General features: G+C 40.5%; 5 protein-coding genes and 1 pseudogene across 12 annotated transcripts in view; 1 reads left to right on the top strand and 5 right to left on the bottom strand.

Moving 5' to 3' along the window:
- Positions 1-4,493: 4,493 nt before the first annotated feature.
- Positions 4,494-48,990, bottom strand: LOC133647797 (syntaxin-binding protein 6-like). 3 transcript variants are annotated; one of them, XM_062043495.1, is made up of 7 exons: positions 48,916-48,990; positions 37,898-38,066; positions 36,159-36,289; positions 35,767-36,055; positions 33,102-33,200; positions 21,648-21,805; positions 4,494-5,957 (listed from the first exon to the last, which is right to left on the bottom strand). In XM_062043495.1, the coding sequence occupies exons 2-7, from the start codon at positions 38,049-38,051 to the stop codon at positions 5,934-5,936; spliced, it is 855 nt and encodes a 284-aa protein (XP_061899479.1). In that variant the 5' UTR covers positions 38,052-38,066; positions 48,916-48,990; the 3' UTR covers positions 4,494-5,933. The 3 variants fall into 3 exon arrangements, with proteins under 3 accessions (XP_061899479.1, XP_061899478.1, XP_061899480.1); XM_062043494.1 differs by having other exon boundaries at positions 33,102-33,210; positions 35,768-36,055; XM_062043496.1 differs by lacking the exon at positions 33,102-33,200.
- A 16,790-nt stretch (positions 48,991-65,780) lies between these two features.
- LOC133648454 (phospholipase DDHD1-like) lies at positions 65,781-93,863 on the bottom strand. Of its 3 annotated transcripts, none has more exons than XR_009825872.1 (14): positions 92,954-93,863; positions 91,483-91,659; positions 91,200-91,328; positions 88,129-88,276; positions 87,940-88,049; positions 85,704-85,810; positions 85,259-85,515; positions 76,471-76,546; positions 76,097-76,246; positions 72,009-72,073; positions 70,624-70,799; positions 69,691-69,945; positions 67,771-68,459; positions 65,781-66,112 (listed from the first exon to the last, which is right to left on the bottom strand). XR_009825872.1 is itself a non-coding variant. In XM_062044557.1 (14 exons), the coding sequence occupies exons 1-13, from the start codon at positions 93,600-93,602 to the stop codon at positions 68,275-68,277; spliced, it is 2,484 nt and encodes an 827-aa protein (XP_061900541.1). In that variant the 5' UTR covers positions 93,603-93,863; the 3' UTR covers positions 66,459-67,995; positions 68,259-68,274. The 3 variants fall into 3 exon arrangements, 2 of the variants coding, with proteins under 2 accessions (XP_061900541.1, XP_061900540.1); XM_062044557.1 differs by lacking the exon at positions 65,781-66,112 and having other exon boundaries at positions 66,459-67,995; positions 68,259-68,459; XM_062044556.1 differs by lacking the exon at positions 65,781-66,112 and having other exon boundaries at positions 66,459-68,459.
- A 3,793-nt stretch (positions 93,864-97,656) lies between these two features.
- LOC133648453 (cell growth regulator with RING finger domain protein 1-like) lies at positions 97,657-104,031 on the top strand. Of its 2 annotated transcripts, none has more exons than XM_062044554.1 (6): positions 97,657-97,783; positions 99,632-99,765; positions 99,838-100,006; positions 101,865-102,012; positions 102,088-102,195; positions 102,301-104,031. In XM_062044554.1, exons 1-6 carry the CDS (start codon positions 97,680-97,682, stop codon positions 102,604-102,606), a joined length of 969 nt encoding a protein of 322 aa, XP_061900538.1. In that variant the 5' UTR covers positions 97,657-97,679; the 3' UTR covers positions 102,607-104,031. The 2 variants fall into 2 exon arrangements, with proteins under 2 accessions (XP_061900538.1, XP_061900539.1); XM_062044555.1 differs by lacking the exon at positions 97,657-97,783 and adding an exon at positions 98,056-98,190.
- Positions 103,476-124,267, bottom strand: LOC133648452 (26S proteasome regulatory subunit 10B-like). The gene is made up of 14 exons (XM_062044553.1): positions 124,057-124,267; positions 123,490-123,569; positions 119,437-119,476; positions 119,308-119,360; positions 119,051-119,118; positions 118,797-118,911; positions 113,756-113,843; positions 113,091-113,152; positions 112,907-113,030; positions 107,503-107,564; positions 104,866-104,986; positions 104,719-104,799; positions 104,576-104,647; positions 103,476-103,781 (listed from the first exon to the last, which is right to left on the bottom strand). The coding sequence occupies exons 1-14, from the start codon at positions 124,250-124,252 to the stop codon at positions 103,663-103,665; spliced, it is 1,281 nt and encodes a 426-aa protein (XP_061900537.1). The 5' UTR covers positions 124,253-124,267; the 3' UTR covers positions 103,476-103,662.
- On the bottom strand, positions 113,886-118,237 carry LOC133647795 (uncharacterized; annotated as a pseudogene).
- Positions 124,268-131,708: 7,441 nt separating the features above from the next.
- Positions 131,709-144,179, bottom strand: part of LOC133647794 (DNA repair protein RAD51 homolog 2-like) — a 37,440-nt gene continuing 24,969 nt past the window's right edge. For 2 of the 3 annotated variants that reach the window (XM_062043492.1, XM_062043493.1), the window contains 4 exons: positions 143,069-143,111; positions 139,669-139,787; positions 137,035-137,113; positions 131,709-132,174 (listed from right to left, as the gene is read on the bottom strand). In XM_062043492.1, coding sequence (XP_061899476.1) covers positions 132,083-132,174; positions 137,035-137,113; positions 139,669-139,787; positions 143,069-143,111 — 333 coding nt within the window. In that variant the 3' untranslated portion in view covers positions 131,709-132,082. Of the gene's footprint in view, positions 132,175-137,034; positions 137,114-137,834; positions 137,967-139,668; positions 139,788-143,068; positions 143,112-144,179 lie in introns of those variants that run through there. The other variant, XR_009825778.1, reaches the window with a different exon arrangement.

Here is a 144,179-nt window from a genome sequence, read left to right as displayed (position 1 = left end):
TGTTTTGTTGGATTGATTAATTGGAAAAAATATAACTAAAAAGAATAATTAAATAAATTTAAAAAAAATAAAAAAATCGATTTTTTAAAAATGAGAATCGATTCTGAATTGCACAACGTGAGAATCGCGATTCGAATTTGAATAGATTTTTTTCCACACCCCTAATATATATATATATATATGTATATATATATATATTTTTCTTACTTGGGACTTTCCTCGGGCCGTAGTTTGGGGACCCCTGGGCTAAGCAATGAATACATTTATTTTAATACATTTTAATGGGGAACAATGCTTCGTGATGCGTTTTTCGAAGTAGGACCTCGGTCACGGAGCCAAGCAAACTCCTGTCCAAAGTTGCCACTGCAAATGATGAGCATGTTTACCTTGAATTAGCCTTTTTGCCAAAGATAAATATCAAAACGGTCGCCACATCCTTGGACATCCTTGGACAAAGTTTGTACACGAGTGGTGTAATTAGGGCCCGCACGGCCCATGTCAAAGGAATCCCAACGGGAGTCCTTTTGCATTGGGACGAAAGGACCTATTGTTATTGATAGGTAGCTTGTGCTAGTGATGGTTCTTATTCACGTTATCATTTGATCAGAGTTAACTCAATAAATAGTTCAAGCCAGAATGAATGATTTGATGAATAATAAAGAGAGTTACTTGTACCAACCGTCCTATCCTGTAGATACGCCATTGAACAGCAAAGTGATGTTTGCTATAATAAACTAGGCCAACAGGGGTCGGTCTTTTCAACCTGAACAGTGAGGTTGAAAAAGACGACCCCTGTTGGCTGTTTATTATAGCAAACATCACTTTGCTGTTAAATGGCGTCATCTACAGGATAGGACGGTTGGTACAAGTAACTCTCTTTATTATTCATCAAATCATTCATTCCTGGCTTGAACTATTTATTGAGTTAACTCTGATAAAATGATAAGTGAATAAGAACATCAATAGACATGCTACCTAATAATAATGTAAGAATATGATTACTAGTAATGTGGTTTTAGTGCAGTAGAACTGCATTGCACAACTAGATTGCATGTGAACGCTCCAATGCTGAAGTTGAACTGGAATGTTGACAGAATGTAGTATGAAAGTAAGAATAGTCTGAATGTTGGAATGGTTTGAATGTTGAAGAGTTTGAATTTCCAGGAAAACACGAATTTGGTTTGGAACTTGGGAAAGTGTTGGTTTGAATGTCCAGGATGAGTGGAATGTGTTGATGTTGGAATGGTTTGAATAGGTTGAAAAATGTGGTAATTGTGCTGCTTGGAAAAATATCCCATTAATTTCAATGGGAACTTCCTGGAAATTTTGGAAAAAGCGGGATTTAAAAAAAAATTATTATTAGGAGCATGAACGTCCTGAATGAGATGAATTGGTTGGTGTTGAAATTGTTTAAATCGGTCAAGAAATGTTGAAGTAGTAACCGTGTTTTAAATGAGTAATGGTATTACGGAATTTCGGGAAAACCGGGAATTTATCAAGTCCTTAAACCAACTTGGTTTTTTGTCCTGACTAGGAGGAATGTTTTGATGATGGAACGGTTGAATTGGGTTTCAAAAATGTGAAAGGAGTCATCGCACTAAAAAAGGTTGGAAATAAGGTTAGAAAAAACAGGGATTTCCTGGTAATTTGTTGAATGTTGAAAAAGGGTAGTTTGAATGTCTAGGATGAATTGAATGTGTTGAAGGTGGGATGTTTGAATTGGCTGAAAAATGTGGGACTTGTGGAAGTTTGAAAAATGGATCATTCATTTTGAATGGGGAAAATGTCCCTTAAAACTGGGAATTCTAGGAAATTTGGGAATTTTTTAAATAATTATTGAAAGGGAGCACACAATTCCTGAACACGCTGAGTATTTTGAAATTGGAATGGTTTAAATTGGATGAAAAATGTAGAAATTGTGGAACTTTGAAAAATGTCTCATTCATTTCAATGGGAATATCATGAAAACGTGGGAATTCCGGGAAAAGAGGGATTTTTTTTGAAAATCGTTAAAAAAATTGAATGTTCTGAATGGTTGGTTTTGGAATTTTTCAAAACGGTCAAAAAATGTTGAAGTAGTAACATTTTTTGATTCAGAAATGGTATTACAGAATTCCTGGATCTCGGGAAAACCGGGGATTTTTCCAGTTCAAAAAACAACTTTGTTTTTTTGTCCTTATTACTGTAAGAGGAGTGCTTTGACGGTGGAACTGTTGAATTGGGTTTCAAAAATGTGAAAGGAGTCATCGCACTAAAAAAGGTTGGAAATAAGGTTAGAAAAAAACAGGAATTCCTGGAAATTTGTTGAATGTGAAAAAATGGTAGTGTGTGAATGTCTAGGATGAGTTGAATATGTTGCAGGTGGAATAGTTTGAATCGGTAGAAAAAATGTGGGAATTGTGGACATTTGAAAAACGGATATTTAATTTTGAATGGGGAAAATGTCCCTAAAAACTGGGAATTCTAGGAAATTCTGGAAATCTTTAAATAATTGTTGAAAGGGAGCACACAATTCCTGAGCAGGCTGAATATTTTAAAATTGGAACTGTTTGAATTGGAGGAAAAATTTAGAAATTGTGGAACTTCGAAAAATGTCTCATTCATTTTGTGAATTCCGGGAAAAGAAGGAACATTTTTGAAAATGGTAAAAAAAAAAAAAAATGTTCTGAATGAGATAAAATGGTTGGTGTTGTCTTAAATGGTCGAAAATTTTTGAAGTAGTAACCTTTTTTTATTCTGAAATTCTATTACAGAATTCATGGAATTTTAGAAAAACCAGGAATTTTTCCAGTTCAAAAAACAACTTAGTTTTTTGTCCTAATTAAGAGGAATGTTTTGACGGTGGAACAGTTGAAGTGGGGTGAAAAATGTGGGACGAGTAGTCAACAGAAAAAAGGGTGAAAATAGGGTTTGGAAAACCGGGAATTACGGGAATTCCTGGAGAAAAAAAATGGAAAAATTATATTTTGAATGTGCTGGATGAGTGGAATATGTTGAAGGTGGAATGGTTTAAATCGGTTGAAAAATGGCCAACGCATTTTGAATGGGAAACATGTCCCGGAAAACCTGTGAATAGTGTGAATGCTTTGGAGCATTCACATAATTCTCATTATTATTCATCAAAACAATTCTGGCTTGGAGTATTTTATAAAGTTTTTTTCTATAAGGAGAGTTAGAAAGAGTTCAATCAGATGGAATGATGGTTATTCAAAACATTTAGTCACATTGTGTACATTAGGATCTGAGCAGTGTGGCGTCAGCTAAAGTTGAAGTGGAAAATATAATTGTCTCTGGCGCCCTCTGGTGGTGAACAATGCATTGATCATCATTAAACATTGGCCACTTGATTTTAGCGTTATTATGGTCATTGAAAAGAACAGTGGTTATGTTGGTCGCTGATATTTTTATTTTTATTTTTCGTTGTTCATTATTCTAACTTTAAGAGATGAAAATAAAAAGTAAAATGGTAAAATATTCATTTTTATTTAATAAACCTTATAATTATGCCCACCATTATTTGACAAAGCGAAATATTCCCCTTAGGAACATTCAACTCAGTTGTATATTTTAGACAGTAATAACTCTCAGTTACTGTCTAAAATATTTGGGTTTGAGCTTGATCTGCAATTTAATAATAATTGGAGTAAGCTGTAGTTATGCATAATTATGAATGCAGTGTAATCTGTAAAATAAGTTAAACCACATGTGTCAAACTCAAGGCCTGGGGACCATATCTGTCCCGCCACCTCATTCCAGGCCTGGAATTACAATGCGTCTATTTGTTTGTAAATGTAGTCAACTTTCTATTTTGACAGACAAAAATACATGTACTGTATGCAATTTCATTTATTTTAAACGTAATCTAATATTGCAACACACATTGTATCATCACACATTCCAAACATCAAAATAAGTACGTAAATATCTGCTTGACTCATGATTTTGAAGCAACTTATCTGGCAAATTGTACAATGTAAAAATTATTTTTCGGTAAAAGAAAACTGGTAGCTCAGTTGCCAGAATTTTACTGTAAAAACACGAGACAAAAAAATGTGTAATTATGTTTTTCCCATATACACCGTAAAAACAACGACTGTAGATTTTACAGTAAAACAGTGGTACTGTTTTCCCATTTACAGTTACAGTAGATTGTAAAAAACATGGCACATTTTGTGGTAAAATTTCGGCAGCTAAACTTAACTGAAAAATCTACATGATTTTCTTACAGTGTACGTAAAAATATATAACAATAAATAATTGTGTAATGAAGCATTTTAAAATGTATATATTATTCATTGTTACAAGTGGTTCTGAGGGCAGTCATAACTGTGATGTGGCCCCCCATGAAAACGAGTTCGACACCCCTGGAATGAACAAAAAGATTGTTGCCACGTAAACATTTTTGTTTGAGTGCCATCCAGTGGCTCAAAAAAATAATCCACAACACGTAAGAAGAAAAAGTCCAGTAAGAATATTGTTCATTCAAAGCAGGAGTAGCAGCAATGCAAGATGTTATTTAACATGCATACACAGTCATAGTGATGTACTTCAACTTGAAACACACTTTGAATGATGCAACCCGACTTTATTGGTTTATTTGCAACAAAACAAGGTATTTCACACATTTATTACAAATGCTTTGGGTTTTTCATGTTGTCTAAATGAAACTGATGTGTATTTCTGGTCTTGTCATCCTCGTCCGGACAGAAGGATGACACGCTAGTGTGGCTGGATCAAAAGAGACGTCGGAGACACTTTACTGAACCAAAAGTTGCTTTATTACAAGCGAGCGTCATTATACAGGACTGCAGTTCTTGGACGAGGTCAGGTCAAGAAAATGACTAACTTGGAGAAGCCAAACCATCAGTTTTATATTCCTTCTTTCTGTCTCTGTGTGTGGGTGCTAAGACATCCTGACCTTAAAAGGAGATGTTCGTGTGTAAGTGTCTGGAAAACAACTGCTTTAAGTCATAACTTAAATGTTGGCGTTGAGCTAGACAGGTAGTCTCTTCTCAAGGATAGGGCTATCACTTTTGCATTCCGAAGTCCCAATTAGGGCCTCTTTTCCTATGAGAAGTAATCCAATTCACCTGCGAATGTCAAACTAAGGGGCCTTGTTTTATTATGTGCTCAAACTGAAATACCACTGTTTAATTAAACTTGGTGGTTTACTTTCTCCAAGATGAATAGAAACATTCACCATATGCAAAACATAATATGAGTCAATTAATTCACTTCAAAACAACTGAAACACTTCCTGCCAAGAAAATCAAAGATGACTCAAAAACACTTGAAATATAAATGGAAGATACTACACTGGTACTAATATCTATTTAGTCACAGTCACAGTACTAGTAAAAAGCGGAGAAGGGGGTGAGGATTAAATTAACGCTCCCTCTTTCTACTCCTTTTCGGAAATGTTGAATTGTGCACGGTAGTAAATGATGTTGTTTAAAATCATTAGTATTACTGAATAATACTTTTGATATGTTTACCCCCTTAGTGTAAAAATTGTAAATGGTATTTAAGCGACGTATACCTGGCGCATCTTCAGTCTTACTGTAGACATAAATGACATAGACGGACAATGTTGGACACTTTGGTGAGCATGACGAGGACATGGATAAAGACACAACGTGGACACCGTACAACACGACAACAACAACACAATTATTAGATTAAATTAATGCAAAAGTGCTTCGGTTGAACAAATCAAATAGACTTCATCACCATGTACATGTGTGTATTTTCATGTACAGTATTGTGCAAATCTTATGAAAAGAGGGTTTGTGTGCATCAAGGGACCATCAAAGGTTAACGTTTCACCGCCCAGGAGAAGAAATCCATGACAGGTGATCCTCTTCTAGAAATATTCATTGAGGGAGCAGTTTGGAGCAAGCAGTGACATCACCCGCTTACTCTCTTGTACGTTTCTACTTCGTGGATTTTAATGCTCTCTGTAAAGACAAAACAACGGTGATTACAGTGAAATATTCAAAAGTACATTATTAAGTACTCAACAAATTAACACAACATTAGCCTTATTGAATTCAGCATTTCTCAGTCCCCCCAGGAATTTGCCATTTCACGTAAATTCAACCAATTCCTGCAAATTCCTGCGAATCCCTGCATATTTTGGCCAATCCGCATGATTTTTGCTAGATAATATCGGACTGCCGTTATTATTCGCCGATAAATGCTTTAAAATGTAATATCGGAAATTATCGGTATCGGTTTCAAAATTATCGGTATCGGTTTTAAAAAAGTAAAATGTATATGTTTTTAAAACGCCGCTGTGGACGTAGGAAGAAGTACAGAGCGCCAATGAACCTTGAAGGCACTGCCTTTGCGTTCCGCGTGCCGGCCCAATCACATAATATCTACGGCTTTTGACACACTCACAAGTGAATGCAATGCATACTTGATCAACAGCCATACATGTCACACTGAGGGTGGCCTTTTAAACAACTTCAACACTGTTACAAATATGCGCCACACTGTGAACCCACACCAAACAAGAATGACAAACACATTTCGGGAGAACATCCGCACTGTAAAGCAACATAAACACAACAAAACAAATACCCAGAACCCCTTGCAGCACTAACTCTTCCGGGACGCTACAATATACACCCCCCGCTACCCCGTACCCCACCTCAACCCCGCCCATCCCAACCTCCTAATGCTCTCTCAGGGAGAGCACGTCCCAAATTCCAAGCTGCTGTTTTGAGGCATGTTAAAAAAAAATAATGCACTTTGTGACTTCAATAATAAATATGGCAGTGCCATGTTGGCACTTTTTTCCATAACTTGAGTTGAAGTTGTTCTCTTATTTTGGAAAACCTTGTTGCATTGTTTAATGCATCCAGCGGGGCATCACAACAAAATTAGGCATAATAATGTGTTAATTCCACAACTGTATATATCGGTATCGGTTGATATCGGTATCGGTAATTAAGACTTGGACAATATCGGAATATTGGATATCGGCAAAAAAGCCATTACTGGACATCTCTAATTTTCGCCAATCGAATTTGTCTCTGAGCGTCGCTCAAACGTGCACATCAACTGTCTTATCAAAATGTGTCTGCGTTTGTGTAACAATACATCAACATTGTATTGCTCCAACGGCACACTTGTCGTCCACCCACATAACTCAAACCTACTTCCGAATCCTGTCTTAATCCTAAACCTTCTGGCTATCCATTCTTATGCTTATCCGAGGTCGGGTCACGGCTAACAGTATATAAATATTCACTTCCTTGTTTACAGGTATTTATATATTTATTCTTGTTCAGGGTAAGACAATTATAGAAACATATTGTTATTTGCAATGCTGACCGAGCAAAGACGCAGCATTTACATGACAGAGGTGTTGAACTGTGATGATGAGCTCTCATTCTTTTATCAACAGAAATGCTGGCAAATGATGCAGGTTCGAACCTCAGAATCATATTTTGGCACTTTTTTGACGCATGCTAACTGCAGGGCTGCCAAGTTTTAGAAAATGACAAGTTAGACTTTAGTGGCATGATGTGTTTGGCCTTTTTTAACATCGATTTTGCCTCAATGGAATAGACTGCAAAGACAAGATATTTAATGTTCGAACTGAGAAACTTAATAATTGTTTGCAAATAATAACTAATAGCAGCAACACATTGCAAAAAGTTGGCACAGGGGCATTTTTACCACTGTGTTACATGGCCTTTCCTTTTAACAACACTCGGTAAACGTTTGGGAACGGAGGAGACCAATTTTTGAAGCTTTTTAGGGGGAATTATTTCCCATTCTTGCTTGATGTACAGCTTAAGTACCCACAGTCTTTTACTATGAAGCCACGCTGTTGTAACACGTGGCTTGGCATTGTCTTGCTGAAATAAGCAGGGGCGTCATGATAACGTTGCTTGGATGGCAACATATTTTGCTTCAAAACCTGTATACCTTTCAGCATTCAGCCTTCACAGATGTGTAAGTTACCCATGCCTTGGGCACTAATACACCCCCATACCGTCACAGATACTGGCTTTTCAACTTTGCACCTATAACAGTCAGGATGGTTATTTTTCTCTTTGGTCCGGAGGACACGACGTCCACACTTTCCCCCAAAAAATTGAAATGTGAACTAGTCAGACCACAGAACACTATTCCACCTTGCATCAGTCCATCTTAGATGAGCTTGGGCCAAGCAAAGCCAGTGCCGTTTATGGGTGTTGTTGATAAATGGCTTTTGCTTTGCATAGTAGAGTTTTAACTTGCACTTACAAATGTAGCGACAAACTGGAGTTACTGAAAGTGGTTTTCTGAAGTGTTCCTGAGCCCATGTGGTGATATCAGAATCAGAATCAGAATCAGCTTTATTGTCATTACGCAGGGTAACGAGATTGAGGCCATTCCATACAGTGCGATAAAAAAAGTGTACACTCTATACAGAGGGTGAAATGAATATGTACATGAATATCTACATGAAACAGGGTGGTTGGTGGAATGGGTTATTGCACCGAAGAGAAGGCAGTTATGAAGGTCAATGGGGAAGTCGGTTCAGGGTGGTTATGGCCCTGGGGAAGAAGCTGTGTTTTAGCCTGTTCGTCTTGGTTTTAATACACCTGTAGCGCTTCCCAGAGGGCAGCAGGTGGAACAGGTCAGAGCCAGGGTGGGTGCTGTCCTTGATGATGGCACTGGCTCTGTTGAGGCAGCGGGAGGTGTAGATGTCCATCAGAGAGGGGAGAGGGCGGCCGATGATCTTTTGAGCCGTCTTGACCACTCTTTGCAGCCTCTCCCTGTCTGCTGCAGTGCAGCTGCCGTACCATACTGTAATACAGTAGGTCAGCAGGCTCTCGATGGACGAGCGGTAGAAGATCAGCAGCAGGTCAGGCTTCAGGTTGTACTTCCCGAGGACTCTCAGGAAGTGTAGCCGCTGCTGAGCCTTCTTGATGATTGCTGTGGTGTTGACTGTCTAAGAAAAGTCGTTAGAGATGTGGACTCCAAGGTACCTGAAGGTGTGGACCCCCTCCACACGCTCGCCGTTGATGTAGAGGCGGGCAGGGTCGGTGCTGATCCTCCTGAAGTCGACGATGATCTCTGGTCTTGCTGGTGTTGAGAGCGAGGTTGTTCTCTGAAGACCAGGCCGTCAGCTTCAGGACCTCCTCCCTGTAGGCAGCCTCGTCACCCCTGGAGATGAGCCCGACCACTGTGGTATCGTCAGCAAACTTGACGATAAGGTTGTCACTGTGGGCTGGACTGCAGTCATGGGTGTAGAGGCAGTAGAGGAGGGGGCTCAGCACACAGTCCTGTGGGGAACCGATGCTCAGCGTGCGGGTGGATGAGAGGTGGGGGCCAAGTCTCACATTCTGGGGTCGGTCCGTTAGGAAGTCCCTTATCCAGGCGTTTGTGAGAGGGGGGAGGCCAAGAGTGTCCAGTTTATTGCAGAGTCTGTCCGGGATTATTGTATTGAAGGCAGAACTATAATCCACAGAGAGCATCCGGACATAGTTCTGCTGCTGCTCCAGGTGGTTCAGAGCAGAGTGGAGAGCAACAGTGATGGCGTCCTCTGTGGATCTGTTCGCCCGGTATGCGAACTGGTGGGGGTCAAGGTCTGAAGGGATATGGTCCTTGATGTGCTGGAGAACCAGTCTCTCGAAGCACTTCATGATTACCGGAGTGAGGGCCACTGGTCGGGAATCATTCAGGCTGGTGATGGGAGACTTCTTCGGCACCGGGATTATTGTAGATGACTTCAGGCAGGATGGGATGACTGCTTGAGCCAGGGAGAGGTTGAAGATCCTGGTGAGGGGGGGAGCGAGCTGGTGGGCGCACGCCCTGAGCACCTTTCCAGGTACTCCGTCTGGTCCGGCAGCCTTCCTGGGGTTCACAGCCGGGAGCACTCGTCTGACACTGTGCTCCTGTACAGTGAGTGGAGTGGTGCCGGAGCCCGGTGGGGGCGGGGGCAGGGCTGGAGCAGATGAGTGTCGCTGGGGGGTATCAAAACGGGCAAAGAAACAGTTAAGCTCCTCTGCCAGTGTCGCACTCTGATCCGCAGTTGTCACATTGCAGCCTCTGTAGTTCGTGATGTCATGAATGCCCCGCCACACCTCCCGTGAGTTATTGCTGGACAGATGGGACTCTATGCACCTCCTGTGGTCCGCCTTTGCTTTTTTAATCCCTCTCTTCAGGTCGGCTCTAGCAGCACTGTACAGTGCCCTGTCCCCTGACCTGAAGGCTGCGTCGCGGGCCCTGAGGAGTGTGCGGACTTGGCTGGTCATCCAGGGTTTCTTGTTGGGGTAAATCCTTTCCACACTGATGTCGTTTTTTGATGCAGTACCGCCTGAGGGATCCAAGGTCAGTAATATCATCGCTTACGTGCAGTGATTTCTTCAGATTCTCCGAACCTTTTGACGATATTACGGACCGTAGATGGTGAAATCCCTAAATTCCTTGCAATAGCTCATTGAGAAATGTTGTTCTTAAACTGTTCGACAATTTGCTCACGCATTTGTTCACAAAGTGGTGACCCTCGTCCCATTCTTGTTTGTGGATGACTGAGCATTTCATGGAAGCTGCTTTTATACCCAATCATGGCACCCACCTGTTCCCAATTAGCCTGTTCACCTGTGGGATGTTCCAAATAAGTGTTTGATGAGCATTCCTCAACTTTCTCAGTCTTTTTTGCCCCTTGTGCCAGCTTTTTTGAAACATGTTGCAGGCATCAAATTCCAAATGAGCTAATATTTTCAAAAAATAAAGTTTTCCAGTTTGAACGTTAAGTATCTTGTCTTTGCAGTCTATTCGATTGAATTTACTATAGGTTAAAAAGGATTTGCAAATGATTGTATTCTGCTTTTATTTACCATTTATACAACGTGCCAACTTCACTGGTTTTGGGGTTTGTACTTAAGACTAATGTCCTCACCTTCAGCAGCTCTCCCTGCACTGTGGCCTCTTGATACTCGTCTTAATTAACCAGAAATTAGAAATTTAAATCATCTTAACGGTTTTCTCTGCTGGCTCTTCTGTGTCATCCTCTGCATCTGCGTTCTCAATTTGTATCTCTTCTAGATCTCTGTCCTCGCTGTCCCCAATCTCTTCTAATCTCTCTTTATCTTCCAGTGTTGCCAACTCCTCAGAAAGGAAAGTAACTATTGGCTCTCATTAAAGTTGCTAGATTTGATTAAAAAAACAAGTCTCAAAGCATGGGCAGCACGGTGGAACAGGGGTTGGTGCATGTGCCTCACAATTCGAAGGTCCTGAGTTCAATCCCGGGCTCGGGATCTTTCTTTGTGGAGTTTGCATGTTCTCCCCGTGACTGCGTGGGTTCCCTCCGGGTACTCCGGCTTCCTCCCACCTCCAAAGACATGCACCTGGGGATAGGTTGATTGGCAACACTAAATTGGCCCTAGTGTGTGAATGTGAGTGTGAATGTTGTCTGTCAATCTTTGTTGGCCCTGTGATGAGGTGGCGACTTGTCCAGGTTGTACCCCGCCTTCTGCCCGAATGCAGCTGAGATAGGCTCCAGAACCCCCCGTGACCCAGAAAGGGACAAACGGTAGAAAATGGATGGATGGATGGATGGTCTGAAAACATTGCAACTTTTTGAAAAAAGCTGTCGATTTGAGCCATTATAGACCGCTACAATCACACACAAATCCTGCAGGTACTGAGTTATGCTCAGGCGAGTCCAGCACAGATTTTACAAAAGTGGTTTATAAAAGCTTCCGAATGGACGTTCGGCAAATTTAACAATATCCAAGCTCGCTTTTTTAACTATTTTTCAAAATTGAAATACCCATAGACTTAGATTGTCTGTGAGCGTGACCTGATGAGAGGCGAAACGACTTGTAAAATAAATGCCCTGAGAGTAAAAACAGACAAATATGTGTCAAGTGGCGGAATCCTAATTAGTATGCGCGGCCAGGTGTGAGTGGAATGCAGAAGTATTCTAACCAGCACCGCTACAGTATTAATTTCTAATGCTACACATTGCCAAATTGCCAGCAAGTCTCAGGGAATTCAAAATCATAGAATTAGAAAAAAAAATCATAGACTGTAATTTCAAGATCATAGATCAACATTTAAAAATCATTGTTAAAATGGCATGTACAGTATTAGTATATAAGTATATAAGTATATGGTATGTTCCAGTGTGTGTGTGTGTTCTTGTATTTCTACCCTTCTTGAGACAACAATAGGGAAAAGTACCTTCCATATGAGGACCAGTGAACAAGTTAAAACATAAATCATGGTCCCGATACGGAAAACCATTGCATCTAATAGAGAATGTCTCATTTGCACCCCTGGTGGTGAAATCTATCAAAATTAGGGTGGTCCCAAAAAGGAGGGAGTTTTCAAGATGACTGTGTGTCGTTTTTAAAAGTGCTCCCCCTCTGGTCAACATATGTAATAACAAGTGTGTGTGAAAATTGGAAGTGCTCCCCCTCTGGCCAACATATGTAATAACAAGTGTGTATAAGAAATTGAAATGCACCCCATTTGGCCATATATATATATATATATATATATATATATATATATATATATATATATATATATATATATATATATATATATATATATATATATATATATATATATATATATATATATATATATATATATATATATAATGTAATGCCAGCAATACCACTATTAAATTTGCAGACGACTTTGGGACTCATTTCTGGGAGGGATGAGTCTGCCTACAGAAATGAAGTGGAGCGCCTGACTGGGTGGTGCAGGGAAAACAACCTGGTCCTTAACACCACTAAGACGAAGGAGCTGATCATGGATTTCCGGAAGAAAAAAACAATAAACATCCAACCACTGTGCATCAACGGGGACTATGTGGAAAGGGTCTCTAACTTCAGGTTCCTGGGGATCCAGATCGAGGAAGACCTGTCGTGGAGTATGAACACCTCAGTGACCTTCAAAAAGGCACAGCAGAGACTTTACTTTCTGAGACTCCTCAAAAAGAACCAACTGTCACAAAAACTGCTTGTGTCCTTCTATCGCTGCTCAACAGAGAGTGTGCTGACATACTGCATGTGAGTATGGTATGCCAGCTGCACAGCGGCAGAGAGAAATGCAATTCAGAGGGTCATAAAAAGTGCCATGAAGATCACTGGCTGCTCTCTCCCCTCCCTAGATGAACTGTACAGTGCCAGGTGCCTCAAAAAGGCCCAAAACATCACAAGGGACCCATCTCGACGCAGGACGCCGAGATAAGCGGTCGCACTCTCTTTCGCTCCCGATCGGGAATTCAAACAACTGCTCGGATTATCCCACACTTCCTCCTTTTTCTACTTTTATATTTTAAACCTCCTCGGATACATCACCTTTTGAAAATGAGAGTCAAGAACGCGAAATGGACATTCACAGCGACTTTTATCTCCACGACAATACATCGGCGAAGCACCTTTGCTTTGGAGCTAACTCGTTAGCATCGTGCTTGACTGCCCATCGATGCAAAGGGAACATGCCCCTGACTGGAAGGATAGACAGAAAGTCAATAATACTACTACTACTTCTACTATCAGGAGACACAGAACTCAACCCTGGACCTGTAACAACACGGTTAATGTTGTCCCGACTAGCGAAGACTAGCAATGCTACTGCTAGCATCGCCATCGAAGCTAACTCGGCTACCGGCTCATCTCAGCTCAAGCTCACCTGTGCTCCAGCGATCGGTGGCTCGGCGGAGGACTTCGCCCCGTTCATCGACACGGTCGGAGGCTCGGCGGCGGCGGTCATGGATGACCCAGTCATCGGAGAAGGCAACGACTCAGCGGCGGTGAACGACGCGGCGGCAGCTGTGGACGGCGACCCAGACATCAGTGATGGCGGGGAACAGCACGAGATGGCGGCGGTCCACGCGGCCTCTCCCCGGTCCCTGACGGTCGAGGACGCGGCATACACTGGATTTAGAGGCGCCTTTACACAAACATTTTTGTTGTTTTCGTTGTTCTCTTTGTCTTCAAAAAAGCCCGCCAAAAGGAAATCCAACCCCACCCCCACCAACCCTACCTGGCCTCCCCCTCTCCCCCTCTCCAACTCCGCCCCTCCCCCTCCCTCCCCCTTCACCTGGAGGAAGATCAATATGCCTCTCTCTCTCTCTCCTCTCTCTCCCTTCTGCTCTCAAACTTCAACAGCAATAATAACCAACAACTTTTCTGGTCAGTACCACAACACAGCGGACTCTGATGCTCTTTTTGGTTCCAGTGGACTACACATCATCCACTTTAATGTGAACAGCCTCTCTGGAGCCAAACTCGACCAAATCAGAGAAATGTTCCTCAACACGAAGGTAAAAATCTTGTGTTTCTCTGAAACCAAATTTGATCAAAGTATTTCTGACTCAGAGATAGAAATAGAAAACTTTTCGGTTATCAGAAAGGATAGGAATAAACACGGTGGGGGCGTTTGTATGTATATTCACCAAGATATTAAATACATAACTCGCACTGATCTTAACCACTATGACCTGGAATCTGTGTGGGCGGAAATCAAATTTAAAAACGCTAAGCCGGTACTAATAGGGACTGTTTATAGACCCCCTAATCAGAGTGATTTCTATGGGGCTTTGGAAGAATGCTTGGCAGGAACAGACAACGTGGAGAAAATTATAACTGGGGATCTGAACACAGATATCCAATGCAAAGATGAGCCTGTCTTCAGATCCTTCAGCAAGTTTTGTAATCAGCACGGTCTTTCCCAGCTAATAGTGCTACCTACAAGGGTGTGTGATTCCACCCAATCAACCATAGATCTCATTCTCACTTCAGACCGGCCTAAAATAAAAAATAGTGGGGTCATGATCTGTGGTCTTAGCGACCACTATCTAACCTTCTGCACCCGCAAAATAGCTAAACCCAAAGCCAATGGCCACATAACAGCCCAATCCAGATCCCTCAAAAAATACTCCAATGACAATTTCAATTTAAAATTAGATGAGTGAGACTGGTCCCCTGTGCTCGCGAGCAACCAGGTCGATGTTGCTTGGGATCGCTTCAAAACGGCGTTCCTAAAGATACTAAATGACATGGCTCCCGTGAAAACAGTCAGGATCAAAGCCCGCTCGGAACCATGAATGAATCCGGACCTATTAGCTGCCATAAAAGACAGAGACAGAAAATACTCTGAATACCAAAAATGTAAAACAGAAGTACATAAACAACCCAATAATATCAACCTCAAATTACTCCTTTCAACTCTCAAAAAGCAATGCAATAAATAAAGAAATAAGTCAACCAACCTGACTAAATCCTTAAAAATTACATTAACGACAAAATAGAGGAAAACACAAATAAGCCACGTGAGCTCTGGAAAATTCTCAACAACCAGCTTCCTGGTTGCAGCCAGAAACTTAAAACAAGACTCACCAACATCAGCATCAAGAAGGGTGACTCCCTCATTACAGACAAAATGGAGGTAGCTAGCAGACTTAACATATTTTTCACCAGCATAGCCGCAACTCTTGTCAACAAGCTGCCCCACCACTCTGGTCGCTTTGGTGTAGAACACATTAAAGCCTTCTACAGAAAGCTAGGAGTATCCAACGATGATTTCAAATTAGAAATGGTCACAGCTGATGAGGTGTTTAAAAAATTGAGCGCGCTCCACCCTAACAAGGCCACCGGCCTTGATAATATTCCCTCCAGATTCCTCAGGGACTCTGCCTCCATCATTGCCCCGATCATCACACACATAATAAACCTATCAATTACACAAGGCCAAGTACCAAAAGATTTTAAGATAGCAAGAGTAACTCCCCTCTTTAAAAAAGGAAGCAAATTGGAACCTGGCAACTACCGACCTGTTTCTATTCTCAGTTCCATTTCGAAAGTAATGGAGAAAATAGTTTATGAACAGGTCGATAGTTACCTTGCTACTAATAAACTCATGTATAAATTCCATTCCGGCTTCAGAACTAACCACTCCACTGACACATGCCTTCTCTATCTGACCGACCACATCAAACATGAGGTGGACGCGGGCAAATACTGCGGCATGGTCATGCTGGACCTTCAGAAGGCCTTTGACACCGTTAACCACGCTATACTGTTGGATAAGCTCAGAGCAATCGGATTTAACAAAACCTCATGGAGCTGGATGCAATCTTACTTGGAGGGGAGGGAGCAGGTGGTAGAGGTGAACGGCACCGTGTCTCCCCCCCCCCCCCCCCCTCTCGGTGAGCTGTGGAGTCCCCCAAGGCAGTATATTGGGACCTTTACTGTTCCTAATATACATAAACGACATTTCATCTGCATGCATGCGACTGTGAATTGTTTTTGTTTGCGGATGACTCTGCCCTGCTGGTGTCCGGCAAGGACAAGTCAAAGGTGGAGAAAATCCTCAGTGCTGAGCTCTGTAGAACTTGCACCTGGCTCGCTGACAACAAGCTATCCATACACTTGGGTAAAACAGAATCCATCCTGTTTGGGTCCCACATCAACCTTAAGAAAGTCAATGACTTCACCATAAAAGTGGGTGACATTGTTATCACCAGGAAAGATGAGGTCACCTACCTAGGTTCCATTCTAGGGCTAACCTTTCTTGTGATAAAATGGCAACCAAGGTAATCAGAAAGGTTAACCAACGAGCGAGATTTCTCTACAGAATCTCCTCTCTGGTCAACAAAAGCACCTTGAGGATTCTGGCGGGAACTCTCGTTCAACCCTTTTTCGATTACGCATGCACCTCCTGGTACCCTAGCACCTCCAAAACCCTCAAATCTAAACTCCAAACATCTCAGAACAAGCTAGTCAGGTTACTTCTAGACCTCCACCCCAGATCCCACCTCACTCCTACCCACTTCTCTAAAGTGGGCTGGCTCAAGGTGGAGGACAGAGTTAAACAACTTGCATTGAGCCTATCGTCTATAAAATCCACTACACCTCCCTGATACCGAAGTACATGTCAAACTACTTCCTTAACGTAAATGACCGCCATAACCACAACACCAGGGGGAGCTCCACTAACCACGTTAAACCCAGATTCCGAACTAACAAAGGTCTTAACTCATTCTCTTTCTATGCCACATCAATGTGGAATGCGCTCCCAACAGGTGTAAAAGAAAGGGCATCTCTATCCTCCTTCAAAACCGCAATAAAAGTTCACCTCCAGGCAGCTACAACCCTAAACCAACACCCTACCCGGATTGCTAATAATCAAATGTAAACAATCAAATGCAGATACTTTTTCTTATGCCTTCTGATCTCTCTCTCTCTCTCTCTCTCTCTCTCTCTCTCTCTCTCTCTCTCTCTCTCTCTCTCTCTCTCTCTCTCTCTCTCTATGTCCACTACTTGCTGTCCATATCCTAGCTGCCCCCCCCCACCCACACACACACTCCTGATTGTAAAAAATGTAAATAATTCAATGTGATTATCTTGTGTGATGACTGTATTATGATTATAGTATATATGATAGTATATATCTGTATCATGAATCAATTTAAGTGGACCCCGACTTAAACAAGTTGAAAAACTTATTCGGGTGTTACCATTTAGTGGTCAATTGTACGGAATATGTACTTCACTGTGCAACCTACTAATAAAAGTCTCAATCAATCAATCAATCAATCAATCTCACCCTGGACATAAACTTTTTGATCTGCTGCCCTCCGGCTGGAGATACAGGACAATAAAATGCCGGACAAACCGATTTAAGAACACTTTTTACCCGAGAGCAATAGTGTCGCTGAACACAAGACAATAATGACTGTGCATGTGAGCTGTGAGCTTGGTATTTTTATGTATTTTATGTATTTTTATCCATTTATCTATGTTCTTATGTTTGTATGTGTTATTATGAATTTGCACTAAATTAGTTTTGCATACAATTCCGTTGTACAATGTACAATGACAATAAATATATATTCTATTCTATTATATTATATATGTATATAGAGACATACTGTAATAACTTTAAGTAAATAATGAAAATTAAAAAACGATGACAACATTTTTTTTTTTTAAATATAAAAGCTTACCTTTTTTATATTTGCATAGTATGTATATATTAATAATGTTGTAAATACACATGTTTATACATCTAGAAAGGGTGGTCCTAAAAAGGTAGGCATTTTTCAACGGTCTCAAGAAGGTAGAAAATACAAGAACGTGTGTGTGTGTGTGTGTGTGTGTGTGTGTGTGTGTGTGTGTGTGTGTGTGTGTGTGTGTGTGTGTGTGTGTGTGTGTGTGTGTGTGTGTGTGTGTGTGTGTGTGTGTGTGTGCGTGTGTGTGCGTCACACGCTGCTGAAGAAAACTAAACTGGGTGGCACCTTTCCTCTGACAACATCCTGTTTGAAGCCTCATGACGTGCTACTGTTGATCCGTTGTTCTCATGATGAAAAGATTGTTTGAATATTAATTATCGTTGAAGCACCACAGTTATTGACCCATTCATGGTCTGAACACCTTTGTCAAGATTAATGTTCACTTCGTTGTTGTAAAACATAAAATTGTGTAAAAAGTAGTGAACTGGAGCACATTCAAAAGTTTAAAGAAGGTCAAATTAGGCTACACACCTCAAAACTTTTGTGAAAAGTGTGTTCACCGGGTATGCAAATTGTGTGACTGAATTAAAAACTATAATATAAATATACAGGGCCAAAATTTGGATTTCAGAAGAGTGGGGGACACAATTGGCGCAGTTTGAAGGATCTATCGCATGCCTGCGTTTCACCAATCAAATACAGTCACTGGTGACGTTTGACTCCGTTTCACCAATCAAACAGAGGCAGGCGGTCACATGATTAACAAGCTTAAGCTTACATGAACTCAACGTCAAATTTGACGTAAGTAACGTTAGTAGATATTTTGGCTGTGACCGTAGGCTGATGTTAGCTTCCCTGCTATGAATCACTGTCAAATGTACATCGTGTGGGGACATTTATTAACGCACTGCAGCCTCATAGACAGACAGACAGAGACACACTCACACACACACACACACACACACACGCATGCATACAAACACCAACCAGAAGTGTACAGTGTGTTCCCACTGGTGCAGCCCACACCTATCAGTTTATGGTTTGCGTAAAGGCGAACTTGTTATTTTCCTTTGTAATCTCTGCCTAGTGAGCCTATGGTGCTGTTAAGTTATTGTGGCTCAATTTGCCTTCATTTTTTCATGTTAATGTATTATTATTTAATATATATTATTGTTTTAGTTGCTTAATAGATATTCCTGGCTCTGAATTTGCTCATTGCTATTTTTGTTTTTGTGCATTATTTGTTGCCGTCATCATTAAACGAACAGGTTACTCATCAGTTACTCAGCACTTGAGTAGTTTTTTCACAACATACTTTTTACTTTTACTCAAGTAAATATTTGGGTGACTACTCCTTACTTTTACTTGAGTAATAAATCTCTAAAGTAACAGTACTCTTACTTGAGTGCAATTTCTGGCTACTCTACCCACCTCTGGTTATACATTATAAATTATTGATTTATTTTTAGTACAAAATTAAAAGAATAACAACAAAGCAAACATCATAATAATCCCCTCAATTCCCCCCCAAAACGGATTAACTCGCTGGACTATAAAGACAATATAACATATGTGGATGCATATGCAAAAGTACAATATATTTATTGTACATTAATCTATTTATATCAACACCTTCCTTCGTAAATGCAAACATTCTGCACATTATTGCTCTTTTATCCTGCACTACAACGAGCTAATACAATGACATTTTGTTCTTATCTGTACAATAAAGTTCAAATTTGAATGACAATAAAAAGAAGTCTAAGACTATTTATTGCCAACTAGGTGACTGGGTTGATTACTAAATTTCATATAAAGCATCCTGTCATTTATCAATTGACATTTTACAAGTAATTGTTGCTTCCAAACAGTGTCAGGTTGAAACAAAATTCCTCTTAATGGCCATTCCACTTTGTGCCCTGCTCTCTTCCCGGTCTGGTATAATGTACAGTAAACTACACTCGTAACATTACAAAAGCCATGTTTGAAAATGTGGCAAAGACGTACATTCCTTTATTTTTTTTGTAATGAATGAAATGCTTTTAACAACTGATACATCATTCACAGTAAGATGTTGATGCACATTTGGGAACCACTAATACAGTTGTGCTCATAAGTTTACATACCCTGGGAGAATGTATGGTTTCTTGGCCATTCTTCAGAGAATATGAATGATAACACAAAAACCTTTCTTCCACTCATGCTTAATGGTTGTGTGAAGCTATTTATTGGCAAACAACTGTGTTTACTCTTTTTAAATCAAAATGACAAAAGAAAGTACCCAAATGACCCTGAACAAAAGTTTACATACCCCAGTGACTTTGATCTCATAACATGCACAAAAGTTGACACAAACAGGTTTGAATGGCTAATCAGGGTTCCAATCCTCACCTGTGACCTGTTTGTTTGTAATTAATGTGTGTGTGTGTGTGTGTGTGTGTGTGTGTGTGTGTGTGTGTGTGTGTGTGTGTGTGTGTGTGTGTGTGTGTGTGTGTGTGTGTGTGTGTGTGTGTGTGTGTGTGTGTGTGTGTGTGTGTGTGTGTGTGTGTGTGTGTGTGTGTGTGTGTGTGTGTGTGTGTGTGTGTGTATAAAAGGTCAGTGAGTTTCTGGGCTTGACAGACATCTTTCATCCAGTGCTGCACAGATGTTTCTGGATTCTGAGTTATGGGGAATGCAAAATAATTGTCAAAGGATCTACGAGAAAAGGTAATTGAACTGCATAAAACAGGAAAGGGGTATAAAAAGATATCTAAGGAATTGGGAATGCCAATCAGCAGTGTTCAAACGCTGACTAAGAAGTGGAAAATGAGGGATTCAGGTAGACCAGCAAAGATTTCAGCCACAACTGCCAGGAAAATTGTTCGAGATGCAAAGAAAAATCCACAAACAACTTCAGCTGAAATACAGGACTATCTGAAAAATTGTGGTGTTGCTGTTTCAAGATGCACAATAAGGAGGCACTTGAAGAAAAATGGGCTGCATGGTCGAGTCGCCAGAAGAAAGCCATTTCTGCGCAAATGTCACAAAGATACCGCTTACATTACGCCAAACAGCACAGAGACAAGCCTCAAAACTTCTGGAACAAAGTAATTTGGAGTGATGGCTTTCTTCTGGCGACTCGACCAACAAAGTATGAATGTATGTAAATTGCTGGCTTTGATGTCTCTTGTATTGGTGGTCGTATTGTTGTTGACTGCGATCAAAACTGGTTGAATACATGTAGCGCTTAATTTGAACAGCAGAGGGTGATACAGCTACACCTTAGGTTTAACTGTGTTTAACCACATCACACAATGTTTGCTGTGTGTATGAACACTAAACCTTCTATTTTATTTATGTAAAATACACAATATATGCTATACTTTTGTAATGTTTGTATTTTCAGTCTTACAAACCCAAACAATGGAAGACACATAAAGGAAATACAACTGAGGAAGAAAAAATATTCAAAAGAAGGAACATCAATCATCGACAAAACTTTGCTTCTGTTTCTTCACGCTGTTAACTATCTGTCTAGCTGCACACGCTGGAAATGAGTAGCGAGGGCAGAAATAAGAAGGCACTTTCTAAAGAAGCTTGATGTCAGGCCCCTGAGACCTTGGACTCTTTATTATGTAGTTGAATAGTCTAGTCCTAAATGTACTTTATGAGATACAGTATTTACCTTGTGAGCATTGTCTGCAAGCTGATGGGCAGCGTGCACCAGCCCCAGAGTCTTGTCTTCAGCTGTAGTCAGTCTGTCCCCGCGCTCGCCCACAGCCACGTTCATCCGATGGACTATATTACCCATAGGGCTCCTTGTCGCCCGCTCTTCAGTCTGACCTGTTTGATACACACAAAATATATTATCTGAATGACTGTGCAGATACAGACATGTAACAATGCCTTATCTATCGTAATTTCCGGACTATAAGCCGCACCTGACTATAAGCCGCACCAGCTAAATTTAGGGGAAAATACAGATTGCTCCATATATAAGCCGCACCCGACTATAAGCCGCAGGGTTTTGATGTGTAATTACCGTAGTATATAGGGGTTCCTGCTACCACGGAGGGGATTGTCGGGACAGAGATGACTGTTTGGGAACGCAAAGCGTCCCATTTATTAACAATAAATCTTTCAATCATTCAATCAAACTTTCACATCTTTGACATGGCGAACAGCATTCGTGCAGAGTACAAATAATACAACGGTGCAAAGTAATACAAAGTGCTCGCCTGTACACTATCAAAATAACCAGCCTACCGGTATATGAAAAGTCAGTCTTTAATCATTGTGTCATCGTCTTCCTCCTGCGTACTAAAACCACCGAAATCCTCTTCGTCGGTGTCGGAGAAGAACAGGCCGTAAATAAGCCGCACCCTTGTATAAGCCGCAGGGACCAGAACGAGGGGAAAAAGTAGCGGCTTATAGTCCGGAAATTACGGTAATAATAATGCTGAATGTAACAAGGTAATTAATACAGGTTCACCTCATTATGGATTAACGCCATATTTTGTAGTCTTGAATGCGTTATGTGATAAACGTTGATGCATTTTGTAATAATTTGTTACATATTGCAAAAACTATTACCAAATGTGGGTGCTGCCTAGTTCCTCTTGGCTGTTAACATACATGCAGTACATATACACTGTAAAGATGACCTAAAAAGTGTTTTTAAATGGATTATTTAAAAAAATTCAACAATATATATATATATATATATTTTATTTTTTTTTATTTTTTTTTATTATCGGTATCGTTTTTTAAATCTTTTTTGTATTAAATCAACATAAAAAACACAAAATACGCTTACAATTAGTGCACCAACCCAAAAAACCTCCCTCCCCCATTTACACTCATTCACACTCATTCACACAAAAGGGTTGTTTCTTTCTGTTATTAATATTCTGGTTTCTACATTATATATCAATATAGATCAATACAGTCTGCAAGGAATACAGTCCGTAAGCACACATTATTGTGCGTGCTGCTGGTCCACTAATAGTACTAACCTTTAACAGTTAATTTGACTAATTTTCATTAATTACTAGTTTCTATGTAACTGTTTTTATATTGTTTTACTTTCTTTTTAATTCAAGAAAATGTTTTTAATTTATCTTATTTTATTTTATTAATATTTTAAAAAAGGACCTTATCTTCACCATACCCGGTTGTCCAAATTAGGCATAATAATGTGTTAATTCCACGACTGTATATATCGGTATCGGTTGATATCGGTATCGGTAATTAAAGAGTTGGACAATATCGGAATATCGGATATCGCCAAAAAGCCATTATCGGACATCCCTAATATATATATATATATATATATATACATATATATATATATATATATATATATATATATATATATATATATATATATATATATATATATATATATATATATATATATATATATTTATATATATATATATATATATATATATATATATATATATATATATATATATATATATATATATATATATATATATATATATATATATATATATACAGTATTTTAAAAAAATTTGTTTTTGAAAATTATGACTTAATTTACGTATCAGAATAAATGAGAATTGGGATTTGGATGTTAATAGATTTTTTCGACACCACTAATAATAAACCTACTATAACCCTCCGTGAAAGTTTTTGGACTTGTGTTGTTTTTCCCAGTGCGTGGTTTATATGGCAGCCCTTCCTTTAGATGGGGCTGGATCAATTAATTGTGGACTGGTGTGGTGAATTATACAGTGTACCATTTTCTTATATGATTGTGAGCTAGCATATGTATTTGGTCACAGAATCCTTTAGAGGATTATTCTACTAAGGAAATATGCCCTTAGATAGCTTCAAAAGTGCACATGTCCATCACAAGCTCTCTAGAGAGTGGTGGCTCTTGCCCCTGTGACAATTGGAATGCTCAAAGAATGCAGGTTTGGATTTTAGGAGGATGTGTAAACCCATTAACAACATCTGGTAGGAAGCCCTCACAAGTAGGAGTAGAGGATAGGAGGTCATCCGACTCAAACCGATCACAGGAAATAGGTTGACTGGCCAAGCAAAAAACTTGGCTTTGTCCAGACTGGCCAGATCCAAGGCTGGAGTTACAAAGAGTAGGGGTCTTCCTGTAAAAGGTATTTAAGGACAGTGGTCTGAGAAGACATCAGAAGAGTAATCAGGCCCATGCTCTTTCTCCTGGAAGCTTCATCATTGCTTTTTTATGTTTTCATAGCTAAAAGTCTGCCATTTATATATTATTTAATGTCCTTGGCTGGGTGTTATCGACTCATCCTTCTTCAGTATGGTGCACACTAACAGTGCTGTGTTACGACTGCTTCACCAAGGTCATGTTCTTGATGATGTATTTCTTTATTTCAAATAATATCATCCACTTCTTCTTAGAACTGTCCTTCACACTCACTTTTGCCGTTCCCATGGTTGGAAAAACAAAGTTATGTCGATCTCTAGCTATAAGCTAATGCTAGCGACAGATCTTACAGGGTTAATTCTGACATTAGCGGCGGGGAAGCTTATAACTCAAATATATGCTTTCTACTTTTCAATTATTTTGACTAGGGGGGCCAAATTTAGAGAAAAAAATGTTTCTGGGTGCCGGTATATCAGATTTTTAGGAACACTAACACAAAACCTCACAATAATGTCTGGTTGAGTGCTAAAAACGTTATGACAGACCGCCTTAAAAAACGGCATGGAATTGTAAGTTTTTTTACTGAATGAGACACCCAGAATGTACATGAAAATAAAGAATGTGGGATTTACAATATTAACTATGAACGATAAAACACTGACTATTGACAACATATGAACATCACACCCCCTCTCGATCGACATATTTTACAATCAAGCGAAACGCAACAAAAACAGCGAAATATGAATGCGAAGGGTAAAAAAACCCCCACCTACAATCTGATGTATCTGATATATCACTAAGCTTTAGAACTTTCTTGTAAAAATCTCCTTCCGCGTTTGTCCCTGACACCCACATTTCAGGCTGGCCGCTCTGGAAACACCCACACTGCTTGGTGCCTGGTCTGCGCTGCTCTGACTTAGATGACCATAGTAACTAATTAGATCACCACAGTAACTAATTAGATGACCATAGTAACTAGTATATCATGCAAAAGCGCAGATTCCAACCATTGAAATACTTTGAATAGTTCAAGAATTACGGTCATTTGAAAACATCACTGCACATCATAATGGCAGCTACAGTTTCCATCTTAAAGATCTAAAAAAAATATTTGGGAATGTCCGGCGGGCCAGATTGAAAAGCTTAATTTGCCCAGGTCTGACTTAAAGCATGCCAAAGAGCCGAAAGTATCTAAAAATACACGTAAGTTGAAGTACCACTGCTTTGCTCTACAATTTTGTACACACTTTCAGCGCAAAATATGTAGCTTGAGTCTGCTTGGCTCTCTGCTGACCTTTGAACTGCAACTAAACTGGGACTTGCTGTGGCAGCCTGGCACCTCTCCCACTAATGACACTGCCTGTCAGTGGGTTCCATGGTGCGCCACGCTCCCTCTCATTTGTGCCCTAAACACCAGCCTGTGTACTGTCTTGTGCTGCTCGACCTCTCCCAAATCAACAAAGTCTCGACTCATGTGACCGCCGAGCAGCACAAAGATGCCTTTGAGCCGCAGAGAGGTGCAGCACCGACAGACAATGGACAATACACAAAACACAAAAATGAACAACAAAAAAATGACCTGAGCAAACACGATCGACGTGTTGGGAACAAAAAGTACAATTCAACATTAATCGATTCATTCATTGTTGTTCTGACCTAAAGTTAAAAAAAACTGTAAACAGAAATTAAGAAAAAAAAGAGTAAAAAGCTGAAATTTTGATATGAAAATAGGCCTGGTCACCCATACCAAACAGAAACAAAGTTTTGTGTTTAAAATATGTCTGTTTTTAGCATTCTTTAAAAAAACAAACAAACAGGTGATGACGTTAAAAGTCATGTTTGATAGTTGGTAGAGTGGCCGTGCCAGCAATCGGAGGGTTGCTGGTTACTGGGGTTCAATCCCCACCTTCTACCATCCTAGTCACGTCCGTTGTGTCCTACCAGCACTTCACCCTTGCCCCTGATGGGTGCTGGTAGCGCCTTGCATGGCAGCTCCCTCCATCAGTGTGTGAATGTGTGTGTGAATGGGTGAATGTGGAAATACTGTCAAAGCGCTTTGAGTACCTTGAAGGTAGAAAAGCGCTATACAAGTATAACCCATTTATCATTTATCATTTGATGGTCTCGCAATTTGTACCAGGTGATGGCGTTAAAAGTCATGTTTGATGGTCTCGCAATCTGTACCAGGTGATGGCGTTAAAAGTCATGTTTGATGGTCTTGCAACTTGTACCAGGTGATGGCGTTAAAAGTCATGTTTGATGGTCTCGCAACTTGTACCAGGTGATGGCGTTAAAAGTCATGTTTGATGGTCTCGCAATTTGTACCAGGTGATGGCGTTGAAAGTCATGTTTGATGGTCTTGCAACTTGTACCAGTTGATGGCGTTGAAAGTCATGTTTGATGGTCTCGCAACTTGTACCAGGTGATGGCGTTAAAAGTCATGTTTAATGGTCTCGCAACATGTATCAGATGATGGTGTTAAAAGGCATGTTTGATGGTCTCACAACATGTAAATAAATGATAAATGGGTTATACTTGTATAGCGCTTTTCTACCTTCAAGGTACTCAAAGCGCTTTGACAGTATTTCCACATTCACCCATTCACACACACATTCACACACTGATGGCGGGAGCTGCCATGCAAGGCGCTAACCAGCAGCCATCAGGAGCAAGGGTGAAGTGTCTTGCCCAAGGACACAACAGACATGACTAGGATGGTAGAAGGTGGGGATTGAATCCCAGTAACCAGCAACCCTCCGATTGCTGACCCGGCCACTCTACGTGTACCAGGTGATGGCGTTGAACGTCATGTTTGATGGTCTTGCAACATGTACCAGGTGATGGCGTTAAAAGTCATGTTTGATTGTCTCGCAACATGTACCTGGTGATGGCGTTAAAAGTCATGTTTGATGGTCTCGCAACATGTACCAGGTGGTGGCGTTAAAAGTCATGTTTGATGGTCTCGCAACATGTACCAGGTGATGGCGTTAAAAGTCATGTTTGATGGTCTCGCAACTTTTAACAGGTGATGGCGTTAAAAGTCATGTTTGATGGTCACGCAACATGTACCAGGTGATGGCGTTAAAAGTCATGTTTGATGGTCTCGCAACATGTACCAGGTGATGGCGTTAAAAGTCATGTTTGATGGTCTCGCAACATGTACCAGGTGATGGCGTTAAAAGTCATGTTTGATGATCTCGCAACTTGTACAAGGTGATGGGGTTAAAAGTCATGTTTGATGGTCTCGCAACATGTACCAGGTGATGGCGTTAAAAGTCATGTTTGATGGTCTCGCAACATGTACCAGGTGATGGCGTTAAAAGTCATGTTTGATGGTCTCGCAACATGTACCAGGTGATGGCGTTAAAAGTCATGTTTAATGGTCTCGCAACATGTATCAGATGATGGTGTTAAAAGGCATGTTTGATGGTCTCACAACATGTAAATAAATGATAAATGGGTTATACTTGTATAGCGCTTTTCTACCTTCAAGGTACTCAAAGCACTTTGACAGTATTTCCACATTCACCCATTCACACACACATTCACACACTGATGGCGGGAGCTGCCATGCAAGGCGCTAACCAGCAGCCATCAGGAGCAAGGGTGAAGTGTCTTGCCCAAGGACACAACAGACATGACTAGGATGGTAGAAGGTGGGGATTGAACCCCAGTAACCAGCAACCCTCCGATTGCTGACCCGGCCACTCTACCAACTTCGCCACGCCGCCCCATGTACCAGGTAATGGCGTTAAAAGTCATGTTTGATGGTCTCGCAACTTGTACCAGGTGATGGTGTTAAAAGTCATGTTTGATGGTCTCGCAAACTGTACCAGGTGATGGCGTTAAAAGTCATGTTTGATGGTCTCGCAACTTTTACCAGGTGATGGCGTTAAAAGTCATGTTTGACGGTCTCGCAACATGTACCAGGTGATGGCGTTAAAAGTCATGTTTGCGTCACTCTCCCAACTGCGCCACGCCAGTTGGAGAGTGACGCAAACATGGCCGTGCCAGCAACTCAATCCCCACCTTCTACCAACCTAGTCACGTCCGTTGTGTCCGTGAGCAAGACACTTCACCCTTGCTCCTGATGGGTCGTGGTTAGGACCTTGCATGGCAGCGCCCGCCATCAATGTGTGTGAATGGGTGAATGTGAAAATAGTTTCAAAGCGCTTTGAGTACCTCGAAGGTAGAAAAGTGCTATACAAGCATAACCCATTTATCATTTACCATTTGATGGTCTAGCAACGTGTACCAGGTGATGGCGTTAAAAGTCATGTTTGATGGTCTCGCAAACTGTACCAGGTGATGGCGTTAAAAGTCATGTTTGATGTTCTTGCAAACTGTACCAGGTGATGGCGTTAAAAGTCATGTTTGATGGTCTTGCAAACTGTACCAGGTGATGGCGTTAAAAGTCATGTTTGATGGTCTTGCAAACTGTACCAGGTGATGGCGTTAAAAGTCATGTTTGATGGTCTCGCAAACTGTACCAGGTGATGGCGTTAAAAGTCATGTTTGATGGTCTCGCAAACTGTACCAGGTGATGGCGTTAAAAGTCATGTTTGATGGTCTCGCAACTTTTACCAGGTGATGGCGTTAAAAGTCATGTTTGATGGTCTCGCAAACTGTACCAGGTGATGGCGTTAAAAGTCATGTTTGATGGTCTCGCAAACTGTACCAGGTGATGGCGTTAAAAGTCATGTTTGATGGTCTCGCAACTTTTACCAGGTGATGGCGTTAAAAGTCATGTTTGCGTCACTCTCCCAACTGCGCCACGCCAGTTGGAGAGTGACGCAAACATGGCCGTGCCAGCAACTCAATCCCCACCTTCTACCAACCTAGTCACGTCCGTTGTGTCCGTGAGCAAGACACTTCACCCTTGCTCCTGATGGGTCGTGGTTAGGACCTTGCATGGCAGCGCCCGCCATCAGTGTGTGTGAATGGGTGAATGTGAAAATAGTTTCAAAGCGCTTTGAGTACCTCGAAGGTAGAAAAGTGCTATACAAGCATAACCCATTTATCATTTACCATTTGATGGTCTAGCAACGTGTACCAGGTGATGGCGTTAAAAGTCATGTTTGATGGTCTCGCAAACTGTACCAGGTGATGGCGTTAAAAGTCATGTTTGATGTTCTTGCAAACTGTACCAGGTGATGGCGTTAAAAGTCATGTTTGATGGTCTTGCAAACTGTACCAGGTGATGGCGTTAAAAGTCATGTTTGATGGTCTTGCAAACTGTACCAGGTTATGGCGTTAAAAGTAATGTTTGATGGTCTCGCAACATGTACCTGGTGATGGCGTTAAAAGTCATGTTTGATGGTCTCGCAAACTGTACCAGGTGATGGCGTTAAAAGTCATGTTTGATGGTCTTGCAACTTGTACCAGGTGATGGCGTTAAAAGTCATGTTTGATGGTCTCGCAAACTGTACCAGGTGATGGCGTTAAAAGTCATGTTTGATGGTCTCGCAAACTGTACCAGGTGATGGCGTTAAAAGTCATGTTTGATGGTCTCGCAACTTTTACCAGGTGATGGCGTTAAAAGTCATGTTTGCGTCACTCTCCCAACTGCGCCACGCCAGTTGGAGAGTGACGCAAACATGGCCGTGCCAGCAACTCAATCCCCACCTTCTACCAACCTAGTCACGTCCGTTGTGTCCGTGAGCAAGACACTTCACCCTTGCTCCTGATGGGTCGTGGTTAGGACCTTGCATGGCAGCGCCCGCCATCAGTGTGTGTGAATGGGTGAATGTGAAAATAGTTTCAAAGCGCTTTGAGTACCTCGAAGGTAGAAAAGCGCTATACAAGCATAACCCATTTATCATTTACCATTTGATGGTCTCGCAACGTGTACCAGGTAATGGCGTTAAAAGTCATGTTTGATGGTCTCGCAAACTGTACCAGGTGATGGCGTTAAAAGTCATGTTTGATGGTCTCGCAAACTGTACCAGGTTATGGCGTTGAAAGTCATGTTTGATGGTCTCGCAACTTGTACCAGGTTATGGCGTTAAAAGTCATGTTTGATGGTCTCGCAATTTGTACCAGGTGATGGCGTTGAAAGTCATGTTTGATGGTCTTGCAACTTGTGCCAGTTGATGGCGTTGAAAGTCATGTTTGATGGTCTCGCAACTTGTACCAGGTGATGGTGTTAAAAGTCATGTTTGATGATCTCGCAACTTGTACAAGGTGATGGGGTTAAAAGTCATGTTTGATGGTCTCGCAACATGTACCAGGTGGTGGCGTTAAAAGTCATGTTTGATGGTCTCGCAACATGTACCAGGTGATGGCGTTAAAAGTCATGTTTGATGGTCTCGCAACTTTTAACAGGTGATGGCGTTAAAAGTCATGTTTGATGGTCACGCAACATGTACCAGGTGATGGCGTTAAAAGTCATGTTTGATGGTCTCGCAACATGTACCAGGTGATGGCGTTAAAAGTCATGTTTGATGGTCTCGCAACATGTACCAGGTGATGGCGTTAAAAGTCATGTTTGATGATCTCGCAACTTGTACAAGGTGATGGGGTTAAAAGTCATGTTTGATGGTCTCGCAACATGTACCAGGTGATGGCGTTAAAAGTCATGTTTGATGGTCTCGCAACATGTACCAGGTGATGGCGTTAAAAGTCATGTTTGATGGTCTCGCAACATGTACCAGGTGATGGCGTTAAAAGTCATGTTTAATGGTCTCGCAACATGTATCAGATGATGGTGTTAAAAGGCATGTTTGATGGTCTCACAACATGTAAATAAATGATAAATGGGTTATACTTGTATAGCGCTTTTCTACCTTCAAGGTACTCAAAGCACTTTGACAGTATTTCCACATTCACCCATTCACACACACATTCACCCATTCACACACACATTCACACACTGATGGCGGGAGCTGCCATGCAAGGCGCTAACCAGCAGCCATCAGGAGCAAGGGTGAAGTGTCTTGCCCAAGGACACAACAGACATGACTAGGATGGTAGAAGGTGGGGATTGAACCCCAGTAACCAGCAACCCTCCGATTGCTGACCCGGCCACTCTACCAACTTCGCCACGCCGCCCCATGTACCAGGTAATGGCGTTAAAAGTCATGTTTGATGGTCTCGCAACTTGTACCAGGTGATGGTGTTAAAAGTCATGTTTGATGGTCTCGCAAACTGTACCAGGTGATGGCGTTAAAAGTCATGTTTGATGGTCTCGCAACTTTTACCAGGTGATGGCGTTAAAAGTCATGTTTGACGGTCTCGCAACATGTACCAGGTGATGGCGTTAAAAGTCATGTTTGCGTCACTCTCCCAACTGCGCCACGCCAGTTGGAGAGTGACGCAAACATGGCCGTGCCAGCAACTCAATCCCCACCTTCTACCAACCTAGTCACGTCCGTTGTGTCCGTGAGCAAGACACTTCACCCTTGCTCCTGATGGGTCGTGGTTAGGACCTTGCATGGCAGCGCCCGCCATCAGTGTGTGTGAATGGGTGAATGTGAAAATAGTTTCAAAGCGCTTTGAGTACCTCGAAGGTAGAAAAGTGCTATACAAGCATAACCCATTTATCATTTACCATTTGATGGTCTAGCAACGTGTACCAGGTGATGGCGTTAAAAGTCATGTTTGATGGTCTCGCAAACTGTACCAGGTGATGGCGTTAAAAGTCATGTTTGATGTTCTTGCAAACTGTACCAGGTGATGGCGTTAAAAGTCATGTTTGATGGTCTTGCAAACTGTACCAGGTGATGGCGTTAAAAGTCATGTTTGATGGTCTTGCAAACTGTACCAGGTTATGGCGTTAAAAGTAATGTTTGATGGTCTCGCAACATGTACCTGGTGATGGCGTTAAAAGTCATGTTTGATGGTCTCGCAAACTGTACCAGGTGATGGCGTTAAAAGTCATGTTTGATGGTCTTGCAACTTGTACCAGGTGATGGCGTTAAAAGTCATGTTTGATGGTCTCGCAAACTGTACCAGGTGATGGCGTTAAAAGTCATGTTTGATGGTCTCGCAAACTGTACCAGGTGATGGCGTTAAAAGTCATGTTTGATGGTCTCGCAACTTTTACCAGGTGATGGCGTTAAAAGTCATGTTTGCGTCACTCTCCCAACTGCGCCACGCCAGTTGGAGAGTGACGCAAACATGGCCGTGCCAGCAACTCAATCCCCACCTTCTACCAACCTAGTCACGTCCGTTGTGTCCGTGAGCAAGACACTTCACCCTTGCTCCTGATGGGTCGTGGTTAGGACCTTGCATGGCAGCGCCCGCCATCAGTGTGTGTGAATGGGTGAATGTGAAAATAGTTTCAAAGCGCTTTGAGTACCTCGAAGGTAGAAAAGCGCTATACAAGCATAACCCATTTATCATTTACCATTTGATGGTCTCGCAACGTGTACCAGGTAATGGCGTTAAAAGTCATGTTTGATGGTCTCGCAAACTGTACCAGGTGATGGCGTTAAAAGTCATGTTTGATGGTCTCGCAAACTGTACCAGGTGATGGCGTTAAAAGTCATGTTTGATGGTCTCGCAAACTGTACCAGGTGATGGCGTTAAAAGTCATGTTTGATGGTCTCGCAACATACACCAGGTGATGGCGTTAAAAGTCATGTTCCGACACCAGCTGAACTTAAATAGTCTGTTTTCGTCCTGGTCGTGGAACTGTGGACCAGCTCTATATTCTTGGCAGGATCCTTGAGGGTGCATGGGAGTTTGCCCAACCAGCCTACATGTACAATATTAGCTGTGTGTTATAAGTAGCCCATTTTGCACAAATAGAAGACCTCAAGGTGGATAAGTGTTTAGCTTGTTGGCCTCTTTGTAAGGAGATTGGGCCATCTTTGTATGAAGTTTGCAAGTTCTACCTGTATATGGGTTTTCTTAAGGTAAAACAATTATTCATGTTTGTTAATTTCCATGAATGTACCTCTTCATTCGCCTCTATTTACTACTACCAGTATATTGTCACCAAACTAAGTAGGGGTACAGACAAAAAAAAGTGATTACCTTTACTCGGTAAGCGTCTTTGGTTTGCAACTATCTTGTTCTTCAAATGATTCATGAAGGCTTTGCAGCGGTAGATGAACAGGTTCATGGTAGTGGCGTCTGACATATCAGGAAAAGAAATGACAGAATAAAGTCAAAGAGTTCCAGATTTGTTTACTGTCAAGTCAATGTCATTAGTTAAGTGCCAATTCAAAACAAACATCGTCTTAAGCATGTTACACAATTGATGTATTGCCAGGAAAAAAACAGTGTGTGTAGAAGTTCACTATGGCGTCCCACAGGGATCCATGCGTAGACCTTTACTGTTCAGTCTTGATATGCTTCTCTTAACGGCAGGACACACATTCTCAATCTTAAGAGATTGTTTATCTGTAACACAGACTACACAAAAATATATAAAAAATCAGGCATTGAGCAGTTTAGATCTTTGAGTTTGTGGTGTGCTACGATAATATCAATGCAGTACAGCACACACACGTAACAATTTTGTCCCACCACCGAGCAAGACTCTTGTCCTCCAAGCCCGAAATCTCACGTGAAAAAATGTGATCTAAATGTGGGTATTTCAATCTAAATATCAATAGTATATATACCAAGGTGTGTGTTGGTATCGGATGGATACTAGCGTGGTGAAATCAGTACTTTTGTTGCACTTTCTCTTCTATACATCCAGCAAATTACTTACTGTACCATACCGGACCATAGGGCGCACCAGATTATAAGGCGCACTGCTGATGAGCGGGTCTAGTCAGGTCTATTTTCATACAAAAGGCGCACCGGATTATAGGGCACAATAAAGGAGTCATACATATATATATATATCAATATATATATATATATATATATATATATATATATATATATATATATATATGTATATATATATATATATATATATATATATATATATATATATATATATATATATATATATATATATATGTATGTATATATATATATATATATATATATATATATATATATATATATATATATATATATATATATATATATATATATATATATATATATATATATATATATTGATATATATATATATATATATATATATATATATATATATATATATATATATATATATATATATATATATATATATATATATACATATATATATATATATATATATACATATATATATATATATATATATATATATATATATATATATATATATATCAATATATATATATATATATATATATATATATATATATATATATATATATATATATATATATATATATATATTATATATATATATATATATATATATATATATATATATATATATATATATATATATATATATATATATATATATATATATATATTTTTTTTTTATTATTTATTTATTTATTTATTTTTTTTTTTATTTTTTTTTTTTTCTAAAAGTAAAACACTTCCTTATGGTCTACATAACATGTAATGGTGGTTCTTTGGTCAAAGTGTTGCATAGATTATGTTTTAAAATCATCTTCAAGCCGCTTTCTGACAGTCGCTTCAGGATGCGCCGTTTTGTGGGCGGTCTTACGTGGCTCACCTTCGACAGCGTCTTTTCTCCTTCATCTTTGCTGTACCGGTGTAGCGTGCAAGGACGGGAGTGGAAGAACTGTCAAAAGATGGAGCTTACTTTTAGCTTACCAAAGTCGTACTAAAACCTTTTGATGGATTTTTGAGCGCCGTGTGTAATGTTCTATATTTTCAAAGGAACATATACAATTTTGGTGTTGTTTACTTGAGTCATATTGCAGTCTACATGTATCTCTTATGTGTGACTGCCATCTACTGGTCACACTTATCATTTCACCATGTACCAAATAAAATAGCTTCGAGGTTGGTAAGCACAACCAACATTTTTCCGTACATTAGGCGCACCGGGTTTTAAGGTGCACCGTCGAGTTTTGAGAAAATGAAAGGATTTTCATTGCGCCTTATAGTTCGAAAAATACGGTAATTTTCTTCACAGAGTTTATGCGACCGCAGCGCCTCACCCTGTCTGTCAGTGCAAACAACGCACCGCTCTTTCTTTCGGTGCTGCTCACTCAGGCACGCATTGCCGCTCCCCTGCCTGCCCTACTGATGACTGATGTTATTTTTCACAAATATCTGCGTTTAATGGTAGTTATTTTAGTGGTTTTGTGTACTTTTTAAAATTATTAATGTTGCTACATTATTCCTTTTTTGTTGTTATTTTGCAATAGTGGCTTTTTTATTAAACAATTGTGCTTAGTAGAACGGTATAGAGGAATATTTGTATTTATTTATATACTAATACATTGTTTTAGAGTGTTAAATTAATTATAAAACCTTTTTTATTTGCAAAACTTATTTTTCCTGCCTTCCCATAGTATTAATCAACGAACTAGAGGCACATTCCCAAAATTATTCAATGGGTGACTTTGATTGGACTATTACTGTATGCTTTATTTGGCTCTATAGTGGATTGTTTTGCAGCAGTATTCAATAAAAAAAAATAGTGACTGAATGATTAGTGTGTGTTTGATCCTACTAAAACTGATACAGTGTATGAAAAACAAGACATATTTTTGGTGAAAACCTTTGGCCAAAACCAAAATATTCTAAAACCGGGCCGTAATAAAACCGAGTTACCACTATCCTGTGTGTTGTGATATTCCATTACCTCTTGTGAGTTTGGACGGGCAGTTGATGAACTCTGGTGGTTTGGATACAACCAGGCTCTTCCGTCGAACTTGCCGTGTTCTAGATGAAGGGGAGGAGTCACTGTGACCAGCCTCCACAACCGGAAGGGTACCCTGGCGATTCACCTTTACCAGACTTCCTGCCTTCCCCTTCCAGTAGGTCTGGCAGGCACTATATAGTATCTGGATGAGAATACACTTCTCTGCTGCAGAGCTGGCCACCCACTGATCCACTGTGTTAACAAACACTAGGTCAAACTCTGGAATATCCTACAAGAGAGAAGACAGCCTGTGACCAAGCAAATACGAATGATGTTTAAACCACATATTTTTTATCGACTCTTTTTTTATAGAAGACAAATTGGGATGCAACCTTGTTGGGGTTGATGCCGTTGACCTGTCGGAGCTGCTCCACCATCCACTGGGATGTCCTTGTGAAGCTTGAGGAGCCCCTGAACTGTTTCACTTTTGAAATGATCAGCTGTAGTGGCCTGGTGTTTGTCACTGCACAGACAACGTTCAATATCCGTTACTTTTGGAAAGTCTTTGAAAAGCATCACGTTCTGTGTAAAGGTCTAAAACAATTACAAGGAACAAAAATAGCACACATAACTTAAACACAATCTTAACCATAAGAACCAGAGGCGTTTCAAGTCAAAGGATGTAGTATTACGGCAGGGTCGCACGTTAATGCGCGGATCGTTTCCCCAAGATGCAGACAGAACTCCGGAGGCAGTGTGCAGGTAGGAACATTTTTTATTTTCCATAAATCGGGCAAAATACAAAAATACAGGCGAGCGTGCCGATAGCACGGGTAGCTATGGAAAAGCTAACGGGAAAGCTTAGCATGGGAAACAAGCAAACTAATGGCAAAGCTTAGCTCAAGAATCAAACGGTAAACACACCTAACTTGTTGCATGGAGCAAACAAGACAGCCAGACTGAGTGTGACGAAAAGCAAGAATAAATAGCTCTCTGATTAGTGCCCGGGAGCAGGTGAGCGTCCCGAACCCTAATCAGAGGCCCCCTTAGGAGCCCAGTCTAGATTGTATTTTTTTACTCATCCTTCCCCAGCGTTTTACCTTTTCCCCCATCTTTTACGGGGCGCCTCGTGGCGACCCATCAGCGTTCCTGTTCTGTAACCCTGTACACTGTTTGTTTGTCTAATCTTGAACAGGTTTGTGCTGAAAACAAAGTTTCGTTGTACTTGTGCAATGACAATAAAGACCTATCTATCTATCTATCTATCTATCTATCTATCTATCTATCTATCTATCCGTAAACAACAACACCGGAAATGTGTCCCATGAAAAACCGTCCGACCGGACCTCTAATAACTAAAGTTCCTTGGGTGAATAATGTAAACTCACTACACCGGTATGTTTTAGCGCTTTCATGGCGAGTTTACTGACAGATATAAGTAAGAACTTTACACTACTTTATATTAGAAATGGCAACAGCGTAGGATGAATGTCACATAACAAGAAGATAGAGAAAAAGAAGAAGCTTATCGACTACAAAGGCTGACGCATGCAAATTTTCAGGACTTATGAAGATCCCAAATACAGATCAGCAGGTACCAGAAGGTAAGAAAAGTTGCTTTTAATGCCAGATAATATGTCTTACCTTATACACACACCATAATAATACTCGTATGTTGAAGCACAGTACAATCCATCAAGCGGTGCGGCTTCATAGCTTACCAAAGTCGTACTAAAACATTTTGATAGATTTTTGAGCGCCGTGTGTAATGTTCTATATTTTTAATGGAACATATAACATTTTGGTGTTGTTTACTAGAGTCATATTGCAGTCCACACCTATCTCTTATTTGTGAATGCTATCATATTGCAGTCTACACATATCTCTTATGTGTGACTGCCATCTACTGGTCACACTTATCATTTCACCATGTACCAAATAAAATAGCTTGGAGGTCGGTAAGCACAACCAAAATTATTCCGTACATTAGGCGCACCGGGTTATAAGGCGCAGTGTCGAGTTTTGACAAAATGAAAGGACTTTAAGTGCGCCTTATAGTCCGAAAAGTACGGTAATCCTGCATGTACTTCCTTCCCCAATACTGCCATGCGACTAAAAACTCAGCTTTTACCTGACACACAAATGAAAGTTGCATATTCTCCTTTGGATACGTGGGACAGGAAAGACATCCTCTTCTTTTTCCTCCTGCGCACCTCCACCGCCACCAGCATCCGCTCATCACAGGGGATGAAGACGTCTTTGTTGATGGCTGACTGACTGTTCATTGTTGGGAGTCCGACCTGCACAAGTGATACACACTTTAGCTCGTAGCCCCTCGTGAGGGAAAATAATGTATGAACATACAGTTGGAAGTTTAGTGCAGTTTAAATGCAGGGAAGTATGAGAGAACCAAACGAAGGACGTGCCTTCACGGGAGAACCTTTTTGAAGCATTCAGCTAAGATGTTGGAGGGGAAACAGCATACAGTGTTTATATCATTTCAGTGTTGTTTTGTGTCCTACTACACATTAAAAACCACATATCCCAGAATGCCACATGCTCAAAACAAGTGTTTATACTTAACCACCTACAGTCATCCCTCGCTTCACATCATTTTTAGGCTTCATTTGTTTGTTCATTCGTTTACTTTATTAGTCCCCGAGGGGGAAATTCAGGTTTTCAGGGTGGGGCACGGGGATGTGTGTGTGCATATGCCCAATGTTCAGGGTTGACCTGGGCAAATTAAGCCCCTTTGAGCTTTTCAATCCGGCCCGCCGGACATTCTCAAATATTTTTTTTAGATCTTTAAGATGGAAACTGTAGCTGCCATTATGATGTGCAGTGATGTTTATGTCCTCTTTGTATTTAATTTATATTTGCATGTCTCATGACACATTATCTGTATGTAATACTGGCTGCATTTCTGATAGTTGTTTGTGCGCCATGTCGTTCCAGACCACAGCAAACATTAACCAGCTTGCAAAGATTGCAATAAATCCATTAGAAGAAGACGGCCTGTTGTTTTCTTTAACTTGGACACACACATATATACTTTTGACCATTCCAAGCCAGTAATTTTCAGGAGTTATGTCACCCTCTGAGAAGCATCCGTTTTACTAATGATTACCAATGTTGTAAAAATGTGTAGAAAAAATATTACATTTCAACATTTCTGTCAACAAAGACTTGCGTCAGCCTGTGACACGCTGTCATTTTGATAGTAGGCTATTATAGCTAATTTAGACACTTACATATTGTGTTGCCTTCAGAACACAATAAAAAATAAATAAATAAAATAAATAAAACATAAAAACAAGGGAACCGGAGCCTCCTTTCATTGTTAAAGACAACAGATGATTAGATCACCACGTACCACCTGTGAAATCTAATCACCTGCCAGCTGTGTCTCGCCGTTCAGCACATGCCCCGCCTCTAGCCAATGGTGCTCCGCCCTCAACACCATTGACAGAGGCAGTGACCTTTGCTCCTGCAGGTGCGCTGATCACACTCTCCCTCCACACTAGGCTTTTTTTTTTTTTTTTTTTAAACTAATCTGACCCTCGCCAGATCCTTGTAGTTCGCTGAGCTCCACACAAGGATCTTGGCTCGAGGACATTGCAAACTCTCGCCCCATCCTTGCTTGTGAATGACTGAGCATTTCGTGGAATCTACTTTTACACCTAATCATGGCACCCACCTGTTCCCAATTTGCCTGTTCACCAGGGGTATGTTCCAAATAAGTGTTTGATGAGCATTCCTCAACTCTCTCAATATTTATTGCCACCTTTCCCAACTTCTTTGTCACATGTTCCTGGCATCAAATTCTAAAGTTAATGATTATTTGCACAAAAAAAAATGTTTATCAGTTTGAAAATACAATATGTTGTCTATGTAGCATATTCAACTGAATATGGGTTGAAAATGATTTGCAAATCATTGCATTCCGTTTATATTTACATCTAACAAAATTCCCCAACTCATATGGAAACGGGGTTTGTAGTTCGCTGAGCTCCACACAAGGATCTTGGCTCGAGGGCATTGCAAACTCCTTTAAGATAGCAAAAAATAATGAACCAATCAGGATCGCCGGGCGGGATTTCATAGATGTGACGTAGCGCCGAAGCGACTGTTTGATTCAAACAACAATGGCGGCATGCAGCGAGGAGTCGTGTGCTGACATTGATTCTGCTAATACAACTCTTTTGCGACATCGATCGTCTACTGACATTGCTGCGTTGTTTCAGTAAAAGTTCTCTAACTTTTCACTCTGTCGTTATCCAATAAGTCGGCTGTTCTGTTTTGGATTTCCCAGTGTCGCTCTCATCAGCTTCACGGGTTGATTTCGATGTGAATGGTTGAAGTAGCACGTCATTCAAGATAACGGACAAGTGGTTTATCCAATCACATACAATGATTTTTTGACAAGGCCCCGTCTTCTGAAATACATCTCCTTTTGAGAACTCCCAGATCCTTGTGTGGAGCTCAGCGAACTACAAGGATCTGGCGAGAGTCAGGTTATGAAAAAACATGTGGCAACAAATACAAACCCTGTTTCCCTATGAGTTGGGAAATTGTGTTAGATGTAAATATAAACGGAATACAATGATTTGCAAATCCTTTTCAACCCATATTCAGTTGAATGCACTACAAAGACAAGATATTTGATGCTCAAACTCATAAACTTTATTATTTTTTTGCAAATAATAATTAACTTAGAATTTCATGGCTGCAACATGTGCCAAAGTAGTTGGGAAAGGGCATGTTCACCACTGTGTTACATGGCCTTTCCTTTTAACAACACTCAGTAAACGTTTGGGAACTGAGGAGACACATTTTTTAAGCTTCTAAGGTGGAATTCTTTCCCATTCTTGCTTGATGTACAGCTTAAGTTGTTCAACAGTCCGGGGGTCTCCGTTGTGGTATTTTATGCTTCATAATGCGCCACACATGTTCAATGGGAGACAGGTCTGGACTACAGGCAGGCCAGTCTAGTACCCGCACTCTTTTAGTATGAAGCCACGTTGATGTAACACGTGGCTTGGCATTGTCTTGCTGAAATAAGCAGGGGCGTCCATGGTAACGTTGCTTGGATGGCAACATATGTTGCTCCAAAACCTGTATGTACCTTTCAGCTTTAATGGCGCCTTCACAGATGTGTAAGTTACCCATGTCTTTGGCACTAATACACCCCCATACCATCACAGATGCTGGCTTTTCAACTTTGCGCCTATAACAATCCGGATGGTTCTTTTCCTCTTTGGTCCAGAAGACACGACGTCCACATTTTCCAAAAACAATTTGAAATGTGGACTCGTCAGACCACAGAACACTTTTCTAATTTGTATCAGTCCATCTTAGATGAGCTCAGGCCCAGCAAAGCCGACGGCGTTTCTGGGTGTTGTTGATAAACGGTTTTCGCCTTGCATAGGACAGTTTTAACTTGCACTTACAGATGTAGCGACCAACTGTAGTTACTGACAGTGGGTTTCTGAAGTGTTCCTGAGCCCATGTGGTGATATCCTTTACACACTGATGTCGCTTGTTGATGCAGTACAGCCTGAGCGATCGAAGGTCACGGGCTTAGCTGCTTACGTGCTGTGATTTCTCCAGATTCTCTGAACCCTTTGATGATATTACGCACCGTAGATGGTGAAATCCCTAAATTCCTTGCAATAGCTGGTTGAGAAAGGTTTTTCTTAAACTGTTCAACAATTTACTCACGCATTTGTTGACAAAGTGGTGACCCTCACCCCATCCTTGTTTGTGAATGACTGAGCATTTCATGCAATCTACTTTTATACCCAATCATGGCACCCACCTGTTCCCAATTTGCCTGTTCACCTGTGGGATGTTCCAAATAAGTGTTTGATGAGCATTCCTCAACGTTATCAGTATTTATTGCCACCTTTCCCAACTTCTTTGTCACGTGTTGCTGGCATCATATTCTAAAGTTAATGATTATTTGCACAAAAAAAAAAGTTTATTAGTTTGAACATCAAATATGTTGTCTTTGTAGCATATTCAACTGAATATGGGTTGAAAAGGATTTGCAAATCATTGTATTCCGTTTATATTTACATCTAACATAATTTCCCAACTCATATGGAAACGGGGTTTGTAATTCACCTCGGCCCTTACAGGGGATAATGATTAAGGAGCTTCTACAAAATACAAAGTAAAGATCAACAGCAGATCACAGCTGATGGTGTGTTTGACGGAGAAGCAGCTGAAAGGAGATGACGTACAAGTCCGCTGTACGAGGTAAATGCTGTACATCAGGAGTAGCCAACCCGATTGACCGGTCAATACCTGGGAATTTACTGGGAGACCCCCAAAAATATTAGGAAACAATGCATTATAATGCAACACATCAAACTTTTTCCAGCCTCCAAAATCGAACAACTCAACCACGACCACCACCGCTCGGCCATAACGAGAAGCTAACAGCCAAATAGAGTCTGTGAACATTGCTCCAAAGTACTGAGTTTTTGTCGATTTATTGTGGATACAAAACAAAATGGTTTAAATGTAACTTAGATAATGGGTTTGACTATGTACAGCGCTTTGAGTCGTTAGAGAAAAAGCGCTATACATATATAATTCACTTCACTATAAAAAACAAGGCGGTCAGCTAAAGAAGGACGACGCTATTCACCCCTTCTCAATCAAACACAACATACAGGTGTAACTTTTATTTGACTACTTTCAGTGCTGACCAGTGTTGGGTTAGTTACTGAAAACCAGTAACTAGTTACAATTACTAGTTACTTAATTTCAAAAGTAACTCAGTTACTAACTCAGTTACTTACATCAAAAAGTAATGCGTTACTGGGAAGAGTAACTATTTAGTTACTTCTTTTTTTCTTCTTTTTTTTTAAAGCTCCCATTAATGCCCTTTTAGCCTTCATTTCAGTACTGTTATTGCACTGGAGAATAATACAATCTGTTGATCAACTTGACATGCATTTTTATTTTCATTTTAACATAATTAATGAAAAACAGTGCAACATAAAAAGGCATTTCTCCTTTCTTTAAACTTGGACCCATGACCATTAATAAAAAACAAGTTAAAGTGCAACATAAGAAGGCACATCATCTTCCTTGAAACATAGGTAGTGAAATAAAGTCTGACATCTGGAGTGATGCTGCTGTCTTCCACACTTGGAGCCATGGATTGTAGAATCCTTGTTTTCGGTGGCAGGATCATTGACACAGATGGTAAAGTTTCAGTGCTCAGTAGAGATGTAACACTTTTGAGGGGTTTAAGCACCTGGAGGACCTCCTCTGCCACTCTCACATCATCATCAGACAGGTTGATGATGTCTTTGACATTTGCCTTCAGGGTCTTGTGGGTCAATGCAGAGTATATAGCTGCCTGCTGCTCCAACATATCATAAGTTGAGTTCCACTTCGTTGGGACATCATGTATGAGCTTTATGAGTAGGCAGTGTAGTAGAATTTCTGACCTTTGACCTATATTGCATGTCTAATGGGAATGTACGCTCATTTGATTTATTTCCTATTCTGTGCCAGTGGGACAAAAGTGAATGTTAAGTCGTGCCAACCTGTCTACAGAATGTGTTGACTGTCTAAAGGATTCGAGTTGTTATGGAACAGATAGGAAAAACAACAAGACATTGACGCATATAGATAACAAACAATGACGCACAAGAGACAGATAGGAAAAACAACAAGACATTGACGCATTTAGATAACAAACAATGACGCACAAAAGACATAAAAAATGGCAGAAGACCGGAACTCGACAGTGATTTTGGCTTGTGTGTGTCTTGTTTGTTATCTAAATGCGTCAATGTCTTGGACAATCCACTACAGCAGCTTTAGCATTTCTTGCTTTGTCTTAAGCACATGAGCAGCTGTTGTGCTAGGAAACCTCCTTCCTGATCCATCCTATTGACTGAGATGTGATGCCAAATTCACTACATGTGCAAAGCACCTACCTGTGGTCCCAGTCCTGCCTCATTCACTGCAATTATTTGATTTTTGGCATTATCACTTGTGACTGGGATATCTTTATCTTCCATTCCTCCACTGCTTGTGTCAGTATCTGCGCAATGTGACTCTCGTAGAGGGGGCGTGTCTTCTCATCTGCCAGTCTGCTGTGATAAAGTGAGCGCTTATCGTCACATAGTTTCCCTGGACGTGCATCAGTCTGTCGTGAGTAAGGCTGAAACGACGCGTCAACGTAGTCGACGTCATCGGTTACGTAAATACGGCGATGCCGTTTTTGTGCATCGACGCGTCGCATATTTACGTCACACTACCGTCATGGCGGACCGCAAAGCAGACGATCAAAGCAGACGATGCGAGCGGTGCGAGCGAGGGGGGAAAAGCATGCCAAAAGTGGTCAAAAGTGTGGGAGTATTTCAATAAACGGCCTAATAATGTTGTTGTATGCACACTGTGTCGAGCAGAAATGGCCTATCATAGCAGCACAACGGCTATGAACGAACATTTGAAAAGAAAACCATCAACTAGTCAATCGTCCGCGCGAGCATACGCTGTCATCATTACACAAAAACATGAATGTGTCATTTGTATCTGCTAGGGGTGTAATGGTACGTGTTTTGTATTGAACTGTTTCGGTACGGGGCTTTCGGTTCGGTACGGGGGTGTACCGAACGAGTTTCTAAGCTAAAGCTAAAGTGTTAACAAGCTGCTTTGCTCCGTCTGCCTCTGTCTCAGCACGCAGCATTGTCCCACCCACACAACCATCTGATTGGTACACACGCAGCATTGTCCCACCCACACAACCATCTGATTGGTACACACGAAGCATTACCAGCCAATCAGCAGTGTGTATTCAGAGCGCATGTAGTCAGCGCTTCAGCGTGGAGCAGATAGGTGTTTAGCAGGTGAGCATCAGGCAGCGGACTCTCCCCAAATGATAATAAACACCTCCCAGTCAACTACTAGTAACATCACTATGAGCCCGTTGACCTTCTAGAAACTTAAACTGCAGCTCAGCTCGCTCGCAGTCCTGGCTTGAGGTGAAGGCTAATTACCTCACAGTTCCAGCCACATCGACCCCTTCTGAGCGCCTATTTTCAGCTGCTGGGAATATTGTAAACAAGAAAAGAACCAAACATGTGTACACATGCTAACCTTTCTTCATTACAACTGTTAGTCACTCACTGGAATGAGTAGAATTGGTTATTGTGTACTGTGTTGGACTGGATGTTTATTTTGCACATTTTAAAAGCAATACTTAATGTTTACAGTGCTCCAGAATATTTAGATTGGCACTTTTTTGTATTGGATGTTTATCTTTATTTTTGCACATTTTAGCAAACAAGCAATACTTTCACTTTTGTTGAAATGTTTACACTGTTGTTACAGAATATTTCGTTTTGCACTTTTTTGTATTGGTTGTTTATATTTATTTTTGCACATTTTAAAGCAAAATAAGCAATACTTTTACTTTTGAAATGCTTATACTATTGCAGAATATTAAGATTTGCACTGGATGTTGACTTTTATATTTGCACATTAAAAAGCAAATAAGCTACTTTTAATTTTGTTAAATGTTAAAAGTTTTAAATGTTTACATTGTTACAGAATATTTAGTCATGTTGTTGTCAATGTTGACTGAGTGGCCATACTTCTTTTTTTTTGTAAATAAAAGCCATGCCTTTTGAAAAAACGGGCCTACATTTATTTTTTCATCTTCATTTTGAATAAAAAAATAATCGGTAAAAGGAAAAATAATCTATAGATTAATCGAAAAAAAATAATCTATAGATTAATCGAAAAAAATAATCTATAGATTAACCGATTAATCGAAAAAATAATCTATAGATTAATCGATAGAAAAATAATCGTTAGCTGCAGCCTTAGTCGTGAGCGCAACAGATGATGCTCGGGATAGTTCATCCACAACTTTTTTCTTCTCCTGCTCATAAAGATCTGGCACAATCTTATCACTGATGTGGGTGCGCGACGGGATGTCGTAACGTGGCTCAAGCACGTTCAGCATGTGTTTAAAACCCTCGTTTTGCACAACGGAGTCTGCACCTATAAACACACCGATTAAATGGTGCGGGGCGTTCAAGCTCCTCCGTTACTCCGCTCGCCATGACCACGCTGTGTGTGGACTGAACGTGCATGCGAACAACCTTTTTGTTTTGTTTTATATATCAAACCGCGGATCACGTGTGTGCCTCCCCTTCCCATACCCACACCCAGACACACACACACGCCTCTTTTCTTCTCTCTGGCTTGTGACAGAGGAAGATTTAGAAGAACGACACCGCAGCGCATCTGTTTCTAGCCGATACTACATAAAAAATAACGTAAAATAATGCAGTAACGCATCATGTAGTAACGGTAACTGAGTTACTGAATATAAAAAAATAACGCGTTACATTACTAGTTACCGCCGAAACTAACGGCGTTACAGTAACGCGTTACTTTGTAACGCGTTAGTCCCAACACTGGTGCTGACATACCACAAGCATGTGACTCGAGGCAGATTGGGAGAGCACTAAGGGACTGAATTAAACCCCAGGTGGAAAATATATGTTTGTGTGTGTGTCCATTTTGTGTTGAGCTGTGAAAAAAGCATTATGTTTAAAAAACAAACATTTGAGTAAATCAAACAAATTGGCAAGGCCCATGTTGGGTGGACATATTAATAAGGTGCACTAATTTATAGATAAAACTACTATTTGTGATTAATTATGAGTTAATTATGGACAAAATGTGATTAATGACGATTACATATTTTAATCGTTTGACATTATACAATATATTAAAATATAATGACAGTTGGTGCATGGCCAGATTTTGCTTTGGTTCATGGCTCAGACCAAAGTTCTTCGGCTCAAAAACGTGGGTGACTACTGCTCGTACGTTATCATTACATTATTTCATTAAACTACTGAAGTTGTTTGTAGTACATTCCCTTGTTTAGTTTTTCATACAATGTAAAAGTTACTTTTCCTTTTTAAAAGGCACGTTACATGTTAAAATTGTTGGGTTTTGGGAGGATCAAGCACCAATTCGATTTACCGTATTTCCTTGAATTGCCGCCGGGAATATAGTATTCGCCTGCCTGGAATTACAGCCGGGTCAAACTCGTTTCGCAAAATAATTAGCGCATGCTCGGCACTTCCGCCGGGTCAAATATGAGTCATTAAATGACTCCCGCCTCCTGGTGGTAGAGGGCGCTAGTGATCCTTCTTGCGACTACCAGTACTGCAGAAGACCGGTGCTGCAGAAGAAGACAACAAGCAGCAAGCGTGAGCAGCGATCGCTTGCTTGCACTTTTACCATGGAGGATTACATATCTAAAATAAAACCGTTTTCTAAACTGGACTTTCAATCGAAGCAGGAGGTAATAATTAAAGGAAGCTCTCCAGAGACTTTTAAAACTGAAGAAAGATAAGGAAGACTGCCTTTGATCAGAAGCAACTGCACATGGACATCATTTATAAGTAAAGGTAAGACCAAAATAACGTTTTTTTATTAAATGTGCTTTTCATGATAAGGTAAGCACCAGAGTGAGAAGAGATTTTAAAATAATTAGCGCATGCTTGCCCATCCCGCATGCTTTTGGTAAGCGCAGGAGTGAGAAGAGGTTTTAAATTAATTAGCGCCCCGGCGGCTATTCAAGGAAATACGGTATTTCAGATAATTTCAGATTCTCGATACAGTTTATAAAAAGTACAAGGGACGTCAATTAAACTTGCGTTCCATCCTCGTACCCTCACTCTCTGTGTATAAAGAAGAAGAAAAACGATATTTTTGATATTTTTCCATATTCATCATAATTCATTCTCTACCTATTCCTTCATAATGTTGTTATTCTGTCTCTCCTGTCATTACTTATCAAGTTATCTATTTATTGTATACAGCATTCTGCTTTTTAGCCATGATCCTTCCTTTTACAGAAAAAATCTAACTTGCAGTTTTTTCCAATTGCTTACAAACTAAATTTTTTATTTTCACACAGTTAACAAAAGTCTACACACAGTAAACAAAACCACTGTGCAGATTTGTCTAATATTAGGCATAGACTCTGCTTCACAGTTTTTGCGAAATATTACACACAATGCTTTTACACACACCTTCCCATCTCTTACGCACATAAGAATTGTTATACACCCATTTTCACACTTTACACATTTAGTAGGAGTGTGATACACACATCTTTCTCTCCAGATTTTTTTTCAAACCTTGCTGTTGCCTAAATCTGCACATGTGGCCTATACTCAATGCTGTCATTTTTATTTATCCACAGATTTTTTTTCAAACCTTTGTATTTGTCTCAGATTTTAATTTGTACTGCATGTCATTGTTGACTACTGTGATATGTTACTTTACCTGACTGTGGTAAAAATACATATTTTAAGTTTGCAGCATCATTGTTGAGCAGTTCTTGAAAAGATTACAGGATATTTTTACTTTGTCTTTAGGTCCTTACATATAGGCCCGCTTCAAAGTCAAAAATGATGATTGCTATGGATTTGCCGATATATTTTGTCAAGTTACAGTAACCATTCTTCACGTATGCTTAAAAAGCTCGGGTAAAATGCCCCAAACATGTCATTTCTTATAGTAAAATAGGGTTTTTTACAAATGTGTTTTGTATTTATCACTGTTCTGGGTAACTCACTCCAATAGCGTCTTATCATTTGAAGTCTGTGTGAGTGAGATGAAAATAAAACTGCATTTTTACAAATGCTTGCTTTATTTTGATTAATGTTTTGACCGAAGTGTGTCATTTTGCAAATAATCTAGGAATTAAGAAAATTGAATGTGGTGTTTGGAAAAGTGTGTAAATCCTTTTGAAAAAAGACACACAGTTAGTAAAATTGTGTGTAAGCAAATGGAAAAAACTGTATCAACAATCGTAAAGACCACTCAGTCAAACCAATACTGTAAATGTACATTTCTGTATGGACACTCTTCATAACTCACACAATTTTCTCCTCAATACTTGCAACTTATTAAAGCATCTCAGTCATTTCTTACTTTAAGGTCCGATGACGGATGAAGTCACTGTGAGTGTTATAATTATGACCAATTACTTGTATTATTTCACAAATCGCAAACATTCATATTGTATATCAGGAAAGCAAATAGTATTTCTTTGCTAAGAAGGTAAGACAAAACAGTCTTACTTACCTCTCGTTGTTCTACTCGTCAATATAAAAAGGTCTTGTTAGTGAGGGTGGTGTTAGTGTGGAGTTAGATGAAGTGAAGTGAATTGTGAATTATAAGTGGATAATAAAGCTGCCAGGAATTTATACCCTGGCGACCCAGCGAGTGCTGTGAAGACACGTGAACCTCTGTGAGCATCAGAGGAGGATGACACTGACCAAACAGTCGCTCTCTGTTTCAGACAATCGCCACATTTACGTATGGTTACTAAATTAGTCGACTTTTGACCACAGCTTCTGTAAACACCTTTTTCAGATCTGAACCAAAAAAATATTATTCAGAAGATGACCATGACCACTGGCCTATGTCTGTATTAGCTCCAATATAAGCTGTTATATTAGCTATTAGACTAATTCTTCCAGGATTTAGGGGGCTTTTTTTTTCATTGTTAATTTCCCGGCAGCATTTTCAAATAATTGTGGCAAAAATTGCAATGTTTTAAGGCTTATTTTTTAATTGTCATTACATTCTCTTGTGATTTTAATAATTTGTCATTTATGTTTTTGTAGTGAAGTTAATGAATTAAAGGCGTACTGAAACCCACTACTACCGACCACGCAGTCTAATAGTTTATATATCAACGATGAAATCTTAACATTGCAACACATGCCAATAAGGCCAGGTTAACTTATAGAGTGCAATTTTAAATTTCCCGCGAAACTTCCGGTTGAAAACGTCTATGTATGATGACGTTTGCGCGTGACGTCAATGGTTGAAGCGGAAGTATTGGGACACATTGTATCCCAATACAAACAGCTCTGTTTTCATCGCAAAATTCCACAGTATTCTGGACATCTGTGTTGGTGAATATTTTGCAATTTGTTTAATGAACAATGGAGACTGCAAAGAGGAAAGCTGTAGGTGGGATCGGTGTATTAGCGGCCGGCTGCAGCAACACAACCAGGAGGACTTTGAGTTGGATAGCAGACGCGCTATCCGACGCTAGCCGCCGACCGCATCGATGATCGGGTGAAGTCCTTCGTCGCGCCGTCAATCGCTGGAACGCAGGTGAGCACGGGTGTTGATGAGCAGATGAGGGCTGGCGTAGGTGGATAGCTAATGTTTTTAGCATAGCTCTGTCGAAGTCCTGTAGCTAAGTTAGCTTCAATGGTGTCGTTAGCAACAGCATTGCTAGGCTTCGCCAGGTTGGACAGCATTGACCGTGTGGTTACAGGTCCAGTGTTTGGTAGTATTGTTGATTTTCTGTCTATCCTTCCAGTCAGGGGCTTATTTCTTTGGTTTCTATCTGCATTTACACGATGCTATCACGTTAGCTCCGTAGCTAAAGTGCTTCGCCGATGTATTGTCGTGGAGATAAAAGTCACTGTGAATGTCCATTTCGCGTTCTCGACTCTCATTTTCAAGAGGATATAGTATCCGAGGTGGTTTAAAATACAAATCCATGATCCACAACAGAAAAAGGAGAACGTGTGGAATCCAATGAGCCCTTGTACCTAAGTTACGGTCAGAACGAAAAAATATACGTCCTGCACTGCACTCTAGTCCTTCACTCTCACTTTCCTCATCCACGAATCTTTCATCCTCGCTCAAATTAACGGGGTAATCGTCGCTTTCTCTGCCCGAATCGCTCTCGCTGCTGGTGTAAACAATGGGGAAATGTGAGGAGCCTTTCAACCTGTGACGTCACGCTACTTCCGGTACAGGCAAGGCTTTTTTTATCAGCGACCAAAAGTTGCAAACTTTATCGTCGATTTTCTCTACTAAATCCTTTCAGCAAAAATATGGCAATATCGCGAAATGATCAAGTATGACACATAGAATGGATCTGCTATCCCCGTTTAAATAAGAACATTTCATTTCAGTAGGCCTTTAACTCATATTATGTTCTACATATGGTGAATGTTTATATTCAACTTGGAGAAAGCGAACCACCAGGTTTAAGTAAATAGTGGTTGAGCCCATAATAAAATAAGGAGCCTTATTTGGACATTGGCATGTGGACTGGAATTAGCTCTCTCACAAGAAGAAGCAATAAAACCAGGCTTCGGAATGCAAAAGTTATACCTCTATCCTGGAGGAGAGACTCCATGTTTATCTAACGTCAACCTACAAGTTATGGTATACATCTGTTGTCTTCCCGGTCACTTACACACTTTGATTGATTGATTGAAACTTTTATTAGTAGATTGCACAGTACAGTACATATTCCGTACAATTGACCACTAAATGGTAACACCCGAATAAGTTTTCCAACTTGTTTAAGTCGGGGTCCACGTTACTCAATTCATGGTATACACATGGTCCTTACATGGTCAGGTTGTACTTTCCTGTATTAACACACACCCAGACAGAGAAAGAAGGAATATAAGACTATGGTTCGACTCCTCCAAGTTAGGAGTGCCTCATTTTCTTGACCTGACCTCCTCCAGGAACTGCAGTCCTATATAATGACACTCGCTTGTAATAAAGCAACTTTTGGTTCAGTAAAGCGTCTCCGGCGTCTCTTTTGATCCAGCCGCACTGCCGTGTCACGGACGAGGATGACAAGACCAGAAATACACATCAGTAGCCCTGACTTAAAGTTGTTTTCAGTCGCTACAAGTGTTTTTCCTACCAGTTGTGACATTTTCAAAACTCCGAACACAATTAGCACAGCATCGGTCTTTTGTGGCCAAACCATCCACACATTTCAGGTTGTTCTCACACAATGTGCAGTCAGTGAACACATTTCCACAAGTCTCACATTTTCTTAACAGACAAGCTACTGTATATATTACAACAAAATGATGGATTGTTTTTGTATTATTTACGAATGTCAACACACAACATTCCACAATAGCAAATACTCCAAACCTTAGATACAGTATAAAAAACCTCTGTTTCTGCAATGATATCAGTTCAAAAACAATATATCTCAGCTGAGATTACAGTAAATAATAGAAACATTGACACAGATAATTTATGTTGGGTAAATAGGGCCAACCACAGCTTATTCAAGTCTGATTTGGACTCAATGGAAGTGGTCAGGAGGACTTTGAGAAGTGATGTTTTTGGAACAAGAAAAAAACAAACACTGTAATGTCTGGAAGAAGAAGAGTAAGAGCAAGGGGACAACGGAGAAGAAAAGACCCAAGGAGAGGGCAAGGTAGAGGTGTGGTGGAATTCCAAGGGCTGCAAAAACAGTAGTCAGTAATCAAATTGGTGCCACAATCATTGACCATGTGATCAACCACGCTCTTTCACGAAGAGAGGCTGGTGAAAGAGTGCAGCGCAATTTGAGGCGGTCAACGGTTGCCTCCATTATACGCATCTTTCAACAAACCAACAAGTAAGTACAGTATTGCATTATTACATGGATTGTTTCTATTCCCACTTGACATGTCAATAACGCCATACAGTAACAGTTTTTAGGTTTTTAGCTGTTGTTTTGTTCAGAATGTTGTTGTGTGTTTCATTTTGTTCACAGTAAGCAATATTGTAAAACATTTTCTGTTGTATCATAATGTAAACATTATTTCTACCTCCTGTAGTAAACAGTAAAAGGAAAAACAATTATTTGCTTCTTTACTGGAATGTTTTTGACTGTGGACATTCCATGTGGACCTACAGTTCCTACCAAGAAATGTAGTGGAAAAATGGTGGATTGCATTAATAATAATGATAATAATAATTAGTATTATTAATATTATTATTATTATTATATTAAGTCAAATTAAATAATTTAATTTCTTACTGTAATTTGGGTTTTAAAATGATCTCGATAACAAGGATATTGAAGGAACTGAGAGGAGTTTCTAAGTGATCTTGTAAAAGTCTACCTTCTAGATCAGGGGGTCGGAAACCCGCGGCTAGGGAGCCGCATGCGGCTCTTTGATCACTCTGATGCGGCTCAGCTGCATACCTGCCGACCCTCCCTATTTTTCCGGGAGACTTCCGGATTTCAGTGCCTCTCCCGGAAATCTCCCGGAGCAAACATTCTCCGAGTTTCACCCAGACAACAATATTGAGGGCGTGCCGTGATGGCACTGCCTTTAGCGTCCTCTACAACCTGTCGTTTTGCCGCTTTTTCACCAGACTATCTGCGTGCCGGCCCAGTCACATGTCGTATGCGGCCTCTGCTTAAACACACCACCACCTGCCCACCTCAACCGACGCACGGAGGGGGGGTGTTGATGTGTGGGGGGGGGCGGGGTTTGGTGGTAGCGGGGGTGTATAATGTAGCCCGGAAGAGTTAGGGATGCATGGGATTCTGGGTATTTGTTCTGTTGTGTTTATGTTGTGTTACGGTGCGAATGTTCTCCCGAAATGTGTTTGTCATTCTTGTTTGGTGTGGCGCATATTAGTAAGAGTGTTAAAGTTGTTTATACGGCCACCCTGAGTGTGACCTGTATGGCTGTTGACCAAGTATGACTGCAAGGCATACTTGGTCATACTTGAGTCACTCATGTGTGTCTGCAGAAGTCTCATATAACATGTGACTGGGCTGGCAATGCCACCACGGCACGCCCTTATTATTGCTGTTTGGGTGAAAACCAGCAGACATTCGAGAGAATAGTTGCCCTGAAATTCGGGAGTTTCCGGAAAAATTGGGAGGGTTGGCAAGTATGACGCTGTCAAGCGCCATTCATATAAAACTTGTGGGCCGCACTAACATAAAATTTTCATATTAAGGTGCGGGCCACGTGTCTGAGACCCCTGGTTTATACATAGCACAAAGCAAAAAAAAACTTTGTATGCAGTGTTATTTCATTTGAAATTTCAAAAGAGTTTTGTGGCTCCCATTGTTTTCTTTAATTTGTGAAACGGGTCAAAATGTCTCTTTGAATGGTAAAGGTTGCCAACCCCTGTTCTAGATAAAAGCGTTATTATTATTATTATTAACATTATTGTAGTTACGTGGCACTTTTGTTTGAAACGTAACAACATGCACACTTCGTAAAGTCAGTTTGTAGAGTACTACTGAAACCCTCTACTACCGACCACACAGTCTGATAGTTTATATATCAATGATGAAATCTTAACATTGCAACACATGCCAATACGGCCGGGTTAGATTAGTAAAGTGCAATTTTAAATATTCCGCGAAATATTCTGCTGAAAACGTCTCGGTATAATGACGTTTGCGCGTGACGTCACGGATTGTAACAATAATAATAATAATAATATCTGGGATTTATATAGCGCTTTTCTAAGTACTCAAAGTCGCTTTACATGTTAAAAACCCATCATTCATTCACACCTGGTGGTGGTAAGCTACTTTTGTAGCCACAGCTGCCCTGGGGAAGACTGTAGCGGACATTTTGGGACAGCATTGTGGCCAGCTATTAAGTCGTCTGTTTTCATCGCAAAATTCCACAGTATTCTGGACATCTGTGTTGGTGAATCTTTTGCAATTTGTTTAATGAACAATGAAGACAGCAAAGAAAAAAGCTGTAGGTGGGAAGCGGTGTATTAGCGGCCGGCTGCAGCAACACAAACACGTAGCCGGTGTTTCATTGTTTACATTCCCAAAATATGACAGTCAAGCTTTACCATTGGCCTGTGGAGAACTGGGACAACAGAGACTCTCACCAGGAGGACTTTGAGTTGGATACGCGCTACCGTGAGTACGTAGCTGCGGCTTCCAAACATTTGATCGCTTGCCCGTACGTGCGTGCCGCTATGTGCATGTCACGTACGTAACTTTGGGGAAATATATGTGCTGTATGAACTTTGCGGAGGTAACCGGTACTTTGGGCTGTGGGATTGAGTGTGTTGTGCGGGTGTTTGATTTGTATTGGCGGGTTATATGGATGGGAGGAGGGAGGTGTTTGTTATGCGGGATTAATTTGTGGCTGCGCAAAATGTACTTCTTCCTAGGGAGGGCGTAACAGAAAATATTTGAGAAGCACTGCTCTAGGGCACAGGTGTCAAACTCAAGGCCCTGGGGCCAGTTCTGGCCCGCTACATCATTTTATGTGGCCCGCGAAAGCCTGGAAAAAATGGTTTTCAATAAAATCACTTTATTTATTTTTTTAATAAATGCATTCGTTTGTAGTAGAATTTCTGACCTTTTGAGCTATATTTCGTGTCTGTTAAGAATGTCTGCTCATTTCATTTCTCTTCTATTCTAATCTAAACCATTGAAGGACTAGATGTAGGCCAAAGTTCAATATGGAGTCGGGCCGACCATTCTACAAAATGTTTTGATTGTCTAAGCATGACTAAGGGATTCAAGGATGTTGCAAAACAAACATGTCGAAAACAACGGGACCTTGAGGCATGGGGAGAGAGATAAAATGGCCAAGTGACGAGGGCTGAGAGAGATTGCTTGATTCTTGTGTCCTCCGGAGGACGTTTGTTTGTCTGCATGGGCAGCTCAATCCAACTTTGCACATTTGACTATGGGTAAATAAACTTTTTGTACTAAACTCACTTTTGTTGCTGTTTAAGCTTCGGACAATCCACCACAGTTCTTACAATTTTGACAGAAAAAAAATGCATATTTTAACCTTTAATATAATCTGATCATGCCAATTATATTATCATAGATCGGTAGGTTGTGTGTTCAAACCCTGGCCGAGCCATACCAAAGACTATAAAAATGGGACCAATTACCTCCCTGCTTGGCACTCAGCATCAAGGGTTGGAATTGGGGGTTTATCACCAAAAATTATTCCCGGGAGCGGCCACCTTTGCTGCCCACTGCTCCCCTCACCTCCCAGGGGGTGATCAAGGGTGATGGGTCAAATGCAGAGAATAATTTCGCCACACCTAGTGTGTGTGTGACAATTATTGGTACTTTAACTTTAACTAATTTAATATACTGTATTGCAAAACTATTTTTGTGAGATAAAAACAAATAGTTAAATATCTGCTTGTCACCTTTATTTATGATTTTAAAGCAAGTTGTACATTAAAAAAAATCTAATAATCAAATGCATATGCATTTCGATTAATCATGATTAATCAAAGGTTATTACCCGCATGCATAATATTAATACATTTTTAAAAAGCGGCCCTCTGAAAGCCGCCATTACTGCGATGTGGCCCTCAATGAAAATGAGTTTGACACCACTGCTCTAGGGGAACATCGTTAATATGTTTCATGAAACACGATTGTATATTAATGAATGAATATATGTATGTGTGTGTATACGTATGAATAATTGTGTGTATGTGAGCATGTATGTGAATTTGTATGTACAATATACCTATAATTACATACATACACACACACACATATCAATCAATCAATCAATCGTTTATTTATATAGCCCTAAATCACAAGTGTTTCAAAGGGCTGCACAAGCCACAACGACATCCTCGTTTCAGATCCCACACCAGGGCAAGGAAAAACTCAACCCAATGGGATGACAGTGAGAACCCCCCAACCCCCACCCCCAGGGAGACCAGTGCAATGGACGTAGAGTATATATAAACCAACAAATCCATACACAGGCCAACGGGACAGCGATACAGCCCCGGAACCCACCGTCCACCGAGAACCAGCCGATCTTTCACCTACCCTCCTCCCCACGGGTCCAGCCACGTGCCCCCCCTCCTCTAACGACAACCGCCGACAAGCCCGCACCTAGACAACAACACTGGGCGCGAAGCACGGCATGGCAGACACCTGACAAGCCAACCAACAGGACAACAAACGAGAACGAAGACGGCAGATCAACTGCTATATTGTAATGACAAGGAATTATTTTGAATGAATTAAAACAGATAGTCCATACTTGCCACCTATGCTCACCTGTAGTCACAAGCTTGTCTTTGTGTCGCATTTGAATGCGCTTCCTTTTAACCAATCAAAGCATTACAGGCCATTTGGTTGCTAAAGGAAGGGGAAGAAGGGAAAGTAAACACTGCCACCATGTGGCCACCTGAGACAAGTCATGTGTTTAAAGACTTGCACAAGACATTAAAACAATGTTGAGAACATGTTGAATTAGGTCCTGACGTTGAGCAAATCAAACATAACATTGAAACAACCTGCTTTTTGACAATGTTTAATCAATGTTGGGTTCTGACGTTGATTTGACCATTGAATTTTGGTCATTTCATCAACCAATATCCTACAACACAAATACAACGTTGAAAAAAAAAACACTTTTTGACAACATTTATTCAATGTTGGGTTGTAACATTGATTTGACCATTGAACTTTGGTCATTTCCCAACCAACAACGTGGACATCAGTGTTGTCTCAATTTTTACAAATACAATTATTTTGCAACGTTGTTTTAAAGTCAGTTTTAAAGGACATGTACAGTATGTACATTCGACGTAGTATCAATGTCTTGTGCCTGCTGGGATGTCCCCTAAAAACAGGTTAAATGAAAACACTGATTATGCTAACTTCGGCATGAGGGTTTTATTGATTGATTGATTGAAACTTTTATTAGTAGATTGCACACTACAGTACATATTTCGTACAATTGACCACTAAATGGTAACACCCGAATAAGTTTTTCAACTTGTTTAAGTCGGGTTCCACGAAATCGATTCATGGTAAATGGGGGGAAAAAAAGGGGAATTCAGAGTTTTCTGTTTCAGAAAGAGATCAGTTACCGTAGTGAACCTAACCTGTTAGCTGACAGGTTTTCTTGAGTTTTTTCATCTCTCCTCCCGCCGAATAAATCTAAAGCAAGCTGTCAGACATGATGTGTCTGTTAATTTGTAACCAGGAGATGTTATCAAATCCTAAAGATTTACGTGGGATTTGATTTTGAGTTCAATCCTTAGTCAAATAAACTCTTATTATACAATAATGAGAATAATAATATTTCATTTTATTTATATAGCACTTTTAAGAAGTACTCGCAGACACACATTATAAAAACAAACATGATCATAACTATAAAAGCACTTACAGTATAATAATAAAACAACCATTCAATCAACATACATGAGCACAATGAAAGAGAATATTATGTTATGAGATGGTTTGTCCAGTATGAAAAGCAGTTTTGAAGAGGTGGGTTTTTAACAGACTTTTGAACATTATGGGGTTATGATATGAGCGAATGAAAAAGTGGGGAAAGGCCCAGAGGGTGTCTTTTAAAACTGACTTTAAAACAACATTGCAAAATCATTGTATTTGTAAATTGAGACAACATTGATGTCCAACGTTGGATCCACGTTGTTGGTTGGGAAATGACCGAATTTCAATGGTCAAATCAACGTCTGAACCCAAAATTGATTAAATGTCGTCAAAAAGCATGTTGTCTCAACGGGTTCAAGTTGCTGGACCTAATTCAACAAGTTCTCAACATTGTTTTCATGTCTTGTGCCTGCTGGGAGGGGGCCAAGCTGTGGAGGGCTTTATGGAACAGGAGAAAGATTTCAAATTTTTGGGATGAGTTGAAGTTTAAGGAGGACTTTGGAAGATGAACCCTAAAGGATGCTGTTGCAGTAATCCCGTCTGGAGGTGATGAATGCATGAACAAGTGTTGCAGCAGTAGAGAGGGGGAGGATGGGTCGGAGACGGGCAATATTCCTGAGGTATAGGTAGCCTGATTTAGTAATGTGTTTGATTTAAGCTTCAATTGAAAAGTTATGGTACAAGTAAAAGGGGTAGGATTCAATAAGATTTGCGTCTACTCCTTTTCGGACATGTTGGAAGGAAAAAAAAAGAAAATATTTACAATATGCGATGTATCATATTGAAACTTTAAAGGCCTACTGAAACCCACTACTACCGACCACGCAGTCTGATAGTTTATATATCAATGATGAAATCTTAACATTATAACACATGCCAATACGGCCAGGTTAACTTATAAAGTGACATTTTAAATTTGCCGCTAAACTTCCGGTTTGAAACGCCTCTGAGGATGACGTATGCGCGTGACGTAGACCGGCGAACACGGGTATGCCTTCCACATTGACGCCAATACGAAAAAGCTCTGTTTTCATTTCATAATTCCACAGTATTCTGGACATCTGTGTTCGTGAATCTGTTGCAATCATGTTCATTGCATTATGGAGAAGGAAGCTGAGCAAGCAAAGAAGAAAGTTGTCGGTGCGAAATGGGCGTATTTTTCGACCGTAGTCAGCAACAACAGTACACAGCCGGCGCTTCTTTGTTTACATTCCCGAAAGATGCAGTCAAGATGGAAGAACTCGGATAACAGAGACTCTAACCAGGAGGACTTTTGACTTCGATACACAGACGCCTGTAGAGAATTGGGACAACACAGACTCTTACCAGGATTACTTTGATTTGGATGACAAAGACGCAGACGTGCTACTGTGAGTATGCAGCTTTGGCTTCTAAACATTTGATCGCTTGACCGTATGTGCGCAACTTTTTTTTGCGTATGTACGTAACTTTTTAAAAATATATAAGCTTTATGAACCTTGGGTTAGGTGAACGGTCTTTTGGGCTGAGTGATTGTGTGTGTTGATCAGGTGTTTGAATTGTATTGGCGTGTTCTACGGAGCTAGGAGCTAGCATAGGAGCTAGGAGCTAGCATAACACGTACCGTACGTGCGCGTCACGTACGTAACTTTTTTAAAATATATAAGCTTTATGAACCTTGGGTTAGGTGAACGGTCTTTTGGGCTGAGTGATTGTGTGTGTTGATCAGGTGTTTGAATTGTATTGGCGTGTTCTATGGAGCTAGGAGCTAGCATAGGAGCTAGGAGCTAGCATAACACGTACCGTACCGTACGTGCGCGTCACGTACGTAACTTTTTAAAAATATATAAGCTTTATGAACCTTGGGTTAGGTGAACGGTCTTTTGGGCTGAGTGATTGTGTGTGTTGATCAGGTGTTTGAATTGCATTGGCGTGTTCTATGGAGCTAGGAGCTAGCATAGGAGCTAGGAGCTAGCATAACACGTACCGTACGTGCGCGTCACGTACGTAACTTTTTTAAAATATATAAGCTTTATGAACCTTGGGTTAGGTGAACGGTCTTTTGGGCTGAGTGATTGTGTGTGTTGATCAGGTGTTTGAATTGTATTGGCGTGTTCTATGGAGCTAGGAGCTAGCATAGGAGCTAGGAGCTAGCATAACACGTACCGTACCGTACGTGCGCGTCACGTACGTAACTTTTTAAAAATATATAAGCTTTATGAACCTTGGGTTAGGTGAACGGTCTTTTGGGCTGAGTGATTGTGTGTGTTGATCAGGTGTTTGAATTGCATTGGCGTGTTCTATGGAGCTAGGAGCTAGCATAGGAGCTAGGAGCTAGCATAACACGTACCGTACCGTACGTGCGCATCACGTACGTAACTTTTTAAAAATATATAAGCTTTATGAACCTTGGGTTAGGTGAACGGTCTTTTGGGCTGAGTGATTGTGTGTGTTGATCAGGTGTTTGAATTGTATTGGCGTGTTCTATGGAGCTAGGAGCTAGCATAGGAGCTGGGAGCTAGCATAACACGTACCGTACCGTACGTGCGCGTCACGTACGTAACTTTTTAAAAATATATAAGCTTTATGAACCTTGGGTTAGGTGAACGGTCTTTTGGGCTGAGTGATTGTGTGTGTTGATCAGGTGTTTGAATTGTATTGGCGTGTTCTATGGAGCTAGGAGCTACAAAGGAGCTAGGAGCTAGCATAACACGTACCGTACCGTACGTGCGCGTCACGTACGTAACTTTTTAAAAATATATAAGCTTTATGAACCTTGGGTTAGGTGAACGGTCTTTTGGGCTGAGTGATTGTGTGTGTTGATCAGGTGTTTGAATTGCATTGGCGTGTTCTATGGAGCTAGGAGCTAGCATAGGAGCTAGGAGCTAGCATAACACGTACCGTACCGTACGTGCGCGTCACGTACGTAACTTTTTTAAAATATATAAGCTTTATGAACCTTGGGTTAGGTGAACGGTCTATTGGGCTGAGTGATTGTGTGTGTTGATCAGGTGTTTGAATTGTATTGGCGTGTTCTATGGAGCTAGGAGCTAGCAGAGGAGCTAGGAGCTAGCATAACAAACACGCAGATGTTTTTATGCAGGATTAATTTGTGGCATGTTAAATATAAGCCTGGTTGTGTTGTGGCTAATAGAGTATATATATGTCTTGTGTTTATTTACTGTTGTAGTCATTCCCAGCTGAATATCAGGTCACCCCCGGCTCTCACAGCATCTTCCCTATCTGAATAGCTTCAACTCCCCACTAGTCCTTCACTTGCACTTTACTCATCCACAAATCTTTCATCCTCGCTCAAATTAATGGGGAAATTGTCGCTTTCTCGGTCCGAATCTCTCTCACTTCATGCGGCCATCATTGTAAACAATAGGGAACTTTGCGTATATGTTCAAAAGACTACGTCACGCTACTTCCGGTAGGGGCAAGCCTTTTTTTTATCAGATACCAAAAGTTGCAATCTTTATCGTCGTTGTTCTATACTAAATCCTTTCAGCAAAAATATGGCAATATCGCGAAATGATCAAGTATGACACATAGAATAGATCTGCTATCCCTGTTTAAATAAAAAAAAATCATTTCAGTAGGCCTTTAAACATGTTCAAAATAAACTGAAGGGAGCCATATGTAAGAAGCTGGCCAAAAATGGTACTGCAATCGCGGTCAAAATTCTGTAGTCCCCTGCCCCTTTCCCTGACTGAGGTTGCCAGAAATGCAGCCGAATCCAGCTCGATCGACTGGGCTACTCCAAGGAATTTCAAACTTTCACTCCATCTTACTAGGGGTTGAGGTGCTGGGACCATAATAGCTGAATAGATAAGCGTTTTGTCAATAACAAATCTCTAACAAACACATTTTACACAGAAATTTGGTTATTTTCAGGTGGAAGTACGCCTTGCCTCCGTACAATATCACAAAAAATGGCAATCATATGGTTATTGTCAGTACTATCAGAAAACAGGCTAAAACGAACTACAACCAACGCTAGCAATGGTTATACAGGTGAAAATAAGTACAGCATAATTAGCAGCCTAATGTACGCCCAAAACTAAAGAGGAGACATTTGACCAAAGTATGCCTGTAGGCTACTGTTTTAAACATTTCAGATTGCCATATAACTTGGTACATGTAGTCCACAATATGCAAACACAAATGAGGAATTATTTTATCATGTGATTTGGCTGTCTCCATACGTTTCACATTGCCATGACAGTCATGCTAATGACTTCTTCAGTGTATCAGCATATTGAGAAGGAAATAGGCACTGACACTACCCATATACACAGAGGTTTTATTTGTCGGAAATATATTTTGCCCTGTCAGTTGGATTACACATCGACATAAAGGCTAAAGGGCATTTATTTCCCTCGTTAGCCTATATGTTGATGTGTCATTGATCTGGGCTATATGTATGCTCCCATTGACCGGGCTAGCATACTAAGCATTCATTTCACTAACATACTAGCTTTGTTAGATACGATCATAGACTGTATTGGACAATATAGTTTACATACGAAATTCCCATTTCCATTTATTACAAGTAATAAGAAAACGTAAATGCCTTACTTACTTATCAAGGAGGAAATTAGCAAGTTTGGCATCAAATGAAATAAACTTCTCCGCCTTCTATCGTCTCCATCTTTCAAAGGCATCCCGATACAAATCCTTGTTTTGTTCCTGGCTTTTTGGATTTAATAAGGTCTGACATGTTTAGTAACTTTACCAGTGGCAGTAGCTAGACAAAGATGGCGGTGCGTAACTGGCAACCTGAATGTAACACATTCACAAACTTTCTAATTGGTTAAAACGGTGGAGGGCGGTACATCAAAATGAAAACGATAACAAGATTTTGGGTCTGTAAATCTAATTTTGAAATGAGCATATCCCGGCTGAACTACTGTTATCAGTTATAGAGGTATTCGAAAAGAACATGACTTATTAATGCTATTTGACATATCAGGGTCATTAAATGATGACTTGACATGACATTTCTTTATATGGCTGCTTTAAACTTCAAACTTCAAAAGATGAGACAAAGGTTCCGGATGTGTTACGCCGTTTAAGGATATGTTAAATTCTTTGACAGAATCGGTTAGATATTTTGGTCCAATAATTATGATATCTGTTTTGTAGTAGTTGAGTTTGAAAAAGTTATTGTTCATCCAATGTCAATGTCAGTGAGGCAGTAGGTGAAGGACAAGGGTTGAAATGTAGATCTGTATATCATGTTGATGTATTATTTGTCCAAGTGGGAGTATATACAGGGTGAATAGGAGAGGTCCAAGTACCAAACCTTGGTTTCATAGCATTTATTGATGGCTATTAATTGCTGTCTGTCGTTCAGGAATGATTTGATCCAGGAGAGTGCAGTGCATGTTGAGGAAATTCAGATGCAGTGATTTATAGTGTCAAAAGCTGCTGTGAGATCCAGAATAATGAAAAGATTGAGGTGGCCTGATTCAGATGCGAGGAGGAGGTCATTGTGACTCTGATGAGGGCAGTTTCAGTGCTGAGGTGGGAACGCAAGCTAGACTGTTTTTGATGTTGAGGTGAGTTGTTACGTGGATGGCCATTGCACGCTCCAATATTTTTGACAGAAAAGGGAGGTCGGAGATGGACTGGAAGTCAAGGTGCTGTACATGGTTTTTATTTTGGTTTGAAGGAATGACTGGAATGAATTGCAATTTTTGTGGTGAAGGACGACGTGGAGTTGTTGATGGGTTTGAGGAGAGGGTTTAATGTACTGAACAGAGTCCGCAGGTTTGAGAAGTTAGAATGGATGATATTGGAATAGTAAGTGGACTGGGCTTATGTTGAGGGCAGTTTTGTATTGTTGGATGAAGTCTGTACATGCTTGCTGGTCAATAGAGAGTTTTTCAGTAGTATTTTCAGTTGTCTTCTGTGGATTCAGGAGTGTACCAGAGGGGCAGAGTGAATGAAGTAGACGGTTTTGGATTTTATGGGGGCCAGGAGGTTGAGGCAGGTGGACAGTGTTTAATGGTAGTAAATGATGAGCTCAGGTGGGTTATTAGACTCAAGGGGAGGATAGGCTGATATAATTGAATTGAGTTGGGTAGAGAGGGCAGTTGAGGAGTTGGATTTTGTATTCCGGAATGTTAATATCCTTTTAGCTTTGCAGATGGGGACAGGAATATGGATGTCCATGGTGATTGAATAATACCTTTAAAAATTATTTTCCTTGCTTTATAAAGAGAATAATATACAAATTAAATTAACTTCAGACTTCAGTTTGTTGAACCTCCTATCTCCTTGAACCTCCTTGACTCTTCCCCTTTACTGCCATTGTTTATATGATCATCTGAATTGACGTTCTATCACCTTTATTTGCCTTCAATAATAGAGGGTAAATAAAAATGATAGAATTAGGGCTGCAACTAACAACTAATTTAAAAATCGATTAATCTGTTGATTATTACTTCGATTAATCGATTAATAATCGGATAAAAGAGACAAACTACATTTCTATCCTTTCCAGTATTTTATTGAAAAAAAAAACCAGCATATTGGCACCATACTTATTTTGATTATTGTCAGCTGTTTGTAAATGTTGCAGTTTATAAATAAAGGTTTATTTTAAAAAAAAATTAAATAGAAGTAGCCTCTGCTCATGCGCATAGCATAGATCCAACGAATCGATGACTAAATTAATCGCCAACTATTTTTATAATTGATTTTAATCGATTAGTTGTTGCAGCCCTAGATAGAATGTTAATCTTTTTTTCTATTGAGGTGAATTATACCATGTACAATTTTCTTATATGACTAGGGAGCTAGCATGTGTTTGTATTTGGTCACAGAATCCTTTAGAGGATTATTCTACTAAGGAAATATGCCCTTAGATAACTTCAAAGGTGCAGATGTCCATCAAAAGCTCTCTAGAGAGTGGTGGCTTTTGCCCCCATGAGAACTGGAATCCAGGTTTGGGTTTTAGGAGTGATAATAAAAACATTAGCAGCATCTGGTAAGAAGCCCCCACAGATAGGAGTAGAGGTTAGGGGTCGGAGGTCACCCGAAATCAAACTGATCAAACGAATAATGTCAAGGAAAGATAGACTAGCGAGACTGACCGGCTCCAAAGCTAAAACTACAAAGAGTAAGGGTCTTTGTGTAAAAGGTATTTAAAGGACAGTTGTCCGAGAGAATAGCATAAGAGAGTAATCAGGTCCACTCTTTCTCCTGGAAGCTGCAGCTCCAGTCTGAGGCTTGCTGAAACAAATAAAGGTTTTTGTTCGACGATTCCTCGTTGGCGTCTTCTTGGCTCATCACCCATCGCACGACCAACAAATATACAACACACAAAACAGGAAATAGGTACAAACCACAAATACCACCGCTGTTTAGGTAGAGTGGTCCGAGCTGTCTAAAAGTCAAAGCAATCTCTAAAAATGGCATGTTTCTTCATCTCTTTTTGACCTCCGTCGCAACACCTCACGTGTTTTAAAAGTGAAACTTATTTCAACGTGTGTGCTTAGAGCACACACACATTCTCCTCCATTGCAGAATGGTACCCTCTGGCATCAGTAGAAATAATATATGTGTGAGTGTAGAATAAGCACAGGGTGTATTCATTATTTTATATTCTCCTAACAGAAAAAATGCCACATCCTAGGCATTCTTATTAACTTTGTGTGTCAAAATAGTAACAAAAGTTTTTGTTAGTAACCTGTTCTAAAATGTCCAACAAAGACTGTTTGGAAACCAAATAATTTAAAGACAATTAAAAACTATGAACACAAAACACATTTTATAGAGAATAATTATAGTTTTATTTTGTATTGAAGTTAATTAATTAACTCATATTGTGTTCTACATATGGTGAATGTCTATATTGAACTTGGAGAAAGCGAACCACCAGGTTTAAGTAAATAGTGGTTGAGCCCATAATAAAATAAGGAGCCTTATTTGGACATTCGCATGTGGACTGGAATTAGCTCTCTCACGAGAAGAAGCAATAAAACCAGGCTTCGGAATGCAAAAGTTATAGCTCTATCCTGGAGGAGAGACTCCATGTTTATCTACCGTCAACCTACAAGTTATGGTATACATCTGTTGTCCTCCCAGTCACTTACACACAAACATCTCCTTACATGGTCAGGTTGTACTCTCCTGAATTAACACACACCCAGACAGAGAAAGAAGGAATATAAGACTGTCGTTCAGATCCTCCAAGTTAGGAGTGTCTCATTTTTGACTTGACCTCCTCCAGGTACTGCAGTCCTGTATAATGACGCTGGCTTGTAATAAAGCAACTTTTAGTTCAGTAAAGCGTCTCCGACGTCTCTTTTGATCCAGCCGCACTGCTGTGTCACCTTTCTGTCCGGACGAGGATGACAAGACCAGAAATACACATTAGTATCCTGCCTGAATTACTCCGAGCCGCCTTTTGGGTCAATGCAGCAATGTACAGAGACATCCTGGATGAAAACTAATGCCTTTAATCCAACCTGATGGAGCTTGAGAGGTGCTGCAAAGAGGAATAGGAGAAACTGCCCAAAGACAGGTGTGCCAAGCTTGTGGCATCTTATCCTAAAAGACTTAAGGCTGTAATTGCTGCCAAAGGTGCATCGACAAAGTAATGAGCAAAAGTTGTGATATTTGTGATTTTTTTAGTTTTTTTTTTATTTTAAACACATTTGCAAAAAAGAAAAACATTGTCGTTATGGGGTATTGTGTATGGAATTTTGAACACAATTGATTTTTTTTCCCATTTTGGAATAAGGCTGTAACATAAAATGTGGATAAGTTAAGCGCTATGAATACTTGCACTAGATGTAGACCACAAGTGTTTTAAATGTGGACAAAAATATCATTAAATGTGACCCCTTTAAAAGAAGAGTTTGACACACATGTAAAAACAAAATGTTTCTATACTCTGAGTTTAGGTTTTTAGTTGGTTTCAGACAGTGTGTTAAGAAAAAACAACTACAGTCACACACATGAGGTTGTACTACAAATAAATACAAAAATGAAGTGTTTTTAAGGTAAACTATACAGTAAACACAAGTGTACAACCCTATCCTGTACCTCAGAGGTCTAAAGTTTTACAGGTACGGAACAGGCAGTGGTAATACATATGTTGCTTTGCTGGTTTCACAGCTGGGTGTGTACATGACTGCTACAGGTTTGCCTCTGACAGGAAGTACCAAATTCTAAGTTGGAGACATATTACATTAAGGAGAATGAATCTGACTGGATATGAGGAGCCATTTTGAAATACCTTCACCGTTGTTCATAATTGACCAAGTCTGTGCATTTGGCAGTTCCAACGTCAAACATGCCAGAAAACTGATAGTCACCACTTTCCCACCTGCTTTAGAAAAAGTGCATTGGAGTCAGGCAAATGATGGAGCTGACTTACTTTTTAAGCTGCTGGCTTTCCTCAACCGTGCGGTTTGTTAAATTTTTAAACTGGCACACTCTAAGGTTTGACCTGGCAGCCGCCCAGTGTGATGTTTCCTAATGCAACTTTATCCTACACATATTTATACATACCATTTCATTGGCAACTATCAGACAAATCCTGCAAAGGAGAACATGTAAAATACATTAAGCTAAATGTACAGGATGACACATTTACTTGTACAAGTTACAGTAATCACAAGAAGGAATAGTCCTTTTTGGCCCTTAATGGTTTGCAAAATATTTAGGAGTATTTCATTCCAGTACAACACTTTGTTTACTACTTGGTGTCGAACTACTTGTTGGCAAGCACAGAGGTGAGACATTTCTTGTGCTTGCACAAATCTCTTTGTCCATTCCTCTTTAAGTTTACTCCTGAAATCCTGATATTTAGAGGCTGTTCCTTGGCAATTCAAAGTTGAAGATCCCAAAAAATGGGATTAAGGTCCAAACACTGGCGAGGCAATGCCAAGATCCTAATGTGCTCCTTTTTGAGACACTCCTTTGATGCCTTCGCTTATATGTTTCTGGTCATTGTCACAATGTTCTGGCTGAGGCGAGGGGGTACTCACCCAAGATTCGACGTTACGCGCCCCTCGTTTATCAGTCTCTCAATGCGGTGAAAGTTTCCTGTACCCAAAGCAGGACGTTTGCACCTTCATGTGTGACAGAGCGATGATGTTGTTGGATTCACATCCAACATTTCTCTGCAAACAAAGGCATCCAGGCTACTTGATGACAAATATCTCACCAAGTGAGCAGTTGTCGCAGGAAACTACGTTTTGGGCACAGCTCATCTGTTCAATGAAAGGTGTTGTGTTAATTTCTCTTAAAACCTCATTATCATTTGATGTAGTATGAAGCCTGTTAAATTATGTCAAACTGCATTTAAGTAGCAATGTTGAAGTGGAGTATGTACAATCAAATTAAGATGTATAGTATATTAACATTTCACACTAGAAATAGTACATAAAGTAGCATTTATCTTTTAACTATTTTTGGCAGCAATCATTTTGTAATGAAAAACTTTGGAAATAGAAAGTGAACGAACAGGACGTGCCATTTGTACATGTGTGCTATAAGGAGTCTGTGTTGTCCTCTGCAGTGTCATGAGGCTCCTGAGGTCGGTACATAAAAGTGAGGAGGAAGAGCGCCACATCATAAGAGCACCAATAGGCCGTGTGTGACGTCACAGCTGACCAATAGCGGCTCTCCACTAAGCCCTCGCGTAGCTCAAAGTCAATGCGCCGTTCCAGTTCCACTGAAACACAAAGATTAGAAATTCATTAGAATTATTTATTATCCATCCATCCATCCTGTTTTCTACCGCTTGTCTCGTTTGGGGGTGCAGGGGGTGCTGGAGCCTATCTCAGCTGCATTTGGGCGGTAGGCAGGGTACACCCTGGACAAGTCGCTACCTCATCACAGGGCCAACACAGATAGACAGACAACATTCATTGAAGAAAAATGAAACAATTTTCATAAAATAATGTAAGGGACCAACATTGAAACAGAGAAATAACCAATTTGCTGAATAGTCCCATCAGCTTGCAATGAACAGCAGATTTGGATGAATAGGCATATTATTGACAAGAAAATCACTCATAGGCCGTATCTCCCGATAGTCAGGAAGCCTTTTAAAAATCCAGAACAAAGATCTTGATTGCCTCCAAAAACTAATCACTTGTTTGACTGTTTGGTCATGCTAAAATCAAATAGTTCGGCTCTAAAGAAGCATCCTACAACCCGTGGAAACACAATAATCTGATCATGTTTGGCTTTTGAGAAATCGGACAAACACCTGGATTATGCGATTGGAAACCAGATCTCTCAAGTGGGTGAGTGCTACCGGAGGGGACCCTTCCTATCGCACATGCGTCAGTCTAAACGCGCTGACTATATCCCGGAAGCTGATACCATTCAATAAAAACATAGGCAACAGAGGGAATGTAGAGGAGACTGTTTATTTGCTCCACAAATTAGGTATCTAAGGAAATGGAGAATGTCGGTTTCGTACGGACTCTCGAATGAAATACGAATGAGATGAACAAGGAGGAGGAACTGTCTTCTAAGAGTAAGTCTGGTGCGTTCCTGCCTGAAAGTTTTTGACTTCAAGTGCGGCAGGTGTTGTTAGATCAATTCTTTAATAGCCTTCTCAGGGCACTCAATCGATCGTAACTGGACTGTTTGGTTTGTCTCAGAAGATGTTTCGCTTCTCATCCAAGTAGGCTTCACCATATTGGTGAAATCTGACCAATCTAAGGCTTTGAGCATGAACTGATGAAGCCTACTTGAGGAGGCGAAAAGTCTTCTAAGACAAACCAAACAATCCAGTTGCGATTGATTAAATGCCCTGATATTACAATGACCTGGATGAATGAGAACATTCATAGACATCTTTAATAGTCGTTACTGAACAATGAACTTTTGTACAGCTGGAGAGTTGCTGTTCCAAAAAACCTACATACCGTCGAGGGGTCTTTTGGACTTACATGAAGTGTGGTCAATGACTACTGAAGTGGATTGCGACATGGCCTGCTCCACCTCCCCGCGCTCCTCCTCTGCTGGTTTTTCCTTTTCATCACTTTCGCCCACCATTGACTTCTCTTCTGAAGTTGCGTTTTCGCCTTCAATGGCTCCACCCTCAATATCTGACGGCTCCTCCTCGACTGCGCCCACCTGTCCGCTGGATCGAGAAAAGCGGGAGAACAGGATTCCCCCAATGCCCTTTCCAAGACTCGCAGCCCCTGAAGAACAGAAGGTATGATGAAGGTAAAAGTGTTGAAAATACCAAGTCCATTATTCTGTACGGTATCAACTGTCATCTTGACCACAACATTTAGATTAAGGATCAAGGTTGGAATTATGACAAATCATTTTAGTTTGCATGCTTTCCCCCATACTTGTGAGTTTTTTTACACATATTCCAGCTTCCTCGCCCATACCAAAAACATGCATGTAATGTTAATGGTATCATGTATATCACGGGTGTAAAACTCGTTTTTATTGAGGGTCACATTGCACTTATCTTAGCTTGTAACAGTGATTAATATATCAATATAAAAATAAGATTTGTCTCATGCTATTGTTATCCAATTGCTTATGCATGTGATTATTATATTTATTTGATGTACACTGTTAAAAACAATATGTAGATAAAACTAGCAACTCACAACAGCATATTGGTGTAAATGAAAAAATGGAACCACTGTTTTTTGTTCCCTTCGGGGCCTTAAGTTCGACACCCGTGATGTATATTATCCATTAGTGTGAATGCTTGTTTGTTTAAATGTACTGCGTGATTGGCTGATGAGCAATCCAGAGGGTGCCCAACCTCTCACCAAAGGTTCGTTTGCAGTAAAATCCAGACGGCAAGCCTTACAAAAGTTGACATAACGCTAATGTTTAACCTGGAATGTGCTTACCCATGATGCTGGCCTTGCCCAGGTTGGTGATGGACTCTCCATAGTGACGGCGGACCTGGGGTGGAGAGGTGCAGGGGCTGGGAAGATTGTCTGAATCTGATATAGTTGTGTCCTTGTTGGAGTTAAGAAGCGTGGGACGGATTTGATCGTACGGCGTGGGACTTGCGGTGTTGTACCTGAACAACACAGTTACACAAATCAGCTTATAATTTGACCGTAAACACATTATTTTCATGCAAGTCCACAAAGACACAATTGGCCGTACTTCAAAGATTCTTTAATCTCGATGTACAAGAATATTAACATCCATCCATCCATTTTCTACAACTGTCCCTTTCCGAGTCGCGGGGGTGGCTATATCCCAGCTGCATTTGGGCGGAAGGCGGGGTATACCCTGGACAAGTCGCCACATCATTGCAGGGCCAACACCGATAGACAACATTCACAGTCAAACACTCACATTCACACACAATCAGAACAAAATGTGGTGGACATTTACTGGATATATACTAGCTGTTGCAAACATATATTTCTTTGTTTTATTATTTATCTATACATAATGCAATCACTAGTGTGTAATATGTGTTATTTAATATTTACTACTTTTTTTTAATGTATTTTTTTATTACATTTGACTTTTGTTACTGTGTATAAATATCTGCACTGCAACCACATAATTTCTTACTTGGAGAATAAATACAAGTATTTCCTATCATATCCATCCCATTATACAGTGTATATGTGTAACTATTGTTTATATTGGGTACTATATATGTATGGCTCCGTTCGTAGAGCGGCCATGCCAGCAACCTGAGGGTTCCTGGTTTGATCCCCGGCTTCCGCCATCCTAGTCATGTTCGTTGTGTCTTTGAGCAAGACACTTCAGCCTTGCTCCTAATGGATTGTGGTTCAGGTGTGTGAATGTATGGGTAATTGTGGAAATAGTGTCAAAGTAGACATTACAACCATAACAATATAACCCATTACCACGTACCATAACAATGATATAGTGTATACGTGTAACAGTTGTTTTTTTTGTAAATGTGTAAGAATCAGACCTTACAGTGTAAACATACTGTAGCTTAGAAACAGTTTTAATGCGAGAGAGCTGTAGTTGTCTTCTAAATTGCCATCACCTTTACATTTATGCCATATCCTTTTTTTCTATCACTCTGCAACTAACTGAGACTATACTTAAAACCAAAAATCTTGTTTGTATTGTTATCTAGTGATATACTTGTATACTCTTTTAAGGCACCTTAGGAGAACACAGCCTCAATGTGGTTGTACCTGTTACGATGACGACAAACACATTTAGCCTATTCTATTTTCCCACTATTTGTCGATTTCACTAAACAAAAACACAACTTCATGATGTGACTTACCAATTGATTTGAACAGGTGCAATGTTACTGTAGTGCTTTAAGATAAGCGGCTCCAGTCTGTAAGCCTAACAGAGCAGAGGAAAAACAGAATCAAATGGTTAGGTATAAAACACATTTTAAGTACAGCAAATATTTTTATGTAGGAAGTAGAGAAGGAAGAAAGGAACAAACTTTAATGTCATTGTACAAGGACAATGGTATTTCATTTTCAGCACAGACCTGTTCAAGAGCAGACATACATTGTCCAGGGAGACAGAACAGGAAAGCTGATGGGTTGCCACTTACGGGGGTGGACTGGGGGTTTGGTAAAAAAAAATTAAAAAGTACATCTCAGACCGGGTGCAATAAAAAAAACTCAATATCCACGATAAGCACACATACACATATTACGACACAGAAACCACTAGACTTGCAACAGTAGGGGATGGGAGGGGGTGCCTCCAGAGGCGAAGTCGCTGCCCTTTTGGCGCTGCTCCAGCCGTTCCTCGACCCAGTGGAGTTAAGCGGTGGAAAAGGCGTGGGGTGGAGGTTGGGGTACATGTGCGTATATATCCACGGTCCATGGTGTGTGTTTTGTCTGTAGGCCTGTCTGATAGGATATACTTTTTTCAACCCACAATGGGGAAAATATGTGGTTGCAGTTAGGAATGTCCGATAATGGCTTTTTTGCCGATATCCGATATTCCGATATTGTCCAACTCTTAATTACAGATACCGATATCAACCGATACCGATATATACAGTCATGGAATTAACAAATTATTATGCCTAATTTGGACAACCAGGTATGGTTAAGATAAGGTCCTTTTTTTTAAAATTAATAAAATAAGATGAATAAATTAAAAACATTTTCTTGAATAAAAAAGAAAGTTAAACAATATAAAAACAGTTACATAGAAACTAGTAATTAATGAAAATTAGTAAAATTAACTGTTAAAGGTTAGTACTATTAGTGGACCAGCAGCACGCACAATCATGTGTGCTTACGGACTGTATCCCTTGCAGACTGTATTGATATATATTGATATATAATGTAAGAACCAGAATATTAATAACAGAAAGAAACAACCCTTTTGTGTGAATGAGTGTGAATGAGTCTAAATGGGGGAGGGAGTTTTTTTGGGTTGGTGCATTAATTGTAAGTGTATCTTGTGTTTTTTATGTTGCTTTAATAAAAAAAATTTAAAAAACGATACCGATAATAAAAAAAACGATACCGATAATTTCCGATATTACATTTTAAAGCATTTATCGGCCGATAATATCGGCAGGCCGATATTGTCGGACATCTCTAGTTGCAGTGCAGATACAAAAAGTCCACAAAAAATAAGACAAAAACACATGAACACAAGAAGGAGACATTAATTAACACAAAGAACATAAAAAACAGCAAAAGAGCACAGAGCTCAAGCAACCAGCTGCCACTTCAGCGGCGCCATTTCTACATACAGCTAGAGTAAAACACACACAAAAAAGAGCAATAATAATACATATTGCACACATACGTTGCACCATACACTATCTCAACACCCACATATACTGCGGTGGCCTCTGCAGTGCTCAATGTCGTTGTCAGAAACAGACCCAACAAAGTAACAAAGAGAGCCGACTCTGTCCTAGGTTGCCCACAAGCCCTCGGCTAATGTCCAGTCCGCGCGGATGAGCGAGAATCCGTCCAGTGAGACCAAAGTGTCTGACACATGCTCATTGAGCTCCGTGAAGCTCGTCCATCAGATGCTCTTCTTTTGCATCTCCTCTGGTCTCTTCAAGTGGATTCCGGTGTGGCAGACAGCCAGCAGCTGGTCTACAGTGCAAAGATGGCCATGGCCAAAACTCCCCCCAGGCAGATCCAAAACTTCACAAAAAAGCACCAGAAAACACTGCAGAAGTGCCACCACATTATGTTAGGCAGTCTCCAAGGGACCCAAACCACAAGGCAAAAAACACATGAAAACAAGAGGGAAACATCAATAACCTAAAAGGAGGACACACAAGAGTATGGAGCTCCTGTAACCAGCAGCCACTACAGCAGCACCGTCTTGAAATAAAAAAACAACAACACTTATTTCTCATGTTGTTTCAAGCTAGCTAAGAACTTAGCTTAGCGATTAGCATGCCTGCTCCTGAATTGCTCTCGGTGTGTAATATGTTCAGCCTCGTCCTCCAGTGATATTGTTAATTGATAATGGTACCTAAGATACTAAGAAATGTTGTTTATTTGTCTCAATGGAGGTGATGATTATTAACTTAGGGAGCGGCCTCACATAGTGTATGGAGATACACAATAAGCTGTAAGCCGCCTGTAAGCCAACAGAACAAAAATAAATAAAGTGTCAGCCAGAGGGGATCGACTTTTGTGATCGGCATTGGAAGTCATTAATCCGTTGTGGCTGATCATTTACTTTTTCAGAAAAATCGGTAGATACTAATAGGTGGCCGATCAAACGGAGCATCCCTAATTGAGGTGCATTCAAAAGGGGACCTATAATGATTTTCCTCCTTTCTGACCTATAAATGTTATTACAATGTTGGATAATTGTGTCAAACATAACTAAAGCATCAAATCACAAGGTTCCTGCATTTCGGCGTGAACTTTCATGCTGTTTTGGATGCCTCTGTCCACAGTGTTTTGTAGTCTTTTTTCAAGTTTGGCTAAGTTGTGACGTCACAGCGAGGTTGACGTACTTATTTGAACATTAGGAAATAATATCTATACTGTGAGCCAGAGGGTAGGAAATCCTTTCCAAATCTGCTTCAAGCAGGGAGACAAAAAGCAGCTGTTTTGTCTATGAGTGGACAGGTGTACCTAATGTTGTGACCGAGTGAATCTATACACTTTTTGTTAAGTTTATTTTTGACCGTGTCTGGAAAACAAATAGCAGTGATGTTCATCTATTTGACATATATTTAAACAGTGTACATTTTCAAAAGTTAATTTTGACACTTTTGGAGATGGCTGGGTGGGGAGAGCTTGAAATACAATCCAAAGGGAACGCCTTCACAAATGAACATTTTGTAGACACATGCAAAAGGTGAGTTTTTAAATGTGACTGTTAAGCAAAATTAAAGCAAAATGTACACCAAAGCACAACCAATACATATGATCTAGACCACAAGGAAGTGTTTTAAATGTAAATTAAAACCATCATAGGTCCCCTTCATATTCTGAGGTTCAATGTTGACAATGTAAAATTGTAGACGAATATTTGTTACTGTCGTCACGTCACTTAATATAATTGTGTTGTACTGTGTGTGTGTGTGTGTGACAATCATTGGTACTTTAATCTTAATCTTAATTATTTTCTTGTACTGCTTACAACCCACACGGGAACTTCAAGGGGCAATACATCCCAGCTTTTACTGCAGAAGAAAAATGGCGAGTCAGGAGCAAGAAGTGGAGTAAGCTTTAGCTAATGTTAAACTATGACGCAAGGATAAAATCATTATTTTTGTAGCATTTACACAACACATTTTTGTTTTTACAACCAATACCAGCAGTCTTTTTGCCACAGAGGGGATATACAGATATTTAAGTACGGTAGTGTGTTAGATGCCAGTGGTGAATCTTACATAGAGATGTACTCGTTTTATTTTGTCTGTTATGAAGCAACAAGCAAAGAGTTGTGGAAATGCAATGTTTATGTTCAGGTTTTCATTCCCAATAGTAAATAATAGCAAATAAAAAGTAATGCTAATGTTTTTACTTTGATAATGAATATTCATGTTTACAGTATTATTCCTTTAGGTGACTGATGGCAGCTAAATAATCCTAACAGTACAGGATTAAAATAGTTTTTATGGGGTTTTTTTAACTGAGACTTAAGTTTACAGGATATTTTACACTTTAAATTCATTTATTTTTCACTGAGGTTGATTACTTTGTGTAATAAGGTAAAACAATTACTTTCTTAGTAATTTCCAATTTACTGTAATACCTTTCGAAAATGAGTCAAAATCAAGTCATGGACTCAAAGTAAAGCAGATCAATTAAGAAATAATCTTTTGACTAGTCGACTATCAAAATAATTGTTAGTTGCAACTCTATTTTTTATGATTTTGTATGCACGGTATACCGAGAGTGAGCTCACCACAGGGTCTGTAGGATGAAATATGTTGAAGAGACGATTGCAGATTGAGGTAGGAAGTATATGGTCCTGGACACAATTACTTCCCGGACGGATGCCTCGCAATGCCAAGAATACTGCCAGAGGGGAACCCATGCAGAAGAAATTTTCCACCTGGCAGATTAAAAAAAGGTAACATTAAACAATGCTCTTAAATGGCATTGATCTGCTAGAGAGGATAGGTCATGATTATCACCATTCACTAATTTTAATATAATACAGTATATCAGCAGTCATAATCAAGTATTTTTGCAGGCACCATGCACGTGGTGCTTCATGCATGTTTGTGAAGCGTTAGGGTTTACTGCTGTGTTTACCTTTCATCAGGAAAAGATTACCTTAAACTTTAGAGCTGGAACCGCTACACATGACAAGGTCTGCAGACCCTGAAATTGGTCCTCCAAGTCCCTCAACCTGTACAGAAAGAGGCAAAAACTATTTAAAAGTTATGCTTACTTTAAAAACATTGTGTGTGAAGTTAAAGGGTTAGGGACCTGCACACGTGTTTTGCCTTAATAAATAGGTTTGGGTAGAAAATGTATTACTATTGAATTACTACAACAAGCACAGAGATAATGCTGTTTTAAGGCAATTCCCACCATTAAAGGGTCATTTTAAAATCAATTTGGATCCCAGTGGGGCACTGTAGTAAGTTTATTTTCAAAAATCTATATGGTGATAATTAAATATTGCACCCTCTTGCAATAACGATATACCATGACAAATGAATTGGAATATAGATAATAATAGAACCATGTTAAAACGGGTTACAAAGGCTACTATTTTGGCTGCTGACATGTGCGGTAACATACATACGTACATTGTACATAATACAACATTTCTGGTTGTATTATTGTGTCAAAACTATTATTAATTAACTATTAATAATTGGTTACTTTTTGTTGTAAAATGTTTCTATCTACACTTATGTTAAAATGTAATAAGCACTTATTATTACATTGTTTGGATACTTTACATGCATTTTGGGCAATAATACAAATTCAGGCATTGATCCAATACCAAGCAGTTACAGGGGCAGCATTGGCCATATCAATGCTAGTACCATTACTTAACATTTTCAAGAAAATTGAATGATTACATTTTTGATCACAAATGACAATACCAATATAATATCAATGAAATACTTGAATTTTTTTCTATTCACTTTTGTTACATACAATATTTTGAGCAAAATAAAGTCAATGGTTCACAATAACTAAACATAAGCAAAAACTACTATCTACAACACATTTAAAGCCTTTGGTTTTCCTCCTGTGTCCAGAGAAAGACTCAGTCCCTGAGCTTGTAAACAGTAACAAAAACGACAAAAAAACATTTTGTGATAATACAAAATATCTAACTGACCATTGTCGTATGGACCATATACTGATACTATACTTGTTTTCTTTACTGTCAATATTTGTATCGATCCACCCATCTCTGGTTACATTCAAGAGCTCTATCTTAGCACCAATATGGATTCTCAGAGTTTCCCCCAAATTGGCAAAATGCCTATGGCAGTGGGGGCGTGGCTAGAGGGTGTGGTGGGGGCGAGGTCATCATGACGGCATCGTACAATTTGCATAATCTGCAATGATGCATATATTTTCTTTACTAAGGCTAAAACAACGTACACACACGTTTAAAAACAAATCAGTCTTGTTGTTAGTTAGTATTAACATATATATTTTTAACATCATATTGTTTTGCTCTATTTTTCATTTGTTGCTGTTTATTGTACAACATACTTTGTTAAGAATGTTTCAAGTGTCAAGAGATTTTTTGTGACTTTTTCTTTATTAAAAACAACTAGCAACAAAACTAGCATCTTTTTCTGGTGTTATTGAAGAATGTACTCTTGTTCAGACTACAGTACTTCTGTCGTCCATGTCCTCGACATACAGTGTGCTCTGCAGCGAGCCTCTACTGTCCCAAAACACTCACTGACGTCACACTTGCTTTGTGCAGCTGCGAGCCTTCTCTCCTTAAAAGCTTCTATTGTCCTCTTAATATTTGCACACTGCACATTTTGTAAAACACTTTCCGCGGGTACATCTGGGATATATTAAAGGCCTACTGAAACCCACTACTACTGACCACGCAGTCTGATATTTTTTTTCAATGATGAAATCTTAACATTGCAACACATGCCAATACGGCTGGGTTAACTTATAAAGTGCAATTTTAAATTTCCCGGCAAACTTCTGGCTGAAAACGTTTCGATATGATGACGTTTGCGCGTGACGTCAATGGTTGAAACGGAAGTATTCGGACACATTGTATACCAGGGGTGTCAAAGTCAAATGGACGGAGGGCCAAATAAAAAATTTAGCTACAAGCCGAGGGCCGGACTGTTCGAATGTTCATTGAAAAATTTTTAAATGACGCATATAGTCTAGTGAACCTAATTGAACCTACTGAAAACCTAACAAATATATTCCAATATGATCAGATAAATAAAGCAATATTTTCTTATGGCTCTGTCAGTAATCTTTAATTTTCAACAGACACAAAAGACAAATTTCCTTTATATAAAAATCCCCATAACATGAACATTAAATGAAAGAAACCGGTATTCAAGGCACCATCAGTAGCCTATATTTTCTATTTTAGCAAAAGTGGGCTAAATTTACTTCAAAGAAAAAAACAATAATAGCAATTTTCTATCATCCACTCAACTGAAATATTTTTAAAATATAATTAAATTGAAATACAATAAAATAAAGTGCAAAAATCTATAAATCAAAAACAACACTTTGTTTAAGGAGAAGTAACATGCAGTGAAAACAAATATTAAACTTTAACTTTTAAACTTGAATTGAGTAAAAACTCTAAATATGTGATTGCACAGTAATGTTCACATTAAACCCCCCTCCTCCCTCCGTGGGAGGGAGGCGAGTTGGGTGCCCGAAACCCCCCGCTGGTTTCGGCCCGCCCCTTGGCGCGCGTGGCACGGCGGGCTCCGCGACCCGACGGCTGGCCCTCGTGGCTTGACGGCGGGCGCGTCCCGACGGGCCGCGCGTAGGGGTCAAACGCAGAAGTCTCAGGGCCTCGTGGTGAGGGGGTGGCCTGCGGGTTTCGGCCCGCTTGACCCCCCCGCTCCGCTTGGCGCGCGCGGCACATGACGGGTTCCGCCACCGACGCTCGGGCTGCAGCCCGACGGTGGTGCGGGCCCGGCGGTGACGCGCGGTTTGGGGAAACAAAGCAGAAGTCTCAGGGCCTCGGGGCCGGGTTTCGGCCCGCCCCCTTGGCGCGCGTGGCACGGCGGGCTCCGCGACTGACGGCCGGGCTGCAGCCCTTCGGCCGGCAGGCGCGTCCCGGCGGGCCGCTCGCCCCCTTTCGGAACCTTGGACCGGCATCCGCTTGGTGCGTGTAAAAGATCTGCGGTCTAAAAAAAAAAAAAAAAAAAAAAAAAAAAAAAAGATCTGCGGTCTGCGGGCCGGTTCTAATAATAAATCAAGATCATCCCAAGGGCCGTAAAAAACCTTCTCGCGGGCCGGATATGGCCCGCGGGCCTTGACTCTGACATATGTGTTGTATACCAATACAAAAAGCTCTGTTTTCATCGCAAAATTCCACAGTATTCTGGACATCTGTGTTGGTGAATCTTTTGCAATTTGTTTAATGAACAATGGAGACTGCAAAGAAGAAAGCTGTAGGTGGGATCTGTGTATTAGCGGCTGGCTGCAGCAACACAACCAGGAGGACTTTGAGTTGGATAGCAGACGCGCTATCCGACGCTAGCCGCCGACCGCATCGATGATCGGGTAAAGTCCTTCGTCGCGCCGTCGATCGCTGGAACGCAGGTGAGCCCGGGTGTTGATGAGCAGATGAGGGCTGGCGTAGGTGGAGCGCTAATGTTTTTATCAGAGCTCTGACGAGGTCCCGTAGCTAAGTTAGCTTCAATGGCGTCGTTAGCAACAGCATTTCAAATCAAATCAAATTTAAAAACGCTAAGCCGGTACTAATAGGGACTGTTTATAGACCCCCTAATCAGAGTCATTTCTATGGGGTTTTGGAAGAATGCTTGGCGGGGACAGACAACGTGGAGAAAATTATAAATGGGGATCTCAACACAGATATTCAACGCAAAGATGCGCCTGTCTTCAGATCCTTCAGCAAGTTTTGTAATCTGCATGGTCTTTCCCAGCTAATAGCGCTACCTACAAGGGTGTGTGATTCCACCCAATCAACCATAGATCTCATTCTCACTTCAGACCGGCCTAAAATAAAAAATAATGGGGTCATTATCTGTGGTCTTAGCGACCATTATCTAACCTGCTGCACCCGCAAAATAGCTAAACCTAAAGCCAATGGCCACATAACAGCCCAATCCAGATCCCTCAAAAAATACTCCAATGACAATTTCAATTTAAAATTAGATGAGTGGGACTGGTCCCCTGTGCTCGCGAGCAACCTGGTCGATGTTGCTTGGGATCGCTTCAAAACGGCGTTCCTAAAGATACTAAATGACATGGCTCCCGTGAAAACAGTCAGGATCAAAGCCCGCTCGGAACCATGGATGAATCCGGATCTATTAGCTGCCATAAAAGACAGAGACAGGAAATACTCTGAATACCAAAAATGAAAAACAGAAGTAGATAAACAACCCAATAATATCAACCTCAAATTACTCCTTTCAACTCTCAAAAAGCAATGCAATAAATTAAGAAATAAGTCAACCAACCTGACTAAATCCTTAAAAAAAAAATTACATTAACGACAAAATAGAGGAAAACACAAATAAGCCACGTGAGTTCTGGAAAATTCTCAACAACCAGCTTCCTGGTTGCAGCCAGAAACTTAAAACAAGACTCACCAACATCAGCATCAAGGAGGGTGACTCCCTCATTACAGACAAAATGGAGGTAGCTAGCAGACTTAACATCTTTTTCACCAGCATAGCCGCAACCCTTGTCAACAAGCTGTCCCACCACTCGGGTCGCTTTGGTGTAGAACACATTAAAGCCTTCTACAGAAAGCTAGGAGTATCCAACGATGATTTCAAATTAGAAATGGTCACAGCTGATGAGGTGTTTAAAAAATTGAGCGCGCTCCACCCTAACAAGGCCACCGGCCTTGATAATATTCCCTCCAGATTCCTCAGGGACTCTGCCTCATCATTGCCCCGATCATCACGCACATAATAAACCTATGAATTACACAAGGTCAAGTACCAAAAGATTTAAGATTGCAAGACTAACTCCCCTCTTTAAAAAAGGAAGCAAATTGGAACCTGGCAACTACCGACCTGTTTCTATTCTCAGTTCCATTTCGAAAGTAATGGAAAAAATTGTTTATGAACAGGTCGATAGTTACCTTGCCACTAATAAACTCATGTACAAATTCCAATCCGGCTTCAGAACTAACCACTCCACTGACACATGCCTTCTCTATCTGACCGACCACATCAAACATGAGGTGGACGCGGGCAAATACTGCGGCATGGTCATGCTGGACCTTCAGAAGGCCTTTGACACCGTTAACCACGCTATACTGTTGGATAAGCTCAGAGCAATCGGATTTAACAAAAACTCATGGAGCTGGATGCAATCTTACTTGGAGGGGAGGGAGCAGGTGGTAGAGGTGAACGGCACCGTGTCCCCCCCCCCTCTCGGTGAGCTGTGGAGTCCCCCAAGGCAGTATATTGGGACCTTTACTGTTCCTAATATACATAAACGACATGTCATCGGCATGCGACTGTGAATTGTTTTTGTTTGCGGATGACTCTGCCTTGCTGGTATCCGGCAAGGACAAGTCACAGGTGGAGAAAATCCTCAGTGCTGAGCTCTGTAGAACTTGCACCTGGCTCGCTGACAACAAGCTATCCATACACTTGGGTAAAACAGAATCAATCCTGTTTGGGTCCCACATCAACCTCAAGAAAGTCAATGACTTCACCATAAAAGTGGGTGACATTGTTATCACCAGGAAAGATGAGGTCACCTACCTAGGTTCCATTCTAGAGGCTAACCTTTCCTGTGATAAAATGGCAACCAAGGTAATCAAAAAGGTTAACCAACGAACGAGATTTCTCTACAGAATCTCCTCTCTGGTCAACAAAAGCACCTTGAGGATTCTGGCGGGAACTCTCGTTCAACCCTTTTTCGATTACGCATGCACCTCCTGGTACCCTAGCACCTCCAAAACCCTCAAATCTAAACTCCAAACATCTCAGAACAAGCTAGTCAGGTTACTGCTAAAACCTCCACCCCAGATCCCACCTCACTCCTACCCACTTCTCTAAAGTGGGCTGGCTCAAGGTGGAGGACAGAGTTAAACAACTAGCACTGAGCCTAGTCTATAAAATCCGCTACACCTCCCTGATACCGAAGTACATGTCAAACTACTTCGTTAACGTAAATGACCGCCATAACCACAACACCAAGGGGAGCTCCACTAACCACGTTAAACCCAAATTCCGAACTAACAAAGGTCTTAACTCATTCTCTTTCTATGCCACATCAATGTGGAATGCGCTCCCAACAGGTATAAAAGAAAGGGCATCTCTATCCTCCTTCAAAACTGCAATAAAAGTTCACCTCCAGGCAGCTACAACCCTAAACTAACACCCTCCCCGGATTGCTAACAATCAAATGTAAACAATCAAATGCAGATACTTTTTCTTATGCCTTCTGATCTCTCTCTCTCTCTCTCTCTCTCTCTCTCTCTCTATGTCCACTACTTGATGTCCATATCCTAACCCCCCCACACACACACACACACCCCTGATTGTAAATAATGTAAATAATTCATTGTGATTATCTTGTGTGATGACTGTATTACGATGATAGTATATATGATAGTATATATCTGTATCATGAATCAATTTAAGTGGACCCCGACTTAAACAAGTTGAAAAACTTATTCGGGTGTTACCATTTAGTGGTCAATTGTACGGAATATGTACTTCACTGTGGAACCTACTAATAAAAGTCTCAATCAATCAATCAATTGCTAGGCTTCGACAGGCGGCACAGCATTAACCGTGTAGTTACAGGTCCAGTGTTTGGTTCGGTGTCTCCTTATAGTAGTATTGTTGATCTGCTGTCTATCCTTCCAGTCAGGGGCTTATTTCTTTTGTTTCTATCTGCATTTAAGCACGATGCTATCACGTTAGCTCCGTAGCTAAAGTGCTTCACCGATGTATTGTCGTGGAGATAAAAGTCACTGTGAATGTCCATTTTGCGTTCTCGACTCTCATTTTCAAGAGGATATAGTATCCGAGGTGGTTTAAAATACAAATCCGTGATCCACAATAGAAAAAGGAGAGAGTGTGGAATCCAATGAGCCCTTTTACCTAAGTTACGGTCAGAGCGAAAAAAGATACGTCCTGCACTGCACTCTAGTCCTTCACTCTCACATTCCTCATCCACGAATCTTTCATCCTCGCTCAAATTAATGGGGTAATCGTCGCTTTCTCGGTCCGAATCGCTCTCGCTGCTGGTGTAAACAATGGGGAAATGTGAGGAGCCCTTCAACCTGCGACGTCACGCTACTTCCGGTACAGGCAAGGCTTTTTTTATCAGCGACCAAAAGTTGCGAACTTTATCGTCGATGTTCTCTACTAAATCCTTTCAGCAAAAATATGGCAATATCGCGAAATGATCAAGTATTACACAGAATGGATCTGCTATCCCCGTTTAAATAAAAAAAATTCATTTCAGTAGGCCTTTAAAGTACATCCACATACCAGACCTGCTGCCTTGGCTTCAGACAATCCCATGCATCTTGCCGACGTCATCACAACATCCGGTTTCGGCAGTGCTGTTTCCATGATCAAAGTCTTTTTTCGGGGGCCAAATTTTCAGTGCATCACTAGTCAATAGTGCGCAATAATAGGCTATATATATCCAGTCATACTGTAAGGACCTCCAGGTGTTAAATGTTTATGTTTGTGTGTTATCGATGTTCATTTTCCAATGATTATGAAAACACTGTGCCTGAAGTGAAATGGGACTGGCAGAGAATGAGGAAGTTTTGTGTGTCTGCACAGAGACGGACTTGTATGCACAGAGGCATTACGTGTTGTAATTGGGCATAAGATTGGCAATAAAAGTTAAGAGTTATAAAGCGCTCAAGACTTTGTTGTGACTTCTTCTGGAGGCTACAATACATCATATTACTTTAATTTGTTTTCACATAAAAAAACCAAACTTTTAAGGTGTAGCGCGTTTTATTTTGCTGTGCCAGTGCACCGCGATCGAATACATTAAGGGGAAACCCTGCTGCCTGTATTCTGTTACGGAGTCTAGTGTAGCATTTTAGCTATTCCTCCTCCGCTAGTCCTCCAGTGATAAGGCTACTTGTAAGAAATGCATGATGGAGGCGAGGATCAGTGAATTAGAAGTGACTTGCGAGCTGTGCTCAAGGACGTTATAATACACTTAGGATACGTCCATCATAGCCAAATTAGCGGTACATGGCTAGAATGTGTTGTCACGATAGGGCAATAGAAATACAATCCCTTTGTCTGCCAAATAATGTATATCGTCTATATCTTGCATGTTCCAAACGGACCGTTTGAAGGAAGTAGATAGGAAGGCAAGATTGATAAATATCTACGCAATCCTTTCACGGATTGATTTCAAATTGTCGGGACTTATGCAGATATCAAATGCACAACAGCAGGTACCAATAAGTAAGACAAGTTGGTTTTGCATGATAGGGACCCTTGAAATAAACAATGATTTTTTTCTGATTACCATAGCTTTAATTATTTTTTTCTAATAAGTGCACGTCATCAACATTGAAATGTACTATTTAATTGTGTGCATTAATAAAAAAAAAACTTTATTATAATTTTAGCTGTCCATCACAACACAGATCATGGCACCCATGTGTATTTGTGCTCTATTGCAGCGGCCGTGCGAAAACTATGTCCGTGGGCACTCCCTGCGGTCTGGATTTGATATATTTTAATTAGTAACACTCATTAAACAATTAATCGAAGCAACAGAATATAAATCGAAGCGTTTTTCTAATCGATTTAATTGACTAGTCGCTGCAGCCTTAACTGAATATGATCGGATGGTCAGATGATAAATTGTAAAAGTTGTGTTGACATTAGTGTAGTAGTAGTACTGCTGAGCCCTGCCCGTTAACAAACATACAAAACAAAGATACCTGAGGCGAGTGAGTCTGAGCTGCTCCTGAAGGTGTCGCTCTTCGTCGTTCGGCCAGCGAGCCTCGGCTTCTTTTGGGTCTGGAACTTCTAGATGATGAAAGCGCACAGGGTCCCAGCCGGTCATGATGTCAAAGGTGATGACACAGCCCAACGAATGTGAGACAATGGACACCTTCCCGTGTTTCTCAAAGTCTGGATTTCGCGAGCAGAAGAGCGAGTAAAGACGGTTGAGCTCCAGAGTCAGACCTCGGGTAATCTAAGCACAATAATAACAAATATTTTTTGCTTATGAAAGATGACCACTGTCTACTGATGTGTATTTATGATAACCACTGGACTGTTTCGACATGTTTCTTTACTCCTTTCGAGACAAACATCTCCTAACTATCCACAGGGCAGAGGAAGTGTACCTTAGGTTCTGCATAAACCCACGATGTAACTCACCTCATCTCTGTAAAGTGGACTGGTATAGTACATAATGTCCATGGCGCTGCTGTTCAACATGTCTCTGAGACCTCTTAACTTGTCAGGAGTGATGGAGTCCACTGTGTCTGCAAGAACACGGTCAAAATACATCAAATATACTTCTGTGTCTGCAAGAGCATGGTCAAAATACAAACAATATACTTCTGTGTCTGCAAGAGCATGGTCAAAATACAAAAAATATATACTTCTGTGTCTGCAGGAGCATGGTCAAAGTCTGCATTCTTGCATTCAAGCATGTAAATAAGCGATTCAGAATCCAGCAACACCCACAATGCAATGCGTTTCCACATCACACTTTCAAGCCCTTTAATATTATGTGTGCAAGAGCATGGTCAAAGTACATTAAATATATTAGTTTCATGTACAAGCAAGGTACTTGTAGTCGTAGGAGTGTATTGTAGTTGCTTGTAGTTTTAATACTTTTAGTAGTGTACATGTAGTTTTTGTTGTCGTAGTACTTGTAGAAGTGTACTTTCTTTTAGTCGTAGTACTTGTAGAAGTGTACTTGTAGTTTCTTGTAGTTGTAGTCCACTACTTGTAGTAGTGAAGTTTATTGGAGTTGTAGTGTTTGTATTACGGTATTGTAGTTCCTCGTAAATGTACAAAACCCAAAACCAGTGAAGTTGACATGTTGTGTAAATCCTAAATAAAAAGAGAATACAATGATTTACAAATCCTTTTCAACCTATATTCAATTGAATAGACTGCAAAGACAAGATACTTAACATTCGAACTGGTAAACTTTGTTATTTTTTGCAAATATTAGCTCATTTGGAATTTGATGCCTGCTTTGCTTGGCCTGAGCTCAACTAAGATGGACTGATGCAAAGTAGAAAAGTGTTCTGTGGTCTGACGAGTCCACATTTCAAATTGTTTTTGGAAACTGTGGACGTCTTATCCTCCGGACCAATGAGGAAAAGAACGATCCAGACTTTTATAGGCGCAAAGTTCATAAGCCAGCATCTGTGATGATATGGGGGTGTATTAGTGCCCAAGGCATGGGTAACTTACACATATGTGAAGGCACCATTAATGCTGAAAGGTACATACAGGTTTTGGAGCAACATAGGTTGCCATCCAAGCAACGTTTTTTTTCATGGACGCCCCTGCTTATTACAGCAAGACAATGCCAAGCAACATTCTGCACGTGTGACAACAGCGTGGCTTCGTAGTAAAAGAGTGCAAGTACTATAAAAATGGGACCCATTACCTCCCTGCTTGGCACTCAGCATCAAGGGTTGGAATTGGGGGTTAAATCACCAAAAATGATTCCCGGGCGCGGAACCGCTGCTGTCCACTGCTCCCCTCACCTCCCAGGGGGTGAACAAGGGGATGGGTCAAATGCAGAGGACAAATTTCGCCCCCCCTAGTGTGTGTGTGACAATCATTGGTACTTTAACTTTAACTTAACTTAACTAGACTGGCCTGCCTGTAGTCCAGCCCTGTCTCCCATTGAAAATGTGTGGTGCATTATGAAGCGTAAAACATGACAACAGAGACCCCGGACTGTTGAACAACTTAAGCTGTACATCAAGCAAGAATGGGAAAGAATTCCACCTGAAAAGCTTAAAAAATTGGTCTCCTCAGTTCCCAAACGTTTAATGACGAACGGCCATGCAACACAGTGGTAAAATTGCCCCAAATCATTGTATTCTGTTTTTATTTACAATTTACACAACGTGCCAACTTCACTGGTTTTGGGTTTTGTAGTACTTGTAGTGATGTGTTGTATTTTCTCGTAGATGTAGTACTTTTAAAGATGTTCAAATGTAGTTCCTTGTAGTTGTAGTGTTTGTAGTCGTGTATTGTAGTTTATTTTAGTTGTAGGACTTGTAGTAATTTATTGTAGTTTTTTTTGTAGTTGTAGTAATTGTAGTGTATTTGCAGTTTTTTGTAGTTGTAACACTTGTAGTAGTGTATTGTAATTGTATGTAGTTGTTATGCTTGTAGTAATGTATTGGAGATACTTGTAGTTGTAGGAGTGCAATGTAGTTACTTATAGTTGTAGTAATGTATTGCAGTTTCTTGTAGTTGAAGTATTGTAGTTTATTGTAACCATAAATCACTTAAAAATAAGAAATAATATTACAGACTCTAACGGAGGCTAGAAAAACACATAATCTCCACAAGATGAGACTGTATGTGCTGCTAGCACAATGCATTAAAGATGAGCGTGCCAAGGGGCGATGCATACCTCCATCAAGAGCTAGTTTGGACCTCCACTCAACAGGAAGGAACTCAACATGCTCTGTGGTGCGATTAGGAAAGTGTTTCTCCTCCATCTTTCTTGCGGCATCTCTCATCCTGCCAAGAGAACGAAATTACTGTCCACAACGATCTTGTCAGCATCCAGTTTGGACTGGAGGCCTCTCAATTGTCTTACATGCTGGTGTTCCTAATAATGCGACCCTGGTCCATCTTCTGGCCGATGCCATGCACCACAAACACAAGGTGGGTGGTTTCAGGTGGCGTGTCCTCGGGCGCTGCTTCCTCCACATACCCCCTATGGAGACGTGTCCCGCTGCTCGACGCTGTGGATACAGAAGACACATCAGCTCCTGCCCTGAGGTGATGGATGCTCTAGCGCAGGGGTGTCAAAGTCAAGGCCCGCCGGCCAGATCCGGCCCGCGAATTAATTATCTATGTCCCCCGGGATGATATTTGATTAGTATTAGAACCGGCCTGCAGGCCAAAGCTGCTTGCTGCTGTTTTGCACGCACCAATACTCCATCAGTGTTGGCGATAGGAATTTTCAAAATGGGGTACCAGCCTCCAGGACCCCATCAAGTCATAAAAATGGGGTCCCACATTACATTTTTGGGGTCCCACATTTTTGTAAGCGTTTTGAAAACAAATGATAAATGTATGCATTATTCTGTTATATCTCACATTCTATATTGTGTTTTAGAAAAAGGTTGTCATAAATGTTACTTAATTCATTAAAAAAATTATACAAAAGAAAACACATTTTATGCATATGTAAATGTATTCAGTTATAAACATTCATTCACTTTCTTCTTTCCTTCATGGATCTAAACTTTACCGCTGCCGGCATTTTTTTCTATATTTTTATTGTAATATTTTCAGAATGTGTTTGTTCTATTTTTGGCCAAAGTAAGAGAAAGAAAACAATCTGAAGTTGTCTTTATTTTTTTGTTTTAATGCCATTATTTTTATAGTCCGGCCCGCATGTGCACAGATTTTCCTCCATGCGGCCCCTCAGCTAAAATGAGTTTGACACCCCTGCTCTAGCGGATATAAGGTTGGGACAATAAACATGAACCTGTGAGCCCCTCAGGTTATTTTGCAAAAACCCATAAAACAGTAGAACAATTTGACATACAGTAGAATTCAAACTAACATATATTCAAAGTGAACACTATGTATTGGACCCAAAGGAGGTAATATATTTTTTTAAATATTCCAATGGCTGCTTATAACGAGCGTGTCCAGCAAATATCATGATACTTTCAGATAACTAGGAAACTACAAACCATGCGGGGTAAATACAAAAAGGCAAAGTCATTTGTCTATTTAATCTGTCTACAAAAGGAAAAGAAGCTTGACCGAAGGGCAGATGGAGCGAAGAAACAAGGCTGTCAGGAAGACAAGGAAATGAGAAAAGGACTATGCACAAACATTGTGAGTCGACAAGAAAACAGAATAGGAATACTTCAAGTGCGATAAAAGATGCTGCAGGCAAAATACAAAGAAGGGGGAGGAGGATGAAGAACAATCTGGCGTCCTCCTGCTAAAAGAGGTCATATTACGATTGTATTTTTTGTCTTCATTTAAAACACTTCCTTGTGTTCTACATAACATGTAATGATGGGTTTTTGGTCAAAATGTTGCATAGATTATGTTTTACAGACCATCTTTAAGTTTCTTTCTGACTGTCTCTTCAGGATGCACCGTTTTGTGGCCGGTCTTATTTACGTGTCTCACCTTCGACAGTGTCTTCTCCCAGCCAGCTATGTTGTACTTTTTAACGCTTCTACAGTATATAGAGCAGAGCTGGGCAAATATTTAGACTCGGGGGCCGTATTGAGAGAAAAAATGTGTCTGGGGGGCCAAGGTGTATGTGTGTATAAATTATACGTACACATTTAGCTGTAAAAATCTGCTGTACAGTATGTGTGTTTGGGTCCCTTTTTCTCAGGAACACTAATACCAAAAGTCACAATGTCCGATAGAGTTCTAAAAACGTTATGACAGACCACCTCAAAAAAACGGAAAGGAATTTTACAGTTTTTTACTGAATGGGACACCCAAAATGCATATTAAAATAAAGAAAGTGTGATTTACAATATTAACTATGACCAATAAAACACTGAATATTAACAACATATGAACATCGCTCCTCTTTTACTTCTCAGACCAGCTCCTCAGTAGTTGTGTATCTTTTACAATCAAGCAAAACAAAACAAAAATGTAACAAACAGCAAAATATGAATGCAAAGGGTAATAAACACCAACAATATGATTTTTTATCACTTTTATGCAGACATTTGTTGTAAAAATCTGCTTCCGCATCTGTTTCTGACACATGCGATTTGGGCTGGCTGCTCTGAAAACAAACCCCGCCCACTCTGCTTTGTTCCTTGTCTGAGTTGCTGTGACGTAGATTACCGTAATAACTCGTACAACACCCAAAAGCGCAGATTTCAGCCATTTAAATACTTTCTATAGTTCAAAACTTACGGTAATTTTAAAAACAGCACTGCACATCACAATAGTGATGTTTTGATGTTAAAGGTCTTACAAAAATTATGTAGAACATCCGGCGGGCCGGATTGAAATTCTTAACATGCATGTGGCCCGCGGGCCGTATTTTGCCCAGGTCTGCTATAGAGTCTACTGACAGATATAAGTTAGAACTATACCCTACTTTGTATTAGAAATGGCAACAGTGGAGGATTTTAACATGTATGTACATGTACGAACTAGTCTGCCCCACAACAGGAGGATATGACTGAAGTGTCTGAAAAACAATGGCGAACTAGCACAAAACACTTTGGGTGAATTTACACCATATATAAATAATTCGCTGACGTCACCAATGGGAAAAACGTGACTAATGGGGCAAATCTCAAACGGATTGTTTAGCAGAAGTATGAAGGAAGGCAAGAATGTTTTATAAATTTGTCCCCTTTGAGCCGCTGTGTTTAAGACTAAAGTAACATTAATTGAAGAGCTGTTGCGTGTGTGCCTCGTTGCTGGAAGTAAGGCAATCTGGGGAGGAACTACAAAAAGAATCCAATAAGGTGAAGAAATCTAAAATAAAAGAGAGGAACACAGGACTCATGATCTTGACTTTGTTTTCCTTCAATGTTAATCCGTGGTTGTTTAGTAACACACAAATGTTGATGTTTTGCAATCACCACCACTACGACACATCAGATTTATCGCACTACTTTGTAACAATATTCATGCGTCACAACCTTCGCCATGTACCTTTAGAAAAGCCCAGTTTCTGAGTGACGGTTCGTGCGATCTTGGAGGTGGTGGCGTCACTATACAGGTACATCTCGTCCACACTGTGCCAGTCAACATGGCTCCGGCTCAGCTTCAGACTGTGAACGGCTGACATGAAAGAACACAGTCGTATATGTAGTATGCTGCATGAGGGCTTTTTAAAAAGTGTATGTGTGAAAAAACTAATAATGAAAGTACATTTTCAAAAAAACAACTTGCTAGCATGTCAAACCACTATAAGAGAGGATGTTTCATAGCTTACCGTCTTTGCTGTCCACTGTGGTAGCCACTGTCTCCATTTCATAAGTATCTCTCATCTGTTGCCCTCGGAAACGGCCAAGATGATCCTGCTCTATCATGTCACTCTCATCCTCCTCCAAAGGAAGCCATGTTCCATCAGTGAACCACTGACCCCTCATCACAGGAATACGCTCTTGTTCTACGATAATATGATGGCCAACACACTGTTAGACTTACTTATGTTGCCTTGATGCTTAATTACTTAATATACCGTAAGTATGTATACATATACATATATATATATACATATATATATATACACATACATACATACATACATACATACATACATACATACATACATACATACATACATACATACATACATATATATATATATATATATATATATATATATATATATATATACTGTATATACATACATATATACATACATATATATATATATATATATATATATACTGTATATACATACATATATACATATATATATACATATATATATATATATATATATATATATATATATATATATATATATATATATATATATATATATGTGTATATATGTATATATATATATATATACACTGTATATACATATACAGCATATATATATACATATACAGTATATATATATACTGCTTTGCACACTCATGGCATTCTCTCGATGTCGATGAGCTTCAAGCACACACCTGTGAAGTAAAAACCATTTCAGGTGGCTACCTCTTAAAGCTCATCGAAAAGAATGCCAAGAGTGCAAGAGTGTGCTAAACATTAATCAGAGCAAAGGGTGGCTATATTGAAGAAACTAGAATATAAAACATGTTTTCAGTATACATGTGTTCATTCATAGTTTTGATGTCCTCAGTGACAATGTAAATAGTCATGAAAATAAAGAAAACACATTGAATAATATATATACTGTATATATACACATAGATGGGATAGGCTCCGGCGCCCCCCGCCTGTACTGTACGTATATATTCGTGGGGCGGTATAGCTCGGTTGGTAGAGTGGCCGTGCCAGCAACTTCAGGGTTCCAGGTTCGATCCCCGCTTCCGCCATCCTAGTCACTGCCGTTGTGTCTTTGGGCAATACACTTTACCCACCTGCTCCCAGTGCCACCCACACTGGTTTAAATGTAACTTAGATATTGGCTTTCACTATGTAAAAGCACTTTGAGTCACTAGAGAAAAGCGCTGTATAAATATAATTAACTTTATATATATATATGCTGTATATATACTGTATATATATATATATATATATATATATATATATATATATATATATATATATATATATATATATATATATATATATATATATACTGCTATGATATGCAGTGATGCATGGATTTCTCTGCATTCACTGGTTGGTTATGGTAACTGAACTACTCCTGACTTAGTATTTTGAAGAGAAAAAAAAGGTATTCTATTGTAATCATAAATTAAAAATCATGTGCTTACGGTTCCAGTAAACGGGATAGCATTCCTTATCCCGGATGTCCACTTCATAAAGTCCTCCCCTCACACACACCGCATCTACGCTGCCGTGGTCCTTCCTCTCCTCCGAAGCGGAGCCCGCATCCACCACCCTCTCCGGGGACTGGACCTCCCCGCTCCTGGCGGCTCCTTTGCCCTCGGCCTCGACCGGATCACACCGGTTCTGCTCGTAGGCAGTCTCGATTTTTAAAGAGTCGTGTCCGACGAACGGCTTCCAGGTCCGCTTGTCCTCTTTGTAGAACCACCGCACCTCCTCCGGGCCCAGTTCCGTGACGATCTCCCCCCGGTGCCGGGAGCTGTTGGACCGTATTCGTTTCTTGGCGGTCACGCCGCCGTCACTCTCGGCGTAGTTCGGCTCGATGTCCAGATAGGACGAAGCCGGATATTCGTCCCCGGCCAGGCCGAGCATCATGCCGTCCTGGGGTACAAGCGGCAGGTGTCTGCTGTCCATGCCGGGCTCCACCGGGTCGTCCGGGCTCGGCTCCGCTTCCAACGGGTCGTCGTCGTAGCCCGACACGAACACATCGTTCGCCATGTCCCACTCGTTACTACTCACCGAGTTGTTGTCGGAGCTCTGCTGGCGGAGGCTCGCTTTGTCCTTCATGTTGCTCATTCTTCTTCGCCCCGGAACTCTTTCTGCACAAGTCGAGGTCACAATGTGGAACAACGTGCAGCTACACAGCTGCTAACATCTGGAACCTCTGACGTCATTGGCTCGCACGTGATTCCAATAAAACAAAATCATCTTCTGTTTTGAGCCTTTTCACTTACTTGTCACGTTGGAGGAAATAAAATGTCTACTAACGTTACTTTTGTTGTAATGACGGAAAGATGTTGGATTTTAACGTCGTCAGCGCTGGAAATACCGTGAATGACAAGAGAGGTTCCTGTTTGACCCATCCAAATAAAAGCCGCATTAACCAGATGCACATGTGTCAATTGTAATATTTCCACTGGTGAAAACTCACACTCGTACACATAAGCCGTGAAATTAATCCACATTTCTAATTTATGAAAAACCTCCGTATTTCCAAGAATTAAAATGCTTCGAATTAGCTGCACATTTTTACTTTGAAAATTTTGATTTGTAATGGTCCAGCGCATAACTGTATAAATACAAGAAGATTCACTATGGCAGGGCATCTGTCGTTTCATCCTGGACAATATTCATGACAAATGTGTGCTTTGTTTTAAAGATGTGCTATTTGGATTTACACTGTATTAAAAAAATTTGAAAAGGAATTTTACCTTTGCAACCTCTTTATATTATTGGCTAAGTTTTATATTCATAAATGTAAGTTTCTCAATACCAGACCTGTTTTTTGTGCCTTTAAAAAATAATTATAACTTTACTTTAAAACGCTCTCTACCTCTAACAACCAAAAGGCTGTGGAAACTATGATGTTGTGTTCCAAATTTGGATTATTTATGGAACTTGTGTGAGCCAATGGCTTTACATTTTGTTACATATATATATATATATATTTTGCATTCTATTGTAGTTACTTTATTGAGTTTACAACCCCCTGGCGCTGTTTTGTACTGTTTTTGTACTGTTTCTGTATTTGTTTTGTTTATTATTATTTATTGATTGTATGTAAATGTTCATATTATAAATAAAGGTTTATAAAATTAAAATTTAAAAATAAAAATAAAAATACAACAAGTTCCCGATTGCTTTTTTGAGATTGCATAATGTGGTATCGTGGAAAATATTTTATTAACCAATTTATTAAGTTAGTCTCAAACTTCTTGGGACTTTCCCAGCGGCAGGCTGTTTGTAATTTTTCCCTGCGCATTGGATTAAAACACTTTTTTGCCTGCAAACTGCCTGATGTTCTCCGCGTCTTGGAAGCGCAATACCACGCCATGCCAAAACGGTACACACGTAAAAGCAAAAAAGGCACCATAATTGAAAAAAATCTATAGGTTGATTGGCAACACTAAAATTGGCCCTAATGTGTGAATGTGAGTGTGAATGTTGTCTGTCTATTTGTGTTGGCCCTGCGATGAGGTGGTGACTTGTCCAGGGTGTACCCCGCCTTCCGCTCGAGTGCAGCTAGGATAGGCTCCAGCACCCCCCACGACCCCGAAAGGGACAAGCAGTAGAAAAATAGATGGATGGATGGATGGATGGATGTACACATTTGTGTTGGCTTCCTTGAGAGATAATTACACTTATATGGTAATACTTCGTTATATATTGTATATCCATCCATCCATTTTCTACCGCTTATTCCCTTTGGGGTCGCGGGGAGCGCTGGAGCCTATCTCAGCTACAATCGGGCGGAAGGCAGGGTACACCCTGGACAAGTCGCCACCTCATCACAGGGCCAACACAGATAGACAGACAACATTCACACTCACATTCACACACTAGGGTCAATTTAGTGTTGCAAATCAACCTATCCCCAGGTGCATGTCTTTGGAAGTGGGAGGAAGCCGGAGTACCCGGAGGGAACCCATGCAGTCACGGGGAGGACATGCAAACTCCACACAGAAAGATCCCGAGCCCTTGTATATATTATATAAAAATATAATATAATATATCAGTATATATCCATCTATCCATTTTCTACCGCTTGTCCCTTTCTGGGTTGCGGGGGGTGCTGGAGCCTATCTCAGCTGCATTCGGGCGGAAGGCGGGGTACACCCTGGACAAGTTGCCACCTCATCGCAGGGCCAACATAGATAGACAGACAACATTCCCATAATCCCATTGGGTTGAGTTTTTTTCTTGCCCTGATGTGGGATCTGAACCGAGGATGTCGTTGTGGCTTGTGCAGCCCTTTGAGACACTCGTGATTTAGAGCTATATAAATAAACTTTGATTGATTGATTGATTCATGCTCACATTCACACACTAGGGCCAATTTAGTGTTGCCAATCAACCTATCCCCAGGTGCATGTCTTTGGAGGTGGGAGGAAGCTGGAGTACCCGGAGGGAACCCACGCAGTCACAGGGAGAACATGCAAACTGTATATATAACATGTAAATATTACATATATGTTATATGTAATATTGCTACTACGGTATATTTTTAGTCTACTTTATACCTGCATTATCCTTTCCATCCTTACACTTTCCATCCTTTGTAACTGAGCTACTGTGTGGAACAATTTCCCTTGTGGATCAATAGAGTTTGTCTAAGTCTATATTAGATGGGCCAATAGAGGGCGCACTCGTTGTTAGGTTGGCTCCTGTCTACGTCACTTTAGTGATGGGATCGGTAGTTCTTTTGACTGTACTGAATCACTAGAATCAGTTCCTTGAAATGATTCGTTCAAAAAATTTGTTCACCGAATTTCCCCCCCCCCCCAAAATAAAAAACTAGGAGGGGGGGGGGGGGGGGCGTGCGTAGTACAGTACAGTGCAGACATTCACGGGAGAAGCAGCAAATAGGCGCCCACACAACACTACCGCCCCTCCCTGAATCACATTCGCGAACGACAACACTAGCGCCCCTCCCTGAATCACGTTCGTGAACGACAACACTACCGCCCCTCCCTGAATCACGTTCGCGAACGACACAACACTGTACTGAATCACTAGAATCAGTGACTGACACAGCACCACACTGTGGCCGCAGTTCAGTACGTGAACCGAATCACTTCTGCAGTTCTTTTGACTGTACTGAATCACTAGAATCAGTGACTGACACAGCGCCACACTGTGGCCGCAGTTCAGTACGTGAACCGAATCACTTCTGCAGTTCTTTTGACTGTACTGAATCACTAGAATCAGTGACTGACACAGCGCCACACTGTGGCTGCAGTTCAGTACGTGAACCGAATCACTTCTGCAGCAGCAGTACAGTTTAATTGCAAATCAGCATTATTATAATGATGATGATAGCTACTAAACAACATAAACAACAACAGTTGCAGTAGAATGGATAATAATAATAATAATAATAATATGAATCAGAATTGATCCCCAAGGAGAAATTTATTTTTGTTACAATAACTGTGTAAATAATAGCCTATGTATGTGTACATACATTAGTTATTATTTTTATTTAAAATCTTCTCAAAACAGCCTGCCCTACGCTTTACCCCCCGCCCCCGCAGAACAGATGCGAGAGCGTTGTCGTTCACTGAGTGATTCATGTCGTTAATCCGCGGTGAACGAATCGTTCGCTCAGTCCCTCCCCCCGCCCTCTCATTGGCTGCGTCGTTCGCCGACGTCGAGGGTTCAGTGAGTCACAGAATGTGCCAGTTCCACTCATACCGGCATGGTCGCGGCGGAGCTCAACTGAATTGAGAAAGGAACTAATCAGTTCATGAAGTGATTCGGTTCAGTACGTTCACTCAAAAGATTCGTTCTTTCGAACGAATCGTTCGCGAACGACACAACACTACGTCACTTGGCATTAGAAGAAGAGTGTCTCCAAGCTCTCGATGTGTGTGCCACAAGACGTTGAGTAAACATTGTAACTAAGAACAATTCCTGTGCAGTGCATTCCTTTTGGAGATACAACACATAACTACATACTGTATTACTACATATATTCAACCCGAAATAAAAATTTATTTTACTTGTATTGGAATCTATGGTGGGGAATCAAGCGAGTTGGACCTCAAGAGCCACCGTAGAGTACGTGTTTCTGTCATGGCGGTCCTATGGTGTCATTTTGGAGTAATTGGAGTACAACATACGTTTTTTACTGTAGTATATTATTGATTGGACATGGCAGGAAGCTTCCTAGTAACATTGTATGAGTACTCACCACTCTTTTATATTAGCGTGGTTTCTTTGTGTTTTTTAGTTACCGCCGCTATGGTGCTCGGCTGGTAAGTTATTACATTATGAATATACACAATATACACATACATACATATACACATACATACATACATACATATAATATTAGCATACTTATTCACCAGTGTTAAATAAGGCGTACTCTTAGACAAATATGTCATTGTACAAAAAAGATGACTATGTCGATGAACACAGGTGTTAAAATAACATTAAATCAACTGTTGTTGATTTTCCAGGCTTCCTATTGGACAAAATGAGCTGACTTCCTGTCAATGTGATTTCATGTGGACAAAGTTAAAGTGCCAATGATTGTCACACACACACACTAGGTGTGGCGGAATTATTCTCTGCATTTGACCCATCGCCCTTGATCACCCCCTGGGAGGTTAGGGGAGCAGTGGGCAGCAGCGGTGGCCACGCCCGGGAATCTTTTTTGGTGATTTAACCCCCAATTTCAACCCTTTATGCTGAGTGCCAAGCAGGGAGGCAATGGGTCCCATTTTTATAGTCTTTGGTATGACTCAGCCGGGGTTTGAACTCACAACCTACCGATCTCAGGGCGGACACTCTCTTACAAAACAACACCGGTGTTGTGCAAAATGTGTGTTTTTGCAAACATAAGTGTGTCAGATAACCAATCTGAAGACAAGACTTAGATTTAGACTTAGACTTCCTCTTGTTGTCATTCAAATTTGAACTTTACAGAACAGATAAGAACGAACTTGCGTTGCGTTAGCTCGTTGTAGTGCAGGATAAAAGAGCAATAAGGTGCAGATATAAATAAATAGATTACTGTACAGATAAATATATTGCACTTTTGCATGTGCATCCACGTTTATGGATGTATGTTGTATTGTCTTTATAGTCCAGCGAGTTAATCAATTTTTGAGGGGATTATTATGATTCCTTCAAGAGTTTTATGGCCTGAGGGAAGAAGCTGCGGAACCTCTTTCGAGAGTCCAGCAGTGAAAACAGTCCTTGGTGGGGGTGAGAGGTGTCTCTACAGATTTTCTGAGCTTTGGTCAGGCAGCGGCTTTTTGCGATTTCCCGGATAGGAGGAAGAGGAGTCCTTATGATCTTTTCCGCCGTCCTCACCACTCTCTGAAGAGACTTGCAGTCTGAGGCACTGCAGGCTCCAGTCCAGACAGAGATGCAGTTGGTCAGCAGGCTCTCTATAGTGCCTCTGTAGAATGTGCTGAGAATGGGGGGAGGGAGCTGTGCTCTTTTCATCCGACGCAAAAAGTGCATGCGCTGCTGAGCTCTTTTTACAAGAGCTCCAATGTGTAGGGACCAGGTCATACTGTTAGTTATCTGCACCCCCAAAACTTGGTATTGCTTACCATCTCTACTGCTGTGCCATTGATGAAGAGTGGAGTGTGGCTGGACTGGCGCCTCCTGAAGTCGACGAGGATCTCCTTGGTCTTGTCGACGTTCAGGACCAGGTTGTTGGTTCTGCACCAGTCAACCAGATGTTTCACCTCCTCCCTGTAGTCCATGTCATTGTTGTCACGGATGAGGCCCACTACTGTTGTGTCGTCCGCATACTTCACAATGTGGTAGGCACAGCAGTCATGGGTCATCAGTGTGAACAGCAGCGGACTCAGGGCGCAGCCCTGGGGGGAGCCAATGCTCAGGGAGATGGCACTGGAGGTGTTGTCGCCCACTCTCACAGACTGGGGTTTGTCTGTGAGGAAGTCAATCAGCCGGTTGCATCGGGGGGGGGGGTACTGAATCCAAGGGGGGCCATTTTGCTCACCAAGTGCTGCGGGATGATTGTGTTGAACGCTGAGCTGAAGTCCAGAAACAACATCCGCACGTGTGTGTCCTTTCCTTCCAGATGTTCTAAGCTCATTTTTTTTTACTTCCATGCACTGCAGGTTTGGCTTTGACGTCCCAGTGATTCTACGCAGCTCTGAGGACACAGACTTCCTACCCAGCCCCGAAAAGCAAATGGTTCAGGTCACCAACCCCTTTTCCCTGGAGATGGGCTCTGGACGTGCCTCCGTTGCCGGTAAAAAAATCAAAGAAAATGTAAAAAGATCGTATTGAATGTGAATATTTAACAGATGTTTCGACCCTACAGACGGTGTGCAGTTGAAGCCGCGTTGTTTGGAGCCCTGTGTCCTTAGCTGCTTCTGGGGCTGCGAGGTCGGTGCCCTGCAGGAAGCCCTGCAGGGGCGAGCCAGGCTCAGTACACCCCAACATTTCCAGGAAGCACTGCGTCACCGCTACCTTCACTGCCAGAGCTTCGAGTATCCTTCCATAATATATGTACTTCCTGTCTAAAAATAGGTTATTGCTTCTTGGATGGATCAGATTGTGCATAGGATCCAAATTTTAAGACCGGTGCAAAAATTGCAGGAATTTACATTTTGCTCTGTTGGATCTTAAGAAGGTTCCAAATAAAGCTTCAAAATGCAAAAAAATGAAATAAAAATTGAGCTGTGGTCTAAAACTTTTGATCAGATGATCAACAGCCTATTTCAGTTTGTTTGTTTGCAATAAATTGCTTACTCAGATTTCTTTGTCTCACTTCTGTTTCTTCTCTTTGCATTTTGAAGCTCTACTTAGAACCTTCTTAAAGAGGAACTGCACTTTCTTTGGAGTTTTGCCCACCATATTCAATCATTCTATAAGACAATAGCACACACTGCTTCCCTTTTCTGTGCATTCTTACTAGTGAAAAACTGTTAGAGATAGCCAATAATGCAGCTAAAGGGATGTATACATATATATAAAGAAATATATATTTTACCTATGTATATATATATATATATGTATATATATATTTCTACATCATATATATACATATACATATATATACACATATACAGTATATATATATATATATATATATATATATATATATATATATATATATATATATATATATATATATATACAAACATATACATATATATACATATACAGTACCTGTTCAGTGGTCTAGTGGTTAGAGTGTCCGCCCTGAGATCGGTAGGTCGTGAGTTCAAACCCCGGCCGAGTCATACCAAAGACTATAAAAAATGGGACCCGTTACCTCCCTGCTTGGCACTCAGCATCAAGGGTTGGAATTGGGGGTTAAATCACCAAAAATGATTCCCGGGCGCGGCCACCGCTGCTGTTCACTGCTCCCCTCGCCTCCCAGAGGGCGATCAAGGGTGATGGGTCGAATGCAGAGAATAATTTCGCCACACCTAGTGTGTGTGACAATCATTGGTACTTTAAGTTTTAATTGCTGCCAAAGGTGCACATGTGATATTTGAGTTTTTTTATTTTTTATTAATTTGCCAAAATCTACATTTGTTTTTCACTGTCAAGATGTACATAAATGAGAAATAAAATTACCTTTTTTGATGTTCGCAAATAGCTGCAATGAAACACAAGAGTGAAAAATTGATAGGGGTCTGAGTAATTTCCGTACACACACACGGACTGTGGATGATACTCAAAACAACCGCAGTTCCCTTTTAAGATCCAACATTGCAAAATGTCAATTCGTGCAATTTTTCAACTGGTCTTGACATTTGGATCAGGAGTTTAAACGCTGTTCCAAAACTCTGGATGCAGACAAAAATGTTTTTTTTAATATATAGAATTATATGATTTAATAAAGGGGTGCCCACACTTTTTCTGCAGGCGAGCTACTTTTCAATTGACTAAGTCGAGGGGATCTACCTCATTCATATATATAATTTATATGTATTTACTTATGAAAGAGATGTTTTTGTTAACACGTTAAAGGTGTTTAATGATAATACAAGCATGTCTAACACATATAGATTCCTTTCTTTCATGAAGACAAGAATATAAGTTGGTGTATTACCTGATTCTGATGACTTATATTGATTGGAATCAGTCAGTAGTTTTTTAATGCCTGGCTGGCGATCGACTGACACACCCTCCACGATCGCCCGGTAGCTCGATCGACGAAATGGGCACTCCTGATTTAATAGATGTATAATGAATATTTATTTTCCTCTTGTACCCCGGCTTTAGGGACAGTAGTTGTGTCGTCAGATGTGGCTCATACACAACTACTGTATGTAATATCCACTTGTGAATGATTCCCGCATTACATTGTTGTCTTCTTTGACACAGTTGTGTCAGTGTCAGCAGTGCAGACCAAAAGGAACATCACACACACATACCAGCTGATCAGGGAATCACTGATTTGGGCCCGTTGCCCAGGCAACGCTATCCGCTTGTGGCGGTGCTGACCTTGGCGGAACAAGAAGCCAGAGATAGTTACAACTTTGTCAGTTCTTTACATGTCAGCATTGTTAAAAAAAATATATATATATACATGTTCAAGACATGTTTATTCTTGCAGGTGTCCAGTGTGACTGTTGTTCACGTGCCTGATGAGAAATACAAAATGTCTGCAAGGATCCTCTTTCAGTACCTCCTCACCTCTCAAGGGAGCATGTATGACTTAAAGGTATTTCTCCCGGTAGACTTTTTCTTGCGTCCTGTCACAATTTTGTGATGATCCGTAAAAACTGTACATATTCAAATAACGAAATGTAAGTGCTTGCTCCTACAGCCTCTCTTCATGTCAGCTAACTCCATGGGGGACTCTGACCTAAACGAGCTCCCCGGTGCGCCTGAGGAGGAGGAGGCCAACAGGATGTCATCATCTGTGCTTGAAGAGGAGGAAGAGGACGACTGGTCTGAGGGGCGCGGCAGAGACTGTGTGGTGTGTCAGAATGCGTCCGTCAACAGAGTCCTGCTGCCCTGCAGACACGCATGCGTGTGCAACAGCTGTGCGTGTCGCTTCCAACACTGTCCCATCTGTAGGGCCTTCATCCTGGAGTCCTTCGCCCTCACGCTGCCTCCGTCTCAACTCTGACATCAAACGTCTGGACTTTGGTCTTGTGAATGTTTGTGCACACTGAAGACGTGTATACAGTGGTGCCTCAAGATACCAGTTGACATGGTTCTGTAACGCAGCTTGTGTTATGAAACAGCGTTTCCATTGAAATCCAAACGTGGTCAATGTTTAACCACTTTAAACGCCCCCTGGTGGTGGCCAAGGTATTGTTTGTTGTTGTATTACAAACTAAAATATCCATCCATCTTCCTCCGCTTATCCAAAGTCAGTTATGTGTGACCATGTGTGTTGACTTTTTGTGCTGGTTGAATCTTTTCTGCGCCATGACTAAGGAAGGTTGTTTGGATTGTGTCATATAAGTAAATGCTGTGCTAATGCTTCATCTTCACGGGTCGTTGATCTGAATGACTCACATTGTCTACCAGACGGCAGCAAATATTAAGTATTCAGACCGGCTGCCGGCTGTTATTTAAAAGTAATTTGAAAGCACTCCTAAATGCGATGTTTTGTCAAATTCATGACGTCTACCAGGCCATGTTGGCTGACAGTTTAGACACCTCTGCTGTAGACTAATTGTATTGCTTGTGTCCTGTCACATTTCGCCCCAACTCAGCTGGGGTAGGTTCTAGCTTCCCTTTCAAGATGTGTAATATAGAAAATGGATATGCTAACTGTATATTGATGTATAAATTATCATTGTGTGAAAATAAGTAATCTTTTTACAGGAGCAACACATTAACCATTAATAAGTATTTTTAACTGTATTGCAATTTACAAAATATTTGATTTGTTGTAACTTGTTAGCAATACATATGGATAAATTAATATTGACCATCAAGAATTAGTTTGGTTATCACATGAAAAATGATCAGGGATTCAAACAGTGCTGAGGGCTTTCAGTAGAACATTTTATTGCCGTACAGTGAATGTTTTTGTAGGACATGAAGCAGATGTTTTTTATCCTCATACGTACTGCGGCCAGGTCAGACTAACATTTGGCAGAGACTACAATCAACCTTCTCCAAACGGCTGGCCTGAAGTTATATAACACATCAAATGTAAGAAAATGTAGGTTTATACAGGCTTGTAGTCCAGCTTGGACTCCAGCTTCTTTGAATCTGCCACCTTTCGCACCGCCTTCATGAAATCCTCTTGAGTGACGTACTCTCTGTCAGAGCGGATGGCAAACAAGCCTGCAAACACGTATGGAGAAGTAAACAACTTCTAGGGGCTCCTTGTTGCCGCTGCTCTGCAGTGAAACGTTTAAGTTCTTTACATGTCTCGTAATCGCCTGAGATTATTAGTTGGTCACATAGTGGTTGGCTTTTATCACATTGTATACATGAAGAAATATTTAGAAATGTATACAAAACCTTGCTGTAACACTTTTCAAATGAGAAATATACTGTACACTCTGCTGTTACACAATTTGACATAAATATAATCAAGCGCTCCCTGTTTCACTAAACTACTGGCATATTTCTAGCCTGAAGAATTTGTGTTTCTACGTTCTCAGCGGTTAGGTAAAGATGTGTCCAGCTGGAACCGCAGTGGTGTCGCTTTTTTTGCCGCGTTAGCCTGTTAAAGGAGTGTTTTAGAGTTCATTCTGCAGTGTCGACACAGTGCTGTTGTTTTGTGGTGGAATGTTGACATGAGTTCTTAAAACATATTTTCTGCACATTTGTCAACTATTTATTATGCATCCTTCTATTTAGGCGAACTGCTTTTTGATGACATATTGGTCAGATAAATGCGATCTGATTGTTCAGACTGCAGTCGAATATCTGATTTATATCCACATACGAATGACGCCTGTACTGGATTTGGAAAAATAAAAATCGGAATAGCACTGTTCACATTAACAAGAAAAAATCCTATACAGGTCACATATGGGCGAACAAATTCGTAATTGACATGCAGAGTAGTATTGGATTTTTTTTGTTGAAATAAACTATTATTATTGCTATTATTAGGAGGCATGTCTTACCTGCTTCTGTGCAGACATTTCTCAGATCAGCTCCATTGAATCCGTCTGACAGCTTCACAATGGCTTCATAATCTGCAAGGACAAAAAAGTAAACAGCTGCTGTTTCAACCAATAAGAGGCCAAAACATAAAATGTTTTCTTACCTATTTCTCCGTGCTTGGTGATAGGACTGGAGTGGATCTTCAGGATGTCCAGACGAGCTTGTTCATTGGGCAGTTCAATGTCTGGCAAGGAATTATTAATGACATTAAGTCATACTAAAAATACTTACAAGCACAAGCTCATCTTACGGATTTTGCGGTCGAGTCTGCCGGGTCGCAGCAGGGCGGGGTCCAGAGTGTCTGGTCTGTTGGTCGCCATGATCATCTTAACTCTATGCAGTGTGTCAAAGCCGTCCATTTGGTTGAGCAGCTGACCAGCAAAAAACATCATCATCATCTCTTTGTAGTCTAAACAATTACCTGACATTAATAACATGTATTATCACAATGTTAATTATCAAACTGGACATTTTTGATAAAACAGTTAACAAATCAGTCCAAATTAATTCCTAATAATATTCTGATGGTCCAACTAACACATTAGGAAGTACCCATCCATCCATCCATTTTCTACCGCTTGTCCCTTTTGGGGTGGCGGGGGGTGTTGGAGCCTATCTCAGCCGCATTCGGGCGGAAGTACCATTTTAGAAAATGTCTGAATGTTCTCATTCATCCAGGTCATTGTAATCTCAGGGCATTCAATGCAACGTTTGTAAGCTGAAACAATTCATACTCACTAAACCATCCCATATGTGATGTCTGTAGAAGTGTTTTCATGCATATTTGTACGTGCTTTCGTAATGTAAAAAAGATAGCGTTGTTAGCATTAGTCAAAATGCTCACACGAGCGTTACAATTATTAACTTACAATGGCATTCTGTTTGTATTGTTCCAGTTTTAAAAATTCCTGTGTAAATTCACCAAGACATCACAGTGGAGTCTGTTAAGCTGATGGGAGAGCTAGCTTCCGCAGTTAGTGGGTCCATGATGATGACGTTTGTTTTATTTGTTTAGCTGTTTTACTGCCGTGTTAAACACACGGTTTGGAAACAATTAAGTATTTGTGTAAATTACTAATCTCACAACATACAGTAATATATAACTGCAGCATATCGTCCGATGAGACTAATAAATGTTTAAAAAAATGTTTTTTCTAAAATGTAGTGGGTGCGACACGCTATAGTCCGGAAAATCTGGTACATCATTTCTATCCTAGCTTTATTGTATTTAACACAGATTGTGGTAGAGGTGGTGACCATACCAGTCAGTAATAAAGTCTCTTGTGCTATAAAGACACGTAGCAGTGACAGCACTGCAAGTGTACAATACATTCGGGAAGTATTAAAAAAAGCGTCACTTTTTCCACATTTTATTATGTTAGTTTTATTCCAAAATGGAATAAAATCATGTTTGTCCTCAAAATTCTACACTCAATACCCCGTAATTACAATGTGAAAATATATATTTTTAATTTTGCAAATGTATTAAAAACTAAAAGCTAAGAAATGATTAAGTATTCACAGCTTTGTTTATGCACCTTTGGCAGAAATTACAGCCTCAAGTATTTTTGAATACGATGCCACATGCTTGGCACATCTATCTTTGAGCAGTTTCGCCCATTCCTCTTTGCAGCACCTCTCAAGCACCATCAGGTTGGATGGGAAGCTTTGGTAAACAGCTATTTTCAGACCTTTCCAGAAATGTTCAATTTGGTTGTCCTGAAGCCATTCCTTTGATATGTTGGCTATGTGCTTAGGGTTGCTGTCCCGCTAAGCGATGACCGTTGCCTCAGTCTGAGTTCAAGAGCGCTCTGGAGCAGGTTTTATCCAGGATGTCTCTGTATATTGTTGCATTCATATTACCCTCTATCCTGACTAGTCTACAAGCTCCTGTCGCTGAAAAACATCCCCACAGCATAATGCTGCCACTAACATGCTTCACTGTAGAGATGGTATTGGCCTGGTGATGAGAGGTGCCTGGTTTCCTCCGAACATGACACCTGACATTCATGCTAATCAGTTCAATCTTTGTCTCATCAGACCAGAGAATTTTTTTTCTCTTGGTCTGAGAGTCTTTCAGCTGCATTTTGGCAAACTCCAGGCAGGCTGCCATGTGCTAAGTAAGGGCTTCTGTTTAGTCACTCTACCATGCAGGCCTGATTGGTGGGTTTATGTAGAGATGATTGTCCTCCTGAAAGGTTTCTCTATCCAAAGAGGAATGCTGTGGCTCTGACCATCGAGTTCTTGGTCACCTCCCTGACTAGGGCCCTTTTCCCTTGATCGCTCGGTTTAGACGACAGGCCAGCTCTCGGATGAGTCCTGGTGTTTCTAAACTTCTTCCATTTACGGATGATGGAGGCCACTGTACTCATTGGGACCTTCAAAGCAACAAATATTTTTCTGTATCCTTCTCTGAGGTCTACAGACAATTCCTTCTACTCCATGCTTGGTTTGTGGAGTGTGGGACCTTATATATAGACAGGTGTGTGCCTTTTCAAATCAAGTCCAATCAACTGAATTTACCACAGGTGGCCTCCAATTAAGATGTATGTAAATCTCAAGGATGATCAGTTAAAACAGGATGCACCTGAGCTCATCTTTGAGCTTCATGGCAAAAGCTGTGAATACTTATGTACATTTGATTTCTTAGGTTTTTAATTTAAGATATATTTTTTTGAATTATCTAAATAAGCATTTTCATTTTTTCATTATGGGGTATTGTGTGTGTAGAAGTTCGAGGACAAAAATTAATTTATTCAATTTTGTAATAAGTCTATATCATAACAAAATGTGGAAAAAGTGAAGTGTTCTGAATACTTTCCAGATGGACTGTACTACACTACTTATTTGCGGTTCTAAATTACAGCAACAGTGAAGACGAATGTACCTCCATCAAAGTCCTCTGTATCTCTCGGTCAGCAGAAGTTCCCTCAGAGAAACGCCGACCACCTACAGTGTACAAAATACAAACAAATACTGTGTTAGTTTCCATACAGTGCTACGAATATGTTTGGCGGTAGGGGCATGACAAAAAAATTAAACATGTTCACATTTTTGTAGCGCTCTTGGCTGTTTGAAATGGGGCGTGTTCAAAACGCCTTTCACCATGTAATTACCAGCACCATCTGTATTTGTACTCATGATTATAATACACTGTGTTAACACTGCAATAATCTGCCAGCCATTTTCCTCCCGGACCACGGTAACTGCAGAGTTAAACACAGAAGCATCACGGGCTACATGGAGGCACTGAGTAGACGGTGGAGGTCTCTGCCGCTTTCAGGGAGATCCATAGTACTGGCGCGCCAATCTGCATTAGCGCTGTGTTCAAAACACGTTGAAAAAGACTTTGTGCCATTGATGGAACAAGGTTCACGATCATTTGAGGAAAAACATGAACCAACCATTCAAACCTGCCCTTTTATAATGTGTTTGATTTCTAAATGTGAGTAACATATGTAAAGTTAAAGTACCAATGATTGTCACACACACACTAGGTGTGGTGAAATTTGTCCTCTGCATTTGACCCATCCAGTCTATCATGCAAACTTTCTATTTAATTCGTGTCAAAGATATAATGGACATTATACCTTTGTCATGTTTAGACTTACATTCCTGCGGACTAAATTGGAGAAAAAAGTGTGAAGAAATAAAACTGAGGAAGGAAAATAATTAAAAAGAAGGATCATCATAAATATTGTGTTTCCAAGTTTAAAGCGACGGTGATGCTAATTTTAGTTTGCCTATCAATTTGATATTCCATTATATGTCAGCATTAGGTTAAAGGCATACTACAAGTGCCAACTTTGATCTTGTATGGTTGCATAGATTTTTTCAGTTTATACACGCTGCGTTGTCAATTTAATATGATACCTACATGAATGTGCACTTGATGCTAATTATGTGCTTTCCTTTGTGTGGGTTTCCTCTGGGTACTCTGACTTCCTCTCACATTACAATGGAGTGTCTAAATTGTCAGTCGGTGTGAATGTGAAAGGATGTCTGTTTATATGTGCCTTGCGATTGACTAGTGACATGGTTGAGGATGCACCGTTTTATGGGCTGTCTTATTTACGTGGCTCTACTTCAACAGTGTCTTCTGCCCATCATCTTTGTTGTACCGGTAGTTTTTAGCGCTTCCATAGCGAGTCTACCGCAGATAGAAGTATGCTACTTTATATTACAAATGGCAACAGTGGAGAATGAATGCCCCACAACAAGAGAATAGAGGGAAAAAGGGAGCTTATTGACTAAGGTGTCGGTTACCTAAGTGGCTGGACAGGATAGACTAAAAAATGTTTTAAAAAATCTATTTTTGTTTTTTTGGAATCGATTAAAGGCCTACTGAAATGAATTTTTTTAATTTAAACGGGGATAGCAGATCTATTCTATGTGTCATACTAGATCATTTCGCGATATTGCCATATTTTTGCTGAAAGGATTTAGTATAGAACAACGACGATAAAGTTCGCAACTTTTGGTCTCTGATAAAAAAAAGCCTTGCCCCTACCGGAAATAGCGTGACGTAGTCAGTTGTTCACCTCCTCATATTTTCCTATTGTTTTCAACGCAGCTAGAGCAATTCGGACCAAGAAAGCGACGATTACCCCATTAATTTGAGCGAGGATGAAAGATTCGTGGATGAGGAAAGTGAGAGTGAAGGACTAGAGTGCAGTGCAGGACGTATATTTGTTCGTTCTGACCGTAACTTAGGTACAAGGGCTCATTGGATTCCCCACTTTCTCCTTTTTCTATTGTGGATCACGGATTTGTATTTTAAACCACCTCGGATACTATATCCTCTTGAAAATGAGAGTCGAGAACGCGAAATGGACATTCACAGTGACTTTTATCTCCACGACGATACATCGGCGAAGCCTGTAGCTACAGAGCTAACGTGATAGCATCTGGCTCAAATGCAGATGGAAACAAAATAAATAAATCCCTGACTGGAAGGATAGACAGAAGATCAACAATACTATTAAACCATGGACATGTAAATACACGGTTAATAATTCTCAGCCTGGCAAAGCTTAACAATGCTGTTGCTAACGACGCTGAAGCTAACTTAGCAACCGGACCTCACAGAGCTATGATAAAAACATTAGCGCTCCACCTACGCCAGCAAGCCCTCATCTGCTCATCAACACCCGTGCTCACCTGCGTTCCAGCGATAGACGGCGCGACGAAGGACTTCACCCGATCACAGGTGCGGTTGGCGGCTAGTATCGGCATTGTACGGCCCGCGGGCCGCATCCGGCCCTTTGCGCATCCCTGTCCGGCCCGTGTGAGGCCAATCATAAATTACAAAATAAATTTCAAAAAGTATCTATGTCGAGTGTGCAATACAACGGTGCTGCTTTTGTTTTGAAAAGCGTTATTTGTATTACTTCCCTGTGGACGTATGCGCGTGTGCGATTGTGAGTGAATTGAACGGCGCAATCACAAATTACAAAATAAAGTTTAAAAAACATCTATGTCGTGCGCGCAATACAACTGTGCTGCTTTTATTTTGAAATGTGTTATTTATGCCCTATGTCCGGGGGGAACCTGTGAGTGAAGGTGCATAGAGACAAGTGATGAGACGCTAAAAAAAGAAAAGTTGATGACGAATGGCGTGTTTTCAACAAGACATGGACTGGCAAGTATTTCTTTACATAAATTAATGGTAAAGCCGTGTGCTTGATTTGTGGTACATAGCTTGCTGTGTTTAAAGAATATAATTTTAATCGTCACTACACGAAGAAACACAAGGGAAAATACCGGAATGTGTCTGATGAAGCGTGCGCAAGGGAGGCCGATGCGTTGATGGTAAAACTGCAAACCCAACAAGGACTTTTTGCCATATTTCACACCCCCAGAGATGCAGCCGTCAGGACAAGTTTCGTCATTTCTCACAAAAGCGCCAGAAAAAGTAAGGCGTTTTCTGATGGAGAGTTTATTAAGGAGTGCTTATTGGACTTTGTTGCGCTGATATGCCCGGAGACATGGACTGTTTTTCGCTAACTTTGGATGAGAGCTGTGATGTACGTGAAGAGCCCAGCTGCTCTTCTTCTTACGTGGGATAACTGCAGACTTTCAAATCACGGAGTAGCTGGCAGCCATGCAGTCAATTAAAGAGACAACCACAGGTAATGACTTGTTCACAAAAGTAAATGCGTGTTTGGACATGTTAGGACTGAAATGGGACAAGGTGTGACAATCCAATCCACTTTATTTATATAGCACATTTAAACAACAAAATGTTTCCAAAGTGCTGCACAACAATATTAAAAACAATATTCAAATATTATCCTTAACTCCACCAATGACTGAATAAAAAGAAAAAACAATTACATATAAAACCAATATAAAAAACAATATAAAATAAATATGATTAAAAACTATTTTTAACAACAGATGGTTGTCCAAATCTGATGGGGAAAAATGTTGGATAATGCAGGATAAAGTGACCATCAAAAGCAATCTGCTTTTGTATAAAGTTAAGTTAGGTTAAATTAAATTATTATTATTATTATCATCATTATTATTTATCTTACGGTATATCAAAAATAATATTGAGCAAAATTTAATTGAAATATTGTCGTGTGGCCCTCCAGTAGTGCTCGGGTTGCTTATGCGGCCCCCGGTGAAAATTAATTGCCCACCCCTGGGCTAGCGCGTCTGCTATCCAAGTAAGTCCTCCTTGTTGTGTTGCTACAGCCAGCCGCTAATACACCGATCCCACCTACAACTTTCTTCTTTGCAATCTCCATTGTTCATTAAACAAATTGCAAAAGATTCACCAACACAGATGTCCAGAATACTGTGGAATTATGAAATTAAAACAGAGCTTTTTGTATTGGCCTCAATGGGGGAGCCATACCTCTGTTCTACTGGCTACGTCACGCGCATACACTACCGTTCAAAAGTTTGGGGTCACCCAAACAATTTTGTGGAATAGCCTTCATTTCTAAGAACAAGAATAGACTGTCGCTTTTAGATGAAAGTTCTCTTTTTCAGGCCATTTTGAGCGTTTAATTGACCCCACAAATGTGATGTTCCAGAAACTCAATCTGCTCAAAGTAAGGTCAGTTTTGTAGCTTCTGTAACGAGCTAAACTGTTTTCAGATGTGTGAACATGATTGCACAAGGGTTTTCTAATCATCAATTAGCCTTCTGAGCCAATGAGCAAACACATTGTACCATTAGAACACTGGAGTGATAGTTGCTGGAAATGGGCCTCTATACACCTATGTAGATATTGCACCAAAAACCAGACATTTGCAGCTAGAATAGTCATTTACCACATTAGCAAAGTATAGAGTGTACTTCTTTAAAGTTAAGACTAGTTTAAAGTTATCTTCTTGAAAAATAAGGACATTTTAATATGACCCCAAACTTTTGAACGGTAGTGTACGTCATATCCAAAGGAGTTTTCAACCGGAAGTTTAGCGGGAAATTTAAAATTGCACTTTATAAGTTAACCCGGCCGTATTGGCATGTGTTGCAATGTTAATATTTCATCATTGATATATAAACTATCAGACTGCATGGTCCGTAGTAGTGGGTTTCAGTAGGCCTTTAAGAATCATTACAAATAAGAATCACGATTCATTTGAAAAACTTTTTTTTTTGACACTCCTAATGACTTATGCTGATATTGTATCCAATTGATATCGGTATCGGCTAATACTGAAGGCTCTATCCGTATTGTATCGTAAGAAAAAAAAAAAGTAATATTAGGCCAATTAGTGAGTTTAAATAAAGCGATAACTTAGCCAGATTTTAAAAAGTCTTCAAAAAAAACTTATTAGAAACTTCTTATTTTGGGGTAGTAGAGATTTATCGAAGAGAAAATACAACAGAAGCATTCACTCTCTCGCCTCTTTAAAAGTTTACTTTAGAAGCGTTTGGTGAAATTTGAGCTAAACAGCAGGTTGCTTTACATACAGCGGGAGACAGACGGCTAAAAAAGTAACTGGCCCCAAACTCCATACAAATCTTTAAATTCTTGTTTTGGTTGGCATCAAATATCCTCTTTGTATGTTTAAAGTTTGCACATAGCATATGCTCACTGTCCTACTCTGTTGCAGGATTACAGCGATAAATACTGGCGCAAGTTTACCACCTTTGAGTGTTTTCATGTGTACTGAACATTTGCTGATGCAACTCCATTTTTTACAAATCACTTGTAGAAAATGTAATCGAAAATATATAATTGGGAGACAAAGAAAAGCATACACTTTTGCTGGGTTGTATGTGAAAGGTACATTTGAAATGTCAGTGTGAAAAAGGCGCGTGTCACTCACCAATGGCGTCAATCTCATCCATGAAGATGATGCAAGGCTGATGGTCCCTGGCGTAGTTGAACATTTCTCTGATGAGCCTGGCGCTCTCACCAATGTACTTGTCAACAATAGAGCTAGACACCACCTGCAACAATAACAAACCAGCTGGCTCTCCCAGAACGTGACATTTGATGTGCGCACTTACCTTAAGGAAGTTACAGTCCAGCTGACTAGCCACTGCTCTCGCCAGTAAAGTCTTTCCAGTTCCTGCAGAGAAAACCAGTGCTCATCAACATGCAGACAGTATGATGAAATACCACAATAGGATGGGGGAACTAACACTCGTGAAAGCAAGATACATGAAGCATTTGGACTCATGCATTGTTGGCTTTTTGACATAGCCTTCCTATACAATAATAGTTGGATCATTCGGCACAAATACATTAACCTTATGAGAGTAGTGAAGTGAAGTCAAGTGAATTATATTTATAAAGCACTTTTCTCTAGTGACTCAAAGCGCTGTAGATAGTTAAACCCATTTTCTAAGTTACACTTAAACCAGTGAGGGTGGCACTGGGAGCAGGTGGATAAAGTGTCTTGCCCAAAGACACAACAGCAGTGACTAGGATGGCGGTAGCGGGGTTCGAACCTGGAACCCCTAAGCTGCTGGCACGGCCGCTCTACCAACTGAGCCAAGCCGCCGAGTAAAATGTTCAAACTTCACCAATACTTGCAAACAAAGACAAGTAAACTGAACATAATATGAAAAAGTGGCAAGAGTTTAATCACATTGTGTATACAACACATCTTCACGTTGGCTACAATGAGGTACAGTACATTTGTGGATGAAGAAATTATTCAATTTTTAACCTGGAGGCCCATAGAGCAAGCAGCCTTTGGGTGGGATGATTCCAACTCTCTGGAAAAGCTCAGGGTTGGTCAAGGGCAACTCAATCACCTGCAGGTGATGGAAAGCAAAACTATAAGATCTATGAAAGATGACTGATGACACAGGACATTCCTTTTTTAACATGCTATGTTATACAATTGATATCCAAGCTGTTTAGCTCACAAGTATTGCAAATGCTGAGTAGACAGTATGTTTGGATGGAATAAATGTGTGTACTATCTAATCTTAACATTGGCCAAATGATGTGAACCTCTCGTACGCTAAGGCGTGATTGTGGTCATTTGAGCTCCTTTAGCTATGTGGGATTGTGTGTTGAGCAGGAGAAAGTGACATGCTAACAGCAGAGGTCTAGTATACAGTTGTACTATGCAGGGATCCCAGTGGGGTAAACAAAAAATAGAGGAATTAAAAAATATCAGCTGTGGATCAAGGGGGCCCTTTTGGGGTTCAAGATATTTTACCATTTTTAAGATGCTTTGGAAGGATATTCCTACATAGAATTTCTGTAAAAATGCAAGAAAATTTACCAATGTTTTTTATTTATTAGATTTTAAAGCCCCCTGGCCGACCCAGTGTGATGTTTCTTTTTAAATACACCAATGGTGCAACTGGACACATCCTCAGTGATGTAACCTAGGACCACAGGGGGTTTCGGGTCTTTCAACAATCAGACCCCCTCCCCAGCTAGGGTTGATCAGGCCCCAGCCTGTGTCCAGGTAGCGCTACTGCCCTACATGCCACGCCTCTCCCCTCCTGATCCACAGCCACCTTGATGCCACTTCTGCTGCATCTGTGGCTAACTTCATGGCCCTTCGCTGGCTTCCCCCTGTGATGCCAAGCATTCTGTAGGCCCTGCAGAGGGATTTGCCCACAAACCCTCGACATCCCACTTCAACGGGCCGGCACATCGCTCCCCAACCCATTGCTCCGACACCCCTCCACAAGCTGAGAATACTTTGCGCTCTTCCTCTCATTGGCCTCCTCCATACGGTCCTCCCAAGGCACTGTGAGCTCCAGGAGGATTACCTGCTTGGAGGCAGCTGAGGTAAGCACAATATCTGGCCTTAGTGTTGTTTTGGCAACCACGTCAGGGAACTTCAACTGCTTGCCCAGATCAACTGACAGCTCCCAGTTGCGTGCTGTTGCCAACAGACCAGAAGAGGTGTTCCGGGCAGCCGGTGTTGACTTCTCCCCAGCTCTGATGAAAGCGGTGCTCTTCACTGGGCGGAGGCTCTTGCTGTGACTGACTCCCCTGCAGATGGTATCGGCTATGGCCTTTAGGACCTGGTCATGTCGCCAGCGGTACCGCCCTTCACCCAGGGCTTTCGGACAACAGCTTAGGATGTGCTCCAAGGTTCCTCTCCTCTGGCAGAGGGGGCACGCTGGTGTCTCCACCTTCCCCCAGGTGAAGAGGTTGGATGGACTTGGCAGCACTTCGTAGACCGCCTGGATCAAGAACTTTATCCGATAAGGTTCGGCTTTCCAGAGCTCGGTCCATGTGACCTTGCGCTCTGCTGCTTGTTCCCATCTGGTCCAGGCGCCCTGTTGCCGCATTCCCGCCATCTGGCAGGCTCGCCTTTCCTCAACTCCTGCTTGCACCTCCTCGAGGATCAGTGACCTCTTCTCTTTCCCCTGCGCCTTATCATAGCGAGGTGTTCTTCTGCTACCTAAGCCAGATCTCCCCTGCGCCATTGTTCCCACCAACACCCTTTGCCGTAGCCTTGCCTCTGCGACATCCACAGCCTCGGCAGCTCTCCACTTCCGCCCCGTCCTGACTTCAATCCCAGCCTGGGCAACTTTTTGGGTCACTGGACTCCCGATATTGTAGGAGTTCCCTGGACCGTGTCACCATGAACTCCTCGCTCAAGCTGCTGATGGGGAGCTTCAGCTTGTTATTGTGCCCGTATAGAGCAATGCTGCTCAGGCTTCGCGGCAGTCCCAGCCACCTGCGCAGGAACCTACTGACCCTCATCTCAAAGCCTTCCACCGTTGAAATGGGGACTTCGTACACCATGAGGGGCCAGAGGATCCGGGGGAGAATCCCGTGCTGGTAAATCCAGGCCTTGAACTTGCCAGGAAGGCCAGACTTGTCCACCACGGTCAGCCAGGTCTCCAGGTCTTGGTTGGTCGATTTTGTGGAGGCTACGTCTCTCAGGCTGCAATTAAACACCTTTCCTAAGCTCTTCACAGGTTCCTCTGTGAGTGATGGTATTTTGGTGGTGCCAAGTGAGAAGCAGAACTTGCCAGTAACCTTCCCTCAATTTAGCACAAGGGACCTCGACTTCGCCGGCTTGAAGCTCATGCGAGCCCAGGAAATCACCTCCTGAAGGCCATTCAAGATCCACCTGCAGCCTGGGACAGATGTAGTGGTCACTGTCAGGTCGTCCATGAAGGCTCGGATGGGTGGCTGTCGGACTCCAGACCTGGAGAGGGGCCCTCTGCACTGAACTTCAGCAGACTTCACCAGCATGTTCATGGCTAGTGCAAAGAGGATGACTGAGATTGTACAGCCAGTGATGATCCCCTTTTCAAGCCTGTGCCAGTCGGAGGTTGTATTTCCGGAGGAGACTCTCAGATGGAAGTTGGCATAGTAGTCCAGAATGAGGTCTCTGAACTTCTTTGGGATGTGATGCCGGTTCAGTGCCTCTTCGACCAGCTTGTGGGGTATGGGTCCATAGGCATTTGCGAGGTCCAGCCACAGAACAGCCAAGTCCCCCTTGTTCTCCCTGGCTTCCCTGATGAGCTGAGTTACCACGCCTGTATGCTCCAGACATCCAGATACCTCTGGGATCCCTCCTTTCTGGACTGATGTATCAATGTACAAGTTCTTCAGGAGGTAGTCTGTCAGTCGCCTGGCAATGAGGCTGAAGAAGATCTTCCCTTCAACACTCAGCAACGAGATGGTTCGGAACTGGTTGATGTTCTGAGACTTTTCCTCCTTTGGGATCCACACACCCTCTGCCTGTCTCCACTGGTCTGCTACCTTTCCCCTCCTCCAGATCACCTTCAGGATTTTTCAGAGTCTGCAGAGTAGTCTTGGACAGTTCTTATAGACCTTGTAAGGTACTCCACTGGGCCCTGGAGCAGAGCTCGTCCTTGCCCTTCGGACCACCTCCTGGATCTCCTTCCAGCCCGGCTCTTTCCCATCGAAGTCTAGCGTTGGTGTTGGTGGATTGATCAAGGACCTGCAGGGGCCTAGGTCTTGCTCTCTACATCCATCGCTGTAGGTTTGCTTGAGGTGGTGGTCGACCTCAGCTTTGGAGCAGGCCAGTTTACCACTTCGCTTCTGTCCTAGCAGCTGTTTTGTGACTCCAAATGGATTTGCCAGAAAGGCAGCTCTCCTCCTGGACCTTTCCTTCCTCCTCCTCCTATGCCACTCTGCTCTCCTCAAGGTCATCAGCTTCTTGCGGATTATACAACGTAGCTCCGCAAGAGGCCCCCTATCCTCTTCACTTGCAACCTTGAGTTCCTGCTTGAGCTGCTGGATTTTACTCGCTCTATTGTTCATGATGTAGGGGGGCTTTGCTGCCCGCTTCTCCTCAAGTCCAAACCTCTCTGCAGCGAGGCTGATGATGATTGTGGTCATCGTCTTGAGGCGTCGATCAGCTTCCCCTTTGGCTGTTGTTTCCAAGATGGTATCAGCATCTTCATCAAACTGGAGCTCTTTCTCCTTGCTAGCTTGGGGCCACTTTACCCGACAATGTTCTGATGTCCTGTGTGCATCTGGTGGTTGCATCACCTGGAGGCTCCGGGCACTGTGGGGTGACTCCGGGCCTGGCTCCTCCTGCGTCTCACCAGGCGTAGTTCCTGTGCGCTGTGATTCTACCACCTTCTGCATACACTTCATCCTGGCCTGGTGGATCCGCAGGCCATGTCGGTTCTTACATACCTTCCCACATATGCATTCCATAGTCGTCGTCGTGTTTCCATTGCCATGTGTCGTTATCCTTTGATCCGTCCAGTGGGATTCTCTTCCGCCCCCCCTCTCGGGAATCCCTGGGGGTATATTTCCTGTAGGTCGATTCGTAGCTTGTTGTGGGTTCCTTCCTCGCAGAAGGTGCAGCTCGGGATGCTAACCCTCACTGCCCCGGTGCCGTCTTTCCGGGCTGTCCACTGTCTCTCCAGCTGTCACCAATCTGTACTTGGTGGTCAACCAAACATAATCATTGATAATTATGTGACATCACTGCTCCAAATATCTGCAGAGTATCGCGTCTTGTAATTTTGTGGAGATCTGTTTGCCAACTGTCTTACCCCGGATTTCCACTGAACACAAAACGAGCGCAGAACGGCATCCACACAGCGGCGGACTCTTTCTGTTTTTATTCAAGTCAATGTGTCCGTTTCTACCGCCTGCCGAACATCCCTGACATGCCATTGTTGCGCCGCATTTCAGCGCTAAATATTTGCAGAGCTTCTATTATTTGCCCGACGATGCAACAAGTTTGTTCAAGTTAGCTAAAATCTGCTTGTGTTGGATAGGAAGTCATGCACAAATACAACATATTTTATTCTTATAATCCTTAACACTAATTAATCCCAATTAAAGACAAAAGTTTGAGAGTCAAATAAGTTTGATAAGTTATGAGCCACGGGAATGTGTTTAAACATCAGATCATGAATTTTTCCAGAACTTATGACACTTATTATTACGCAGGTAGTTTTTTTTATTTGATCATATGCTTTAAAAAGGTTGACTTTATTACAGCTTCTGTATCTTTAATGTGTCTGCTAGTTGGTGGAAACAGTCCCTCTTCTGATTTCATCTTCTTCGCTTGTGAATGTATTCTTAAGCGCGGCGCCATGGTCCCCGATGGAAAACGGCGCATATGATACAGTAGCTCGATTAAAGAGTGTATATGCAAGAGGGCACAGGTTTCCAATCGCATAATCATAACCAAATCTTTAAAAAGCAAAACACAATCTTATTAAGGTGTTGACGGCTTACAAGTCAAGTTATGCGTAATTATTATCGTATCTTGTTGTGTGTCAGATTATTACCTCTCTCAGCTCACGGATCTGTTCAGACAATCCACCAATTTCAGAGTAGGAGACACTGCCGGGGTCCTCATGGGACATATTGTACACCAGAGGGTCCACCTCTCGTGGCAGATACCTTCAAAAGATCAGTGTGGGCGGAGCATTAAAACATGGACCAGCTTCAAACTAAAATATGATTTACTTTGGGGTGTACTTAATATTGTGTGACATGTGTACATATTGGTATGATTGTGAAATGATCATCTTCAGTTTACCTCATTATGGTTAGCGTTGTCATATCTAAAGCAACTCGGGTCCCTGGCTTTAGCTGCAACTTGTCCAACTGGGTTTAAACAAAAACACGTTTAACAAAAAAAAAACATTCTTAAAATTGAGACCACCATGAACCAAAATATTAAAAAAACACTTGAAAATAACAATATCCAAATCACAGGCACATTCAAAGAACGTTCATTTGTCTACGCCTTTCATTCTATGACTTAGTGAAAGATACGTGTTGTGTTGAACCTACCTGTCTGCGGCATCCAACCACATATCGAGGACCATTGGTGGCCTTGACTATGACTGTAATTTTAAACACACACATTAGCATGACATGGCTGACTGGGTGGTGTATGTGATTAACCATAAATACACTTACACTTCTCTTCGGTCAGCTGCTTGAGGACTTCTCCAACAATCTACAGAGATTGAAGCATCAATGTGGTCAGGATGTTCAACTATAACATGATATATGTTTTGTTTTTGAATTACTGACTATACTACAACAAGTAATGTTTTGTACGTAACCACATTTCCAAACAATACAACACATGTTTACATATATTATGGCTGCATGATGATCTAGTGCGGGGGTCGACAACCTTCAGCACACAAAGAGCCATTTGAGCCCATTTCCCCCCAAATAAAACTCACGAGAGCCGCAAACTCTGTTTGATTCCTAAAATGACGATAACACCACTTATAGTTTCGTTACACTTGTGCGATAAAATTTATGAAATCAAACACTTGACTAAAAGCGACACACATTTTATTTAAAGTTAGAGTTAAAGTACCACTGATAGTCACACACACACTAGGTGTGGTGAAATTACCCTCTGCATTTGACCCATCCCCTTGTTCCACCCCCTTAACAGGGGTTGACCGCTAAAAACAATACAATTGTTTGGCAGCAAGAGATGACGCGTAGGGACTGTGACATACATTTCGATCGACAATATATTAAAATATGTTTTATTTTCATATAACAAGATCCCAGAACTCTCCAAAATAATAACTGTTAAATTAAAATAAACTAACTAAATAATATGTAATAAAAAATTTAATAAATTAAGTAGCCATTATTTGTTGACATTTTGTTTCAAAGCCAAAGGGAGCCACGGCGGAGACATGAAAGATCCGGTGGTTGCAGACCCCTGATCTAGTGGTTAAAATGTCAGCCTCACAGTTGGGTGACCAAAGCTTCAACTCTCCATAAAAAATGTCTCCATATGGAGTTTGGATTTTTGCATGTGTGGGTTTTCTCTGTCCTCCCACATCCCAAAAACAATTAAAAGCATGAATGGCATCAATCAATGAAAGTTTATTAATACAGCCCTTAATAACAGGTGCCTAAAAGGGCTACACAAACAGCAATGATTGTACATTGTAAATAGTGTGGTGTGAATGTGAGTGTGAATGCTTGTTTGAATATACAGTAGTGCCTAGGAATGCATACGGAGTTCCGGTATTTTTTGGCACCTATTTGGGTTGGTGCAGAAGGACCAGTAAGATTCTGGACAAATAATACAGCTTTCAATATTGTTATACTGCCTTGTTATGACAAACTGCCACATTCACTTCAGGTGCCACTGCTATGCATAAAGAGAGACACGAGTAGGGTCTGATCATCAGCTTAAAATAATCACGAAGAAAGTTTGGAACAATATTTCCTCCACAAAAGTCCCTCAAAGTCACGCACGCTAGTAAGAGTTAGTATCAGTTTGAAGTCTACGTTTTTTACTCATGACTGCCGCTAACATGCTTTATCAACAATCCGCCTACCGATCCAGTAATCCACAGACTAATATTAATCAACTCAAAAAAGTGAAAATTTAAGTAATATAATAATTCATAAAGTTGCTCTGAAGCAAGATAGCATCCGCTGACAGGTCTCTAGTCGCTGTCTGACATCAAAACACACCCTTGCCTAAATGCACACAACATTACATGCTAAATCACTTAGGACTATTTTGTGATATGAGCTGTTGCTCTGCTTTTTGTTATATTTTAAGTTGCGAATATATTTAAGTTTTGAGTAGGCAGCCAACGAACGTCAGGACAAAGCCTGCAAGTAGCACCCCAAAACATCTGGTCTTAGAAGAGGATGACACCCACCGAGCTGAAGAAACAAAACATGACCACACGCGCACACACAAAGTGACAGATCATTGCAACGTGTATCCTATTTAAGCGTTGACATTTGATACAAGCTATCCTTATAATCTCTACACATGAATAACATGTCTCCAATATGACAGAACACACATTTTAAACTTCCAATATTTTACATGGCTTGTTGATAATCCGTCGGCTCTACACAAATTGTTTAATTGGGATCCATTCAATAAACAATAAACAATTTGTGTAAAGCAGAAGGATTATCAATTTGGTCATTACCATTCACACTCATTCCGAGTATGAAAATTTACGTACCGGTACTCAGATTTGTATGGTCAATTTGTTGCAACGTGTATCCTATTTTAGCGTTGACATTTGATACAAAGCTATCCTTATAATCTCTACACATGAATAACATGTCTCCAATATGACAGAATACACATTTTTAATTTCCAATATTTTACATGGTTTGTTGATAATCCGTCTGCTCTACACAAATTGTTTATTGTTTAATGGGGATCCATTCAATAAACAATTTGTGTAGAGCAGACGGATTGTCAACTTGGTCATTACCATTCACACTCATTCCGATTATGAAAATATACTCACTCAGATTTGTACGGTCAATTTGTTGCAACATGTATCCTATTTTAGCGTTGACATTTGATACAAGCTATCCTTATAATCTTTACACATGGATAACATGTCTCCAATATGACAGAACACACATTTTAAACTTCCAATATTTTACATGGCTTTTTGATAATCCGTCTGCTCTACACAAATTGTTTAATGGGGATCCATTCAATCAACAATAAACAACTTGTGTAGAGCAGTCGGATTGTCAACTTGGTTATTACCATTCACACTCATTTCGATTATGAAAATGTACTTACTCAGATTTGTACGGTCAATTTGTTGCAACGTGTATCCTATTTTAGCGTTGACATTTGATACAAAGCTATCCTTATAATCTCTACACATGAATAACATGTCTCCAATATGACAGAATACACATTTTTAATTTCCAATATTTTACATGGTTTGTTGATAATCCGTCTGCTCTACACAAATTGTTTATTGTTTAATGGGGATCCATTCAATAAACAATTTGTGTAGAGCAGACGGATTGTCAACTTGGTCATTACCATTCACACTCATTCCGATTATGAAAATATACTCACTCAGATTTGTACGGTCAATTTGTTGCAACATGTATCCTATTTTAGCGTTGACATTTGATACAAGCTATCCTTATAATCTTTACACATGGATAACATGTCTCCAATATGACAGAACACACATTTTAAACTTCCAATATTTTACATGGCTTTTTGATAATCCGTCTGCTCTACACAAATTGTTTAATGGGGATCCATTCAATCAACAATAAACAACTTGTGTAGAGCAGTCGGATTGTCAACTTGGTTATTACCATTCACACTCATTTCGATTATGAAAATGTACTTACTCAGATTTGTACGGTCAATTTGTTGCAACGTGTATCCTATTTTAGCGTTGACATTTGATACAAAGCTATCCTTATAATCTCTACACATGAATAACATGTCTCTAATATGACACAACACACATTTTTAATTTCCAATATTTTACATGGCTTGTTGATAATCCGTCTGCTCTACACAAAATGTTTATTGTTTAATGGGGATCCATTCAATAAACAATATGTGTAAAGCAGAAGGATTGCTCTACACAAATTGTTTATTGTTTATTGAATGGATCCCCATCAAACAATAAATGGGTTATACTTGTATAGCGCTTTTCTACCTTCAAGGTACTCAAAGCGCTTTGACACGATTTCCACATTCACCCATTGATGGCAGGAGCTGCCATGCAAGGCCCTAACCACGACCCATCAGGAGCAAGGGTGAATTGTCTTGCTCAAGGACACAACGGACGTGACGAGGTTGGTAGAAGGTGGGGATTGAACCAGGAACCCTCAGGTTGCTGGCACGGCCACTCTCCCAAATGCGCCATGCCGTCCCCAATAAATATCTGCTCTACACAAATTGTTTATTGAATGGATCCCCATTATACAATAAACAATTTGTGTAGCGCAGACGGATTATCAACAAGCCATGTAAAATACTGGAAGTTAAAAATGTGTGTTCTGTCATATTGGAGACATGTTATTCATGTGTTGAGATTATAAGGATAAAAATGTCAACGCTAAAATAGGATACACGTTGCAACAAACTGACCGTACAAATCTGAGTAAGTACATTTTCATAATCGGAATGAGTGTGAATAGTAATGACCAAGTACTAAGGTAGTCTTTATTGGAAAGTCTTACCTGGCCAACACTCTGCAGAGCCTTGAGGTCGTTTTCTGACTTCTCATATTGTTTTGTTTGTTCTCGTAGTTGCTCTCTTACTGAAAACCAAAACATGTTATAGCATTATTTAATCTGCAGATCATCACACAAGCGCACAATGCCTAATCGAAATGAATTGATAACAATATTCAACATAGCCGCCACTAAAACTTACATGTACAGGATTTCGTTAGCCGCTTAGCAGCGATATTATTAGCTTTGCGGACAACTACAACGAAAACAGATGACGCCTGTGCGCGGCTGTCTACGTGTAAGCAGTACAAGGTCGTACCTATACAAGTTAATCACACTTTCATCAATATGTTTATTTAGAAATTAGCGTATTGTCTAATGCAGTTAGTGAAGTTAGCATGTGATAGAAGGCTACGCCTCCATTGAAATGAACGAGGATGCTCACTGCATGACAAAGCACTAGCTAGCCAGCCGGCTAACAGGTTCCCGTTACTGTGCTACAATTTATAAGAGCTCAATAGACAGTTCGTACACATCCGTGAATGTTCAAATGTAAGTTATATCCCGTCTTACGTTCTTTTAATCGGCCATCTACTTCTTTGTGTTCAAGCAATTTTTTCCGGTAATCTTGCAGGGCTCGATCCCTGTTATCCGCCATACTGCTGAGGGAATTGTGGGTAAACAGCTGCTTCTTCTTCTTTGTGGGTTTTTTACGGAGGTTGGTATCTTTCGTGGCGCACTGCTGCCCCCTCCGGTGGAGCCAGACCATTACCACTGGTGATTGTGTGTTATTCAGATTGTGTTCGTGGTAACGTCAAACAGAGGTTATAGTGGAACAAATTTTGCACAGCAATGAGTAATAAATGTTAAAAATAACAACATATATATATATATATATATATATATATATATAAAAATGTGTTCCACTATAACCTCAGTTTAAATGAGAAGGTGTTTCCAAACTTTTGGTCTGTACTGTACAGACATATATATATATATATATATATATATATATATATATATATATATATATATATATATATATATATATATATATATATATATATATATATATATATATATATATATATATGTCTGTACAGTACAGACCAAAAGTTTGGAAACACCTTCTCATTTAATGCATTTTCTTTATTTTCATGACTATTTACATTGTAGATTGTCACTGAAGGCATCACAACTATGAATGAACACATGTGGAGTTATGTATTTAACAAAAAAAAGGTGAAATAACTGAAAACATGTTTTGTATCATAGTTTCTTCAAAATAGCCACTCTTTGCTCTGATTACTGCTTTGCACACTCTTGGCATTCTCTCGATGAGCTTCAAGAGGTTGAAATGGTTTTCACTTCACAGGTGTCATAGTTTTGATGCCTTCAGTGACAATCTACAATGTAAATAGTCATGAAAATAAAGAAAACGCATTGAATTGACAAGGTGTGTCCAAACTTTTGGCCTGTACTGTATGACTTTTGATTGATTAGGATAGGATAGGATAGGATATGATAGGTCTTTTTTGTCATTGCACAAGTACAACAAAACTTTGTTTTCGGCACAAACCCGTTCAAGATTAGACAAACAGTGTTTAGGGTTACAGGAACGCTGATGGGTCACCACAAGGCGCCCCGTAAAAGATGGGGAAAAAGGTCAAACGCTGGGGAAGGATGAGTAAAAAAATACAATCTAGACTGGGCTCCTAGGGGGGCCCAGTCTGGAGTGGGAAAAAACCTCCATAGCAAAGCACATATACATATTACAACATACATATCGAGATATCTACAAAGTAGCAACAGAGGGAAGGGAGTGCGGGGTCATGGTGGTAGGCCGCAGCTCTTAGGCGCTGACCATCCATTCATCACCCTTATGGGATTTATGTCGAGGGCTTTGGATTGGGGGGGATGAATGTGTGTGGTGTATATTTTTGTGGATGCATGTTTGTGTGTAAGCCTGCAGTGTGTCTCTGTTCCGCGGCCTTGATGTCATGCAGTCGCTAGTCCAAAGTCAACAACAACACGTGTGTCTCCATGAGAGACAAGAAGGGAGTTTCTTGTGTCTTCGCTGCACTGTCCTTCGGGAGAGTCTCGAAGCCAGGGAAACAATCCAAGTTAGAATGTTTTGTATAAGAGTGAAAATAAAATGTGCTTTTCACTCTAAATTGTCTATGACTGGTCCTCAAACCTGCGGGGCAGACAGTCCGATGTGATCCAAAATCACAAGAGTGTCCACAGTTCTTCCCGCATCCTCCAATCATTTTGTGGTAGCTTTGATTGATTGAAACTTTTATTAGTAGATTGCACAGTACAGTACATATTCCGTACAATTGACCACTAATGGTAACACCCGAATACGTTTTTCAACTAGTTTAAGTCGGGGTCCACGTTGATCAATTCATGGTAACAGGTGACAGAACTTAGTATGGTTAAATGAATGGATATAGATAACATGTTTGTTCTCAGTCAAATTGACCTAAAAATAAACATCATAAGCTCATGACACAGCAAATAAAGTTAGTGTGTAACAGCAGATATTAATACATAATAGTTTGTCTTTTTACTTAGAGAGAAAAAAGGAAGAGTTTGAATGAGCTATCAGACAGCGTCGATCCGTACTGTCACTCTTCATACTTTGTAAACATCAACAGTTAACACAAGATTATATGCAGAGATGTTTGCTTCATTTAATATGTCTTGCCATTTTGTTGGATATTTTTAATGTGATCTTATTTTATCATCTATATTCCCTTTTTCTTCACTCTTTCAATTACTTCTCAGTCTATTTTTTATTATTATTATTATTTGCCCTTGAAGTTTTTCTACTGTTACCAAACCACAAGTTGCTTGAATTTAGAGATGATGGGTTCTTTTCAATCAGCTTTTTTGTTTATTAATTTCCTTTGCAGTTTTTTTTAAATTTTTCCTCGGAGCAAAATGTATTATTGTCATGTGTAATTACAAAACCCAAAACCAGTGAAGTTGGCACATTGTGTAATTCATAAATAAAAACACAATACAATGATTTGCCAATCATTTTCAACTTATATTCAATTGAATAGACTGCAAAGACAAGATATTTATTGTTCGAACTGAGAAACGTAATTTTTTTTGCAAATAATCATTAACTTAGAATTTAATAGCAGCAACACATTGCAAAAAAGTTGGCACAGGGTCATTTTTAACACTGTGTTACATGGCCTTTCCTTTTAACAACACTGAGTAAACGTTTGGGAACTGAGGAGACCAATTTTTGAAGCTTTTCAGGTGGAATTCTTTCCCATTCTTGCTTGATGTACAGTTGTTCAACAGTCCGGGGTCTCCATTGTCGTATTTTAGGCTTTTTATTGCGCCACACATTTTCAATTGGAGACAGGTCTGGACTACAGGTAGACCAGTCTAGTACCTGCACTCTTTTATTACGAAGCCACGTTGTTGTAACATGTGGCTTGGCATTGTCTTGCTGAAATAAGCAGGGGCGTCCATGATAACGTTACTTGGATGGCAATATATGTTGCTCCTAAACCTGTATGTACCTGTCAGCCTTAATGGTGCCCTCACAGATGTGTAAGTTTTCCATGTCCTGGGCACTAATACACCCCCATACCATCACTGATGCTGGCTTTTCAACTTTGCGCCTATAACAATCTGGATGGTTATTTCCCTCGTTTTTTCGGAGGACACGACGTCCACAGTTTCCAAAAACAATTTGAATTGTGGACTCGTCAGACCACAGAACACTTTTCCACTTTGCATCAGTCCATCTTAGATGAGTTTGGGCCCATCAAAGCCGACAGCGTTTCTGGGTGTTGTTGATGAATGGAATTCGCTTTGCATAGTAGAGTTTTAACTTGCACTTTCAGATGTAGCGACCAACTGTAGTTACTGACAGTGGTTTTCTGAAGTGTTCCTGAGCGAAGGTGATATCCTTTACATACTGATGTCGCTTTTTGATGCAGTACCGCCTGAGAGATCCAAGGTCCGTAATATCATCGCTTACGTGCAGTGATTTCTGCAAATTCTCTGAACCTTTTGATGATATTACAGACCGTAAATGGGGAAATCCCTAAATTCCTTGCAATAGCTCGTTGGGAAATGTTCTTAAACTGTTTGACAATTTGCTCACACATTTGTTCACAGTGGTGACAGTCGCCCCGTCCTCGTTTGTGAATGACTGAGCATTTTGTGGAAGATGCTTTTATACCCAATCATGGCACACACCTGTTCCCAATTAGCCTGTTCACCTGTGGGGTGTTCCAAATAAGTGTTTGATGAGCATTCCTCAACTTTATCAGTCTTTTTGCCACTTGTGCCAGCTTTTCTGAAACATGTTGCCGTTGCCGGCATCAAATTCCAAATGAGCTAATATATGCAAAAAACAAGTTTTCGAGTGCGAACGTTAAGTATCTTGTCTTTGCAGTCCATTCAATTCAATAGAGGTTGAAAAGGATTTGCAAATCATTGTATTTTGTTTTTATTTACGATTTACACAAAGTGCCAACTTCACTGGTTTTGGGTTTTGTAGATAACACGTTTGTTCTCAGTCAAATTAAACTGAAAATAAACACCATAAGCTCACAACACAGCAAATACAGTTAGTGTTTAACAGCAGATATTAATACATAATAGTTTGTCTTTTTACTTAAAGAGAAAAAAAGGAAGAGTTTGAATGAGCTATCACACAGCGTTGATCCGTACTGTCACTCTTCATGCTTTGTAAACATCAACAGTTAACACAAGATTATATGCAGAGATGTTTGCTTTACTTAATATGTCTTGCCACTTTATGTTGTATATTTTTAACATGATCTTATTTTATCATCTACTATGTCCCTTAAAAATGTGTTTTTCTTCACTCTTTCAATTACTACTCTGTCTATTTGCCCTTGAGTGTTTTTCTACTGTTACAAAACTCAAATTTAGGGATACTGTGTTCTTTTCAAACCACTTTTTTGTTTAGTATTTTCTCTGCAGTTTTTTTTTATATTTCATCAAAATGCATTATTGTCATGTGCAATTAGTTCTGGCTTTAGGCTTTTGTGACTTTTATATAAACTTTAAACAGCTTTGGTCTTAAAATTTACCCCCCGAGTTACGCCAAAATTAATTTCTACATGTTCCAATGTGTGGTCTCTTAGCCTCCCCTATAACTTAGTTTGTTTAGCATACTTTTACCTAGTTCAAGACCGCAATCAAAATGCCATATCGTTCTAATTAGCTCTGTAATATCAGAATCAGAATCACTTTATTAATCCCTTGGGGGGAAATTCAGGTGTTATCGTTGCTCTTCATACATACAGTAATTATGAAATAAAGAAGGGAGAATGAAATAAGCAATATCATAAAAATAGCAATAAAATTAACAAAAAGTACCAAGTACGACTACTATGATATGTACTAGATAGACAGTATAGAGACAGGGGTGTCAAACTAATTTTAGCTCAGGGGCCGCATGGAGGAAAATCTGTGCACACGCTGGTCGGACTATTAAAATCATGGCATTAAAACTAGAAAATAAAGACAACTTCAGATTCTTTTCTTAGTCTTACTTTGACCAAAAAGAGAACTAACACATTCTGAAAATATTACAATAAAAATATAGAAAGCAGTAGAGGTTTAGATCCACGAAGGAAAGAAGAAATTGAATGAATGTTTATAACTGAATAAATTTACATGTGCATAACAATTTGATTTCTTTTATATTATTTTTTTTAATGCATTAAGTAACGTTTATGACAACCTTTTTCCAAAACACAATATAGAATATGAGATATAATAGGATAATGAATACATTTATCATTTGTTTTCAAAACACTTACAAAAAAGTAGGACCCCGAAAATGTATTGCGGGACCCCATTTGTATGACTTGATGGGGTCCCTGGGACCCCATTTTGAAAATTCCTAGCGCAAACACTGATGGAGTATTGGTGTGTGCAAAACAGCAGCAGGCGGCTGTGGCCTGCGGGCCGGTTCTAATACTAATCAAATATCATCCCGGGGGCCATAGATAATTAATTCCTTGACTTTGACACATAGGGTATAGACAATGTCTACATGGTGACATAACCTGATTGGCTGTGTGAAGCAGGTATTGCACATTTTTAAACATGTTTATTTAGTGGAAATATTGCACGGTTATGGGGTTTATTAAGTATGTCCAGATTAATAGACCAGTATCCAAGACTCTTAAAGTAATGCATTGTAAAGTTTGATGGCAAGAGGAAAGAATGACTTTCTGTGGTGTTCAGTTTTGCATCGTGGTGGGATAAGTCCAGCACTGAAAGTGCTCTTGCGTTTGACCAGCATGTCATGGAGTGGGTGAGGGACATTTTCCAAGATGCTACTGAAGTGAATTAATTAACTCATATAATGTTTTGCATATGGTGAATCATGAATGTTTATATTCATCTTGGAGATAGCGAACCACCAGATTTAAGTAAATAGTAGAATTTCAGTTTGGGCACATAACAACATCGGGCCCTTTAGTGCTGACATTTGTGTGTGGATTGGATTGATTGATTGATTGAAACTTTTATTGGTAGATTGCACAGTACAGTACATATTCCGTACAATTGACCGCTAAATGGTAACACCCGAATAAGTTTTTCAACTTGTTTAAGTTGTGGTCCACGTTAATCAATTCATGGTAGGATTAGCCTAGATTAGTTCTCACGAAAGAAAAAGCAATAAAATTGGACCTTGGTATGCAAAGGCGATGGCCCTATCCGTAAGAAGAGATTACATGTTTAGCTTAATGACAGCATCTAAGTTACGACCTGCGTCTGTTGTCTTTCCAGACACTTACACACAAACATCTCCTTTTATGATCAGGGTATACTGTCCTGACTTAGCACACACCCAGAGACAGGAGGTAGGAATACAAATCTGATGGTTTGGCTTCTCCAAGTTAGGAGCGCCTGATGCTCGCTTGTAATAAGGCAACGTTTCAGTTAAGCGTCTCCGACGTCTCTTTTGATCCAGCCGCAGTGCAGTGTCACCCGTCTGTCAGGACGAGGATGACAAGACCAGAAATACACATCACTTCATCACTAGTTTGGCAGCATCCTTCTCTCTGACACTATCGTCAGAGAGTCCAGCTCCACCCCAATGATGTGGTGGGCCTTGCGGATCAGTTTGTTGAGCCTGTTTAAGTCTGTGACCTTCAGCCTGCTGCCCTAGCAGGTCAGGGCAATCAGGATTACACTGGCCACCACAGACTCATACAACATCCTCAGCATCTTCCTGCAGGACCTCAGCCTCCTCAGGAAGGAGAGGCAGCTCAGGTCCCTTTTGTAGATTGTACAAAATTATTTTGTTGAATCTATAAATATGCTGGCTGCACACTGTGATCTTGGCAGAGGTCTTCAACAGGGAATCTGTTAGGTACTGCTGTGGGGTTCGTGAAATTTTTGGTTGATTAGACTTAAAACGTTTTTTTGTATTTTCCCCAAGCAAATTTTCCATGTAACTTTCTTGAAATATACATTAACATTGATCCAACACACTTTAGCGAACAGACAGAGGCAGAAGACGTCCTTTAGTCAGCAATGCACATATTCAGCGGCACAGAGGAGCTATTTCAAGCAGGGCACCGGTTTAATCAAATGTCCCTTCAACAAGGAGTACCCGCCTCAATCACTCCTGTATTGCAAGGCTCTGTCAGCTCCTCTTTGCTGCTGACATGTGATGTATAAGCACAGAGAGTAAGCATGGAGATGGATTAAAAACGTAATTTTAAAAATTTATTTTTAACAAACGATTCTTGAAAATATGGAATCAATCCAGAATCGTAATAAAATATAAACGATTCAGATTTTAATCGATTTTTTTTTTTGGCTTACCTATATACACACATGGGGAAAAAAACAATTTATTTAATAAAATCCACTTTTTATTCTATAAAGTTAACAAAATAAAATGTTGGTAACATATATTGACATATGTTAGTAACTGTTTGACACCAAATAGCACATTTTGTCACAATATTGTCATTATAAATGACAATGATCCAATCCCTGATGTGGGATCTGAACCGAGGATGTCGTTGTGGCTTGTGCAGCCCTTTGAGACACTTGTGATTTAGGGCTATATAAATAAATATTGATTGATTGATATAAAGCTAAAAGCCAATAGGGCTGAGACTTGGCCTCCAAATTTCAAATTGGCCAATAGGTTTACAAAAAATTTACAAGGAAGAAACCACAGGACAATGTCATCACAGGAAGTTAGTTTTAATCAAGCGTCATTGTTTGTGGTGGAAATCATTTCAGCGTAACAATAAAGAATTGACTAACACAAAAAGGAGGTTTATTAAGAGGAAACAGCAAAGGTAAGACGAGATTCACAACCATAAACACTTACGGTATTTTTGTTTTGTCTACATTTAATACTAGTTGTACCGTTCAAAGAGGCTAATATTAGCCTGAATTTAAAAGTTGTATGTTGACAAAAAATAATGTTTGGAACAGAATACTTCGATTTCCTTTATTTTCTATGGTGAATATAGAATCAAAATGATCTAGACAAAACACTAAAGAGTCAAACAGCTTCCAAGAATTTCCACTACGCTTTTGGTTTAGTACAATGGAGTCAGTTCGAATCTATGTTGAGCTCAGTTCTCACCCTAATAGGCTGGAGGCTGGGATCCATGCCCTCATACAAGATGTCCTCACCATCGTTTTCTAAAACAGAAAAAACTGAAATTTCACATTCATCTACTTCAGGCTACCTATGAACCTTCTTGTTTTTCACATAAAACATATAACGCTAATTTTCCCTATGCTGGTGTTTAAAAACTGATTGATGAACATTTGTCATGGAAATCACATATATAGTAAATGATAGAAAGGCTAAAGTATCTAAAACTATTGCTAATTTACACAAAGTGAAGGAATGTACATTTTGTATAACTCACTGATTGTTCCATATCTAACATATTGTATTGAAGTGTGGGGTAGTGTCTGTAAAACATATTTAAATCCAATCTTCCTTCTGCAGAAAAGAGCCGTAAGAATCATTACTGAAAATGCATACAAGGAACCCACAAACCCAATATTCAAACAGTTAAATGTATAAAATTTTCATGAACTGGCAGAGTATAATATCCTGAAAGTCATTTACAAAGCACATGCACACATAAAGAGAAAGTAATTATAATCTTAAAGGAACTGAGATCTCTAATAAATCTACATTTAGAACAGTGATAATGGAAAGAAGTATTTCAATCAGAGGAACAATGTAAATCTCTTTCGGTTAAAAAAAATAAAAAATCATGACGATGAAAAGGTATGACTGTAGAATTATTTATTCATTCTGGGTTTAAATCTTGTAAAATGAAAATATGGCTTTGTAGTCACCAACATTGAAAGTCAATTGTTGTATTTGTGAAAATAGGGGGCAGATATACATTTATAAACATTTGTTCTGCTCCTTTTCATTCATATTTTACTTTAATGTTATGTTGATTGATTTATTTTTATTTTATTCCTTTGTTTGATTTTTTATGAATGAAATAAATAAATTAACTGAACATTATTTACATCTATCATAGCTAAAGGGACAAGCGGTAGAAAATGGATGGATTTATAGCTAAACAAGCTGAAATGACCACAATCGCTCCCTAGTGTACGAGAGGCACACAGCATATGGGCAACAGTCACATCAGATATAAGAGCATGAAAACTAGAACTTTAACATGTAGCTGTGAAAATAGAAGAAACTGAATTATTTGAGAAATTTATTACGTACATAGAAACGTACTGAGTTTTAGAGTAGTAAAAAGAACATTTATATCATGTGCTGTCATCTGTGTCTGTAGAAATGTTCACATTTAAGCTTGCAGGAATTCTACTTCTGACCAGAGAAAACATGTTGAAGTAAATTGTAAATAAAATGTATGTTTTACACACGCATGCACAAACTTTCTTGAACTTTTTTCTGGAGTGTAAAAATGTACTCTATTCCACTATTGTTGCAAGTTAGTGCATGCGCCGGGGAAAAGGTGTGGTTTCGTATTTTACACTTTACGCACAGAATTTAACATGAGTATACTGTACTTGACACACAGAGACAATCAGAGGCTTTTTTTAAATATCTAAACATGTCGTTTTACCAGAAAAAATAGCAAGTCATTAACTTTAACCACAAACTCGTAATGATGCTGTAAAGACACCAAAAGTTTGTAAATGGTAAATGGGTTATACTTGTACAGCGCTTTTCTACCTTCAAGGTACTCAAAGCACTTTGACACTATTTCCACATTCACCCATTCTACACACTGATGGCGGGAGCTGCCATGCAAGGCCCTAACCACGACCTATCAGGAGCAAGGGTGACGTGTCTTGCTCAAGGACATGGCAAGGTTGGTAGAAGGTGGGGATCGAACCAGGAACCCTAAGGTTGCTGGCACGGCCACTATCCCAACATCGCCACGCCGTCCCCATATAGTGAAACCTTTGGTTCCTGGAATATGTGGTTCCTGGATCTATAGCTTCCTGTATAAGGCCATGTCCACACGAACACAGATACTTAATAAACGCATACTTATCTCTGCGTTTAGGCCTTTTATCCACACCCAAACGCATACTTCTGTCCTTAAAAACGAAGACTTTTGCAAACGCTGGCCAAGGTGTAGAGTTCCAAAACGCTCCGCTGAGCATGTGTGTACACGGCACAAACTGAGACTTGTATTCCTTTGATGACGTCATGGCTGTGCGCTGTCATTTTCAAAGCTCAACAACACTGCCTTGCTGCCTTTAAACACACTATAAGAGGATTTACTGTGTGTTTGAACACACAGAAAGGCTTCCATTCTCACTCAACGTTGACAAAAAAGACGCATCAAAATAGCCTTTGTGACACTCAGCTGTTTTGGATACGATTGCTCAGGCTGGTTTTGAAGATAATGTACATGTCATTGTATGTCTAGTATATCAAAATAAACATAATAATAATAGTGGTGTAATGCCACCAAGTCAGCTGTGGCTGCTTTTTCCAGGCTTCTGATTGGACAAAATGCGCTTGACAGCAAGTGTATGCGTTTAGACATAGACAGTTTTGAAACTACACTTGTGTGGATGGAGATTGTTTTAACCCCAAATATGCGTTTTTGAAACTCTCTGTGTTCATGTGGACATGGCCTAAGTGTGTGGTTTGTTTTTCCACTGAATTTCAGAGTTCAGGGTAGTTCATACAAATCAGGTTGATGACGTACAGTCGCGATCAAAAGTTTACATACACTTGTAAAGAACATAATGTCATGGCTGTCTTGAGTTTCCAATGCTTTCTACAAATCTTTTTTTTTTGTGATAGAGTGATTGGAGCACATACTTGTTAGTCACAAAAAACATTCATGAAGTTTGGTTATTTCATGAATTTATTATGGGTCTACTGAAAATGTGTCCAAATCTGCTGGGTCAAAAGTATACATACAGCAATGTTAATATTTGGTTACATGTCCCTTGGCAAGTTTCACTGCAATAAGACGCTTTTGATAGCCCTGTGTAATGTATTTTATGTAACTGTAACAGCATTATTGTGGATCCAAACATGTCTTGTCTATAACACAATATCAACCCCTACCACAATTTTGTGTGCATGAAAAAGTATAATTTGACCAGGTGCAAACAGGAACACAAACGGCTCTTTATCGAATATGATTGTATATTAAGAGTGAAATGTGTAGTATTAGTATATAGTAGGGCTGCAACTAACGATTATTTTGATAATCGATTAATCTGTCGATTATTACTTCGATTAATCGATTAATAATCGGATAAAAGAGACAAACTACATTTCTATCCTTTCCAGTATTTTATTGAAAAAAACCAGCATACTGGCACCATGTTCTGGACATTGGGGGTGCAGCATACACCAATAATAACACAGAAATGTAACTCATCAGATCAGAACTGAATCTTGTACACGTTTCTGTTGTGAATAATAAAGGATTCATTTTAGGCTGCATCTAAATAATAGCATGAAATATTCCAGCACCTTCATAACGTTTAGTTATACTAAAGCATCACTCAAATCTAAATAGATTTATATAGCTTTATCGGCCCGGCTACATTGATCCATTATGAAACCAACCTGAGATATTTCTGTCCGTTGTTGTACCGAAATCTGTTACCCATCGGAATTTGTAACTCCAGAGGGTGATGTTCCCATGGCGTTTGTTTGATGGCTAAACGGCAAGCCCAAGGAGGAGGAGAAGAAGAACGCTTGCGTAAATGGCGTAAACTATCCTTAATGCTGAAACGTCAGTTGTCAGAATTTCAGCATTAATAAATTACACATATTCTGGAAATCAATGACTTACTTTCATTATAGTATGAGTATTATATAGTATGAGTATTATTATAGTTTCAGCATTAAGGATAGTTTACGCCATTTACGCAAGCGTTCTTCTTCTCCTCCTCTTTGGGCTTGCCGTTTAACCATCAAACAAACGCCATGGGAACATCGCCCCCTGGAGTTACAAATTCCGATGGGTAACAGATTTCGGTACAACAGTTGTTCCGTTTATTTCGAAATTGGTAACCGTGCGTTTTCTCTCTCAAAACGGAGTCAAATGTGCCGGAGACACATTATCAGCCCCGCGTTGCAACAAAGGCATAACGTTAACGTTACTCACAAAAAAGCTGAACTCATGAATGCTTGTTGCCACTATGGACTTAAAAAGTTACGTACTGTGAGTTCTTCCCTTCATCCATGTCTCCAACATTTTTCTTCTTCAGGTGCTCCTGAAGCAATGTTGTACTTCCGTGCCATTTTGCAGGAAACGGTCTTCTTTGAAGTCTTTAAAGTAAAGTGTTTCCACACTTTTGACGACTTAGGTCGTACACTTTTCTCCATTGAAGCAATAACCTCAAGATGTTTCTCCGCTAAACTATCGGTAGTGTTTTCCTGCGCCATTTTTCGAATGTTTCCAGCAAAGTAGACGGCGTCGTCACGTGAGCTGCACATGACACATCATTGGCTAGCTTACGCCACCTCATGAGACGTAGCCTCAGCGCCGCCCTGGCTCTGTTTTGTACTGTTTTTGTACTTATTTTGATTATTGTTTCTCAGCTGTTTGTAAATGTTGCAGTTTATAAATAAAGGTTTATAAAACAAAAAAATAACCAAAAATAATAATAAAAAAAAGCCTCCGCGCATGCGCATAGCAGTTCCAACGAATCGATGACTAAATTAATCGCCAACTATTTTGGTAATCGATTTTAATCGATTTAATCGATTAGTTGTTGCAGCCCTAGTATATAGTATTTGTTTTTCCTTGACCCATTAGAACACAGGATATTAAAATCCATACAAGTTTTCCAGGTGTATTTAAATTATCCCTCGAAGAGTGAAGAGACAGTTTTAGTTAACACAGTACATTAAACACTGTTTAATATCACAAAACGCCAAGGAAGCTGTGCAGTTTAAACTTGGGTATGTGCCTGATTGTCTTTTGATTTCTCCGAACCCTACAAGTATTATGACAGTACTTCTTGCTTTACATTGTTATCTTTCCCCACCAAAGACAGATGTTTACTTACCAACTATATGGATTCCTTCCTTCTGGATTACATAGTTGAGCACAGCAAAGGGAGCCACGGGGGACTTGGCAACCAAAAGCTGAAAAGAAAAATGATGAAAAGAATTAGCTACCTGAAAAAAAATTGTGTGGATGGAAATAAATGAAAGATGAAATTACAGAAATATTGACAAAACAATTGTGAACATTATGTCAACATAAAATTAAGCCATAAGAAGACTTAAATGTGGTAAGATGTAACATATAGTGGTCAAGTCCCCAAGTGGCGCATAGAAAACATTTAAGAGCGGTTGTTATTTTATGCTCTCCAGGTTTGCTGATTGGCTAACAGCGAAACTCATCCAATCTATTTGAGAAACCTGTCTCATGAAATTTTTACTGCACCTCGTAAAATATAACGCAAGCTGGATGCAAGAGTATATTTTCCTCTTAACTTCGTTTTAGTGAATCATTGACACACATGCACATATTTAACCTGACTAAATGTTGTTTACTTGAGATACTATTTTTTTTAAGCTAACTTTGAATGCACATATTACGTTTTATTTGTGCTTGGATCCAAAAACGCATAAGCAGGGACCAGATAACAAATGTTTGACTCCTTTATTCCTGAGGCAGGAACAAACAGGAGAAGTAAAGGTGATAATGGTAATGGGAGTTTACGCACCATGAAAAATGAAAAATAACAACATATTGCAAAAGGCAGGGGCTAAACAAGAAACAAAAACAATTGGGCAAACCATAAAAAGGGTAAATGCTCTACCGTTAGGGTGAATAGTGCCCCACCTCCTGGTGGCTTACCTGGCCTGTCCAGGAAACAGCGATAAATCTTGTACAGCAGGACGGGGTCGATGATGAGGGACTTGGACACTCAAGAATGCTCCTCGGCCTGTAGCCTTCCCAGTTGACCAAGCACACTCCTCCTTTTCACGCCTAAACCCCGGCCGAGTCATACCAAAGACTATAAAAATGGGACCCATTACCTCCCTGCTTGGCACTCAGCATCAAGGGTTGGAATTGGGGGTTAAATCACCAAAAATGATTCCCGGGCGCGGCACCGCTGCTGCCCACTGCTCCCCTCACCTCCCAGGGGTTGATCAAGGGGATGGGTCAAATGCAGAGGACAAATTTCACCACACCTAGTGTGTGTGTGACAATCATTGGTACTTTAACTTTAAAATGGCCTTGATCGTAAAAGCAGAGTAGACCATCGACCAGCCTAGAAGGAAGCTAAGGCACTCCAGGAGGGCAGAGGGGGCTAAAAGTGACAGGCTTGACGCGGGAGACTTGTAAGACAAGTAGGGTGACGGGGAGAAGACGCTGTCAAAGTGAAGGCGCAAAAATAACAACGCCCACAAAACGGCGCATCGAGAAGAGACAATCAGAAAGTGGCTTGAAGATGGTCTGTAAAGCATAATCTATATGCAGCATTTTGATGAAAGAACCACCATTACGTGTTATGGAGACCACAAGGAAGTGTTTTAAATGTAGAAAAAAACAACTATACAAGTAAAATCCATTTACATTTATATGCAGCTGCATCTGCGGACTTCGGGTTGCTATCTGATTTGGAGTCTAATCACTCGTACAAGGCTGAAAGAAAAGTGGCTCCAAATGTGTAACCCCACGTTTATGCGGTCTTTAATAGCTATATATTTGTACAAATGTTGAATTCTTAGAAAGGAGGAGCTACCCTAAGATATTCTATCCATCCATTTTCTACCACTTGTCACTTTCGGGCTCGCGAAGGGGCTGGAGCCTATCCCAGCTGCACTTGGGCGGAAGGCAGGATACACCCTGGACCGTTGCAGGGTCAACACAGATAGACAACATTCGCACTCACATTCACACACTACAGCCAATTTAGTGTTGCCAATCAACCTATCCCCGGGTACATGTATTTGGGGATAAAAGGAAGCCGGAGTACCCAGGGAGACCCCACGCAGTCACGGGGAAAACATGTTAACTCCACACAGAAAGGCCTCAAGCCCGAGAATTGAACATAGGACTTTCTCTCTGTGAGGCACGAGCCCTGGGCGTTAACCACTACCCTGCCGTGCTGCCCAGCCTCAGATATTAATATTTATAATGCTCATTTAATTATTTACACATCCTCTTGATAAAATTACCCTCATCGATGGATGGACCAACTCATGCGTCTCCTTCTTCATCGTTTCTTTTTTCTTAGATTGGCCCCAACTTTTGTGAACACTCATTGACCATGGACTCCTTGACCGATTGGACTTAGTGGCTCTTTTGCTATTAAGAGCGAGATATAAATATAAATCATTAATTCATTCAATCATTCATAAAGGGATTGTCCGTAACTTGTTCAAAGATGCATTTTGTAAACAAAAAACCATAAGAGCATATAGTACTATCAGTGGTTTAACAGTCCATAAAGTTTATATTTTCACAACCACTAATTATATTGAATACATATTATATCATTAGAAAAAGTATTGCAATATTAAGCCATATCGATATTTTTTTACCACTCCTGGTTTCATGGCTAGAGAGTCACAGCCAAAATACTAATGGTATAAGAAACAACACAATAACTGAAGACCATTTCATGGAATCAAGTACGCATAACGACGGCACAATAATTTATAACCTGCAATGTGTCTCCCACCTGTCTCTGACATCCAGCCATATACTGCACAATAAAACGGGTGTTGATGCTGTGACTCCACGTGTTTCCTAAAGCTGTCGTCACAAAGCCACCATCCTTCTCAGCAGCAGGACGAGAATCTTAAAAAAGACAAAGGAATTCACATGGCCTTTGAATTAAAGAATTGAAATGTTAAAATGGTAATATACTGTATGTAATCTCTGTCCCCTTATGTCCTGTCCACACAGGAACAGTTGCGTTTAGTTTTGCTGCAGTTGAAAAAAACTAATGCGTCTGCACGGTGTCATATCAACAACAAGTCACGTCCATTCGGAAATGCGTCGTGGACACACGGAGAGACCTTTGTATAGACAGATGGTAAGGTTGACATAAAAAAAAGCCAACAGAAGGATTTCCCTAATGTGCAAAGTGACATCACTAAAGAGTGCTTGTCTTCCGCTTGGCTCTCTTTTCATAGGCTGTGGCATGGATCTTTTCCTCGCCAGTCTTCAGCTGTTTGTGAAGAACACTGCGCCAATTGCTGCGGTCAGCCGCCGCATCTTCCCAGCTTTCAGTGTTTATGTCCAGGGCTTTCATGTCCCGATTGCATCTTTGAAGCGCAGTTTGGGTCGGCCAACAGGTCTCTTGCCAGAGGCAAGTTCGCCATACAGGATGTCCTTTGGGATATGTCCATCCTCCATACGGCGCATGTGGCCGAGCCAACGCAGCCTGGCTAGTCAGAGCAATGTGAACATGGTAGGTAGACCAGCGCGTTCGAGGACCTGGGCATTTGTCACCTCGTCACTCCAATGGATGCAGAGGATGCATCGAAGGCAGCGCATGTGGAAGGTGTTCAGTTTGCGCTCCTGTTTGGAGTATGTTGTCCATGTTTCGCTGCCGTTGAGAAGAGTGCTGACAATGCAGGCGTTGTACACTGCCATCTTGGTAGGAGTTGTCAGCTTCCGGTTCTCCCAGACGCGGGTCGTGAGGCGCCCTAGGGTTGTGGCAGCTTTGCCGATACGTTTGTTGATCTCATGCAAATCTCATCACTGATGGTGGATCCCAGGTATGTGAATTGGTTTACGACTTCGAGTTGGTACTCATCGATTGTGATGGTTGGTGGGGTGTGCACTTCCTGACTCAGCCTGTTGGTCTTTTTTAGGCTTGTGGTAAGCCCGAAGTCTTTGCAGGCCTGGGAGAATCTGTCCATAAGTGTGCGAAATGATTGCGGCATCATCAGCAAAGAGCATATCCTGGATGATTGTCTCACGCACTTTGGTCCTTGCTTTAAAGACAGGCTAGGTTGAAAAGTTGGCCGTCAGATCTGGTACGTAGATACACCCCCTCTCTTGCAGTCCCAAAAGCATGTTTGATGAGCAGGGCAAAGAAGATGCCGAAAAGGGTAGGAGCAAGGACGCAACCTTGCTCAACTCAGCTCTTAATGTCAAATGGGTTGGACATGCTACCTTCATACTGGATGGTTGCCTTCATGTCGTCATGAAAAGATCTAATTAGACTATGGAGCTTTGGAGGACATCCAATCTTGGGTAGAATTCTGAAGAGCCCTTCTCTGCTAACCAGGTAGACCGCCTTGGCCAGGCTTATGAAGGATAAGTACAGGGGGTTCTGTTGTTCCCTGCATTTGTCTTGAAGTTGGCGTAGGGAGAGTATCATGTCCACTGTAGAGCGCTTGGCGTGAAAGCCGCATTGATATTCCGGGTAAATGCGCTCAGCAAGTGTCTGAAGGCGCATATGAACAACACACCATCGCAAACATTATGCATCGTAACTTAACACATTGCACGTTACCCCATGCTACTACACTGGTTGCCCTTCCACCTCATGAAGACCATGGAGCGAATAATCCTCAACCACCTTCGCATGCAGACAGTGTCAGCAATGGACCCCTTGCAGTTTGCTTCCTGTCCAGGCATTGAGGTGGATGATGCTATCACCTGGCTGCATGGATCATTAATTACCTCATTGACAGTCCGCAGTACGTGAGGCTACGTGACTGTTTTTACGATGCGGTAGTTTGCAGCACAGGGGCTTCCCAAGTGACAATGCTCTCACCTTACCTGTTCATGCTCTATACCTCAGACTTCAGGCATGACTCCAACTGCTGCCATTTGCAGAGGTTCTCAGAAGACTCCGCAGTGGTGGGATGTGTGTCTGAGGGCAGCCAGCAGGAATACCGAGAAGTCATCTCAGGCTTCGTTGACTGGTGTGCACGTAATCACCTGCACTTGAACACCAGTAAAAGCTTGTGATAGACTTCCGGCGGTCAGCTCGACCACCCACACCAGTGAACATCCAGAGATCAGATATAAAAATGGTGGACTCATTTAAATACCTGGGCGTTCACCTCAACAATAAACTGGAATGGACTCGCAATTTAAACGTTATGTACAAGAAGGGTCAAAGTCGCCTAAACGTCTTGAGGAGACTGAGGTCCTTTTGGGTGCGCGGATAACTGCTGCGCACGTTTTACGACACTGTGGTGGCTTCTGCTGTGTTCTATGTTGTCGTTTGCTGGGGTGGGTCAAGCACGGTTAAAGACAAGAACAGACTCAATAAACTGATTAAGAGAGCTGACTCTGTCCTAGGCTTCCCACTAGATAGCATTGAGGAGGTGGCTGACAGAACAATGCTGACCAAGTTGACATCCATAATGTCCAATCCCTCTCATCCCATGCACGGCACTTTGGAAGCCTGAGTAGCTCCTTCAGCATTAGACGGTTACATCCACAGTGCAAGAAGGAGCGCTACCTTTTACTGTGTGTAAAAAACCTGCACTGCAACAACGTAATTTCCCCAGTGTGGGATAAATAAAAGCCTATCCTATCTATCCTAGCTCTGATGTAACATAACATACAGCAGATAGCTTGTCAAGATCAAACCTACCCAAAACACATTTCTGTGTCGGTTGACCAGTCCAAGAAGTCGGTGTGAGGAGATTCCAGGGAAGGAGGAGAATGAGGCGAGTTTTAGTGGATGAAGAATTGTCATCTGTCATAACTTCGCTATTCAATGCCCAGCATGTTTGTAATATGACATGGGCTTTAGGGATGGCACTTGGCACACAAAGGAAGTTTGTGACTTCCTCCTTATCTGTCCATACAAGTCTCTTTTTTCCCCCTTTCTGTCCACTATGTTCGTCTTATTATTATTTTTGTGTGGAGAAGTTTTTCTCCTTCTGTAGTTTTGGTGTTTCTGGACGCTCTGTCTGCTTACAGCACCAATAATGGCTAGGCATTGTACTACATTGTTTCCACCCATTTACCCCTTTCCGTCTGGACGGATTTGCTGTTGATCCGTTGGACGTGTTTCTTTTTCAACTTGACGGCAAAACGTTCCCGTGTGGACAGGGCCTTAGTGACTACGACACCTATGCAAACCCCCTTTCCAGATGAGTATTCACCTTGGTGTCCAATATGAGTGGTGATCTGGTTGGTCAGGACCACCTGGTGAGAGAAAAAAGGCAAGTTCAGCGAGTTATCTAATTGAACCATTGAATGAGACCCATGTCCTCTTTGTGCGGTGGTCAGAAGATCATCAATCCATACATTTATGCACACATTTTCTACAGCACTTATCCTTTTTAAGGTCACAACAGCCAGACCGAATCACAGCTGACTGTCTTAGAGTCAAAGGGACAACACCATGGACTGATCACCAGCTTTTTCTATATTGATACCAAATGGAGTTAATTTAGTAGGAGTTAAAGGCCTACTGAAATGAAATTTGATCTTGATCTTGACTGCATCTTTCGGGAATGTAAACAATGAAACGCCGGCTGTGTTGTGTTGCTGACTTCCCTCGCAAAATACTCCGCTTCGCACCGACAACTTTCTTCTTTGCTTGCTCAGCTTCTTTCTCCATAATGCAATGAACAAATTGCAACAGATTCACCAACACAGATGTCCAGAATACTGTGGAATAATGAGATGAAAACAGAGCTATTTCGTATTTGCTTCAATGGGGGAGCCATACCTCTGTTTCACTGGCTACGTCACGCGCATACGTCATCCTCCAAAGGAGTTTTCAACCGGAAGTTTAGCGGGAAATTTAAAATTGCACTTTATAAGTTAACCCGGCCGTATTGGCATGTGTTGCAATGTTAAGATTTCATCATTGATATATAAACTATCAGACTGCGTGGTCGGTAGTAGTGGGTTTCAGTAGGCCTTTAAATCCACAAGGATGGCATAAAACTAACTCGTAAAAACATAATTATGGAGTTATGAATTTTAATTACAAGAAACATGAATCTAAAAAAGAAAAACAATCTTTATTGTCATGGTAATCAAGCGTAACCTCACAGTAAAAAGTCTACATACTGTACATACTGTATTACTGTTAGGGCTGCAAAGTCCACACAACTGCGGTGAGTGATAATCCAGCTGTTAATGTACAATTCAATGTGTTATATAGACAGAGCCATTTTCCTCTGCTCTTTCTGGACTCTTTGCAACTGCCCTGGCGGGTATTAGTGCCGTCATGAGTATTTTTGTGAAGAAGAAATGCTACAT

The sequence above is a fragment of the Entelurus aequoreus genome, linkage group LG04 (assembly GCF_033978785.1).
Source record: "Entelurus aequoreus isolate RoL-2023_Sb linkage group LG04, RoL_Eaeq_v1.1, whole genome shotgun sequence".
In the NCBI taxonomy this organism is placed as follows: domain Eukaryota; kingdom Metazoa; phylum Chordata; class Actinopteri; order Syngnathiformes; family Syngnathidae; genus Entelurus; species Entelurus aequoreus.
The sequence above is the reverse complement of the archived record's forward strand: the minus strand, read 5'-3'. Positions and strand labels throughout refer to the sequence as shown.

Bases quoted from the DNA above. Each gene is read 5' to 3' on its own strand.
- LOC133648453 (XM_062044554.1), top strand. From the start codon at position 97,680: ATGGCAGGAAGCTTCCTAGTAACATTGTATGAGTACTCACCACTCTTT. The intron at 100,007-101,864 runs GTATCCTTCCAT...CAGTTGTGTCAG, and splicing joins CTTCACTGCCAGAGCTTCGA to TGTCAGCAGTGCAGACCAAA. The intron at 102,196-102,300 runs GTATTTCTCCCG...TTGCTCCTACAG, and splicing joins GGAGCATGTATGACTTAAAG to CCTCTCTTCATGTCAGCTAA.
- LOC133647797 (XM_062043494.1), bottom strand. From the start codon at position 38,051: ATGAACAGTCAGTCAGCCATCAACAAAGACGTCTTCATCCCCTGTGAT. The intron at 21,806-33,101 runs GTAATCACTTTT...TGTATCAAACAG, and splicing joins AAGACGCTTACCGAGTAAAG to GTCAGACTGAAGAGCGGGCG. The intron at 5,958-21,647 runs GTAAATACTGTA...TTGTCTTTACAG, and splicing joins TTGCAGACAATGCTCACAAG to AGAGCATTAAAATCCACGAA.
- LOC133648454 (XM_062044556.1), bottom strand. From the start codon at position 93,602: ATGAGCAACATGAAGGACAAAGCGAGCCTCCGCCAGCAGAGCTCCGAC. The intron at 70,800-72,008 runs GTAAGTCACATC...TGTGTTGTTCAG, and splicing joins GCACCTGTTCAAATCAATTG to GTACAACACCGCAAGTCCCA. The intron at 69,946-70,623 runs GTAAGCACATTC...TCTGTTCTTCAG, and splicing joins GGGCAAGGCCAGCATCATGG to GGGCTGCGAGTCTTGGAAAG.
- LOC133648452 (XM_062044553.1), bottom strand. From the start codon at position 124,252: ATGGTCTGGCTCCACCGGAGGGGGCAGCAGTGCGCCACGAAAGATACC. The intron at 104,800-104,865 runs GTAAGATGAGCT...ATTCCTTGCCAG, and splicing joins CAGACTCGACCGCAAAATCC to ACATTGAACTGCCCAATGAA. The intron at 103,782-104,575 runs GTAAGACATGCC...ACGTGTTTGCAG, and splicing joins AAATGTCTGCACAGAAGCAG to GCTTGTTTGCCATCCGCTCT.